The sequence below is a fragment of the Mus musculus genome, chromosome 9, assembly GCF_000001635.26.
Source record: "Mus musculus strain C57BL/6J chromosome 9, GRCm38.p6 C57BL/6J".
NCBI classification, from domain to species: domain Eukaryota; kingdom Metazoa; phylum Chordata; class Mammalia; order Rodentia; family Muridae; genus Mus; species Mus musculus.
Window position 1 is genome coordinate 26,478,456 of NC_000075.6, and position 144,179 is coordinate 26,622,634.

General features: G+C 41.8%; 1 long non-coding RNA gene across 2 annotated transcripts; it reads right to left on the reverse strand.

Moving 5' to 3' along the window:
- Positions 1-25,311: 25,311 nt before the first annotated feature.
- Gm30313 lies at positions 25,312-71,223 on the reverse strand. 2 transcript variants are annotated; one of them, XR_379203.1, is made up of 3 exons: positions 71,049-71,223; positions 69,679-69,807; positions 25,312-25,761 (listed from the first exon to the last, which is right to left on the reverse strand). It is a non-coding gene; the product is annotated as a predicted gene, 30313 (long non-coding RNA). The 2 variants fall into 2 exon arrangements; XR_379202.3 differs by lacking the exon at positions 25,312-25,761 and adding an exon at positions 41,030-41,271.
- Positions 71,224-144,179: the final 72,956 nt, after the last annotated feature.

Sequence of the window (144,179 nt, forward strand, 5' to 3'; positions counted from 1 at the left end):
TAATCCCCAAGCCATCAGAGAATTATCTAGGAGCTTGTGGTTTCCATAAAATGTCTTTTAGAGAAGTTGACCCTGAGAGCTAACTACGCTCCCTACAGCTTAGCTGCCAAGAAGCATTGAGTTAGCAGTAGAGAGCAGAATGGCCCCAGTCAGAGCCCCTGCCTCTGCAGGAATGACCAAGCCTGTTAAAACAAGGTTCCCGACCCCAGCCCCACATCTCCACCTCATGAAGAACCACAGGTCAAAGATCTATTTTTAAGACATACAGTTTCAACCCGCATATTTTTTGCTGCAAGTTGAACCTCAAGTTCTCTTTCGAGAAAACTGACTTTTGAATAGTCTCATTGTCTATACTTTAAGTGGTTTATCAAGTGGGCATGGTGGTGTTTCCCTGTAATTCCAATGCTTAGAGATGGAAAGAGGAGGATGGAAGATGAAAAGTTAAAGACCAGTTTGGGCTACATAATGAGCCCCTGTCTCAACCCTGTTCTAAATCTTTCTGCATGTCTGTTTGCCTGCTTGGATTGTTTGTGGGGTCTAATGCCCAGATACTCTCTAGGGAGTTGGTTGCCCTGTATCCTGTCTCTAGGGACATTATGCTTTGCCTCATGCAGATGTTCTTCAAGGGAAGCTTTACCAGCAGCTTCCAATCACTCATCTTCCAAAGGTTCTTGACTGTTCTTATAAAAGATGTATATTTTACTACCCAACCTAAACAAATAAAAATGTCCTTCTCTTAAGTTTCATCTCTACTGATACCAGAAAACAAGGGAGGAATATTTGCTTCTACGTTGATTCCTTGTGATTATCTTCAACATGTCTACCCTCAGTCCTTGGCTAAGAGTATTGACTCCTCACTTGGTCACTAAAGGCAGGATGAAAGTCTGGCACCTCTGCCTTCATTCTACATTCTGAGAATATCTGCCTGCTTACCTCTGCATAGAGGCACATTAACTATTTCAGGAATGTCTGTCTAGAAATGGTAGATACCTAGCTTATCACATTCTCCTCTCTGGCTAAGCAGAGAGATAACTATAACTGAAGCATCTGCCAACTCTTTACACTGTCCTGTCCTGGCCCCTAAAAGATGCCTGAAGTTTTCTTGCTACTGTTGTAAACCTAGAGTCACCTTGGACAGCAGGAACAACAGCCTCTCAAGTGCAGGCTGATTCTGCAGATGAGTAGAGTTATGCACAATGTCTATGCTGCACCCCAGAGAAAACATAACTGTCTCCTGAGAATGAGTTTGTCCTTCAAGCATGGAGAATGTCTTGAGACCACCAAACTGAATCAGAACTGAGACAGTGGTCATCCTAACCACACCTTGGGTCACTGCTTTGTTATGCAGACCCTGCATCCTTTGCTGCCTGTACATAATCTCAAAGCTTGTGGCAGTGCTCCAAAGATGAACTTAATGTGACTGGGACCCTTATCTGCTCCAATGCATTGATCCAGTCTACTCTCTTGATTGTTTTTTTTTTTTAATTGTTTCTCATTGTTTTTCTTGGCATGCTGGGACAGGAGACTAAGCTTAGCCTATGGGCTTTAGCAAGGTTTTTGCCCTTATATTTCAATTCATTCTAAATACTTGTATGACCCTGGTTTAGTCCCTTAAATTCAAAAGCAGTAAGTACATGAAAACTGATAAAATTTATAGTCTAGGACATAGTTCCTTGTAATACAGTATAGTTACTGTTGGCTTTGACAAACGTAGTGCACTGGAAGATCTGAACCAGACACAATACTTTCTGAAACATACTGTTACAGAAGAGTAACATGAAAGGAAGTCAGGAAAATATATTTAAGATGCTTCATACTTTCATAGTAATTTCTCATATTCCTCCAAATCTTTACTTGATGTAAAGTCACATTAAGTAGGGGAACACATTTCTTTCTTACTGGAATAGCTAAGAAGAAATTTCTAGTCTTATCCAATCTGGAAATTCAAAAGAGCTAAAGTAAGGAGAATTTAGATTAATATTAGCAGTTAACCCCTCCCCACTTCTCTCAGAATGTCAGCGGCTATTTTCTAATTCCCAATTTGATCACTAAGAAATATTTTTAAAACAATTTATTTCTCTATTATATCTTTTAATATTTGTAAGTATATGTGTATGCTTATGTGTATATGTATGTGTAAGTATGCGTATGAACATTTGCACATATTTATGCCCGTGTCCACAGAGGCCAGAAGATGGCATCAGATGATCTGGGGCTGGAGGAGTTACAGGCAGCTGCAAGTGGCCAGATATGGGTGCCAGGAACCAAATTTTTTTTCCTCCATAAAAGCAGCAAGAGCTTTTAACTTTGAAGTCATCTCTCCAGCCCATGAGCACCAGACAATCTTTATAAGAAGTCAGGGAGGAGGGTCTTATAATCTAATTTTTTTATGCCAGTATGTCACTGCAGCCTAGACTGCACTCAAATTCACCTTTTAGTCCATCCCAGGATGCGATCAAAATCAGAGCAATTCTCCTGCCTCAGCTTCCCACATCAGGACTTACAAACGTAAGCTGGCACACCTCGGCAGGATTCACGTTTTATCTTGGAGGGATCTGGTGCTTAGAGAGGCTAAGCCACTTGATCAGGATTGTATGGCTGGTGAGTAATGAAGCAGAGGCACCAGGCCAAGCTCTAGCTCTGAGCTGGCTGCCTCCCTGCTGCCATCCCCATCCATTCAGTCAAATCCCTGAGTCTGAGTCTGTCATTGTGTAAAAGAGATTACCTTTGTCCCTGGTGTTCTTAAATCTTTTTAAAAATATTTATTAGGTGTGTGTGTGTGCGTGCACGCGCTACAATCCACATGGCTCAGAAAACATCTACGAGGAGTCAGTTCTCTCCTTCTATATTCACACAGGTCCCAGGGATCAACCTCAAGTTAGCTGGCTTGTATACCAAGCATCTTTGCCCCCTGATCCATCTTGTCAGTACACCTTCCAAAATCATTAAGATCACCTTTCTTTCAGATGATGCCATGCCTTTTAAAGACAGTCTCAGAAATCCTGCACCTGGGTCTGTCATCTGACATGACTTGTGGGAAATAAAAGTATTGTGTCTGGTTCAGATCTTCCAGAAAAACAAAAAAAAAAAAAAAAAAAAAAAAAAAAAAAAAGGATGCACAGGGCTCTGGAGAGAAAAGTCTGACCCTCAAGTCTGACCAGTGTCTGACCAGGAAATATTTGAGACTCATGAGAGGTTCAAAATTCTGTATATCACCAAGAAGAGTCTCATGTCTCTCTGGTCCTGAACAAGTCTATTTTCTTCTACTAATTTCTGTCTTGTTTTTTAATAGCTTGGCCAACTATACAGCTTTCAAATCTGGAACAAATTACAAACCTGTCCCATATGCCACCATTGTCAAATTCCTGTGACCCCACAGCTCTGGTATGCCTATGGAGCATGAAGATGGGATTCAATCCTCCTATCTTAACCTATAGTTATAACTGGTGACTCTGAGAGGAAAAAGGAAATGTGTCCTCTGTGTCCTTACTCTCACAAACCCAGGCAGCCTCTCTGGATCTCAGACTGGGGTCAGCAGGGGGGATTCCCCTATAACAATGATTCTCAACCTGTGGGTTGTGTATTTTTAGGAGGCTAAATGACCCTTCCACAAGGGTTGCCTAAGACCATCCAAAACCACAGATATTTACATTATGATTCATAACAGTAGCAAAATTACAGTTATGAGGTGGCAAAGAAAATAACTTTATGGTTTAGGCCACCACAATATGAGGAACTGAATGAAAGTGTCACAGCAGTAAGAAGGTTGAGAACTACAAGCTTATAGCATAATGCTGGGTATTTAGGCTTGAGCTCAATCCATCCCAATATACAAATTAAGCATAAATGTAGTAGGATGGAACAGAGAATGAAAATGGAAATTAAAGCAATGTTGCTGTATATTGAGTTATCCCATGTAGATTGTCAGAATACCAACATAATGTTAAAGTAAGCAAAGAATTATACCAGGGGCCAAGAGGTATAGCTAGCTAAGCAATTATCTCAATTCTGGCTCTATAAGGTGGCCTGAAGAAGTCCTGACTACTTAAAGAGACAATTTGATTTCCATGAGACAATTGCTCCTGCTGGGGTGAAAGCATTATGAGGTGACCACCCCATCAATCTGATGGTCTTAAAATACAAGGTGTTATGGGTAGCTAGTCCCTGAGCCAAGTATCACCATCTTACAAAAGTCAGCTGTGACTTCATGGCAAAAGGTCATCCAAGCAAGATTCTCCCCTGAGTATCTAATTGTTCTCTATCACTAGGAAACTTTGTGTGTGGCCTAGGGAAAGGGCTAGAGTATGTAGAGCCCTGAGGAAGCTAGTACAAGGACTCCCTGTATGTGCCAGCCCTCACCCCTGGATGAGGCTTTCAGGTGCAGTTGGTCAGAGGGTTGAAGGAGGAGTGCACAGCCCCTGTAGGTAACCCCTCATCTATGCTCTGGGAGGCTTCTGATTTTCATTGGGACCTTTAGACAATGGGTAGATCCCCCCAGGAAGGAATGTTAGCAGCATAAAATGACTACAGGTTTAGGCAAGGAGCAGAGAGCTTCAGGAACCTTTGTGGTAGAGAGATAGTATGTTCAAAGAGTAAACAAATGCCTCAGTTTCTCTTTATGCCTTCAGCCTTGGTGAGAGATGAGATGTTATACATTTTGTTCAGGATTACTGCTTTTCATACAGACTCACCGGGTGAATAGCATGCTTAGTTGCAGAGCGAACAGTAGTCTAACCTAGTGTACAGGAGACCAACACAAAATGGAAGCAGAGATGCCAGGCTCCTTTCTGCTTTCATTACCCAGAAAGCACAAATAAGCATGCTGTGCTTCTCAGCAAAGCATCTTCTAAATATTTCCTCTCTTCCCACACACCACAGGCCTCTAGGAACCTGGAGACAGTTGGACATGTTCTATGCGGAGCCTTTGCATTTTCCAGTAGCCCATTGCCATCATGATATCCAAGATCTTATCCAGGATTGACTCCTTTGGCTCTTTCCTGACAGTTCCCTGTGTGACCCTTGGTGACTTTGCAGCTCAGGCCTGCTCCACTTCCTCTAGAATACCATCCCTGTTGACATCTACCTACACCTATCTGTGTAGTGCCCCAATATTATCCATGCTCACAGAAATGTACACTATACCAAAACTTCAGACCATTTAGCTTTGTTTGTTATTTGGACCCCAAGCTGTAAATGTTCTGCAATGTTTACTTAATAAGGGCAGCAGGAGTGATCAAAATTCACCATCAAAAAGCACATTTTTCCAGCACTCCATGGCAATCCGATTAGTTTCCCTTCAAGATAGGTGCCACCATTTTCAATCATGTTTGCTCTCATGTTGCCCTTCATGTGGGTAAGCAATACCACACATTGCCCTGAAGACCAAGCAGAATGTTGGGCAAATTAGGAGTGTCACTAATAATAGTATGGCACCTTTGACAGGTTAATTCATGGTAGACAATGACAAAATGGATGTATTTACAAGTTGAGTATTGCTCCTTTTTTATTTTAGGGAAATAGAGGAGGAGTGGGTGGATCTGGGTTAAAAGGGAGGCAGGAGGAGGAACTGGAAGAAGTGAAGGGAGGAGAAACTACAGTCAGGATATAATGCATAAGAAAGAAGGACAAAGTGCCAAATTCAAAAGAAAACAAAATTAATATGAAAAGCCTTCAGTTAAAAAATATACTTTTCTGGGAAGTTAGCCTTGGCTGTGATAAGAGCATAGGTATGGGCTCACGTGTGTTTATACTCACACATCTCAGCTTTGATTGTCCAGAGTCTGAGGGCCATAAATTGTCAGATTTCAATTTATGGTGTGAGCTAGCACAGGAGAGGAGCAGGTGGGCTAACCTATTCTTGCCTTAGTGGAGCGTTAGTTGAGGCTATGCAACCAAGGCCATCAATGCTGGTCCAGACTCACAGACTGATCCAGAGATGCTCTGTATCTGTTCTGTAGCCTCACATGACTCTTTTAAGATTTCCAAATGCAGCTGTTTCCAGAAATGGATTCTCAACTGACACATATAGCAAGAACTTGCCTAATCCCTCTCTGATTCTGACTTCCCTGGCATCAGAGAGTCAGGGTCAATTCCAGAATGCTCTTAAATTAGAAGAGTGATTGGGAGTCTCACTGAGGACCATGCACTGGTCTCCTCCCTGTGCTGTGGGTACTTCCTTGATACACAGTCTGGGAATGGTGGGGAGTTATGAATGAATACATAAAGACTGGGTTCATACACACAGACACAAGTATGAGCATGCATATGGTCACCATGCTTTGCCCTGGGACGTCTTGCAGGTCCTGAGGTGAATAAGCCTCTAGGCTATAATACTACACAGTTGAGAGTTCTTACTGTCAGGGCTTTCTGCCCTAGCCTTAGAGTGCTTCTCTCCACAATTTGAAATACTGGCTGCATTTGTGTCAACTTGACACAAGCTAGAGTCATCAGAAAGGAAGGAGCCTCAGTTAAGGAAATACTTTAGTGAGATCCAACTTTAAGGCGTTTTCTCAATTACTGATCAATGGGGAGGACCCAGCACATTGTGGGTGGTGCCAACCCTGAGATGGTGATCGTGAGTTCTATAAGAAAGCAGACTGAGCAAACCAGGAAGCAGCACCCTTCCATGGCTTTTACATCAATGCCTATTTCTAGAATCCTACCCTGCTTGAGTTCCTGTTCTGTATTCCTTTGATGATAAATAGTGTTCGGGAAGTGTAAGCTGAATAAATCCTTTCCTTTTCCAACTTGCTTTTGGTCATTGTGTTGCAGCAATAGAGACCCCGACTAAGATGTTTCGGTCGGCCTCTTTTTACTGACTAAGAAGATTCAAGCTTCCCTAAGCCCTGGTTTATGCAATCATGTAAAAGAACACAAGGAAAATTCAATGAACTAAACCCAGGTGTGTCTTTGAAGGAAAAGGTTCCTAAACTCTGTTGCCCCATTTCTCTCAGCTGCCATTGGTTCACACTGGCACTTACAGTATAGCTGCGACACTTAAACAAGTCCTTTCAACAGGAACAGGACCCTCCTATGACCTAGGCTATTTCATCAGTGTGGACAGAATACTGTCCCTTGAGTGAGCCTAGGCCTTTGTTTCTGTTTCAGTGTTCAGTCTCACTCCTTCTGGTCTCCACCCCAACCTTCTTCATTGTTTTCAGTGCTACTTTGCTGGAAGACCCAGCATAAAGCTCACCTCTTCCCAAAGGGGTCCTGTGTCCCTCCACATCCAGAGCTGTGTCCACCTTCTGTGACAATCCACAGCTTACCCTGGGTCCTACACTATGAAGAACATCAAGACTGTGGGTGGGCCCTACATAGAAATTTCTACATGGTGAAAATCAGTGAACATGCATACTCTGTCAGACTGACATTTCTGCAAGGATTCAAGGCAGAAATGGAGAGGCAACTGAATTATCCTGAATGATCTCTGTTCTATTCAGCCAACGCTAGTGGGAAATTATAGAATGAAGAGATATTGCAGACCCAGGATTCTCTAACAGTACGGAGACTTCATGGTAAACATAGACTCCTGTTCAGCTGGCTAGGGCACTAAGTCACACATGCCTCTCTCTTCTCTTTTCTTGCATGAAAATCTAACCACCTCAGAGCAAAGCCCAGAGAAGCTTTACAAACCACTATGATGAGGTATGAAGAGAAACCAGAGACAACAAGCCCACTATCTCTTTTCTTTCTCTTCCTTCTTCCACTCTGACTCCCTCCTTCCTGTCTTGGTCTGCATTCCCTCCTCTGTATTGTTATCTGCTTTTCTCTCTTCCCCAAGTTTTCCCAATCTTCTTCCCATATCTACTTCTGCAGAGAAGCAGAAAATTCTTCATCCACAACTGGGGAACTACACAGTTTGTACTGCCTTTCTGGCTCTTGCAAAAAGCAAAAGCTGGTGGCTGCTTTCTTAGACTAGGAAACACCTTGGTTTGGCAGATGCCCATGAAGAAGGGCTCAACTCCTTGGTTGAAAAAGGAGACCTCCATACTAACAGCTATGTTAAGAGTCATGTGGGAGAGACCAAGAGGTAACCATTTCCTCTGACTTCCTATAGAGTAAGGGCTTCAGGGTGCTCTTAGAGCCTGAATTGAGAGATTTGTTTCAAAGTATCAATAGAACATACCCAACCCAGTGTAAGGTTGTACACTCAGCTTCTAAAGACCTAATTCTAGCACACTCTGTGGGAAGGTAGTGAGTGTGTAGAGAGTATGATACTAGTACATCTGTGAAATCATGTAAATCATACAAACCACACTATTCCTTTTTCATTTTCTGCATAAGCTCTGGATTATTCTGATATACTCAGGTCTCCTCAAATTTTTCAGAAGGTATTTGTGTTAGGGAAGTGAGATTTTACTCGTATCCAGAGACAGCATTCCAGCACTGAGCATGTATACCACTGTAGCACACAATCTGCACCCATCAAAGCATCCAGTTTTCAAGGACCTGACCATCCGCTGGAACACTATGAGTATTCACAACTTCTATTGCTGCACAGCAGCCAGATCCTACAACTCATTTGGCAAACTATGCTTCCCCACTTAGGAGATAAATATGGATAAGATATACTTGCATTTTGACAAGCACTTAGATTCTATGTGCCTATTTTTTTTATCAAGGCTTCCAGTATCATAATAAATGTCAGCCAATACCATATTTTTAAAAATGTATCATTGTAGCCTTATAAATCAAGCAGCTTGCTATTCTCATCTCAAAGCGTGCACTTCTAACTTTATTTCATCCCAGTACAAAAGTTGTATTGTTTTATGTCACTGTGTATCAGACTGGTTTTTTATGCCACTGTGAATTATCACCAACTCACTTCTATGCCAATATCTACCAGGGATTGTCACAACCCCATCACTAGCAGTGTGTGGTTTTAGTGTCTTTAGATCAATGACTACCAAACTAGAATATCTCATTCTGATAACTTGATTTTAGGGGCACTCTGGGAACCAGTCAAGTTGGAGCACTTTAGATGGATGACAGTAAATTATGTCCTACTTTGTAGGACATAAAAAGACTTTGACTTCTATGAAATTGAAGAACTACTTTCCCCCTTTATTGCTATTAAATGCAACTGAAACCTCTATATGTTATATTTTTAAATCATAAAAAAACCCAGAATGCAGAGGGAAGAGGGCAGACCAATTAGAGGGGCTGGAACCTGAGGAGCCATGCCTGTGCTCTGGGTTTATTTTTACCCCCAACTGTCCCAGATTTGGATACACCAAGGTGTGTGCAGGATTGTACAGAAGCCTCATGACTAGGACAAAAGCATCATAGGTAGATAGGAAAGATTTGATAGTAGTTAGTCTATTCTAGGCAAATCCATAGAGAAGACAGTACTCACATCTCACAAATACCACGAAAGATTGAGCAGAACATTCTGATTTCCACCATACACAACATAAAGAGCAGCACTAGCCACATCCACCAGAGTGTGTGCCAGTGGCCTCAAGGGGGAAGCTGAGACCTTTGTCCCTTTCGGGCCGCAGTGTTAACAGAGAACATTTGGAAGATCTGCCATTATACTTCTCAGCAGTGAATAAGCTGTTTCTCTGATGACTGGGAACACTGGAGGAAATTAGTGGACACCCAAGATTGTAACCACCATCCAGAGTGACAGGCTACCCCTTCAATACTAGTAGAGGGTATATGAGAAACCAACCCCTAAATAGATAGTCACCAGAAACAAGGGATTGTCACCATAAGATCTGGTGCAATCTTTTTCTTGCTCTATTTGATGACAATGGATAGGTGAATATAGAGCTTAAACGACATCCACAGGCTCATATCACCATACCCAGAATTCCAGATTACATTCAAACTGTTTTTTTTTTTCATGTAGCTTAAATGAAGAAAGACATCAATACAATGCCAACACCAAGATGCCAGAATTACTGCAATTATCCATAAAGGTTCTAAAGCTGCCATCATCAAAATTGATTCAATGATGAATGTACTTGAGCAAAGTGAAATATGGGAAGAATAAGCAAAAAAGAAAGAAAATCTCAAAAAGGAATTAGAAAAGAAGAATGAGAAGTAGAAAATACAAAACACAGTGAAGCAAGAGGTAAAACTCTACGTTTATGGCCCACCTGAAAATGGAGATTAAAAAGAAGAATCTCTCTTTAATACTTGCATAGAAATTATTTGATCTGAACATAAGAAAAATAATAAAAACATAAAAAAGATTTGTGAACTGTGAGCCTGCATAAAATATCTGTTTTTGTGTCATAGGAAGTCCAAGAAAAAATGGCTGGAGGCTGAAAAGGTATTCTGAGAAACAACAGATGAAATTTCCCCCAATCTGTCATTATGCATTAGACATGCAAATATAAGAAGACAAGGGAAGTCCAAACAGCTTGAACTCCAAATAGGTCTATACCAGTGTAGACCACTGTCAGGGATATGAAAGCTACACAGATCTTGATTATCATGGAAAAACTACCTTCTCTTTTTCTAGTTTAAGATTTAGATCTGATCTCTCTTTACATCTATTTTGTATCTGCATGGTAGAGAGTTGGGCATATGCCACAACATGTGAATGGTGGTCTGAGAACAATTCATTTAGTCAGTTCTCTTTCCACCATATTGGTCTGAGAGAGGGAACAGCAAGGGCTCAGCAAGATCCTTTCCTTAATGAACCATTCCATTGCCCCCCTCCTCCATTTTTGTTTGTGTTAGTTTTACTTTATAAAAACAGTTATTCCAGGTTGGCCTTGATTAAAAGATGAGTGCCATATTTTCTCATACCATACACCATACTCTCTCTCTCTGTGTCTCTCTCTGTCTTTCTGTCTCTTTCTGTCTCCATCTCTTACACACACACACACACACACACACACACACCAGAGAGAGAGAGAGAAAGAGAGAGAGAGTACAGATGATAAGCAAATGAAAACATCTTTCCCAATACTTGCCTATAGTAAAAACGAAAGCCCCAATTAGACATCAGAACACACCCATCCATATGTCTAAACTTGGAAACAGTGACAGCAGGAGATTGTATGAAATCTAGAAAAACAGAACCACTAAGATGCTGAAAAGTAAAGTGGTACAACCTGACTCCTCACAAAAGAGCTTGGCAGGAGCTCAGTAAACTGACTATACATCTTCCACATGACACAGAAATTACATGCCTGAATTTTTTTTTTATTTTAACAGAGTACTAAAAAGTGATGTTTACATAGAATGCACAAAATATTAACAAATAATAAATAAAATATTAATAATGAATATACATAAAATAATACATGTATAAAATAAACAAAAATGAAGCTTCCATCAGCCTAACATTTTTCAGTAAGTTAATGGTAGGCACATCTATACAATGAGAAAATGCCTAGAGATTTAAAAGAACAGGCTGGCCTGTGACATATTACATCATTTGCTTTGTATGCAAGAAGACCTGTATACCATCTCAAACATTGTGGGATGTGGAGGAGACCCAGCATATTGTTATATACTAGAAGCAGAGGACTAAGGGTTGAAAGTTAACCTGAGCCATAGGACACACCTCTAGGACAAGGGAAGGGTGAAAGCTACCAGTACAACTGTGTAGATGAATCTTTAGGAAATTGTGCCTAATTCCTTCTTTGGAGCTCTATTCCAGAAGGTTATTTGGATTCTGAGACTTAGGAAGAAAAAAACGCTGGCTTGTTGGCAAACAGTAGAATTCACTAAGGAAATGAGAGGCACCCAGACTCAAGCATCAAGATATGGCTGTGGGAAGAAAGGAGAAGACTGGTAGATCTGGCATAATGGAATAAGAGCAGAAGCCTCATAGAAGAGACTTAGTGTGGGGAAGAGGGGGGAGGTGAGGGGAAGGAAGTTGACTCTTCAGTTTAAAACAAACAAACAACCCTATTTCTGTGTTTATTTACCATCTTTTATGCTTGATAGATTTGATGTAGCCAGAGGGAAAACCATAAAATCTCTTGTCTCAGACAATTATCTTCACACTTTGTTGTTGCTTCTTTCCTCTCCATAAATACCACTAATCTCTTAATAATGTGCTCTCAATAAACCACACTCAGCACTGTCTCTCTCACTTTCCCCTGCCCCTAGCTCTCACCCCTCCCCCTTTCTGCCCACAGCTAACTGCAGCCTGAGAGCCAGCACTGCTTTCTGTCCTATACTCTCCAAAGTTGAGGCTCCTCAACCCAGGAGATAAGGAGTCTACACAAAGCCTTCAACTGAGCCCAAGGCTACTGAGCCTTGACAGCTAGCAGTGAGGGAGATGCCAGAGCCTTCTGTGCAGTCTCCCATGGAGGACCTAGAGCCACTGGACCAGGCAGAAGAGGGATTTGGGGGCTAGACTTAGGCATAGGATGTGTGACCTGGATTGTCTCAGCAAGGTGACACTAATCAAAGGGCCAAGTATCTCCATCCCTCACTTTCAGAAGTGGCTTAGAACACCTGGAAGAAATTGCTTGTCCAACACATTTAAAATCATGATATTGAAAAACGCTACAAGTCCCATTTCTACAGATAAGGCAAATTTGTTCAGACTTATGCATGGTCTTTAATTAGAACAAATAGTCTTAGCCACACAGCAAAATGAAATTGATGATTCGCTGACAGCTAATCACTTCCAAGAAACAACAGATGCCTTTAAATGATGCTATGCTTCATGGTGTTTTCTAAAGCACATTTAACTAACTGAATAAAGCATTGTAATAATTATACTGATGTTTCTAAATACGTTTTAAAGAACTTATAATAAAAAAAAACTTCCCTCTGAGGATGCCAATAAGATTTTCTTAATTGGTGATACAGTAAATGTGGGTTGGGACCCATGTTGGGCATTGTGAAAACACATTCTCTCCATTCTCTCTCCTCTCTCTCTCTCTCTCTCTCTCTCTCTCTCTCTCTCTCTCTCTCTCTCTCTCTCTCTCTCTCCCTCCCTCCTCTCTCCCCCTTCCCCTCCCCCTCCCTCTTCCTCCCTTTCTCATCTACACACAACCACTGGCTTCAGGGAGTTCAACTGAAGAAGGAGGTGCTTCTAAGACTTAGAGATGGTGATCAGGGCCTACTATAAAAGATATAGGCCAAGTATGAACCCTGAGTAGTGACTGAGTTCAGAGATCAATACCGGTGATTCGGCCTTGGGAGGGATAGTTATTCCCTAACGTCCTGAGAAGTTAGTCCAAGATAAAGCATTCCCACAGCTTGGAGATAAGGAGTAAGGTCCTGCTGGTCTTGTGTCTGTCTAATGAAGGACAAGAACAAAGAGATAGTTTCAGATGCTAGCAGGGTAATTATTAGGAAAAACTAGACAACTAGAGTAAATAAAGCAAAATTTCATAGACCCTGGGACAGAGAGAAGGAGAAAATTTTTAAGTGTGTGTGTGTGTGTGTGTGTGTGTGTGTGTGTGTGTGTTATGCACATGTACAAGTGTATATAGAGGCCCAAGGTCAATGTCAGGTGTCTTCCTCTCTTACGTTTTATGAAACAGGTTTGCACCACATCTGTTACTGAGAAATTAGGGGAGACAGCTGGCCATTTAACTCTGAGGATCCCTTTCTCCACCTTGCCAGGACTAGGATTATGGGTGCCTTCTATGTGCATTCTGCTTTGCCTGCCTTATATTTTTATGTCTGATAGAGGACCTGAAGTCACGATCTCGTGCTTGCAGAACACACTTTATTGACTGAGCTAACTGCTCAGCTCTGTGAAGTGAGATTCTGAGCAGTATCTAAACGCACTAAGCCATAACCTGCTGAGCAATTCAGGGAAGTCTGCATCTTCCAGTTGGGAGCTCTGAGTAGACTTGTCCCTCAACAGAGTGGCATGCTATGTAAATATGGCCAATATGCCTCCCTTCCCTGATGTCTTAACTTACGCAGCTAAGAGTGCAAATATTTTGCTACTTTCGTGATGGTCTAAATCACCTAAATCATAATGCTCATGACCCAATTGAGTGGAGGGACACAGACAGCAAAACTGCAAAGGATTTTACTCAAAAATAAAGTACAGAGGAGATTGCCCTTGGGGAGCAGAATGCTCCAACAAAATGCTCATGATCCAAGTTGTTTCTCAGTGCTTCCTTTGACCAGTGCAGGAGGAAGAGTTAGTTTCTAAGCACAAGATGAGACTTTGTGTTTTGATTGGTAGGGTTGGGTTGTGTAAACCTTTGTTCCCTTGCGTATGTCCTTTCCAAGGATGCATTTGATTTTAGTCACATACAAGATCAATCATGAGCAAGCATAAAATGATACTCCATATTTTTCAGTTGCTGAAAGAAAACACTCTGACCAAAAGCAATTTATGGGAGCTGGGGTGGGGGGACATGTATTTGGCTTACACCTTCAGGTCACAATCCTTTCCTGAGGGAAATCAGAACAAAAATCCAGCAGGAACTGAGGCAGAAACCACAGAGGAAGAATCCTTGCTGGCTGCCTCCCAAGTTCAACTTTATCTATTTTCCTTATTTATCCCAGGCTGTTTACCTAGAAATAGTATTGCCCACAGTGGGCTGGGCTCTCCTACATCACTTAGTAATAAAAAATTTTCCTCCACAGTACATGTCTGCATGCTAATTCAATGGAAGAAATTCATCAATTGAGGACCCTTCACCCAGGCATGTCAATGTGACAACCAAGATAAACATCACAGATGATACATGAAGAGGTTTTTCCCTAAAAGAGTTCATATAGATAACACAGGCATTATTTGTACATGTATTTAAAATCAGTACAGGCTGGACTGCTACTGCCTTTAACTCCACAATATAGTCAATGGAGTGTTTGGACACTCAGTGATTGTGAAAGTATTATTAAGAGCTATTAGGGCAGAGAGATAAGTCAGAATGTTTGTAGAGGGAAATATGTGTAGCCATGGTGCTGAGTTTTTAAAAGATATACCTGAAAACTACTTGCCTCGTTGTCATGGTTTAGATATGGTTTAGTATACCCGATAAGGGTGCACATATTGAAACTTAATTCCTGTGTGTGGTAGTAAGAGGGTATGAATTTCATATATTTTGCTTTGTGGTATTTAAGAGATGATTAGGATTCGACAAACTCATTAGGGTAGAGTGTGCAATCTGATCCGGTGTCTTCCATAAAAAGAAGAACACAGACAAGCACACCCTTATCTAGCCCTGCCAGATGATTCTCTGCACCATCAGTGGACTCTGCCAGCAAGAAGGCTATCAACAGAAGCAGTCCTCAATCTCACACTAAAATCATGAACCCAAATAAATATCTACTCACTATAGCTTACTCAATCTGAGGTAGCCTGTGATTGACATCAAACAACAGACTATCACACTAACCATTACAATGTCCAAGGTCACCTATCCCGAGCCTCTTTAGTTCTCTATCTTTCGCCTGCAACCAGTCTTCTACTGATAAATACCTACTCTCAAGCTTACTTCTTTGCTTCTGTGATTCTATTGCTGGTGAGATGTGAATCTGCTGTGTAACTGTCACTTCCCTGGGCTCCTTTGGTTGACTTCTCCCTGGAGCTTGAGACAGCTGGTGAAACAGTCTTGGCATCAGAATTAACAGATTCTTAAAGGAAGATATTAAGTTGGCTAAGACTTCCCATTTCTGGGCCAATACATCACATTTCTATAGCCAAGAACTCTTCTTGACAGTGAAGGTTGTACTTTGTGGTGGTATCTGGAAGCCTTGAATATCAAAAGTGCACAAGAGGGAGGAGACCTATTACCCTGACCTCCACATGACATAGCAGGCCTTGCTTCAGGTATAAAGTCAGCAAACCTGACAGCTCACATAGTGCTCTGGTTGCCAGGAAAGGGTAATTAAACCAGGAGAAACCCAAGACTGAGCGGCAAGGAAAAACAGCTGTTCTGAGTTCTTTGGTACACCAGGCTTAAACAAGACCTGACGGTTCTATTCTAAGATAAGGTTCTGGAGCATATAGAGGTCACATCACTGGCACATGTTTGGCTAGACCATGTCTGAGATTGTTAGAGACTGAGAGGGGAGAAAGGCTAAAGCCTACTGCTATGGTGCCAGACACTGCTGTGTGTTTAGAGGATTGGGGATAGAAGGTACCTAACTACCTGTAACCCCTGGCCTGGAAAAGGCTCCTCCAAGACTGTGAGCAGGTGAAGTACAGCTGGACAATACAGAGTAATCTGTCTGGATGGAAGCTTCTGTTTGCCTTTGTACTTATTTTATCTGGAAAAATACACACATACATGACAGTAGAGAAAATAGGAAAATTAAACTCTCATGTACTCATTTCCCAACTTTAAAATTGTCTACTCACATTTATCTTATTTCACCCACCTACCTTCTTTATCTTTCCACCCTATAGATTGTAAGGGAAGTCATGGGTGTTATGATTTTATAAGAAAGTAGTTCTTTACATAGTTTATGAGCTCTACAAAGGTGTAGGCTTTAACAATCCATACATGTGCATAATGCACTATAGCTACTGTCATGGATCACAGCAGGACATACATCGTTCTCATTTTTTTTTTTTTAGTAAACAAGTAATTCTAGCGAAAAACTTCAATCTTAAAATTATAGCTAGCAAAAAATCATAACAATCCAGCTAATATTTGATTTATATTTTAATGACTTGACTTTCTCAAGAAAAAGAAAACAAAAAGTCTGCCCCGGAACTTCTTAAGCTGCCATGTTTTAAATGGGGTCCATACAAGGCTTATACATTGTCATTATTGCTTTATTATGCCATCTGTTTTGTGTCTTTAGAGTTTCCCAGAGTCTAGATTTAGCTAGGTAGAATACCTAACTTCATGGTCACCAAGGTATTCGGGTAGAAGAGATGCTGGCTCACTGGTTAGCTATACTATTTCATAGAGAGCATCATGTCCCTTACATGTTGTATCTATTTTACCAAGAAGGAGGTCCAATGTGTTTTCTAAATGAATAAAATATAAAGTAATGGCAAATTCAGGACATAGATCCTAACAATGGCCATGATACCATATTGACTATTTATCAAATAATCAATCTGACATCAGCAGTTTGCTAAATGTTTACTATTAGGACCTAAAATTCCTTCAAAACACCACAGCTACAATGAAGACTGAAGGTTGATCAACTGATTTGAATTTTCTGATAATAGAGCCTTGGAAGGTCACATATTCAGAGCCCCAGTAATCTTGGGTGGTCTTTATAGTCTCAATACAGCTACTTATCACCTCCCTCTGTGTCTGACTTACTATAATTTCTGATATTTGGGATTCATTAACTTAGAAAACCATTAGCCTCACTAATCCAGAAGCTAGGAGTGGTGTCAGATAGCATCCGAAGCCTATGTCACAGTTTTATTCACTCTCCTGTAACCTAATGCCCCCACCAGTGTATTTGATGAATGAAATGATTTATGGTTTTCTTTTGTTCTGTAACTATACACAATTTGTGTAACCTCCCTACAGTGAAATATGGCAGGAAAGCTTGAATCTGTATTTCCAAGCCACCATCATTAATATTTGGCTCAGAATAAATGATCTTTTAATCATTTTGAAGAGAGAGTTATGCCTTATATGAACACCATAATGCCTTTGCTCAATTTTCATTTTAGGGAGGATGAAGATGATCAGTATAGACTAAATAAGTGAGCCCTTAAACTTCAAGGCACACAGCTAAGTAAAATGCTAGAATTTGAACTTCTAATGGTTTCATAGCAGTGGCTCTTTGTTTCTGTCTCCCTGTGTGGTATTTGACTGAGTTGTGAGAAGGTGATCCATACAGTCTGATGAACAGAGAGTAGATAAAAAGGAAGATTTTGCTAAAAAATCTAGAGAGAGAATCTCACAGCTGTGCTCTGATAGATACAACAGGAAATTTGATATGGTCTCTGTAGCAATGTTGTTCTGAAGACTGGAGCTGTTTTAAGAAATATCTGGTGCCTGCCTGCATGCATGCAGGCATGCATTTTTGTGTGTTTGCAGACATACTGAGTTGGTCTAGTATAGGGTCTAAAAGTGCCTATCCTATTTTATGCCATATATTCTCAGACTCTAGTGCTATTGCTTATTCACCAAGCCATGCTAGGATATATCAATATTCCTCCTACCTTGGTCATCATGGGGGTTCATGCTGGTCCCAAAGTCTCACTCTAGTCCCAAAGCCTTACTCCTTCAACATTGCATATCTGATTTTGACTTAGTGATTTGGCCCAGTATCCATAGCATTGTAGCTAGAATTGACAAACAGAACTCACAGTGGGAAAGATCATATTTTCTAACTACTAAAATAGATGGGAACGCTCATTATGCCCTCAAATAGTTATTGATCTTATGGCATGCTCTTCAAGAAAAATTATCAGAAGAGCAGGAAATGTGTCTAATTTTTATCATACCCTCATAATGGTCACTTAAAATCTTTGGATTTCTTGCTTCTATGTGGAGAGAACTGTAAGTCACACTTATAGGACATCTCAGATGTGCCACACCATGCTAAGAATGGGGCAGGGTAAAAGAGTATGATGTTCAGTCACATTTGGAGGTGCACATGGGGTATTTGGGGGAAATTTAAACAAGACACATAAAACTAGGATAAAGGTCAGTACCACACAGACAAGTCAATGCCCTTAGAGACCTGGAAATGCTGAGTCCTTCTTTCAATACAGTTCCTGGTAGAGACAGGAAGATGCAAAGGTGAAACACTCCCTATCCTTGCAAGGATCAGAATGATTTAAGAAAGAAACACACATATCGCTAAATCTTTGAATGTCAGGTTTTCTTCTTCACTGGACAAAAGAGACAGACAGACAGACAGACAGACAGACAGACAGACAGACAGAGAGACCAAAAATCAACAATGGAAACACTCTGAAGCCAGCAAGCATTCCAGGGAATGCAGTATTCAAAATGGAAGTGGCAGGAGACTCTGGAAGCTTCACCTTTGAATTAGCTGTGTGAGTGTGAGAACATAGCAGCAGAGAATAACTAGAAAATTAGATTCTTAGAGGAAAGAGCCTTCTGCCACTCTGTCATTCAAGGACCTGTAGGCGACAAGAACACTGGAGGAATTGTGTTAGGTGCCCAATAGTCTGCTGATCCACACTCAGCCCAAAGAGCTCCCTCTATTAAACTTTTCCCATTATCACCAGCCCTGTCCACTAGTCAACTGCAGAGAGGGGACCAGAAAACTCTAGGAACAGGTATTTGCAGGAGAAACCAGACTGTACAGCTTGTTACCTGCTGGTAGAACTAGAACCTCCCACACCCTGAGCCTACAATGGTTTTCTCCAATTGGTTGCTTGACATGTCAATGCAGGGGCCATCCTTTTAGGAAACATCTGAAGAGAACTTTCATTTTCCTAGACAGTCTGGAATATCTGTTCCAATGTCACAAATGAGCCTGGGCTTCCTTAGTTTGCAACCAAGGGGTGGTGTTGACCAAAGGTAACCACGGGATAAATGACAGACTTACACAGCTTTTACTAAAGGGACTCACACTAACATTATTTTGTCAATGACAGTGACAGTGATACTTATCTAGGCCTCTAGGTTTCAGCTCTCACTCCCATTCAGTGTGTGAGCTTCACAATTAACCTGTGAAATGTAGTTGGCATGGTATCTCCAGGTCCTAGCAAACGAGGGTGATTACACAGCCAGGTTCTCCCTCGGGATGTTCTGGGGGTAGTTCTGGAACACTCCACAGAAAAGGCTTTTGGGACAAAGTGAAAAATGTCCTAAGATCTAGGCTGCAGTGAAGTCATTCATAGTTCTGGAACATGGTATAGAGCAATAGAGAGTAATTAAATCAGATGTCAGGACTGGAGAGTTAGAAATAGCAACTTTCCCTAAGTATCTAGAAAACTCTTATGTAAGTCAAATGTCATCTAAGGTCGCCTGCACTAATCCCCTAGCTGGACTGGCCAGAGTCATGGTACATGGGAGTGCTATGTCCCAATGTCCTCTCTGAACTTAAAACTAATTGCCAGAGAAGGGTGCCCATGGGACAATTTCTACTCCCCCTTGGCCCTCAGCTCCATCTTCTCCTATATTGGTTACCATGTCACTAGCGGTATCAGTGAACGCAATGACTATTCAAGGTCATGTTCATTCAAAATCATGTGGCAATGACTCTGCTTCTCCATGAGCCACGAAGAAACAAGGGCTCCACATCTTCATCTAACCGTGATCATGAGCTCTCTACAATGTTATACTAGGTCACAAATACCAGGTAGAGATACCAGATAGGGTGCCAGGAGCTGGTGTGAAGTAAATGCAGTGATGTCATCCAGAGGGTTGTCTATTCAGAGTGGTATGGATGAGACCAAAGTGAGAAGCCACCTAGGCTCCATTCCCTGGGTCCCAGAAGTTCTGACAAACTTGTATCATCAGACAAGAAGCTTGAGTGTTAGTTAATAAGATCTATGCTTACCTTTCAAGTCTCATGGATTTATGCAAATATATTTCTTACACTCAGACTCTTATTCAAGAAAGGTTGAATCTGGAAACAATTTTGCATCTGAAGCCTCCTCTAAGTGTCAAGGTTTGGAGACTCCATTAAATAATCAGCACATTTGTGGAGAGGAGTCACAAGCTATCTATGAATGGAGCTGTGAATAGGAATCACACCCAATCAGACCATGCAATCAGCAGGTTCAGTTCCAACAGAAGCAGAGAAAGGAGAAACATGATTCCAGAAAGTGTCTAGGGGCAGGGACACTTGACTCAGACTGCTACTCCTTCAGAAGGAGGGCAATAGAACAATATGGGTGGGTGCCTGAGAGAAGCCAGAGAAGTTACTTATGGGATACTGAGTTTGTTCCAGCACCACACAGAAACCACCATAATCAGCATGTTGGAGAGCATTGTGCCAACCTCCAGAACATCACCGTCCTGACACCCCATGGAGAGTCATGCAATCACAATTGCCCCCTTGGTGAATGCATTGTTGATGAAACCAAAGTAAAGATGCTCAAATGTGAGCCATAATGTCCACATACCAATAGACACATGTATTTCAGGCATACTACAGGAATGCTCCCATTTTTATTCATTTTACCACTGTGTTTTAATAGTAATTAACACTTATTAATTCTATATGGAAAATGCCTCTTATCCTGTCAGTTTGTCTCCTGTTGTCATTCAGTTCTTTTTTAAGAACTCACTGATAGGCTCACGGATAGGTATTTATTGCATACATCTGTCTGTGCCTGGTTGTTGAGAAAGATGGAATAGAGAGACTGGAAGGAACATCGAGATAGAGTTGATTTTCAATTTGCCTCTGTCTTAAGCCCTTTCTTTTCTAAAGTAATGTCACCATGTAAAACTAATCTCCATGTTCTAAAAATACCTGTCTATACCTGTATGTTTCTTTGTGGGATTGGCCTTGTGCATCATTCTTCTGTTCTCTTGTCCGTGTTCTGGACTCATATGGAGATAAAGATGGCTGTGACTGCATATTCACTATCCCATGAGAAGCTTTGTAAATATCAGCTAATTAATGAACAAGTGGGTTTCTGAACCAATAACTCTGATCAAAAGCAGCAAAAGATAGTTATGAATTAGTAGGCCAATTGTTTTCCTAAATAAGTTTGAAAATCACCTTTGTTCTGTAATAAGAGAAAATCATGTCATCACTTCTTGATATTTACTCAAAGGAGCTGAATGCTTACAGATCCACTAGGAATATATGGATAGATACTCAACAGCTGCTTTATTTCTTCAGTCAGTGAGGAAAGGGGTAAAGAAACTGTGAAGTGTGAAGACAAAGGGGTGGCATTAAATGAGAAGAAGCAATTCCACAAGAAGCCAGGAAATGTTCTGAAAGAAGCCTAAACATACAAGGCTAACTGATAGAAGCCAGGATGAAAGGTTACATGAGGTCGGGCTCCAATTCTTTGACATTCTAGAAAAGGCAAAACTATGTGATAGCAATGTGCTCAGTTGTTGTCAGGTGTCTTAGAACAGTGAAACTACTTTGTATGGTCATATATTCAGACATATGTCCTCATTGATTTCCTTAAATGCATAAAATATACAAAAGAAGGAGCTAACCATAACACAGACTTGATGATAAAAGAAGCAGGTTATTAAAATAGTTTATTTTCAAACAATATTAACAGATTTTTGAGCAATTGCTGTATTCTATTACTAAGTTCTTGGCTATGTGGATAGCATGTGGCAGGGCTGTCTTTGTACAGCTTCTTAACTATGCTTCTATTGTTGTGATAAAACACCATTATCAAAAGCAACCGCTGAGTATTTCAGTTCACAATTGTAGTCCAGCATGAAGGTTACTCAAGGTAGGCACTGAAGCAGAGGGCATGAATGAGTGCTACTTATTGGCTTGCTCTCTGTAGTCTGCTGGTCAAGCTTTCTTATATCATCCAGGGCCCTCTCCCCAGGGGTGACATCACCCACAGTGATCTGGATCCTCCCACATCAATCATTAATCAAAGTAGTGCCCCCCAGAGACTTGGCCACAGGTCAATCACACAGAGGCACTCTCAATGAAGAGTCTCTCTTCCAAGATATGTCTAGATTTGAGTCAAATTGACAAAAAACAGCCAGCACATGGGGTGATTTAGTCATGAAGGACGGTCCTTAAAAAGGACCCAAAAAAACTCCTCACCCATACCATCAAATGAAGATACAGCAAGAAGATGGCACTAACAAAAAGACCCTCACTAGATACCGCATCCCCTGTAACACTTGACAGAGTAGCAGGAGAACCATGTTTTCTTGATATGGTGGTGGTGAGAAGAACATTTAACATAAAATCTCTGGGAAAAAAATTAAGGGCACCGAGTATTATTAATGGTAGACTATTATGCTGGATATGTACACACCCTTTTCATAACTGAGGCTTTACACATATTTAAAAAAAATTCTCAGGCTGGAGAGATGGCTCAATGGTTGGGAGCACTGACTGCTCTTCCAGAGGTCCTGAGTTCAATTCCCAGCAATCACGTGGTGGCTCACAACCATCTGTAATGGGATCCGATGCCCTCTTCTGGTGTGTCTGAAGACAGCTACAGTGTACTCATATACATGGACTAAATAAATAAATCTTTAAAAAAAAATCCCATGTTTCCCTCTTGCAACCCCTAAGCTGCCATCAGTCCTTCTTTCTGTGAATGTGACTGCTTTAGGTGCTCCTGAGTAAGCAATATCTGACCCTTTGTGTCTGGCTTACTGGTACCTCTGAAATTCTTCAAAATACAGGATTTTCTTCTAAGACTGAGGAGTATCCATTGTGTGTGTATGTGTGTATGTATGTGTGATTGTACATGTATAGTGTACATCTGTACACATACATCTCATTTCCTCACATGTTTGTTCACTACTAGGGATTTAAATTCCTTTTGGGAACATAGATATCACTTAGATCCTGATTCTAAATTTTTGGATAGACATCCAAAAGCAGATTACTGGATCATCTGATAGTTTTTTTTCCTTTTTTCAGAAATATCTACACTATTTTTCACAAAGTCTGAACCACTGTACATTTCTGCCAAGTCTGCAAAGGTTCATACTTCTCCTTGGTCTCCCTGACACTTGCCTTTTGTGGATTTGTTTGATTTGAGGTTTTGCAATGACTACTGTGATCCTCACAGGAATGACAAGAAATCTCTCTGTAGCTTTGCTTTGCCTTTTCCCAATGAACAGGACAGAGCATCTCTTCTCACAGCTGTTGGAGGAAGGTCTATTTAAATGCTTTGCTCATTTTTCAGTCAATTTATTGAGAGTGGGAGTAACAGGGCTATGGGATTTGAAAATGAGAGCTACAGAATGATGTGCTCATCTTTGTGGAGAAAGCTGGCAAAGCCTGGGCTGTTGCTGCACACACCATGCTGACTCTGCTCTGCCCATTTGCAAGGCCCAGACAGCCTGCAACCCTTTGTGATTGAAAAGAAAAAGGAAACTATTTCCAAAGACCTTCTTACACTCAGCAGCAGCGATACAGGAAAGCACTCCTGCACAATGAAACAGAATAGAATAAACATGTAGGAGGGCAGTGATGTTTCAATAAAAACATACTTATCTTCAAACAGAGCCTACAGTCAAATGTTGGAAATGGAGACACTTTGTGCATGAGCTCTGAGCCAGCAGCTTGTGAAATCAGTTCTAAGTCCTTTTCCAGGACATGAGCTTCTGGGGAGCTACAGTATTAAAGAAGGCAAGTCTCAGTGGAGCCCACCAAGGTGACTATCACTGTAGTAAGTGCCAGGCTATCCTGAATCTTCTGTGTCCTGAGTTCTCCTTGCTTGGGAGTAGTATATGGATATTAAAGGGTGTGTATAAAATCCATATAATACTTTTCACACAAAAAAATCAAAGTTGAATGGAAAATTGTATTAATATCAAACAGTAAAGATTTGCAGTCTTGCTTCAGTGTGTGTATTTGTGTGTATGTGTGTGTGTGTGTGTTCATATGTTTGACTGGATGTAACAAGGTCTCTTCTTTTTCAGTCCAACTTAGTGTCAAACACACTTTGTAACCCAGGCTGGCCTCCTGATCTTCCTGCCTCAATCTAAGTGCTAGAATATCAGGTATGGGCCCATGGTGGGCTTGAGTCACTGTCTCCCAAGTTACTATTACTGCTCCATAATTTGTAGGTCACTGTAAAGAGTCCCCATCATTCCACCATCTTTTGGAGGGAAATGTTTTAATGTGATGGTGATGTAGCTTCCAGTGGACAGTGTGCAGTTTGCACCTTGAAAGGACTAGGTTTTTTTGTTTGTTTGTTTGTTTCTGTTTTTTTTAATCACAGTGTAAACACCATGTCTTTCCAAGAGGACACAGAATGAAAATAATTACCAGCACCAGATGAAACATACTTAATGTTAAAATATTTTTGTTAATTTAATGACTAAGGAACAAGCATATAGAAGTGGACTAGAAGAAAAATAACCAAACAGAATCTATTGAGGAATATTGGGGAAATAACTGAGGGTTGGCATGGTCAATGAAGGGGTAGGATGTCTACGTAGAGGCTGGGTCTCAGGAGTCCTGGAAGAGACACATAAGTGTATCTAAACCAACACAAAGATGTTCGACTCCTGAATGACACCAAGCTCACTTGTCCAATCAGCTTACACCATATGGCGTGTACCAATTTGCATTATTATGTCATTCTCTTAATAGCTCTCTGAAGCTAAGTGAAGGTTTATTGTTCAGAAATTATGCTTAAATGCCCTCTGGACAAGGGAAAGGGAATTTCTGACAAGTGTGAGCCCTCTGCTGTCCAGGGCCTTTTTGGTCAGAGCTTTATTTTCTTCCATACTGAGTATTACAACAACCAACTGTTCTCCTTGCTCTAGACATTTTGACTTAAAAGAAAAATACTAATGATCTTCATCTCTATAAAGAATATTAATGAGGCAGACAGATAATAAAACATGTTTATTGCCATCTTATACAAAAACAATGTAAACTATGCTTATATATCTGTACATCTGTACATCTGACAATAGTACAAATTTGGGCAAATTCAATTTCATGTGTTAATGTCATATCACCAAAACCAGAAAGTGTCACCTGCCAAACATACCACATATTTCCTACACAGCTCCCATATGTATGAAGCATGGAGCTTTCTTACCTGTTACACTGAAGCCCTCACCAGTGAAAGGTGGTTTTTGTTTTTAAAAGGTTTTAGTTTCTCATTAACCTGCAGAATCACTTAATGAGACTCTTGACTTAGAATTGGAAGCTGACAGCGTCTTTTGACACAGGCTCACAAGCTGCCTGACATTGTTGTCTGTGTGTTTTCTGCTGGCAAGTCCTATTCACCATAAGTAGAACAAGGAGAATTTCCATTTCTTGTTTAGGAGTAGCCTGTGATGGATGAGAAGAGAAAGATTAGAGGAAGACAGCAAAAAGAAACGCAGGTTTCTTCCCTGAAACTACTTAGAGATGGCAGAAGAGACCCAAGCCCATGGACAGAACCTGCTGAAGCAGCTGATGTTACATTCAGAGTTAAGAAATGTTACTCAAAGTGACCAACATCATCATTGCACATAAGATTTTTTGGTTTAAAATAGTTTCACATAAAAACAGAAGCCTGGTTCATCACAATTTCTTCAATTATTGACTAAATTATTTATTTATGCTTTAGAAGGATTTTTTTCCCCAGAGAAAGACAGATTAACCTCCTGGTGATATCTGCTGCACTTTGGAGTGGGAGAAAAGGGCAGGTCCTATATGGAGCTCGAGGAACCAATTCAGAATGCAGAGGACCAGACAGGAGCAAATTCATGGGTACAAAGGGACTAACAGGGATCTAGAACAAAATCCCATCTCCACAAGTCTAGGGGCTGCCTGCGCTGGCCGCTGAGCCTGGTGGCAGCACATCCATCACAGCGCTCCACTTTACCACTTCATAAAGGAAGGACATTGTAAGACCTTTAGCTCAGAATGTGCTGGAAAAGCACAGAACACCTGAAAACATTATATTGTATCATGGGGTAAAGTCATTGTTTGAATATATCTTTTGAATATTATCCTGAGTGAGGTAACACAATCACAAAGGAACTCACACAATATGTACTCACTGATAAGTGGATACTAGCCCAAAACCTAGGATACCCACGATATAAGATACAATTTCCTAAACACATGAAACTCAAGAAAAATGAAGACTGAAGTGTGGACACTATGCCCCTCCTTAGAAGTGGGAACAAAACACCCATGGAAGGAGTTACAGAAACAAAGTATGGAGCTGAGATGAAAGGATGGACCATGTAGAGACTGCCATATCCAGGGATCCACCCCATAATCAGCTTCCAAATGCTGACACCATTGCATACACTAGCAAGATTTTACTGAAAGGACCCAGATGTAGCTGTCTCTTGTGAGACTATGCCGGGGCCTAGCAAACACAGAAGTGGATGCTCACAGTCAGCTAATGGATGGATCACAGGGCTCCCAATGGAGGAGCTAGAGAAAGTACCCAAGGAGCTAAAGGGATCTTCAACCCTATAGGTGGAACAACATTATGAACTAACCAGTACCCCTGAGCTCTTGACTCTAGCTGCATATGTATCAAAAGATGGCCTAGTCGGCCATCACTGGAAAGAGAGGCCCATTGGACACGCAGACTTTGTGTGCCCCGGTACAGGGGAACGCCAGGGCCAAAGGGGGGGAGTGGGTGGGTAGGGGAGTGGGGGTGGGTGGGTAAGGGGGACTTTTGGTATAGCATTGGAAATGTAAATGAGCTAAATACCTAATAAAAAATGGAAAAAAAAATATGAACTAGGTTTAATATCTCCTTAAATAGAACTATTATACTTATATTCTTTTTAAAGTTCTTACATTGGTTAGTGTAAGAATACACCATAACACAGCCTATGAGATGCAAACATGCCTGATATATTTTTAAACATTGTGCAAAAGAATAGAAAAAAATCATCTCTTCCTCACGAAGATTGCTTAATTAATTCTGATATTGACTTTTCCTTGTCAATATGGCTAGACTCATTGTAAATATGTGTTTGCTGGAACCCACATTTAAATCAGCTAGATTATATAAATTCAAATAAATATATACCTTCATGATTTTTATTTGCTCGGTTTCATTACCTGTGCGTGGCATCTGCTATTATAGACTGCATTATTGTAGGTCATTCATATCTGGAATGAATATGCCTCAGGCTGGTCTCTTTACATGCCCCAGCTATAGCATCCATGGTCCTGTTTGACTGGAGGCCAGAGGGGCCAATCATCATAGGAACTGGCAGCTTTCTGCTCTGCTGGCCTTGTACATCCTGGCCACAACTTGGCAATATGCCTATAGCCACATCTCTGGGACCAGGCAGAACCTAACATGCACAACAAAGCTTCATTTTCCAAGCAGTCAGACATGATCCTGGCTTAAATAACATGCAGAATAATTCAGTAGCTCTTAGTAATTTTTTTTTTTTTTTAGGAAACCTCACTGATTTCTTTCCACATTGCTTCTGAAGTGAATCCACTGGAATAAACATTATCCTTTTTGTAAATTACCTATGATCTGGAGTTCAGGGACTACTGAATCTTTCATGGGAAAGTGAAGAACTTGGAAAGCCAGAAACAGAAGACCTGCTATGTGAACATTTGAGGGGCTGGGGATGAAATGTGAGTCCTTAAACCTGAAACCATCTGAATCAAAGACACTTCTGTGGCATTGCCATGATTGTGCTGTTGTAACTGCACTTCAAATATGTGCTCCAGACTGCTGTTGAAGGTAGTCTTTAGGAACAGTGTCTTGGAACAAAAACTGCCTACATTCTTTTTTTTTTTAATATAGACATTTTTTAAAACGTATTTTCCTTAATTACATTTCCAATGCTATCCCAAAAGTCCTCCACAACCCCCCCCCACTCCCCTACCCACCCACTCCCATTTTTTGGCCCTGGCGTTCCCCTGTACTGGGGCATATAAAGTTTGCCTGTCCAATGGGCCTCTCTGTTCAGTGATGGCCGACTAGGCCATCTTTTGATACATATGCAGCTAGAGTCAAGAGCTCCAGGGTACTGGTTAGTTCATAATGTTGTTGCACCTACAGGGTTGCAGATCTCTTTAGCTCCTCAGATACTTTCTCTAGCTCCTCCATTGGGGGCACTGTGATCCATCCAATAGTTGATTGTAAGCATCCACTTCTGTGTTTGCTAGGCCCTGGCCTAGTCTCACAAGAGACATCTATATCACGGTCTTTGCAACAAATGCTTGCTAGTGTATACAATGGTGTCATCGTTTGGAGGCTAATTATGGGATGAATCCCTGGATATGGCAGTCTCTAGATAGTCCATCCTTTTGTCTCAGCTCCAAACTTTGTCTCTGTAACTCCTTCCATGGGTGATTGTTTCCAATTCTAAGAAGGGGCAAAGTGTCCACACTTTGGTCTTCTTCTTCTTCAGTTTCATGTGTTTTGCAAATTGTACCTTATATCTCAGGTATACTTAGTTTCTGGGCTAATATTCACTTATCAGTGAGTACATACCATTTGAGTTCTTTTGTGATTGTGTTACCTCCCTCAGGATGATGCCCTCCAGGTCCAACCATTTGCCTAGGAATTTCATAAATTCATTCTTTTTAATAGCAGAGTAGTACTCCATTGTGTAAATGTACCACATTTTTTGTATCCATTCCTCTGTTGAGGGGCATCTGGGTTCTTTCCAGCTTCTGGCTATTATAAATAAGGCTGCTATGAACATAGTGGAGCATGTGTCCTTCTTACCGGTTGGGACATTTTCTGGATATATGCCCAGGAGAGGTATTGCGGGATCCTCCAGTAGTACTATGTTCAATTTTCTGAGGAACCGCCAGACTGATTTCCAGAGTGGTTGTACAAGCTTACAATCCCACCAACAATGGAGGAGTGTTCCTCTTTCTCCACATCCTCACCAGCATCTGCTGTCACCTGAATTTTTGATCTTAGCCATTCTGACTGGTGTGAGATGGAATCTCAGGGTTGTTTTGATTTGCATTTCTCTGATGATTAAGGATGTTGAACATTTTTTTTCAGGTGCTTCTTAGCCATTCGCTATTCCTCTGGTGAGAATTCTTTGTTTAGCTCTGAGCCCCATCTTTTAATGAGGTTATTTGATTTTCTGGAGTCCACCCTCTTGAGTTCTTTATATATATTGGATATTAGTCCCCTATCTGATTTAGGATAGGTAAAGATCCTTTCCCAATCTGTTGGTGGCCTTTTTGTCTTATTGACGGTGTCTTTTGCCTTGCAGAAGCTTTGCAGTTTCATGAGGTCCCATTTGTCAATTCTCGATCTTATAGCACAAGACATTGCTGTTCTATTCAGGAATTTGTCCCCTGTGCCCATATCTTCAAGGCTATTCCCCATTTTCTCCTTTATAAGTTTCAGTGTCTCTGGTTTTATGTGAAGTTCCTTGATCCACTTAGATTTGACCTTAGTACAAGGAGATAGGAATAGAACGATTCGCATTCTTCTACATGATAACAACCAGTTGTGCCAGCACCATTTGTTGAAAATGCTGTCTTTTTTCCACTAGATCGTTTTTAGCTCCCTTGTCGAAGATCAAGTGACCATAGGTGTGTGTGGGTTCATTTCTGGGTCTTCAATTCTATTTTGGTCTATTTGTCTGTCACTATACCAGTACCATGCAGTTTTTATCAAAATTGCTCTGTAGTAAAGCTTTAGGTCAGGCATGGTGATTCCACCAGAAGTTCTTTTATCCTTGAGAAGAGTTTGTGCTATCCTAGGTTTTTTGTTATTCCAGATGAATTTACAGATTGCTCTTTCTAATTCGTTGAAGAATTGAGTTGGAATTTTGATGGGGACTGCATTGAATCAGTAGATTGCTTTTGGCAAGATAGCCATTTTTACAATGTTGATCCTGCTAATCCATGAGCATGGGAGATCTTTCCATCTTCTGAGATCTTCTTTAATTTCTTTCTTCAGAGACTTGAAGTTCTTATCATACAGATCTTAACTTCCTTGGTTAGAGTCAGGCCAAGATATTTTATATTATTTGTGACTATTGAGAAGGGTGGTATTTCCCTAATTTCTTTCTCAGCCTGTTTATTCTTTGTGTACAGAAAGGCCATTGACTTGTCTGAGTTAATTTTATATCCATCTACTTCAGTGAAGCTGTTTATCAAGTTTAGGAGTTCTCTGGTGGAATTTTCAGGGTCACTTATGTATACTATCATATCATCTGCAAAAAGTGATATTTTGACTTCCTCTTTTCCAATTTGTATCCCCTTGATCTCCTTTTGTTGTCAAATTGCTCTGGCTAGGACTTCAAGTACTATGTAGAATAGGTAGGGAGAAAGTGGGCAGCCTTGTCTAGTCCCTGATTTTAGTGGGATTGCTTCCAGCTTCTCACCATTTACTTTGATGTTGGCTACTGGTTTGCTGTAGATTGCTTTTATCATGTTTAGGCATGGGCCTTGAATTCCTGATCTTTCCAAGACTTTTATCATGAATGGGTGTTGGATCTTGTCGAATGCTTTTTCCCCATCTAACGAGATGATCGTGTGGTTTTTGTCTTCGAGTTTGATTATATAATGGATTACATTGATGGATTTTTGTATAGTAAACCAACCCTGTATCCCTGGAATAAAACCTACTTGGTCAGGATGAATGATTACTTTAATGTGTTTTTGGATTCGGTTAGCGAGAATTTTATTGAGTATTTTTGCATCGATATTCATAAGGGAAATTGGTCTGAAGTTCTCTATCTTTGTTGGATATTTCTGTGCTTTAGGTATCAGAGTAATTGTGGCTTTATAGAATGAGTTGGGTAGAGTGCCCTCTACTTCTATTTTGTGGAATAGTTTGTGCAGAACTGGATTTAGATCTTCTTTGAACGTCTGGTAGAACTCTGCACTAAACCCATGGTCCTGGGCTTTTTTTGGCTGGGAGACTATTAATGACTGCTTCTATTTCTTTGGGGGATATTGGACTGTTTAGATCGTTAACTTGATCCTGATTTAACTTTGGTACCTGGTATCTGTCTACAAATTTGTCCATTTCATCAAGGTTTTCCAGTTTTGTTGAGTATAGCCTTTTGTAGAAGGATCTGATGGTGTTTTGGATTTCTTCAGGATCTGTTGTTATGTCTCCCTTTTCATTTCTGATTTTGTTAATTAGGATGCTGTCCCTGTGCCCTCTAGTGAGTCTGGCGAAGGGTTTATCTATCTTGTTGATTTTCTCAAAGACCCAACTCCTCGTTTGGTTAATTCTTTGAATAGTTCTTCTTGTTTCCACTTGGTTGATTTCACCCCTGAGTTTGATTATTTCCTGCCATCTACCCCTCTTGGGTGAATTTTCTTCCTTTTGTTCTAGAGCTTTTAGATGTGTTGTCAAGCTGCTAGTGTGTGCTCTCTCCAGTTTCTTCTTGGAGGCACTCAGAGCTATGAGTTTCCCTCTTAGAAATGCTTTCATTGTGTCCCAAAGGTTTGGGTACGTTGTGGCTTCATTTTCATTAAACTCTAAAAAGTCTTTACTTTCTTTCTTTATTCCTTCCTTGACCAAGGTATCATTGAGAAGAGTGCTGCTCAGTTTCCATGTGAATGTTGGCTTTCCATTATTTATGTTGTTATTGAAGATCAGCCTTAGGCCGTGGTGGTCTGATAGGATGCATGGGACAATTTCAAAATTTTTGTATCTGTTGAGGCCTGTTTTGTGACCAATTATATGGTCAATTTTGGAGAAGATCCCGTGAGGTGCTGAGAAGGTATATCCTTTTGTTTTAGGATAAAAAGTTCTGTAGATATCTGTCAGATCCATTTGTTTCATAACTTCTGTTAGCTTCACTGTGTCCCTGTTTAGTTTCTGTTTCCACGATCTGTCCATTGATGAAAGTGGTGTGGTGAAGTCTCCCACTATTATTGTGTGAGGTGAAATGTGTGCTTTGAGCTTTACTAAAGTGTCTTTAATGAATGTGGCTGCCCTTGAATTTGGAGCATAGATATTCAGAATTGAGAGTTCCTCTTGGAAGATTTTAACTTTGATGGGTATGAAGTGCCCCTCCTTGTCTTTTTTGGTAACTTTGGTTTGGAAGTTGATTTTATTAGATATTAGAATGGCTACTCCAGCTTGTTTCTTCAGACCATTTGCTTGGGAAATTGTTTTCCAGCCTTTCACTCTGAGGTAGTGTCCGTCTTTTTCCCTGAGATGGGTTTCCTGTAAGCAGCAAAATGTTGGGTCCTGTTTGTGTAGCCAGTCTGTTAGTCTATGTCTTTTTATTGGGGAATTGAGTCCATTGATATTAAGAGATATTAAGGAAAAGTAATTGTTGCTTCCTTTTATTTTTGTTGTTAGAGTTGGCATTCTGTTCTTGTGGCTGTCTTCTTTTTGGTTTGTTGAGGGATTACTTTCTTGCTTTTTCTAGGGCATGATTTCCATCCTTGTGTTGTTGTTGTTGTTGTTGTTGTTGTTGTTGTTGTTGTTGTTTTTCTGTTATTAACCTTTGAAGGGCTGGATTTGTGGAAAGATAATGTGTCAATTTGGTTTTGTCGTGGAATACTTTGGTTTCTCCATCTATGGTGATTGAGAGTTTGGCCGGGTATAGTAGCCTGGGCTGGCATTTTTGTTCTCTTAGTGTCTGTATAACATCTGTCCAGGCTTTTCTGGCTTTCATAGTCTCTGGTGAAAAGTCTGGTGTAATTCTGATAGGCCTGCCTTTATATGTTACTTGACCTTTCTCCCTTACTGCTTTTAATATTCTCTCTTTATTTAGTGCATTTGTTGTTCTGATTATTATATGTCGGGAGGAATTTCTTTTCTGGTCCAGTCTATTTGGAGTTCTGTAGGCTTCTTGTATGTTCATGGGCATGTCATTCTTTAGGTTTGGGAAGTTTTCTTCTATAATTTTGTTGAAGATATTTGCTGGCCCTGTAAGTTGAAAATCTTCCTTCTCATCAACTCCTATTATCCGTAGGTTTGGTCTTCTCATTGTGTCCTGGATTTCCTGGATGTTTTGAGTTAGGATCTTTTTGTGTTTTGTATTATCTTTGATTGTTGTGCTGATGTTCTCTATGGAATCTTCTGCACCTGAGATTCTCTCTTCCATCTCTTGTATTCTGTTGCTGATGCTCACTTCTATGGTTCCAGATTTCTTTCCTAGGGTTTCTATCTCCAGCGTTGCCTCACTTTGGGTTTTCTTTATTGTGTCTACTTCCCTTTTTAGGTCTAGTATGGTTTTGTTCATTTCCATCACCTGTTTGGATGTGTTTTCCTGTTTTTCTATAAGGACTTCTACCTGTTTGGTTGTGTTTTCCTGTTTTTCTTTAAGGACTTGTAACTCTTTAGCAGCGTTCTCCTGTATTTCTTTAAGTGAGTTATTAAAGTCCTTCTTGATGTCCTCTACCATCATCATGAGATATGCTTATAAATCCGGGTCTAGCTTTTCGGTTGTGTTGGGGTGCCCAGGACTAGGTGGGGTGGGAGTGCTGTGTTCTGATGATGGTGAGTGGTCTTGATTTCTGTTAGTAGGATTCTTACGTTTGCCTTTCACCATCTGGTATTCTCTGGAGCTGGTTGATATAGGTGTCTCTGGTTAGAGCTTGTTCCTCAGGTGATTATGTTAGCCTCTATCAGCAGACCTGGAAGACTAGCTCAATCCTTAGTTTCAGTGCTCAGAGTACTCTCTGCTGACAAGCTCTCCTCTTGCAGGGAAGGTGCCCATATATCTGGTGTTTAAACCTGCCTCCTGGCAGAAGTTGTGTTCCACTCACCATAGGTTTTAAGATCCCGTGTCATATCCTGTGTGGGTCCTTGCGGGTGTCCGGAGACTCTCCGGGCCAGTACCCTGGTGCTGCAGTGGGCCGGAAGGGACTTGTGCCCCAGATCAGGCCAGGTTATCTACTTCCTTAATTAATTCAGTCTCAGGTCCCTCGAGATTGGATTGGAGCAGGCGCTGTGTTCCACTCACCAGAGGTCTTAGGATCCCGTGGCGGATCCTGTGTGGGTCCTTGCGGGTGCCCAGAGACTCCCCGGGCCAGAGACCCTGGTGCTGCAGTGGACCGGAAGGGACCTGTGCAACTTCCTACATTCTTACCATCTGTGTTTCTGAAAACCCTCAAAGCACATCACTTTGGAGGGAACTTCCAGAATCACCGATTCTCAAGAAACCTCTAGATTTTGGTTAAGGACCAATGAGATCATGAACGATATCAGATGGAGAAGATGTCTCTGTTCTGTGTCTTCATCACCAAGTGCTCTGGGGAAGAAATATACAGGAGGCCACTGAGTTCTTATGGTTCAACTTTCTCTCTCGTTCCCATTGAGTGTTTCCACCAAGACTTTAGAAAACCTCAGCTATGGCATCTGTCTCCAAGCTAAGAGCTGGTGAGAAATCAAAGAACCTAGAAACACAGCCATGGTTTTATGGTATTTTATACATTCAAGAGTCCTGATAGAGACCCCTCTCATACATAGCATGTCAGTGCGTTCCTGGATAGGTGTATACATTCCATGCACAAGAACTTCTATTTATCAGTTGGCTGTAGAGATTCAGAGACACTTTTTCATGGCTCAGCCTCTACTGTTTAAGAAATGACTCATCCTCCTTCTGCAACCACATCAGAAAATGCATTCTCTTCCTGACCCATTTCAGGTGCTTTGAGACATGGGGACAAAAAAGAGATATTCTACTAGGCTCTACATACTTAGTGGGTTTCTCTAGAGAATGGTCCAAGAGAATACACAGAACATGTTCTTGTTGGAGAACACAATGTAAAGATGTGGATGCCAACCTGTAAAAAGCCTACTTTCAGGAGAAGACAGGGTGCTTTATATCTAAGTATAAGAAGAGATACGTCAACAACAATGTCTAAAGATGAGCTCTCTGGACCAGCATCAATTTGACAGTGATCATACTTGGAACATTTGAGTAAGAACAGCATTGGCTGGAGGAGAAAGTGCTGTGGTGAAAGTAAAAGGCAATTGAGGTGTTAGCATCTGTCAGGGTTGATTTGGGGGAGTTCTGATAGCCTGTGTGTATTGTGCCTGCTGAGGCCACTATCTCCTTGCTTCTATGCTGATGCTGAAAGGCAGTAAAGAATGAGAGGTTGAGACCCAGTTGTCTCCCTGCTTTTCTGGGCACGCTGTAGAAATTCATTATTCATGATTACTATACCAAAGTGCAAAGCAAACTTTGAAAGCATGGAGCTCTCTGCCCTTTCCTCATTATTCATTTTTTTAATTGACGAATTATACTTCTATTTTCGTCTTTGGAAAATAAAATAGTTTTCCTATAAAATCCTTAGGTGCTCTCTGCCTAAGGTGGAGGCAAAAATCTCAGACTCTGGGGAGGAGGTTCTATTCCCAAAAGCCAGCATTGTTCTACAAATAAAATCAACCAGAGGAAACTAGAGATAGGAAGGCTAAGTTGCTGAAGAAAAGTGGAAGCACTCTCTCCTATAGTCATACTATTAAATATTAAAACTTGACAATAGCTCTGCCACATTCCCTCAACCTTTGCTTCGTAGCTCATAACCTTAACTTGACATATTCTTCCTTGTCCTGAACAAAACAAATTGTTAGATTTGGACTTTGAAGGTCCTTTGGCCTCCTTGATTCTAGATCCAGCATATCAGCTTAAAGGTCAGCCAGAACTGCTCTGTCTAGATAGCCTATATGTTGCCAACACTGTAAATGTTACAAATGCATCTGATCATTGTTTTCCCCATATCAAAACTGGTTCTGAGGACTGTTTGATGTCGCAGTTTTGGCTCTGGATTCCTGGCTGTGTCCCTAATCAATCAGTCTTAGAGTGTGAGTTCAATATACCATTGGTAGGTGACTGACATTGATGTCTGAGAGATTGTGTGCCTATTCCTGGACCATAACAATATACGACTCTTTAATCATCCCTTGTAGATGACTGGACCACAGGGCTCTGGATTTTTCTCACAAGAATCTGTGAATTTCAGATAGAATTCCTGTCCACATTGCAAATCATGGCCCATCCAACATGCTTCCTAAATATGTGTTGACTAACCATCCCAGCTGCAAATTGTTTTAGGCCACAGAGACTTTCCAGTATGGGGTTGATATCTTTATAAACATCAGAGCTTTAATCTTCACTGTAAGTTTATACCATAGGAGACTCCATGTGGAAAAATAGTAAGTCAGTATAAACTAAAATACAGGGAAACATAATAACACACTGGAGACCAAAGATATCTCTGTATTCAGATATGTGGGTTTCTCTGGAGAGAGTAAAGAAACCAACAGAGGCCCACACCTCACAGAGCAAATACAAAATAGATAAATCTTAAATGCAGTCGAGCTGCAGGTTGGTTTGGGGTCTGGTTGGCTCACAAACAGATGTTTCTTCTTCTTCTGAGGACTACTGCTGCTCCCAACATCTGGGTACTGGGAAGGAACACTCTAGGCTGCAGCTCCAGTCCTGTGTCACAGTGAGCAGTCACAAGAGTTTCTCATTGGGCATTAAGAGGAAGGTGCACCCACAGCGAGGTGCCCTCCTTGGCTTGGGTAGTCATGGTTTCCGATCCACCTGGTTTCAATGCCCCAGAGTTTGCTCTTACTCTGCCCAGTTCAGCCTTCCAGCATATCACATCTGTTCTATGCAACTTTCCACACAATACCAGCGACTACTAGGGTTGGCCCTTGGAGACCTTGACTTTGACCAGAATCAACTTTATGATACTGAAAACCTAGAAATCTCCTGGATTTTGCTAATTCCTGCTGCTCTCAGAGCTTCCTGTTTCTTTCTCACTCAGCCTCCATATTCTGTATGGTTAACTTGCAGCCACTCAAACAATTGAGTCAACAATGTTGCAGATCCCCTCACAGCTCACCCACTTCCACAGAAAGCAGCATGTCCTTTACAACGGAGCCATAAAGGAGGCAGGAAGGAGATGTCTACCCACTGAGGACAACAGTTAAAGCAGTAACCGCAGCCCCTTGCAGGTGTTTTCTCCCCAGTTGAAAAGTGACCTAGCACCTCAAGGCTCCACAAATCTCCTCCAGGCAAGCAGTGCCATTATGAGGGTTTCATTCCTCTTGCTCTGATTCTTAGCCAGACCAAACTTAAAATCCTTCCGTATTGAGAGCAAAATAGTTGTGTCATGGTTGACTCCCAGCTCCACCTCTAAAAAGGCAGGCATTAGGGAAAAATCTCTTCAACAGTCTTCTGTCCTAAGACAACAGTTGGATTATGACATCTTCCTTTTCTTTTAGTTTCCCCTGTGATGAAGGGCTTCATAGTCACTGACTTTCCACTACAGTCTCTACTGAACCCTCAGGATTTTTAAAGATTATTAATGTTAATGTGAATGAAGTGTGTGTGTGTGTGTGTGTGTGTGTGTGTGTGTGTGTGTGTGTATGCATGTGAGCACACACATGAGTGCAGAGAGAGAGAGGAGAGAGAGAGAGAGAGAGAGAGAGAGAGAGAGAGAGAGAGAGAGAGAGAGAAAGAGAGAGAGAGAGAGAGAGAGAGAGAAGCTTATATAGAAATAAATATTTACTTTTTACTCCCTGGATTTTCATCACAGTCATTATTGCTTTCTCAATTATTTCTGAAACTAATTACATTTCTTACTCATTGACTATTTCTGGAATGCACTTACTCCAAAAGGTTCCATGAGTTCCCAAAATAGTCCAACCAGTTAGGACTAAGCATTTGAAACTTGAACCTGTGAGGACATAGCAGATTCAAATAATAATTCTAATTGCTATTAGTGAGGTTTGATAAATAGATAGGACAGCAGTGGAGGTATATATTCATCCTTCCTGTTAGCTGGACACAACGTATAGTGGAAGTACCTATGGGAGCTGACTGCTCTTCTCAGAAGCTCCATTCACAGCTGTAGCTGCTCACTCTCCTGCTACAAGCTCTCCTTCAATCTCCCATTCTCCTTTCACCACAGGGCCTTATGCTCATAGAAAGACCCTCTCTACCTGCTTCTGTTCTTTACATTGACATCCTGGCTTGGTCCTGGCCCAGGAGTGTCCTGGCTATAGCAGACACAACCCCAGAGAAGACAAAGGCCATCCTATAAATGATCCTCCAAAGGGATGAACTCTTTCTAATTCCCTGCAAACCAGCATGATGACCAGTGAAGCTCCAAGGCTGAGAATATAATAATGGAGTTTGCTGTGCATGAGGATGGGCTGAACACCCCTTTCCAGACCCCTGGAGGTAGCAGGAACCCTGAATGTTTGCTATCTTTATTGTCTTCTATCTTTTCTCCTTGGGAAATCTCTGACATCATATAAATAAACGTCATTTCAGGCCATTACACAGTTCATCCCCACACATGGGAAAGTGAACGGGGGGGGGGGGGGGGGGAAGAAGAGGGAGAGAGAATACATGGCAATGAGAGCACAATTTGATGCTGGAGGAAAGGAATACAACCCATTTAGGTTCTAAAACAAATCATTCAAATGTGTCAGGTACCAATCCTTGCAAGGCTGTTCATTGCTCCCTGAACAGGGATGTTTTACAGGGGTCTCACTGGCCCAGAGCCTACCTGAGGAGGTGAGATTGCTTGGATTAATAACAGAGTTATCTGTTCTGGGAGAAAGATTTTAAAATGAGGTTCCCTTATTTAAGAGGTATCTTGGGAACAATGTCTTCAAGGAGAAGCAGGATTGAGCAGCCGAAAAAGCTAATCTCAGCTGTTCCAACCAGGCCCAGTGGACTTCCCAGGGAATGTTAAACCTAGTAGAAGGACCTACTCTTTCAGCTCAACAGTGCTAGCCCCCAAAGCCTCAGGTACCCTTCCCTAGTAGCCACTTTTGGCTAGTCCTAAAGTCATATGTTGTGAACAACACAGATACATTCCGGAAGGTTCCAATCTGTTGGTCACCATTCTCATCCTTGGCTGCCTTTACCTCACTACCATTGACACTGGCAGGGGTGACCTTAAGACATGTCCTAACTAGCCACATGGAGTCCAGTGTGTTCCTTGCTGTCTCTACTGTATAGCAACCCACTGGTTGTTATCTCAGTCAGTATGGTGTCTTTTTTTCATTTCTTGATACACAGGGACCAAATGGGGCTCATATGACATGATGTAGTATTCAATGTAGGCAGACTGAAGACTGTTCAGTGGAGCTGGCTCTTACTAGCAAGCCACATATGCTAGTCTCTTTGGATTGCTACAACACAGTACCAACTATGGAATGGTTTACAAACATTTCTTGAACTGGAAGTCTAGCATCAAAGGCATCAGCAGATTCAGTATTTGATGGGCATCTACTCTCTAGTTTATGGGTGGTAACTTCAGGCTGTGTCCTCTAGTAGTGGAAAGAATGAGGGAGCTCTTTGGGGTTTTTCTATAAAGTCAACAATCCTGTTTACAAAGGCTCAATGTTCATGTTGTATTTATCTCCTATAACCTCTACCTCCTAAAAGTACTATATCTGGCTTCAATATGTGAATAGTGAATGTGTAAATAATTGAAAGGGAACACAACTACTTAAACTGTAACACTTGCTCAGAACATTTAACTTCATTCAAGAGGAATTTCTGTCTTCAATGAGATAAAGGAGGTGTGATGTCAAGTCACAATTGGGGTGTGAAGCCCTCTTAAGTATTTGCAGTGTATCAGGACCATTGGACCCTGTTCTTTTCTTTGCTACCCAGTGGGAAGTGTTCCTGATGTTGTAGCTGCATTACTTTGGAGGTAGAGCCTATGCTGACATATCTGGCATAGCCCCCATCCCTCTCAACCCAGTATGCTACTCAGGCATCCACACTGCAACCCAAGGGTGGCCTTGAAGCTGACTGTGATCAACTAGAGGCCATTTTATCTCCTTGATCATTTGTGCATCTTCTGTGCCGACTGTTCCTTGACAAAGGATGGCAGGAACATAATTACTTTCATAAGTCTGCATAAGGCTTCCTTGGGTTTCCTGTTCTAATCTCACAATAGTTTCTCTTAATGGCTCCTAAGCAATCTGCCAAGTTACTCAGCATGAGCTCACTTAGGTTCTTGGCCTCACACCATTCCACACACAGTGAGATCAGGGAAGTCATACACCAAGTGCCCTGGTGAGTCACTGCTCCTTTGTGTTTGCCACTCACAAAGGCTTCTTGAGCCAACCCCACCTTCTTTCAAACCCTATTGGGTGACTGCACTGAACCGTTCACTAAACAATGAATATAAAGAGGTATTGATGACAGAAAATGTGGGCATGCTCCTGCTCACTGAGATGTTTGCTTCTCTCAGGCACCATTCCTGCCTAATCATAGACAAACAGTACTTGTACCTTTGTAAGACATCTCACAGTGGATTGTGACCAGACCTGCCTGTCACCAAGACTTAGTATCTCTGAAAAAAACAAACAAATAAAAAACAAAATACCTGCCCCTGGCAGGTGTTCACACCCTCATTTGTCACTCCATGGGTGGGTGCATCATTTTAACCAGATTTCAGAGCCAATCTGAGAACCCTTTCTAAAATGTGTGCATAATGCTTTGTTCTCAAGCTCCAGGTGTCTCCATTATGATTCTTCATTGGGGCATTGAGACTTATATGAACCACATAATACTGCCTTTCCTATGAGCACACGGGGAAGTAGAGAGAGACAAGATAAATCTTTTGAAAGCAAGAAGACACAGAAAGCAAAGTGAGAAGAGAGGGGTAAAGTAATAATCACATCTAGGAGTAGCTTCCATAAAGATTTATTATGCACAAAGGTTTATTGGTAATCTCTTCCAACATAGGAATGAGCAAGTTCTTACTCTCATGAAGCCATCAGAACAGTGATAAGACAGCAGAGGAGGACAGACAACTCGCCAAGACCATGACACAGAAAACACAGTGAGTTTCCGAGAATAGGGCATGGATCCAGACTCAAGGGCTTCTGGAACTTTCCCAAGAAAGGCCAAGAAAATGCCTGCAAAAGAGCTGAAAAGCATTAGATTCTCAACAAATGAAAACCACAGATCACATGATCCTAACCCAAAGCCTGCTGCGGATTTTCCAGTACCTTTGCCTACCCCCTCAGGATGTTAATCGTGGCCTTGTGTGCTGCAGCCTCTAGGCATAAACTCCAGAGTGGCAGCCTTGCCTTCTATAATACCACATCTTCTAGGATGTTGTGACAGCTGGCCCTAGAGGCTGCTCAGACAGCACACAAATGCATATTTGTAGAAAACAGGTTTCTGCTACTGGCTGGCTGGCTGGTCTCCAGGAACTCACAGCCACCCAACCTGGCCTCCCTCTTCTGCAACAACTGCCAGAAATGGAAGGGCAGAGTGTGGCAGTGAAGAGCAGTCACAGCAGCCCTGTGGGAGCACCATCCCTTTCAGGTATAGATAGGCAGAGTGTGATTGCTCTGAGACAGCAAAGTGTTAAGGAAGGAGCCTGGGGCTGATTTCAGTCCCTGGAGAGCTCAGAGAAGCACAAGCCCTTGTCAAGGAGCTCCCAGCTGGAGCTCTCTGTACTAATGGCACTCTAAGGAATTTAGGAAGGTTGAAGGGGGTAACAGGGCAGAGAGCAGTTCTGGGAAGCAGTGGGGTTTCCAGGGGATGCAGCTGTGTAGCTTCACGGGCTCTCCCAGCCTGGAATTCATCCCCAGACAATCTGCAGGCAGTGCCAAGGCTGCTGTTCCTGACATTCTGCTCCTTAGGGCATGAAAATTCCTCTGTCAGCTGCAGAACTTGGAGAGGGTCCCAAAAGCACAAAGCTACAGAAAGGGGTGAGAAGATCCAAGGAAGACTGTTCCCAACTACTCCCAGGTGTGTGTGCGTGTGTGCCTGCAAACAGGCACTCACATACACACACTCACTCACATATGTAATACCACATACTCTCACACACGTATACACACATGTTTACACATGCACACCACACACACACATGATCACTCACACACACACACATACTCACATACCCATACACATACAAACACACTCACACACACACACACTCACACACACATGTTCTCTCTCACACACATATCCGCATGAACATACCACACACACACACACACACACACACACACACACTCACACACACATGTTCTCTCTCACACACATATCCGCATGAACATACCACACACTCACACACACACACACACACACACATATATATATATACATGCTCACACATACACACTCACACACACATGATCATTCACACACACACACACACACACACACACATACATACACACATACATGCTCACATACCCAAACACATACGCACACATATATGCACACATCCACACCACACACACATACAGAGAGAGAGAGAGAGGAAGAGAGAGAGACAGAGAGAGAGAGAGAAAGTAAGCGCTCTGGGCAGCCTGGAAACATGGGGACAAGTATTTGTGTCTCTGTATTTGTCCTGCACCTTCCCTTTCCTCCTCTTCTCACCTAGCCCAGCATGTGCCCCACTACTCCCAAATATGCAGGATCAGATTAGGAGATTGATCCTGTAGACACTATCAGTGCAGATGTGGCCCAGCCTGACACCACCAACTTTTACACAAGACCCCCATTTCTGCCAAGTCTTCTTCCCACAGCCCTCACTCTTGCTCTTTATTCTCCAGCATACCATAGTGAGAGCAAGTGACAGATTGAAATCACTTATATCATGAGCCAAAGAATACAGAAAATAAGAAGAGGCTAGAGTTCCAGAAGGGCACATTCTGATAAGCCCCCCCCCCACACACACACACACATTTTTCTTAAAGGTCCCACCATCTTCTAATGACATAATCTTGGAACACATGTCTTTAATTCGTGGACTACAAGGGACATTCAAGATTCAAGGTGCTTGACGGACTAGTTTTATTTAAAAACAAAACCAAGCAATCAAAAAATGTATTTAGCTCACGGTTCTTGAAATTTAAGGTTCCAACCTCAGCTCAGGTCTTATTGAATCTTCTTCTCTACACCCTACTCCCATGGCTAGCCAGCTGCTGGCTGCCCAGATCTTCCCAGGCCAACCGCCCCTGTGGCTAACTGTCACAAATCCCCATAACCCAGTAAATGAAAACTCCGGGAGCTTGTAATTTATCAGCCAGATTTATAACAGTAAACCTTCAACCCCCAAAATGCCCACACAAAGAACTGGAAACTCAATTGATATTGATATTGATACAAGCTGCACACCTAGATTGGACAGATGTGCCCTGCATTATTTAATTGTCCATCTAAGAAATCCCCAGTTACTTATGACTCCTAGGACCATGTGGTTGTGCCTCATCATTCTCTTCTATAGGTCCCATCTTGTCTCCTCATCTCCATCTCTGTCTCTCTCCCTCTGTCTCCCTCTGTCACCTCTGTAAATCTTTCAGCTCTGCATTCCCTCCTACTTCCCAATCACAGGATCTAGTCTTATCTGACTAATTAAGATTTCAACAGCATGGATCCTTCCATAAAGATGAGTTCTATTGACTTAGAAACCGTACTCAAGGTAAAGGTCTAGAGAGAATGACTGATGTAAATATAATGTCGATGGGTGTCAGAATTGTCCTGGCCCTATGATAACACAGAAGTTACTTAGGCTGTTGTAAACTGCAAGTGATATCTCTCATAAGGATGGGTTTATGTACTAAGAAGCTCTGCTTAAGATTTGGGTTGGGCAGAGGGAAGTCTGGGATAAACAAACATAATAGTCTGGGGGATAGAGGTGAAGTCTGGTCCTATAGGTAACACAAGATCAGGAGGTCAGAATACATCTTAGCCACCTGGAGGAAGATAGGAAAACATCTTCCTTTTTTATTGGTTATTTTATTTATTTATATTTCAAATGTTGTCCCCCTTCCCCTCCCTTTTGTCTATAAACGGGTGCTCCTCCACCCACCATCACACTCGCACCTCACCGATCTCGCATCCCCCTACACTGGGACATCAAGCTTTCACAGGACCAAGGGCCTCCCTTCCCATTGATGCTTGATAAGGGAATCTTCTGCTACATATGTAGCTGGAGCCATGGACCCATCCTTTAAAGAGTCAAGCCTGCATGTTTAACATTCCTGGCTTTTATTCTTCCTGGCTTCTCCAGTGCTTACTTGTGTAGTCAAGGACCTCTTGCCCATGTCTTATGACCTCAAATCTCAATAAGCCTGCCTCTTAAAGGTCCCATCATCCCCATCCTTGGTACCTGTCCTAGCAGTTTGCTTTCCATTGTTTTGATAAACACTATGACTAAAAGCAACTTGGGGATAAAAGGATTTATTTGGCCTACACATTAACATCAAATTCCATCACTAAAGGAAGTTGGGACAAAGACTCAAGCAGGAACCTGGAGTCAGGCACTAAAGCAAAGATTATGAAAGAGCACTGCTTACTACATTGCTCTCCAAGACACATTCAGCTTGTTTTTAAATATAACCCAGGACCACCTGCCCAGAGGTGGCACTATGCACATTAGTCTAATCTCTCCCACACCAATAATTCATCAAGAAATTGTCCCATGGGCTTGCCTACAGACCAATCTCTTGAAGTAATTTTCTCAGTTTAGGTTCCCTATTCCCAGATGGTTCTAGCTTGTGTCTAGTTGACAAAAACAAAAAACAAAACAACAACAACAACAAAAATCCTAACTACACAATACTTTAGGGTTTCAAACACTTGAGCCTTTCAAGGAGTGCACTCAGACTATATCTAAGCCATACAAAAGCCATATCCTAAAAGAAAAACCAGAAAGTTGGCCACAGGAGAAATGATAGTGGTGCTGACATCCTGGGTGTGTGGTGCTATGCTTCATTTAAGGCTTTGCTAACAGTAACTGGGAGCTCCTAATTGCTTTTCAAGCAAGACTTTGCAAGTTCATTTAAAACAGGACCCTGAAAATTATGTAGACTGCCTGGACAGAAAGCTACAGTATGAGAGAGTTGGTCAGTGTTACTCTAAACTAGGAAAGAACTGGTGATTACATGTATTTGTTTTTTACATCACCAAAGGTATATCTAGACCCTCTATACTGAGTGTAATCATAGGATTATTAGAATGGCTACCTAAGCATCAATAGCCTAGAGACACAAAGTCTCCAAACTTGTAGACATCACTTTCTGTTGCATAAAAAACATAGTAAATAAGTAGGCACTGGAGAGATGGCTCAGTGCATAACAACACTGGCCAGGAAGGCATAAAACTGAATTTATTTATCAGGGCCTGTCCTGAAACAACAGGCTGAAGGATCCCAAACAAAGAAATGTTGAGTGGAAACACCAGGGATAAGAAATAAAGCAGACAAATACAATAGCTGGGATCAGGAAGTCTTGCATAAGCTGATGACTTATGCCAAGCAAGTTTATTAAGAAGTATAGCATCATATATACTATTTTTGTTGGGGGTAGTAGGGAGAAACAGTCAAGGTCAGCAGAGACCTAATCAGACAATTTTGGCAAGGAAAACATAGGATACCACAGAGACAGCTGCCTAAGAACTAATAACAATAGCCCAAGGCTCAGAACTGAATCTCCAGAAACCACAAACTTGACTCCTGTGAGACATTGGCTCCAGTCCTATACTGGTCTTGCCAAGTCTACTCCTGGAAAAGAAAACAGAACTAAAGTTCCCCTTGTCCTTTCATCAGGCCTCTGAGAAAGCCCTAGGTCGATCTGGCTCCAACAAGAATTCATGTAAAAAGAAAAAGACCAGGTGGCCACACATGTACCAGTAAGTAATTCCAGTACTGTGTGGGACAGAGCCAGGAGGGTTCCATGGCTTGCCAGTCATCATCCTAGCTCTAGGTTCAGTGAAAGAATCTGTTTCAAAGGAATAAGGTGGAAAGTCATAAAGCAAACACCCAGCATCCTACTCTGGTCTCCACACATGTACACTCACCCACATAGATGTATGCATATACTACCATGATGCACATACAACACACTCACCCCTATGTACATACATACACAAGAAAGCAAGTAATGAATAAGTAAACAAGAACATGGAAGCCTGCTATTGTAGTGCCTTTAATCCCAGCATTCAGAGTCTAAGACAACAGGAACCAGCATGGGTTATGTGGGTAATTGAAATTAGTGACATTGGATATAAAGGGGAAAATAATAAGAAAAATCACATACCTGGGCTAAGGGAGCTGAAGAAAAGACAAAAGAAGGATAAGCCATACCTTAGGAGAGGAAGCTGTGGCCTACTTAAGAAGTCAGAATGCTGAACATAGGGTACAGTTGCAGTTTTGCATAATTACAACACTGAGACCAACATGGCTAAGGAAGGGGTGGGAGCAGCCACAGGTAGATGTGATGGAGACATGGCAGGAAATGAACCACAACAGAGATTCTAAAGTCCCTCTGCCCTGTCATTCCTTCACAGATTTACTGCTCTTTGTCTAGAAAATATGGCCAGACTTCATTTTGGTGTGAAGATGACCATGTGCAAGCTAAAGTAATTAAAGCTGTATACCTTTGTCTTATAATTGAACATTGCATGAATTTGGCCTCTCCATGAAGTTAGAGAACCCAGAAATGAAGACAAGTTGTGCATAGGAATTGTTTCTCACCACACACCAGCTGAACAAACTTGGGTAAGGTATTTAGCCACTCTCAGCTCCAATTGTAATTGTTTAAACATGTAAGTCATGGCTGGCTGTTCCTGTGACCCAAAGGTATAGAGAACATGTGGCCAGACAAGGTGTATGCATTGTGCAGAACAGTTTCTGACACTTAGCAAGGGTCAGGAATTGCATCTCAGTTCCATCAGTGTCACATGAAAATAGAATATACAGTACAATGTATGCTTTAGCACCTCCCCTGTAAGCAATGCCTGCTGTGCCTACACACGACATAAGTCCACTTTCACACCTAACAGATGGGATCAAGCCAGCACCTTAGTAGGTTGATTTTAATTGTCAACTTGACAGAATCTAAAATCACCCAGGGAATGGGCCTCTGGCACGCCTGTGGAGGATTGCCTTAATTTAATTAATCAAGGCAGGAAGACATACCTACTGTAGGTGGTGCCATCTTCCTGGGTGAGCATGTTGGATTATATAAATGAGAAAGAGAACTGAACAGCATGTATGCATTCCTGTCATCTGGTTCTTGACTACAGATACATCTGTCATTGTTACTTCCCCACCTGATATGTGGTGAGTTGAATGAAAATGGCTCCCATATATTTGGATACTTTGTCCCCAGGTGGTGAAACTGTTTGGGAAGGATGATGAGGTGTGGCTTTGTTGGGGAGCCACCATTGAGAGTGGGCCTTGAGGTTTCAAGAGCCCAGGGCATTCCCAGTTAGCAGTTAATGTTCTCTCTCTCTCTCTCTCTCTCTCTCTCTCTCTCTCTCTCTCTCTCTCTCTCTCTCTCTCTCTCTCCCTCTCTCTCTCTCTCTCTCTTTCTCTTTCTGCCTCTTGCTTTTGGGAAAGGTATAAGCCCTCAGCTACTACTCCCATGGCATGCCTAGCTGCCTCTTCCATGTTTTCCCTTATCATGATAGTCTTAGACTCTAACCCTTTGAAACTATAAACAAGCCCTCCAATAAATACTTCCATATGTCACTTTGGTCATGGTGTCTCTTTGTAGCCATTGAAAAGTAACTAAGACTATAACCTGGAACTGTGAGAAATGAATCCCTTTATCCTATAAGTTGTTTTTGCTAAACTATTTTATCAAAGCACCAAGAAAATAACTAAGATATTGGGCTACCAGCAGGACAGCTGGTCTGTCAGATGCCCATTGACCTTGGGAAAGTATCAGAACACTGTAATCCCCACAACCCAAAACAGGGCAAAGACTGAGTCGAGGGAGGCAACACTAGGTCCCAGGACCTTGGGACAAAACCTCAACAAGATTATACCAGCGCATACATACATTACTCTTTGATCCTCCATCTTAAAGAGCTGCTCTTGGGTAGTAGCCAAGGCCCATAGAGGTTTTGCTCGAGAAGCCAAATCTTTTAAGTTCAGACTCCATTTAGAGAACCTGACCTAAGTTTAAACTCCTGCAAACTAACAGGCAATAGTTTCCAAGTTAATCCATAATAAAGCCCAAGCCTAGCTGAAGTCCCAACAAGACCTACATCTCCAGGTTTTCCCCCCAACAAACCTGCATCCCCAGGTTACAAGCCAGCCCCTTGCCTGAGGACCACCAATGCAGAAGGAAGCAGAAATTAAGTTTATGATATGACTCCCAGCACCAGCTAATTATTTTAAAGGCCATAGTAACTTCCCAATTAGATGATTACACACTTACCCCCCACTTGTTGCTTACTATAAAGCCTTGCCCCCAATAGATATTTAGGGCTCCTCATCACCAAAACCATTCTGTGTGATGACAGTGCACTGAGGGTCCAGAGCTAGCTCCAATAAAAAGGTCCTACTGTGACTGCATCAGATAGGCTTCTGTCTGTATTTGGGCATCACTACACTCCTGGCACTATATGTTCAACTGTATATTTTTGAATTTCATAATACTCTTATCATCAGGACCCAAATCCCCATGCAAGTAATCTATGGGCTTCCAGTATATCCCCAAATGTAAGGCCCAGCTGTATATTTGGATAAATCTTGAGTACTGTTACATATTGTTATATAGAGAATAGGCATTTTCATTTATTTTTCTCATCACTGTGACAACAACCTTGACAGAGCCAACTTAAGAGAATGGACGTGTATTTTGACTAATGATTTCAGAGAAGTTGCAGTCTGTCATGCCATGGTGAAGTGAACTTGAAGCAGCAACCTGGTTACGGGGTGGAAACCAAGGAAACAAACTGGAACACAAAGTGAGTATAACTATTAAAGGTCCACCCACAGTTTGCTACTTCTGCCAGCCTGACCCTACCTTCCAAATGCAGCTCCTAAGAGAGCCACATGTTGAAAAATGAGTTCAAACCATAAGCCTGTGGGGGTCATTTCAATTCAAATTGTAACAGCAGGTTTGCTGGTGAATTAATCAAAATCTACACAAACACAAGGCAGTCCCAGATGAGAAGAGCTGAGATGGCTGGCAGCCTCTACATGTCCCTTAACTACAAGTGTCCCACACAGTGGGGTAAGGAGAACCACTGCCAAACATGGAGAGACAGGAGCAAACATGATGATACCTATGACAGGTTCTTTCTTCTCTCACTGAAAAAAATAATAAACTATTAGTTTCTCCAGGCTGTGGGAAATTTGGAGCATGGTATGTACTTTAAAACTTAGAAATGTAGATTCAAAATTCCTCTGCCTGTTCAGTATAACAATAGCTATGGAGTCAGGATGTTCTGCTCAAAAGAAAAGAGTGGCATCCAAGGTCAACTTCTGCTCAGACTTTTCAGAGAACCCTGAAGAATCTCCTTAGAAGAACCTGGGCATGTGAAGAAAAAGGTGGACACACAAGGAGGTCTCAGCTTCCTGAAGTCCACTGGTGAGTTCTAATAGGACCCCGCAAGCTACACAACTAGCTCAGACTTCTGGACTAGCCTGAGAGCTGAACAAGAATCTACTTAGTAACAAAGAATGAAGGGTCTCAAAGGAAAAGGATAGCTTTTTATTTAGACAGATGGTACTGAAACATGGGGAAACCATATACCAAGAAGAAAAGGGGTGTGGAAGGCTTAAACTATCTCTCATGAGAGGGAGAGACTAAGACAGAAAAAAGAGATCTCACAAATGGATTATAATTCAAAATGTGAAATACAATATCCTGAAACTTCTAGAAGACATCATAGAAAAAAATCTAGGTGACTATATCCTCAAAGCATAATCCAGGAAAGAATAATTCAAATTCAACATCATTAAAATTAACGCCTTTTCTTTATTAAAGACACAGTAGTACACATTTAAAATTCCATTACTACAGAGTTCTTGTAATAGTGAGACAATCTGCCCCCGTAAAAATCAGAAGGAAAATAATGTCATTAACCGGAATAAAATATTTTCAAAACATCTGCTTCATAGGGTACTTATACATTAAAGGAATGTTTTTAACTGAGCAACTTAACCGCAGATAGTCCAATTTTCAAAATGAGCAAAGAAATCTAAACAGCCCATCAGGAAAGAAGATGCACATGGGTAAAGTAAGCAAATGAAAAAATTGATCAGCCACACTTAGTGGTATAGAGTTACAAACTAGAGCAACAGCCAGACAGATACCATTACATGCCTATCAGAGCACTAAAACCTAAAAGGCGGACCCCTGCTGCTGGTGAGGAAGAGAAGCCAGGAGAACTCTCACTTCTCCCCTGCGGGGAATGCAAAGTGGTGCAGGCACTTTGGAAGACAGCTTGGCAGTCTTTAAAAAGCTAATCACATTCTTACTGTGTCACCCGGTAATCACACTCCTTTACACTTACCCAAATGATTTCAAAAATCATGTGCACACCAAATCATGGGCATAGATGTGTGTGGCACTTTTAGTTTTTAATTGATTACATTGAGGGAGAGAGAGAGAGAGAGAGAGCGAGAGAGAGAGAGAGAGAGAGAGAGAGAGAATATGTGCTTCACTCTCACCCATGTTGAAGTAATAAGACAGCTTGCAGAAATCAGTTCTCTCCTTTTATCCTGTTGGTTCCTGAGATCACACTCAGGTCCTCTATCCTGTTGGCAAGCACCCTTATCATCTCACATGGCACAGTTCTATTTCCAATGAGAAACACTTGGAAGCAACCAAGATGCCCTTCAGTAAATAACTAGATTTAAAAATCTACATAATGGCATATTGTTTAGTACTAAAGATAGCTCTCAAGCCACAACCAAACAGACAAAACTTAAGTATACAGTGAGTGTGCAATAGAGGTTGCCAATCTGAAAAAGGCTGTAGATCATATAATTCCATCTATGTGCTCTTCTGGGGAAAGAAACTTCACCACAAAAGCAAAAGTCAACTTGTTTGTGGTTTCTTGAATTTAGTGGGAGAGAGGGGCTGGCCATTATATTAAGCATAAAGAGTTTGTAGGCTCATAGGACAGTCTGTACAACAGAGGGAGAGGGGGAGGGGGAGGGGGGAGAGAGGGAGGAGGGGGAGGGAGAGGGAGGGGGAGGGAGAGGGAGGGGGAGGGAGAGAGCATGCACACTTTATTTGCATGTGAACTTCAGTCTTAGGCAGCAACAGACATCAGTTGCAACAGATTCATAACCCTAATCCAAGATGTGAGCAGTGAAGGAGCAAGTTACTTTAGAAGGAGAGATAAGTAATGTCATGAATTACATCTTTTATGTTGAATGATGTCAAATTTCTATTCTTATGTTACATTCTGTGAAAACTCCAGAAAACTATATAATTCAATGATTTATGAGTGGGGGTTGGGGAGGCAAGAAAAAATGTCTTCTCTAATTTCTTCTATTTAATGTTGTATATGCTGTATTTCTAGCTGTAGTAAGACTAGACAAACATAATACAGTGAGTATGACCAGGAACAAAGGCAAAAGTCCCTGTAAACACACTGAGAGCAGACACAGAAGAAGAAGATGTGTGTAAGCATTTCCAAGCTGGAAGCAGCTCTGGTTGCCTCCATCCTGAGCCAATCCAGCTGAAAAGCTCACTGGCCACTCTTCCTCCACACTATGATGAGACCATTTTGTGAAGGAAGAGCATTTGCGCAGTCCTAACATCAAATGACGGCTTATAAAGAGGCAAGGCAGGCATTTGTGATAATTGACTTGTACAATCTATAACTTTCCCCCTGAACTAAAAATACTGAAGTCACTATAGAAACACTAAAAGGAAAATATCCCTTCAGCATCCCAACAGTTCACTGGGATGAACAGAGTATTGATGGATTAATACGTATATCTTTATTAATGTGCCCAGGAAAAAAATATTGCAGTGATAAACAAAGCAAGAGACTCAAAGGAAAGTGACTGCCGCTTATGTCTGCATTAGCTTCCTGTTACTACATCAAAATACCTAAAGCAATTAACTTATAGAGAAAAAGAATGTTTTATTGAGCTCTTAAATGTGGATGTTTCAGTTCAAATGTGAAGTTCAACTTCTGTGAGTCGTGACTGGGGACACTAGTCAGTCATGGCAGAGAGCATGAGGTAGAGCCACTCACATATGAGTCAGGCATCAAAGAGAAAAAATTACACAGAGCAAGGTTCCATAATCCTTTTTGATGATATAACCCCAATGCCTAAAGACTTCCCACAGCCTCGTCTCACAGAGGTCCATGGCACTCAGGATGGCATCCTCAGGACCAAGCCTTTAATACATGGGGCTGTGGGACCACAGGACCCTTCTTCACAGGTGAAGGGAGATGGAGGTTCTAGTGATTATTAGGGGGAATCATGAACCTGGAAATTGAATAAGTTGTAAAGATATTCTATTTTGAATTTAGACTATGTCCAGCAACAGCCATCAAGACTCTCTCTCTCTCTCTCTCTCTCTCTCTCTCTCTCTCTCTCTCTCTCCTAAATAATCTTTCTACCCTTGTCTCCCAAAAGCTGTGCCATCATTTCCTGGCTTCATTCTTTTGTTATATTACATTGAGGTTTCAGGGTGGATCTGAAAGGTAGCTGGGCACGTTTTCGTGGGTCTGATGCATATGAAGGAACAGAAGAGAACCCCTCCCCAACTCAGCAGCAAGGGAAGCCTAGATTCAATCCTGATCCCCAGGGCAGTCCCTCTGGGGCCTCTCTGATTGCCAAGTCTCCAGGCGTTAAGGTATCAGTTTCTGATCTCCACACTGCCTCACATGTTTACAGGCCCTCAAGACCTCAGTAACACCAGTCCAGCTCTGTTCTCACCTCACCTGCTCACATCCAAATGCATTAACACCTGGGACCACTCTACTACCAAACAGGAGCTTAGCAAACTGCTTTGGTTAAAAAGCAGCGGGATAACTAAACGCAGGCTGAAAGGAAGCCTCCTGGGAACTGATGAGCAGAGTGAAGAAAGCACACCTGCTTTAAGATGCTCTGAGACTGATTGGCTGATTGTGGAGAGATAGGTTGTTCCGGCTTGAGAGCCAAATCATCTTCGGCTATCTTTATCCTCTTCATAGCCATTTAATGTACACCTCTGTACTTACTTGACTTAATATCCTTGTAATACCCTTTTACCAACTGTGTAAGCAGAGCCCCCTTAACTTCCAAAAGGCTAAGAATGTCACAGGCTATCATCTAAGGCTTATTTCTAGTGGAGGTTTCTCCACTTTTAAGTAGATTTCCCTATTGATATTGTACCAGTATACTTTAAAAATAGCTTGATTTATGGATTTCTTTGTTCTTTTACTATAAAAAAAATCATGAAATGTTCGGATTTGGTTTTCAGAGTGACCTGAATGTGTGTTTCTAGGTCGTGATCACTGATATTTGGCTCCATAATAAACTGTCTTTTCTTCCCTTGAAGATGAGAGCTGGCTTCATTATTTCAATTTTTGTGCTTACATACCTTAGTTTTCATTTCACATCTGTCTCCTTTTAGATCACCTACTTACCACTGATGTGGGCAGTGAAACCTAGCCTGTCTCACAAGAAATAAGGAATCTGACTGTCAGCCTCTTACAGTATCTTGTTCCAGACCCTAAACCTCTAGCCCCTCTCTTAACCTGGAGACACTTTGGATTATGGAAACAATAAGCCTAGGCAGAAGAGATCACCTCTAGATGTAGATAAATATCCCTGTGGCTAGGATGCACCCATGAGTATGAGTGATCATCAAAAAATGAGCCTGTCTCACCAAGGAGTGATGACTGTTTAATTATGCAAGTCTCTTTCTCCTATTCAAACCTAAAGTTTGTTTCCACCTCGGAGACAAATTTGGGGTCACTGAGGTCATTTATTCTTCTTCTTGATACACACAGCATGAATATGAGGTAAGTGACAGCTTTTCAGTTCTCTTAAAACTTTGTCTACTATATAATCCAGATCTAAGAAGAAACTTCAGAACATTAAAAAAAAATAACAGAAAGAATAAAACTAAGAACTAATGAAAATATCATTTTGGGTATATTTTCTGACATCATTTATGCAGTCAATCAATCATATCAGAGACACATCTTACATAACCAGTTGTCACTTTGTTGAAGTCAATCACAGCTCCAAAGGAACTACAAACGGAAAGTAAATTTTCAAATGCTCCTGAGGGATCAATTAACACCTTAAAATTTTCATCTCAAAGCTCTCTTAATGGGTACCTGACTAATGCATGCTTAAATGCTAATGAGGCTGATAACAGAAATCCTAATAAAGCTGTTTGGGTTTGGTCTTTGAAAAGGGAAGTATCATCTACTTGACTGCATGGAGCAGTCGACAGAATATGAAAAAAGTCTAATTTTAACAGAAAAATGCGATTGCAGATGCAGGGGAAGTGTTACAGACATGCTTAAGGCTGAAAAGTCTTAACTGTGCTCTTCACCCTCTCAAAGTTCAGTGATTTTAGTCTATAGCTCAAGCTCTTACACATACATACATTACACACACACACACATACACACACACACACACACACAATGACACAGAAACTTTAGTGGACATTTGAGGCATGGGTGTGTTGGACTCAAAAGAGGTCAAGATGACTAACTTTTACATTGGGCTTAGACAGGTACTTGGGTTTCCAGGACTAGGAGTGACCCAGTGGGTGGACTTCGGAAGGAAGATGTGCACAGCAAGCCAGCTTGCCCTCTGTGGTAAATTCACTGAGGTGAGGTGAAGTGTAATTACCACTACCTGTAGTCACCTCTTTCAGAACCAAGTGTCAAACTCTCAATTTCTTCTTTCCTATGAAGTTATGCCTACTAGGTAAAAAGGGGAGCACATGAGAGAAGGGGGCTTCTTTCTACACTGAATTTACTTTACTAGCATAGATAGATAGGTAGATAGATAGATAGATAGATAGATAGATAGATAGATAGATAGACAGACAGACAGACAGATACATAGATTGCAGGTGTCTACAGAATTCTGTACTTTCTCTGGTTAACCAGCTTGAAAAATGTGACAAAATATTTTGGGGATGGGAAATCATTCTCTACAGTGTACGAATGAATACAGAGCACGTGTGTGTGTGTGTGTGTGTGTGTGTGTGTGTGTGTGTGTGTGTGTGTGTGTGTGTGTTTTAAAACAGGGTCTTTGTCACTATGTAGCCCTAGTTGGCCTCAAATGCAAGACTCTCTTGGCTCAACCTCCCAAGTGTTTGGATTGCAGAGATATGCCACCAAGCCTGGTCTTGAGTAAATTTTAAATTGACTAATAACATAATGAAGCAGTATAGTTAAATGTTCCTCAGAGACCTGACCCCTAAACTAGCATTGCTGAGAGCTGCTAAATCCTGTAAGAGGCAAGGTTTAATAGGATAATTTTAGGGCACTGGAGACATGCCTCCAGGGAGATTATAAAATTCTGACCTCTTCCCTGAGTTATCCTGTTTTTGCTTCCCAACCACGAGACCTGTTTTTCTATTGCTTGGCTCAGCCACATGCACACACTACAGAGTCCAAACACAATAGAAGCCACTGGCGGAAACCTATGAAAAGAGAATCCAAAGTAAACCTTTTATCTCTATGACTTGATTTTGTCAAGTCTTCTATAGCAGTAGAGAACTAACAAATATGCATACCTACACAAAAGTTCTTCCATACGCGTGGGTATCATAAAGGAAACATATCCGTGTGACCATGTCTTCAACAATGAACAGCCCTGCCCCAACCCTGCTCCTGCAATTCTTTCCAGTCTCTCCAGAGAAAACAATACTCTAATATTACAAGTGAGTTCCTAATACTCTTGACTGTGTGCCATTGCATGTTGCAGCATGTTGTTGTCTCTACTGTATGGGACTCTACAATATGAACAAATGTTCCACCATGTATTTGATCTCTAATGGATGCTTGGATTGTTCCTTGTTGGAGGAAATATGATCACGCTCTATCCAGTCTTGTGATGATTGGTTGTGTTTGGGGCACCTAGGCTATTTTTATGTCATGTAGTTAATATGGGAGCCCATTGCTAAAGGAGCAAAAGTCAATACACAGAACAGGTCCTAGAACATTGAGGGTAGAGAAAGGAGGAAGTGAGTCATAGTGTACAAATTCACACTTAAGATAAAAAAAAAACTACAGGTGTAAGTACAGTATGAGCACCATAGAATTATTTTAAAATGCACAGGGACTAAATTTTATTGACTTTATCATAGAAAGTAATTACGAAAGGCAATCAATTTGTTAATTTGCCTCACTGTATGCATGTGTAACAAACATCCTATACAACTAAAATATATTCTGACCCAGGGAGATACTGACCCAAAGCCCACTTCATGTGGATTCTACAGTGCTCCTTTGCACCAGCTTGTTTTTACATGACAGTATTTTTCTTGTGTTAGAAGGAAAAGAAATCAGAAGAACAAGCTTTATCAGATGCTTTCAACAAACGCTGTCTGCTTGGTTGCCTCAGTGATGCTAGAAAATGATGGCTTAGCCTTTTCTGGAACACATCTTCTCTAGCACCACCACCATCATTACCACCATTATCTGGCACTTCTCTTATTTGCTTCTCTGTTAACCCGGTCTTACTCCACATACTCTGGCCTCTTCTCTCATCTCTCTGTATCCTCCATCTCACAGAACACCTTAGCTTGTTAATTCGCAGTTTCGGTGTCTCAAACTGTTCAAGCCTGAAGACATTATAGACGCCTATAAATTGGAACAGAGTAAAGCCAGACCATCTCAGCTGCTCAAAGTGGCCATTATTTGCCTTTGGCCACTTGTGGGAAGGACAAATATTTTCAGCTCCCTAAGCATCCACACGAGAACATCTGTGTTGGAGGCTTTGAGTGTCAGACAATGAGAATAAGAAAAATGTATGAGTGGCTGCTGAGGCATGAAAAGAGAGTGATTGGTTCCCTTGATTTTTAAGTGGGGGTATTTGGGATCAAACCAAAGGCCATCTCCATGCTAGGCCAGTATTCTGTCCTAAGCTCTGTAGATCTTTTTAAAACAAGCCTAATTTGTGAGTGCATTTTCCATCCCAACTTATTAGAAATACAAGCAGCATAATTGCTTAAAAACCACTTGTACTAAATTCTGAGAGACTTTGGGGACTTGTTTCCTGTCAGTGTGTTTAAGGACACCGATCTTTCTGTATTTAAGAAAGCTTCCTTTGGCATTTAGTGCTTCTGGTACTAGAAGGCACTCTGAATGCTAACAAAGGAAAAAAGTAAAGACCAACCCAACTGCACACCCTGTGACCAGAGTACAAGATATGCTCGTGGTACAAAGGCTGTGGGAGAAACCAACCACTATGTGAATTAAGGTCCATTCATGAAATGGAACCCACATCCAACATTGTCCAGATTGGTCAAGTATCCAAGACTAGATAGGCCAGGAAGTTAGGGGAAAATGAAGTACTACTGTTTTTCTAAAAGAACACAACAATAAGATGACTCCTAATGACATTCTGCTATCCTCACAGATCTTGCCCAGCCATCATCAAAGAATCTCCCTCCTGAAGAAGATGGGAATGAATTTAGAGACAGACAACTGGGCACTGTGCAGAGAGTAAGATGCTTTGGTATACTCAGTCCTAAATGGGATGTCTCCATCAAATACTTTGAGTTCAGAGGACTTTGCAGGAAGATTTTAAGAGCCAATAAGGATAGAGGATACTAAGGAAACAAGACCTTTTAGACACAATAGGATCTCCACACACTTGAAGTCACAGAGACTGTGGCAGCATTCACAGGGTCTGCACAGTACTGAGAGGGGAAGAAGACACAAGTCCCATCCTTAACTCAGAAGATAGCTCCAATTGATAACTGCTCTTAGAGGAAAAAATTAGTGTTCTGCATAGAATCTCACCTGGTATACAAGCCACCCCCACTTGAGGTCAGGCCCCATGCAGAGATAGCCAATACAAAACAAACACAATGGTGTTTTGGAGATTGTCTTTTTTTTTTAATGGCTCATAATGCTTCACAGGGCTTTTTTTTAATTTTACAGATGTTTTGCTTATATATAATGGTCTTCAGTTTTGTTTTTATGGCTTTTCTGTGTGTGTGAGTGTGTGTTTCAGCATTTGTATTCCATCTTGTATTTTTTCTTTGTTTCTTGTTGAGTTCTGCTTGTTTGTTTGTTTTTATTTTGTATTATTATTAATAATAGTATTATAAATGTTTGTTTATTATTTTCTAATGAGAAAGAGAGAAGGGGGTTATTTGAGTGGGTAGGGAAGTGCAGATCATCTGGGAGGAGTTGGGGAAAGGAAAAACCATAATCAGAATATATCATATGAAAGAAAAAATATTTTTAATAAAGAGGGAAGAGATCAAATCAGATTTTAACCCTGGTACACTGACCATCCACCCATGGTTGGGTTGGATAAAGAAGAGGCTACACAATTCCCATTTCTAGTTAGAATGGACATTTCTAGTTAAAATAAGCATTAGCCTGTTTATCATTTGTATACAGGAAGGCTACTGATTTGTTTGAGTTCACTTTATATCCTGCCACTTTGCTGAAGTTGTTCATCAGCAGTAGTAGTTCTCTGTTAGAATTTTGGGGGTCACTTATGTATACTATCATGGCATCTGCAAATAGTAAAACTTTGACTTCTTCCTTTCCAAGTTGTATCCCCTTGATCTTCTTTTGTTGTCTAATTGCTCTGGTTATAACTTTGAGTACTGTATTGAATAGATAGGGAGAGAGTAGGCAACCTTGTCTTGTCCCAGATTTTAGTGGGATTGCTTCTAGTTTCTCTCTATTTAATTTGATGTTGGCTGTTAGTTTGCTATATATATTGCTTTTCTTATGTTTAGGCATGTGCCATGAATTTCTGACCTCTCTGAGGCTTTTAGCCTGAAGGGATGCTGTATTTTGTCAAAGACTTTTTCAACATCTAATGAGATGATCATCTGTTTTTTTTCCCTTGAGTTCATTATATAGTATATTACATAGATGGATTTCTGTATATTAAACCATCCCTGCATTCCTGTGATGAAGCCTATTTGATCATGGTCAATGATGGTTTTGATGTGTTCTTAGATTTGGTTTGAGAGAATTTTATTGAGTATTTTTGCACTGATATTCATAAGCAAAATTGGTCTGAAGTTCGCTTTCTTTGTTGGGTCTTTCTGTAAATTAGGTGTCAGAGTAATTGTGGCTTTGTAGAATGAATTAGGTAGGGTTCCTTCTGTTTCTATTTGGTGGAATGATTTGAGAAATATTGGTATTAACTCTTCTTTTGAAAGTCTGGTATAATTCTGCACTAAAACTGTCTGGCCCTGAAAATCTTTTTTAGTTGAGAGACTTTTAATATATACTTCTATTTGCCTAGGGGTTGTGGGACAATTTAGATAGTTTATCTGATCTTGATTTAACTTTGGTATATGGTATCTGTCTAAGAAAGTCATCCATTTCATCTAGATTTTCCAGTTTTGTTGAGTATAGGCTTTTGTACTAGGTTCTGATGATGTTTTGAATTTCCTGTTTCTGTTGTTATGGCTCCCTTTTTATTTCTGATTTTGTTGATTTGGATATTGTCTCTGTGTCCTTTAGTTAGTTTGCCTAAGGGTTTGTCTATCTTGTTGATTTTTCTCAAAGAACCAGCTCTTCCTTTTGTTGATTATTTTTATAGTTCTCTTTGTTTCAAACTGGTTGATTTCCACCCTGAGTTTGACTATTTCCTGTAGTCTACTCCTCTTAGATATGTTTGCTTCTTTCTGTTCTAGAGCTTTCAGGTGTGCTGTTCAGTTGAGATCTCTCAAATTCTTTATGAAGGCACTTAGAGCTATGAATTTTCCTCTTAACACTGGTTAACCAGTTAAGGTTGAATTAGGGGAAGGATTGAAGAATCTGAAATGGAGACTGACCCCATAAGAAGATCAGCAGACTCAATAACCCAGACCCCAGGGAGCTCCCAGAGACTGAGAGTCTCAAGCAGTTTATCTTCATCCTTTCCTGCTTCCTTCCTGATTCATCTATGCTAACATACTAGTGACATCAGAGTAATAACTAAGGTGTCAGATGAAAATAAAGAATAATCTCAGGGGATTCATATCTCAGCTACTTCGCCCTTTGAAAGCCCCCTCCTTAGTGGGCAATGTGATATTACCTGAATGATCTCTTTGCCCTAAACATAAGTCAAACTGTAAAAAGATAAACACCAGCTCATCACTTTCCAAAAGTTGTTCAGATTGGTAATAGCCATTCTAGATAAGACAAACCCCAAGGGTGGAATGGTTAATCTTCACTATTTACTTGACTGGATTGAGACTCACCTACCAAATCATTGGGCACACATCAGGAGGTGTATTTGTGGAGGTGTTTCCAGAAAAAATTATCTTGATGGAAGCACCATTTTGTGGGCTAGGGGCCTGAATGGAAAAAGGGAACTGGAAAGGATTATTGGAGCATCAGTACCCCATTCCCTGTTTCCTGACCACTGGGAAGTAAGCTGCTGTGCTCTACAAAATTCTTCTTGGAAAGATGAAATGACACCTCTGAAATTATGAGCCCTATGAGCCCACGGAGCCCAAGGAATCTATAAGCTTAAGGTTCCTCCTTTAATTTGCTTAGTCAGCTATTTTATCACATTCTGAAGAAAAATTAGTGAACTCTAACAAAACTCATCCCATCCCAGGTCCATAGGAAACCTGAGATTCAAATATTACCTGTATTTTTTTTTATTTTAATTTTGGGCTTAACTTCCTACTCATATTGCTTTTGTTAGAGATTGCGAGTGAAAACTGGGGTGGAAATACCTCCAAGAGACAGCCAGTAGCTCAGATAGTAGCATATGTCTCACATGCTTATGGGTCCCATTCTCACAGAATAATAAAAGTATCAAGAAGGTGAGCAAATGAGGGTTGGCAAATGTTGTCTAGCTTCTTGATTATGACACACCCCACCCCAATACAGACCCATATAGTGTACAGTCTGTCCCAGAGAACTTCACTGTCTTACAAATCAGAGGGTTCCTAACCTTGAACATAGGGATCAAGGAACAAGGAGGACGCTTTGCAGCAGTAACCACACACTCTCACACACACACACACACACACACACACACACACACACACACACATCCCACTTTTCTTCTTTCAACAGCTATAGAAAGCCATAACTACTTATTACAAAGAAAATAAAGGGAAAGAACAGATATGAAAAACAGGAAAGATGTTGTCAAGGAGCTCTCACTACAGTGATGATTTGGTTTTGTCACTGGAGGAGGTAGGATAAGGGGAGAACTACTCTCCATGGAACAGAGGCAGTACTATGACCAAGAGAAATCATACCATGGTTGGTGTCATGCTGGTCTCTAGACTGTGTTCTTCCCAGTGAGTCTCAGTGTAGGCTTCAATGCTGGAGAAACTTTAAGAATTAGTGCAGTGTTGGGAACATTCAGGGACCATCAGGACACCTGGTTTGTACTGAGTCTTCAAGGTATCAATATAACTTTGGACAAATCCCTCAACCTCCCTATTTATAAAATGGTGTAAGTAGACTAAATAAACTAGTGTGGAAATCACTAATAGTCAATTTCTTACCTTAAACTACCTGTCACTGTATATTCTGTAACTTTCTGGAGTATGAAAATTTCAAGGACTCAAACTCATAACACTTCTGACCATTTACTTGTTTAATGACCATGAATGAAGAATACCAGCAGTAAAGAAATGAAGACTCCTTCTGGATATGCTTGGAGATTGTGCACACCTCTGCCTCTCCTGCTGTATTCAGTATCCAAGACAAGTAGTATTTTTCCAATGAGAAACCAGAAAGAAATCCTCTATCTGAATTAATCATTTGTCTATCATCTATCCCTGTTTTGAGCAACATCAGTGCCAGAACAGACCTGAAGTATCAAGGCTTCCTCTCCCCAGGCTCCCAGAAATATTGCTTGGCCTCCCAAGGATGTTACTTAGTTATTTCTGACAAGGACAGCAGTTAAGAAAATTTTATCAATTCTGGGTTTGAGCAAGGATGACGGAGGACAAATAGATTTAATTGTCTCCTGTGAACAGCTGGACAAACAGTCAAACAATTGCTTTGAAATGTTGGGTAGCAGCACTTGCAGAGCTTGAGTCCTGAGAGGATGCACAAGAACCTTGAGACTGCCCCTCTGTCTGAAGGGAACTAGTGTCTGATTAGACAAGGGAGCAGAAACACAAGCAGAACATGAGGTGTGGGATGAGAAAGCACAAAGGAACACTAAAACAATCGATTCATCCAGAACCAGAAAAAAAAGAGCAAAGCTGCATGGAGTGTCTGTATGTGTAGATTTAGAACAAATCACCACATAGCTAGCAGAAAATGGCCATAGGAGGAGAAGAAATGAAGGACTGAGGTGTGCAACTTGGATGAACCCAAAAGCAAAATACAAAATTAGAGAGTATACAAGGACTGGCATAGCATGATTCCATTTGCAGGAATTTTAGAAAAGAAAGGAATCCTAGGGACAGAAACCGGTTCCTATGGACAACACCCCAGCATGGGGCAGAGGGTGCCTCATGTGGGACACCCAATCTTGATACATGTATTGTCACACACATGTGCCCAAATTCCCCTAATTCCACAATTGGCAACTCATTGAATACAAGTTTTCTTTTCTGCTGTTGCCAATAGCAACATCAGAACTGTGGGAGTCATGGACAAAGGAGCTGTTTGACCACATACTGTATAAAACTAATAATGTGTTGATTCAATCAGAGAATATCCAGGAAGCGGATATAAATGGTTACAGAGAGAACCCAACAAAGCTGTGCATGGAGGTATATCCCAGTGAATGAAGGAATTAGGCAAGAGGCTTCTCCCCATGATGACAGCCTGGGTTCCATGGCAAGACCTTACCTAAGAATCTAACAAAATAATTGGTTTTAGTAAACTCACAACCACCCTTTCTTTGATATTGATTACAAGCTTTCTGGGTCTTGCAGGCTGGGAAAAGTGAGGCAGAATTTGCCTTCTTAATTTAGCACACCAAACCAAATGGGCAATGCCTACTTTTTGTCCCAAAGGCAGCAGCCTGTTTCCTTCAACAAACTGTGACCACCTCCCATGGCTCCTACCCCAGCCCATGATAAATGCAGGGTTGTAGAGCTCTCTGACCTGGAGACCTGACTATTCAAGTCCCAGGTTCTGAGTCATGAGTTGGCCTTGACACAAGACTCAGACATTAGATTCTTCTTTATTCTAAACCTCAGCCCAAAGTAAGTCAAGATAGAAAGGACATGCATTCTGAAGAGGTTGGAGTGCTGTTTTTCTCTTTCCTTTTTTCTCCTCATTATTTTGAGCCATTTTTGAGAAAGCATATGCACAAAACCACATTCCTAAGCTACTTCATGGTCAGACTTCCTCCCTCCCTTCTCCCCCCACCCCATCTTCCTGAAATCACAGGACCAAGTTCTTATTGTCTGAACCCTGGAGGCAGACTAAAGAACTCATGTACACACTGGGGTGAGGTTAGCTTCTTCCATTATATTTCCTGGGGAAAACCCATTTTCACTTCTTTTGTGTAATGCCTTTTACCTTTTGAGTAAATATCACTTTCCAGCACACTCCAGCTGGCTAAGGCTTCCTCTAATTCTCAGATCATGTGAGAGACCCCTGCTGCTCCTTGCAGTGGCTGGATGGCAGGCAATCTCCGACCAGAATGGAACATGACTAGACAATAGAGACAGAAGAGTTTCCCCAGTTCAGGGACACACTTTAAAGTCTCATGATTCCAGAGCTCATTGTTCAGTTCCCAAGACAGGCTATTGGTTAGGTCAATCCAAACTAGTACAAGTATTAGAAAAGGTTGTTTACTGAGTGCCAAGACAAGGGAATAATCCCTAATAAAGCAACCAGTGGGGCTCATGTTTGGGCTCAAGCTCTCTGTGTCTCCCCACAAGGTCTATGGAAGGGACTAGCCATAGTCTGAGTTAATGAATTTACTTCATGTTCATTCTCTCTAGATGAAATGAGACAGCCATCAAAGTCAGATGTGATTTCGATGCAAACTCTGTCAAGGCTGCTGTAGACCCAGGATGAAAAAGGCCATTTGAATAGAACATTAGAAATTAAATATACAGGGGCTGGGAGAATGGCTCAGTTGGTAAGAGTACTTTTTCTGCAGATATACAAACATAAGTTCTAATCCCTGGCACCTGCATAAAAACTTTCATGTGACTATAGTCCTAGAATAAGAGGGTAGAGACAGGCAGATCCCAAGATCTTTCAGGTCTGCCCAGCCATGTGGCAATCTAAGCAAGCCTGTGGCAGGATGGTAAGGCAAAGAGCAATGTCAAAAACATGAGAAGATACCTGACATCCTACTCTGGTCTCTCTGTTTGTGTACCCTAGCACACTAAGTAGTACACTCATGGATGTGACATGTGCATGAGCACACACACACACACACACACACACACACACACACACACACACACCATTAAACAGTTTTTATTTTCTCTCCTGATTGAAACACAGATGTGATTGAGTCCAGGTAGAAATGCAGCAGGATGTCTAGGTGGGGTGGCTGGTTTGCAGTACCCCAGTAGGCCAGGTGGGGGTTCAAGCTGATGGGAGACATGGAACCAAAACAGTCCCAAGAACGGTGGCCCATTGCTGGGGAGAGTACAAAGCACTCTCAGAGCATCCAGTCTTCACTTTGGACAGCATTAGTTCCACCTAAATTTCCTTTCATCTGCTGAGCTGGGGTTCCCAGAGCCAGCCCACAATGACAGGCACAAACTCTTAAATAGGGATCTGTACCTTCTGTTTAAGCCAAGACTCTCCAGAGAAACAAGCAACACGTGCATATTGAGAGAGAGAGAGACGTTGTGAAGACTAGGGAACCGATTTGTGAGTTTGTGAGTATGGAAAAGTCCAAACTCTGTAGCAGCTGTAGCCAGAAGTTGCAGCTTATCTGCTGACAGCACATCTTCCTTCTTGGGAAGATCCATCTATATTTGGTTCTAGTATAGCCTTTAACTGGTTTCAGGAGACCTACCTTCCATGGAAGGGCAAACTGGTTTTCATAATCTTTAGACTCAGAGACACCCCAAAGATACACCCAGAGCAATGCTTGACTACTTGCCTGGACACTATAGCCACAGTCCAAGTCAGTACATATTAGACACTGCATTTACCCAAATCCTCAATTCAACACAAGAGATCTCTCACCAATAGAGTACAATAGGCTGAGCCACAATTTGGACAAAGCCAAGCTAAAGACAGAATTTTTATTTCCTGGAATAGCACCCCCATGTTGTGCCAGGACTACAGCTCAGAGAGGACAGGAAGCAAGCCCAGAGCACATAACTATTATGACCCTAGATCCTATAAGCCTTCAAAACCTGTCAGTCTGAGCTCTGGAGTAGAGATTTAGGAGCACCATTTTCAGACCAAGTGTATCTTCAGTCTTTACTTTTTGTCATTGGGACAGCTTCTTCCTTGCCTAAAACTCTTCATTGGAAGAAAGTGATCAGTTAAAGGTACCAGTGGATCATCGAGGGTTAACTTCCCAGTGGGACTGCAACCAGGACCCAGAACTAAGGAGATCCCACAGCTGTCCCTGCAGTGGGGCAGCATCATGTATGCTTCAAGGGTCTCTCTGGAGTCAGATCTTGCCATTTTCTAGGTCTCTAGCTCTATACCTGGAGTGGGATATGTGTCTCCCCGGCCCCAGATTTGGCACCATGGTAGTGATGAAGATGCTCTGCTGGTGCTGCTAGCAGGATCAACTTCACCCATACCAGCATGGCAGAGCATGGCATGAGCATTCCCTATTGCTCTTTCTTCTACTCGTACTTCTCAGGCCCCTCCTGTTTGGGATTCAGTGGCACACTGTCTATGTACCATGTCGGAACAGAAGAATTCTGCTCACTGAAACAATCTCTGGTGCAGGAAGACTCCAATTGTCTTCCAAGCACAACAGTTAAAGGGCCTCTGCTCTCCTTTCTGCTTATGCTTCCTATTTTACTATGGAAAATAACAGCAAGCAATGACACTGAGCTCTGCAGTCCCCTCCCTCACCCCACCCAGAAACCCTTGCAAGTGGGATTTTCCCTGAGAGCACAAAGGTGAAAAATTAAAATGAGGTCTAAGAACCTTGAACTTAGCTTTATCAAGGTGGTAGAGTCAAGGAATAGTAAGGATTCTAGGGAGGTAGAGAAACAGTTCCGAGGTCCCTCTTCCTGACCACCAGGGCTATGGTCAGGTGATTCTGTAGGAATTATGGCTGCTGATGGAGAGTCACCACCACTGGGACAAAAATAGCAGGACCCTGTTTGGCTTTTTGTTGGGCTGTTTAACGTGGGTTTGAGATTGCCCTACATGCCAGCATCAGAATTCCCCCAAACTGTCCTTAGCCCTCATCAAGACTTAATTTCTAGTCATTTGCTTCTCTGACTCTTATTTATTTCAGGGTCCAAGGAAAAACTATAAAAGGAATGAAGGGAGAGGAGGAGGGAGACAGAAACAGTGAGACTGTTTCCTAGCTGAACTAGATAACTCGCCATTTCTTGCTCACATTATAGGCATGAACTCACATCTCCTGAGACTTGGGAAGACTGGTTCTGCTGGAGGCCACTCTTGCTGCTGGCTTTTCCTCATGGGGTGAGGAAGTAGCAGCAAGGAAGCTGAGGCAGGGGTGGTTCTTATACAGTCTCACCAACCAGACACAGGGGCTGCCCGTGGAACAGGGCCTTGGTAAGAGCATTTGGAGGGGACTGCAGTTCTACCCTTCCTTTAGCCATGTAGCACCACCATGAGTTAAGTGCTGACACATAAATCCAATGTGTGGCATGGAGTCAACAAGTCTGCCTTTCATCGTCTCACCTTCCCACCTCACACACTGAAAGTGACAAACTACATGTACAGTCATTGCCTCTGAGTCATCAGGTGCAGGATGCAGGCCCGAGGCCAGGTAGATGGAAAAGTCAGGCAGAAGCATAGGCTCCTGTACCATGCTCTACGCCACAGCCCTAGGAGATGGAAGCCATCTTTCCTGGTGTTTGCCTAAAGTCTTCTGGAGAGATGGCTCTGTGGTTAAGAGCACTGACTGTTCCTCCAGAGATCCTAAATTCAATTCCCAGCAATATATATATATATATATATATATATATATATATATATATATATATATATATATATATCAGAATTCAAGAAAGACAATGCCTTCCCCACAACAGGCTTATCAAAAAGCAATGCCTTCCACCAAACTCTCCATATGTTTCCCTGCCAATCCTGTTGATGGGGTTGAGTCATGAACCCATGATGCCCTAGTCCAAAGAGAAGTTAGACAAGTGAAAATCTCATTTCATCCTGGGAGGTTGATGGATGACTTTGAGAAAGTATTTAGACAATTAGGTTACAGGCTCGTCACCGGCATTAGTCTCTGGCAGGTGTCTAGGCTGAAGGAGCTCACTAGTCTCAGGAGGGTATCTGAGTGGCAGGATGCTCACCAGCACCCGTCTCAATTTGCCTCCCTACATTTCTTTACTTGCAAACTCCCACTTGATCTAGAAGCTCCATTCACCCCTCTTTGAACTTCCTCAACTCCCCCACAGAGATATTTGCTTAATTAGATCCAAATTGGTGCAACACATTGTGCTAGCTTCCCTGTCTGTTACTGGAATCTGAACTTAATTTCAGGGACAATGTCTCTGCCTTTGTGTGTTCACACCTTCGCCCACACTAAGCCCGGCCATTCAAGTAGCCAGCTGCAATGAATTAATCCTGATGAATAGATGCAGAAGCATATGATTGAATGCATTATAATACAGCTTGTGCCATGTTTATACCACGTAAGACCATTTGGGCACTTGAGGACAGAAACAGATGCTCTGGAGCGCTCTTGGTCAGCAAGACAATGAGTGTCTATGACTTTGAAAGCTTTTCCTATTCATAGAATAAACAGGTGAACGCCACCATTCCTCAGTGGCCCGAAGCTGTTCTCAGAGTGTCTAACCTAGCCATTATGCTAGCACATGGAGAAACCACGGCTATCAAAATTGAATATGAGAGTACTCTATGAGTCTTTAAGCATTTTCCAGCCCCATGAAATGCACATCCCTAAGGTGAGCCCTAAAGTGAACTTCCAGTTCTGGGTGAAAATGAGAACTCAAAACAGATTCTTCAGCTGAAAGAACTGAGCCACTCTGATGGATGTGGAAGGTGGAGGAGCGCTACAAGTGGGGACGGGTACACGTGGGAAATCTTGTATCGTCTACTCAATTGTTTTGGGAACCTAAAGCAACACTAGGAAATAAAGGCTCCTGAAACAAATAAGCTTATAAACAAAATATTCTGGGTCACATATTTTAGGTCTGTCTTCTCCTATCCCTATTATAAAAAACGTCCACATACGTGGCAGCTGGAATCTGCAGATTTGTTGTCTAGCAGTACAGAAGGCCAGGAGTCAAAACAGGTTTTGGGGTTCACTGTGTCCTATACCATTTCCAAAGGCACTAGGGTCAAACCTACCACTTGCCATTGAAGTTTCTAAAGACCACTCACATTCTTCATTCTTCCATCTTCACACCAGCCCATCCACAGGTCAGGCCCTTCTTGTGTCATAGCTGGGACCCTTCTACTGTCCTATGGCACCCTCTAACCAGAGCTTGGATCACTTCTCTCAGTTTAAAGGCTTAACATGACTAGATGAGGTCATTTAAATAGTCTGTGGTCATCATCCAAACATTAACCTTCATCAGAGCCTCTATTTTTTTCTTAATCTACATAAGCACAGGTTCCAGGGCTTGTATTTAAGACACTGAATGTCGGTCATTGCTGAAGGACACTGCTTTCCCACCATGAATGCAGATGACTCGCCTGAAGAGCTCTGTGTGTGAGGTGTCAGGTAATACCTGCAGAAATGGAGTGGTGGGGGGGGGGGGTGGAAGGTGAGGGAGAAGGTCTTGGGAGGCCCTAGGCTCTGCATATATCACAAATACTCAGGTGGTTTCTCAGAAAATGAGAAACATAGTACATTTGAGGAGTTCTACTGTTTTTCCTGGTGCTCATGAACTTTCTGGACAGGAGAGGGTAAGCTGTGCCCATTCCAAGATGGATCTCTGGGCTTAGACTACACAGAAAAGAGCAAGGATAGGACTCAAACCTTCAGGAATCAAGAGTATGCTCCTGATGACTGCTCTGCATCAGTGCCACCAACAACAAAAATCTATGACAGCATCTGTACCATTCGTCGGGCACCAGGGAACAAGCAACATTACAAGGAAGGACAGAGGTGGCTCTGCAGTTGTGGGGAAGGCACACTGATCTGTATCCGTCATCCCTGGAAGTACAAAGATGCTTCTCCATGTTTCCCAACCCACTGAGCCACAGCCTCAGTCTAGTGCTTCAGAGATTCATCTATGAATGGGGCTTGGCTGGCCGGTCCAAAGCTATTCCAGCAGGTGACTAGGTGCATGATGTTTTTCTAGCTAATTTTTTATAGTTATAAATAGAATGAAAAGCACTAATGAAAAGGGGGTACCTTCTTAGCTGGTGGGATGTGAGGCACACAGCCTCTTTATGTCTAGAATGTTGTCTGACCTTCCCCAGTGTGCAACATCACTGGAAACAAGATTTTCAGATTCCTCCATCTGGGCTGATGTTTCCAATTCTGTAAAGTGAAAACAAGCTTCTATTCCACCAAGTTCTTCCCCTCCCCCATCAAGGCTTGTTTATCTCTCTTACTTCAGAATGGGCGTCTTGAGCAAGAGTCACAGTTAACTCTACATAGCAGTCTGTATAAAGAAAAAAGCCCTGGGCAGAGGAGGTAGGATTACTCTGTGCTGTGAGGCTCAAGGGCTGGGGTAGAAATGTCCTTATCCCTCTTCAGCGCTAAGATCTAACCAGCTTGCTGCTATTAATATCTGCATCCCTGTTGTGAAGGGAATTTCTCAGGACAAGGGTGGAGCTGGCATAAAGCCCTTGTGCTGGCATGGACTTCAGTTGTGGTTACTGGAGATGAGATTGCTAAAAACAAATGCTACCAGGCTCAGCAGAAATCGACAATTTGACTGAAGTACTTTCACTTCCTCGTGTCCCTCTCAGGCCTTGCAGAATGACTCTTGAATCACTGGAAGCCAGTAGCATCCTAAGGGACACCACACTGATACTCACAGAAACACTCTGTGAATGCACAGCCTACACTCACAGCAAAAAACCATTCCAGGTCCTCCTAGCTATCTTCAGCTATCTGGTTAAAGAGACCAGTTTGGGAATTTGGAGATGAAATTTTTATAACACCATGTCAATGAGATTGGGGGTTGGTATCCTCTGTTCCATATCTGAACAGCACACTTCTTCAACATAAAAGCAGCTTTGCCAGAAAAAGAAAAGTAGCCAGTTTTATCTTAGCATCACCTCCCTGTAACCAGCCCTATACACAGTATATCTTGGTCAGCAGTTTCTGTATGAGTGAGTGAGTGAGTGAGTGAGTGAGTGAGTGGCTGTGCCTGAGACTGGTACATAACGGGCTTTTCCCTACGTTTTTTCCTCTTCATCAACAGCACCATGCATCCCCAATTTGGGCGGGGTTAGGTGACCTCCTTAGGTGTAGAGGAAGGCTGAGCTGCTGCTTTCAGCTCCATCCTTGCTCCATCTGTCTCCTGTGAGTATCATGAAAAAGGACTGAGAGGGCTTCCTTCCAGCCATGCTGGGCTTCAGCTCCATTCTGGCCAGCAGCCCTGTTTGAGCACGTCCCATATGAAAGGGATATGAAGGGCTGCTTAGACTGGGCCCATGAGGCTGCTCTGCTCCTCAGCTCCCTGAATCCCTGACTTCAGTGAAAGAAAGAATATCTCAGAGGGTGCATACTGAAAGTGCAGATGTTTTTAATAGATGAAATCAAAGAATTACCTTTTCAGTTGAGCCTTTGAAAAATTCAGTTCAGATATTAAGGTTAGCTCCCAGCTGGCTTCATTAGCTCTCAGCACCTGAGTCCATTTGATCTTCACAGTCATCTGAAACATCAAGATCTCTGTGATAAATAATAATGCAGGTTCCGAGAGGTGGAGAGCTTTGGAGAATGTCACACAGCCTATGCATGACAAATGATGCCAGAAACTCAGCTGTATCCATAGAATCCCCTCCCACTCTGCAGAAACCCAAGAGACAGTCTAAAAATAGCATCAGCCTGGCCTGATTTTCTGAGAATCCCTGGTTTAAAATAGGTCTTCCAATTTACCTATAGGTACACTAGAACACATACTGTTCTAACTGAGGAAGGTGGCCTTCCTTGTCCAAGTCACAGACCAGCCTGACACGATTGCTGTATGTCTGGTCACTCAGACCCTCCCACTATGCATGCTGCCTCTGAAACTGCTGTGCCAAGTTCTCCATCACCAGCATGATCAGCTGTGGCTGCCTACCTCATTGATTCAACTTTCATTCCCTCCACAGACTGCCATTCCCAACATAGACCTCCATCCCTATCACAGACCTCCATCCTCACCACAGACCTCCATCCCCACCACAGACCTCCATCTCACCACAGACCCCCATCCTCACCACAGACCCCCATCCCCACCACAGACCCCCATCCCACCACAGACCTTCATCCTCACCACAGACCTCCATCCCCACCACAGAACCCCATCCCCACCACAGACCCCCATCCCACCACAGACCTCCATCCCCACCACAGACCCCCATCCCCACCACAGACCCCCATCCCCACCACAGACCCCCATCCCACCACAGACCTCCATCCCCACCACAGACCTCCATCCCCACCACAGACCCCCATCCCACCACAGACCTCCATCCCCACCACAGACCTCGATCCTCACCACAGACCTCCATCCCCACCACAGACCTCCATCCCCACCACAGACCTCCATCCCCACCACAGACCTCCATCCTCACCACAGACCTCCATCCCCACCACAGACCTCCATCCTCACCACAGACCTCCATCCCCACCACAGACCTCCATTCTCTTCAAAGACCTCCATCTTCACCACAGACCTCCATCTCCCCAACAGACCTCCATCTCTCTCACAGACCTTCATCCTCACCACAGACCTCCTTCTTCATCACAGACCTCTCCCTCACAGACCCCCATCAATACCACAGACCTTCATCCTCACCACGGACCTCCATCTCCCTCACAAATCTCCATCCTTACCATAGATCTTCATCCTCACCACAGAGCTCCACCCTTACCACAGACCTCCTTTTCTACTGCAAAATCCTCTAGGACACAAGAGGCCTCTTGGCATGGCTCATTCTCTTTCCCCAGCATCTCTTTCTTTCTGGGATTCTACAAACAAGATGGCCATAGAACTCTCATCTGGAAGAGCCAATAGACACGAGGAACCAGGACACCCATACAATGGCTTCAAGTCATCTCATTTAAACACGTAAATAATTAGCTTCTGTGAAAATGTAGCCTACTGCTACCATGAAATGGGAACACAGCCTGATTACCTGAGTGGGAGACAGTAAGGAAGTAATAACAAAAAGTAGAGTGAATGATCAGATGACAAACCAACCAATAACCATCAGTCATGGAGATGTAGAACAGATACCAAATCAGTGGACAGAAACAGGTTCCCAGCTGGACAGGAGCCCTCCCTCTCTTCCCTTCTCTGACTAACTTAGCTCAACTTTATTTCTGGGAGAGCAGCTTTTTTTTTTTTTTCATGGTTTAGACTTGGAGCTAGACTTCTCCCAGGGTTTTTGAGGTTAATAAGTGTTTTGTGCATTGAACTTGACCTTGGAGAGCACTACACAGGAAACCCTCTAACGGCTCCAGGTCTGCTGCTTTAGTGGAACTGTTCTAATAATTTCATGGTTCACTCCTTTCAGTGATAAGACATCTCATGCTGGGATTAAGGAGGGGTTTTGAAGCACAGGGCATCACTTGACCAGGTGTTGAGACACCTTGCTATAGACTTGGTTCTGCATTAACCTGCTCTGTGACTCTGTCAAAGTTAACAAACCTCTCTGATCCTCAAATTTGTTTTAAATTAGTAAATAAAGGGTTTCTCTAGATGATCTGTGAGGGTAGTCCTCAGGGCCAGGTGTCCCAGGCAGGTGCCCCACCTGCTCAGCTGAACAGAACAACCTGACAAAATATTACAGAAGAAACAAGCCAGCTCAGACCATCCTTTAAAAAACCCATAACCTGAACTTTCTCAAAGTGGGTCCTCCTACTTCCCTTCCTCCATGCTGTCCCACCCCTTATAACAGCTGTCAACCTGGGGGCCCTGTCTCAGCTTTCTATGGAAAAGAAGAGGACGGGATCTATAAGAGCCTGAGAACCTTTCCCAGGATGCCCAGCACCGGCCACTGTGTACAGATGAGGAACCAGCCCAGAAAATAACATCTTTTCTGACTTGGAGCTGCTCACAGCCCCTCCCAGGCAGAAGCCAGGGTTTCTGATCTATATCTCAGACTTCAAGCAATGGCCTACAGAGTTTGATAAGGAGGTATTATAAAATATGTATAATACTTGATACCTTACTTGTTTGCTTATGTGCTGTTGTTTGTGTGTTTCTTTGTTTGTGTATTTGTTTGTTTTAAGAAGGGATTTCATGTGCCCCTAGCTGGTTTTGAACTCACTATATTGCTCAAGATGACCTGGGATTCCTTCTTCTCCTGCCTCTGCCTCCTAAGTGACAGAATCCTATGTATGAGCTTCCATGCCTGGTTTATGCAATGCTTAAAGATATAGCCCACAGCTTTATGTGTACTAGGAAGATACCCTTTATTTTTGAGACAAGGACGTGTAATGTAGCCCAGGCTAGTCTGGAACTTATGGCATCCCCATGCCTCAGTCTTCCACAGACCATATGAAGCTCAAAAAGAAGGAAGACCAGAGTGTGGATGCTTCAGTGCTTCTTAGAAAGAGGAAAAAAATACTCACAGGAAAGAAATATGGAGACAAAATGTGGAACAAAGACTGAAGGAAAGGCTATCCAGAGACTGCCCCACCTGGGAATCCATCCCATATACAGTCGCCAAATCTGGATGCTATTCAGATGCTGGGAAGTGCTTGCTGACAGGAGCCTGATACAGCTGTCTCCTGAGAGGCTCTGCCAGAGCCTGACAAATACAGAGGAAGAAGCTGGCAGCCAACCATTGGACTGAACTCTGGTGTCCCCACCAGAGGAGTTGGAGAAGGGACTGAAGGAACTGAGAGGGTTTGCAGCCCCATGGAAAGAGCAACAGTGTCAACAGGCCAGACCCCTGGAGCACCAACCAAAGAATACACATGGAGTGGCCCATGGTGCTGGCCACATATGTGGCAGAGGATGGCCTTGTTGAATATCAGTGGAAGGAGAGGCCCTTAGGCCTGAAGGTGTTCAATGCCCCAGTGTAGGGGATTGCAAGGGCAGGAAGGAGGGAGTGGGTAGGTGGGTGGAAGAGTACCCTCATAGAGGTAGAGGACAGGGGGGATGGGACAGGGGGGTTCCAGAGAGAAGACCTGGAAAGAGAATAACACTTGAAATGTAAATAAAGAAGATATCCAACAAAGGTAGTGGGGGAGAATGCAGACATGCATCACCATTCCCGGCTTGTGAAGGATATTTGAAATACCTTGGGTCTCATAATGAGTCAGTGGCAGGCTCTAAGTTTCCTGCTTCTGAGACCTGCCTTCTTCTGACTCTAACCTGTTGTTTCCAGAAAGAGGTGCTCCTCACTTAATGCTACATAAGTGATGAAACCAGAGACTCTCAGGAGTCCCGGTGCTGAAGGGTAGTGACATAGAACGGAACAGAGAGGTGCACTGCATCAGAGATGAACAGCTGGGTTCAAGTACCAGCTCCACCTCTGGCTGACTTAGGCAGGACACTGTGTCTTCTGTTTTCATCTGTCAAGAAGCAGAACTGGTGCTGGCACTACCTTCTAACTTCTAAGGCATGCTATGAGGATCCTTCAGGAGTAGTGACATGAAAAGCCTTCAAAACCACAAACACAAGCCTAGTGGGAAGATGAGTTCGCACTCAGAATTGCTCAAATCTTGTGTTCTGAGAGCCATAGAAGAAGATCTGGGATGTGAAATTTGTGTGTGTTAGAATTCCGGGTTAAGAGGAATGATCATTCTTATTAGGGGAGCTGGATGGGCTGACCCAGAGATGGGGAAGGAGCCTCTGTATTCTGACTTCCAGGGTAGCACTGTCCCTGTGAGTAGGCTCCCTGCTGGGTTTGTTTGCCTATTGAAAGACCTTCTGTTACCATCCGCCTTATCCAAGCGACTTCCATTTGTTGGAAAGGGCAACTTTGCATAATAAATTGCATTTGGTGTAATCAAATATTTCCATAGATTGAATTAGGTTTAATTTGTTGTCCTCAACACTGGTTCCCCTTTTTCCCAGCAGAGCTGGCCACCCCTCCTTTCTTCTGAGCCAAGAAATATCCCTTGAAACAGTTCCCCCACCTGGGTCCTGAGGAGGCCTAGCGAAAGCCCCCACAGCTGCCAGGCACACTCAGTGTTGTGGAAAGCGCATGCTCAATGGAAGCCATAGCATCCTCGCACATGGGCCTCATCCCACTCAGCACACTGTCAGGATTGGTCACCTTCTTGCATACTAGTGCAAGGAATGCTATTTATTCTATGGGCATGACACAATTGATTTATCTCTGTTAATGGGAGAGCTTCAGGCCCTCTATTAATTTTGACAAGTCACTTTATTCCCGAGTCTCAATTAGCTCTTCTGTGACAGAGAGATGACACCTGTTTTGCCCACCTCAGAGGACACTTGTCAGGCACTGCCATGGGTCATCTGGACTACAATGAAAAACTGAACTGGAGACCGAGTGGCAGGTAAACAACCAGAATTTATTTCTCATGGTTCTGGAGGTGGAGAAGTCCAAATTCATGATGTCTGATGATCTGAGGACTGGTGAGGGTCCACCCTCTGCTTCACAGATGGATGTATTTCTGTATCCTCCCTCAATGCAAGGGGCTTGGGATTTATCTGGGACCATCTTTCAAAAGGGTGCCAACTCTATTAACGATAGCTTTGTGCTCATGACCTAATACCTCCTCAAGGCCCCAGCTTGTCATCCCACTGAATTTAAATGTAAGAAGCTTGGAAGACAGGAACTCTCCTCTCATAGATGACTGACACAATAACAACAGCCATATTCTACAGAGAAGGTTGAGAAATGTGTGCCTGGGACACACTGTGCCAGGGAAGACCTCCACAGGCACCATGTTATTTCATGACCTGAACAGCCCGAGGCACTGTAGCCATAAGTAGATGAGGTAATGGGGGCACAGAGAGCTTTCAAACTTCACCGAGCTGGGAAGTGAAGTGCCTGGCAAGATAACTGGCCCAGGACAAATCAGGAGAGGTACAAAATCCCCATCAGACTTTGCTGGGTCAGAAGTATAAAATCCCCATCACTCAAGTGTACCAGAAGCACCAAACAGAGACAGGGCCATCCAGCAACCTGCCAGAGACTTACACTCTAACCCAGAGGGAGCAGAAACTCAGAGTGTGAGGCTCGCCAGTGCTGTGTGCCCGAGGGCAGCTCGACTCCCTTCAGCAGGGTTTCACTGTTGTCTTCTCTGCCACCACAGGTTTGGTTCCTCGTGTAGGATGCAAAATGTAGACTGACATTTATTAAGGCATGCTGCATAGAATTAAATGTTCTCTGGGCAATTAACAAGAAAGAAAATTTAGAGAAAACAATAGGCAGGTGTGTATAAAGAAAAGGTTTCACGGAAGAGAAACAGAATAAACTGTCTGGAGGTGGAAGGTCTCTTCCCAGGAAACCTCTCAAGTCTCTGTACTGTGCACCCTCAAGGAAGCTGCTTCGGAGAGGTTTCCAGTCTTTTGTTGCAGTCCCAAGCTCAGATGGGGAAAAGCAGGGCCTCACCCTCCCAAGAAACAGGATCAGCTTCCAGGACAGCCTCCCTTGTGCTGGGATTGTAGCACAGGATGGTCAGTTTGGGTTTTCCTACAGCATGAACTTTAATGGGCTGATGAAGGCAGGAGCCAATACACTGCAGACTTGGAACAAATCCAGTTAACACGGGACGGTAAATGAAATCAAACCCATGCTTCAGAGACTGTCTGTGGCTAACTCAACATAAAGGTTGTAAATCAGCCATTAGCTATTTATTGGCGCTGCCACCCTGTTTCCCTGGGTGCCATGGTCTCAGGGTCAACCCACCAGAGGTCAGAAAAGACTGTGTCTGTACTGAACATATGTAGACGTTCATTCCTTGCCTTTCTTTCCTGTATAAAACTGTATAGCCACTGTTTATGCATAAAAGTCACATACAGCAGGGCTGGCGAGAAGGCTCAGTGGTTAAGAGCTCTGGTTGCTCTTCCAAAGGTCCTGAGTTCAACTCCCAACTACATGGTGGCTCACAACCATCTATAATGAGATATAATGCCCTTTCCTGACTCCTGGCATGTAGGTGTACAATATATACACACACACACACACACATATGCACACACACACACACACACATATATTAAATGCTACATAGAGATGAATTAAAGTCGACAGAATGGTGTATTTAGGTAATGTTTTGGTTGCTCTCTGACCAAAACTGGCTCAAGGGAGAAAAGGGTTTATTTGGCTTGCTGATTACAGCCCATCATCAAGGCAGGAAGCTGGAAGCAGGACCTAAAGCAGAAACCATGGGGATGACTTACTTTGTTTGCTTCCCATGACTTTCTTATTCAATCCAGGACCATGTGTCCAAGAATGGCACTGCCCAAAGCACTGCATCAATCATTAATCTGGAAAAGAGCCCCATGGATACGCCCGCAGGCCAATATGATGGAGGCATTTTCTCAATTGAGATTCCCTCTTCTTGAGTGACTCTAGCATATTTCAAGTTGACAAAAAAAAAAAAAAATCAAAAAAACAAACAACAAACCCAAACCACCACCATTACCACTACCACCACCACCAACAACAACAAAAACCCTCACAATTAGTAAGCATAGTTAGATGTAAATTTCACAACATTTGAACATTTACAGATATTGATATTCTTGAAGCTTTGGGTCCCAGAACTAATCTCCCTCTGATAACAGATGGTAGGATATGCTCATTCATTCATAGCTGAGGCTCTATCTGTGTGTGATATCCAAGGCAGTCATGGATAAGAGCATCAAATTCCAGGCCTCAGTCTTGCTTGGGGTTCAAAGGGTGGTTAGCAGGATCTTCAGTGGAGAGGAACAGAGACAACACAGGTATCAGCTGGAATTATTACCATCAAGAAAACCCACAGTCATGTTCCCCACTATATAACCCTAAAAGCTTCAATGAGGAATGTGGCCAGAGCAGGTCAGACAAGCACTTGGCAGGTGCAGCTGCCTAGCCTCTGTTCTGCCTTGAGTTCAGAGACTGAAGAAAAGGTTGATTCCTTGTCCACAGCCCCATCTTATTCAGGATCAGACCTCTGGCTGAGCCAGGCAGGGCAGGAAGACATCTGGCAAAGCCTGCTGTCTGGCAGAGCCAACTAAGCCTCCCATCCAACTGCCCCAAATTGCTTCTCCCAGCCCTGTAGGAAGGATGGCTAAGCATGAAGGGTGACAGAACTACATGGGATGTCATTTAGGATGCCCCAGCCATGATCTGCAAAGCAATCCTTGAGAAAAGTAAGTCCAGCTACTGACTGGGCTAAGAACAGCTTCCTAAAATTTGTCTTAAGAGAAATTAAATGATACCTCATCTGCAAAACCCATAGACTACCACATCCCTGGAGAAAGGGCTTTTGATTTCAGCACTTTTGATTCAGGCTTCAGGCCAACACCCTCCAAATATTCCTCCTCTCAGGAGAACAAGAAAATGCTCTGGAACAATGGGCATCCCTGATAGATGTCCAAGTCAGATCAGTGCTAAAGAGAGCTGACTTCACAGAGTTCCCAGTGACTCTTTTTCCCCAAAGCACTTCATCAAACCTCAGGGACCTTTAGTGTTTTCTTGAAGATTCTTACAATTCAAAGTATTGGCTTTGGAATTCTGTTCCATTGTTTGTTTGTTTGTTTGTTCTTTTGACATCTTCTATTTGTAGTCTTCAATATTCTTGACTGTGTGGGTCCACACTGTTAAAGAAAACTGATTCTCTCTTATCAGTTGCCAATTGTCAAGGGGACCTCAGAGTGCAGTGGGGTTTCATGCCCACTTTCACTCTCCATGTGTGATTGATGGAAGCCAATGGAAGTTTCTCCAAAATTGACCTCATATTAAGACATAAAGTAAATCTTAACAATTATAAGAAAATTGAAAAGCACAGCCTACATTCTATCTGAATACAATGGGTTAAAGCTAGAGCTCAGCAACAATACAACTCCAGAAAGCACACAGATGCATAGAAACTAAACAATTCACTGTTGGATGATAGATAATTGGGGCAAGAAAGAAATCAAGAGGGAAATTAGAAACTGTAGAATTGAATGAAAATGAAAACATAATACACCAAAATCTAATGGACACAATGAAGGCTGCCATACTGGGAACATTTCCAAATGTTCTAATATGAGGTATTAGATAACAAAATGGTCTGTCCCAAACACAATAGGACATATTCACCTAAGAACTCACAGCATGCATAAGACCTACATAAGCTCCTGCCAGCCAAAATCCTAGCATAAAAAGCAGAATGTGGACACAAATACCTGTGTCTAGCTGAGCACCTATTGGCATTTGATGGCTATTGGGAAAGGGAGAAACAGTTTTCTTCAATGATGCCTCTGGTAGGCTGACTATATACCAGGATAGACCCTACTCCCAAAAGTAGATGGAGCATGAATTAGACTCCATTGGAGAAGTGAAGGGAGGCATGTGAAGATAGCACAAAATTGAGTAGAAAGGGAGTGTCGTAATGGGAGGAGGAGAGGAGTGAATACATTCAAAGTACATTGTAAGAAGTTCTCAAAGACTTCATTAAAACATTGCTTTTAAAAGCCATGGAGAAATAAGAAAAGCCCCCCACCCCCCAAAAAAAAGAAAGTAGGTGGGAGAGGTCATCAAAATCAAGAATGAAATTAATGAGATAGAACTGAAACAACAATACAAAGAATCAAGGAAATAGAATTTGTTCTTTGAAAAAAATAATCAACCTTTAGTCAAATCAACCAAAAGAAAGACAGAGAACCAATATTAACAAAGTAGAGATGGAAAGGGAGACTGTCTTAGTCAGGGTCTCTATTCCTGCACAAACATCATGACCAAGAAGCAAGTTGGGGAGGAAAGGGTTTATTCGGCTTACACTTCCATGCTGCTGTTCATCACCAAAGGAAGTCAGGACTGGAACTTAGGCAGGTCAGGAAGCAGGAGCTGATGCAGAGGCCATGGAGGGATGTTCCTTACTAGCTTGCCTCTCCTGGCTTGCTCAGCCTGCTTTCTTATAGAACCAAGACTACCAGCCCTGAGATGGTCCCACCCACAAGGGGCCTTTCCCCCTTGATCACTAATTGAGAAAATGCCTTACAGTTGGATCTCATGGAGGCATTTCCTCAACTGAAGCTCCTTTCTCTGTGATAACCCCAGCTGTGTCAAGTTGACACAAAACTAGCCAGTACAATTGACCCCTTGTCAACTTGACACACAAACACATCACTAGTAAGCCTCAACCCTTACATTCTTATTCATCCCCAAGATCTAAATAACTTTAAAAGTCCCACAGTCTTTACATATTCTTAAAATTTCAATCTCTTTAAAATATCCATCTCTTTTAAAATCCAAAGTCTTTTTACAATTAAAAGTCTCTTAACTGTGGGCTACACTAAAAAAAGTTTCTTCCTTCAAGAGGGAAAATATCAGGGCACAGTCACAATCAAAAGCAAAAGTCAATCTCCAACCGTCCAATGTCTGGGATCCAACTCATGATCTTCTGGGCTCCTCCAAGGGCTTGGGTCACTTCTCCAGCCAGACCCTTTGTAGCACACGCGTCATCCTCTAGGCTCCAGATGCCTGTACTCCACTGCTGCTGCTGCTCTTGGTGGTCATCTCATGGTACTGGCATCTCGAAAACACTGCATGACCCCTGCAGTCCTGGGCCTTCAATTGCAACTGAGGCTGCACCTTCACCAATGGCCTTCCATGGCCTCTCACAGTGCCGAGCCTCAGCTGCTTTGAGTGACCCCTTCATGCCTTCAAAACCAGTACCACCTGGGTGACCCTTACATATTACCAAGTCCTGCTGCAGCAGGAGTACAACCTTGGCCATCTCTGGAACACAGCCTCTTTGTACTTTCAGAAAACACTTCCCAGAAGATGTCACCTCAATGATTCTGGTCTCTTCTTAATCACCACTAATTTCTTAGCTCCAGCTAACCAGCATCAATAGTCCCAGTAATACAAAGTTTTTGCTTTGGTAGTTCTGGTATCTTGTTAATCACAGCTGATTCTTCAGCCCCAGCTAACCAGAACTACAGAATCTTCACATTCAAAACAGCAATGGCCCTGAAAAGAGTTTTTAATTTTCCTTCTGAAATTTCACAAACCAGACCTCCATCTTCTGCAGTGTTCTCAACATTATCTTCCAAGCTCCTACACAACATCCGACAGAGCTCTTAACAACGGATGGATCTTTAAGCCCAAAGTTCCAAAGTCCTTCCACAGTCTTCCCCAAAACATGGTCAGGTTGTCACAGGAATACGCCACTCTGCTGGTACCAATTTGTCTTAGTCAGGGTTTCTATTCCTGCACAAACATCATGACCAAGAAACAAGTTGGGGAGGAAAGGGTTTATTCGCCTTACACTTCCATACTGCTGTTCATCACCAAGGAAGTCAGGACTGGAACTCAAGCAGGTCAGGAAGCAGGAGCTGATGCAGAGGCCATGGAGGGATGTTCTTTACTAGCTTGCCTCTCCTGGCTTGCTCAGCCTGCTTTCTTATAGAACCAAGACTACCAGCCCTGAGATGGTCCCACCCACAAGGGGCCTTTCCCCCTTGATCACTAATTGAGAAAATGCCTTACAGTTGGATCTCATGGAGGCATTTCCTCAACTGAAGCTCCTTTCTCTGTGATAACCCCAGCTGTGTCAAGTTGACACAAAACTAGCCAGTACAGAGACACTGCAACGGAATTCTGTTTTGATTCTTGAGTTTATTCATTCGGAGAAGTGAATACTGTTACTGAGTAGTCATTCAGAATAAAAGAGGTGATCATTAGACCAAGTAACAGAAGCATCTATGCTTTAACTGTCCCTTACAGACTTCACAAAGAAGCTTGAAATCTCTGCTTTGTTGAAAGCACTCAGTCCCAAGATGCATAATTTTCTCACTTTAATAACTAGTTTTACATTCTTTCCCCCAAACCACCTTTTCTTTTTTTTATTTTGATTCTTTATTTAATTTTTTTATTGGGTATTTATTTCATTTACATTTCCAATGCTATCCCAAAAGTCCCCCACACGCTCCCCTACCCACTCCCCCACCCACCCACTCCCACTTCTTGGCCCTGTCGTTCCCCTGCACTGAGGCATATAAAGTTTGCACAACTAATGGGCCTCTCTTTCCACTGATGGCTGACTAGGCCATTTTCTGATTCATATGTAGCTAGAGACACGAGCTCTAGGGGGGTACTGGTTAGTTCATTTTGTTGTTCCACCTATAGGATTGCAGATCCCGTTAGCTCCTTGGGTACTTTTTCTAGCTCCTCCATTGGGGGCCCTGTGATCCATCCAATAGCTGACTGTGAGCATCCACTTCTGTGCCAAACCACCTTTTCATAGCAAATAAATGCCAGAGTCGCACATAGGACCGACTTTCCTACCTGTACATTTTCCTCTCTAGCAGTGTGAATCACCGCTGGCATGTAGTGTATGGAAGCTGGCATGTAGGTGGCCTGGCTCTGTGGATAGCTCATGAACTGTAGCAACTGGAATCTGTGCTGGGGATTTAGGAAAGGGTCTTGTGGACCCATTTTCACAGATTCACTTCACCTTGTACTCATAAGGTGAAAACATCTAGCCCTCATCCTTACCCCTCCCCATCCATTACTTAGTACCCCATGGGACACATCATTTATCAAAAGAATCCCCACACAGTGGCCAGGCCAGCTGTCCTGTCCATCATCCTCACAAAGAAGCAAAGGGAAGACTCTTCACCAGGAAGATGCACAGCAACCCCATGCCACAAACATCCACTTTTATATAGGAGGCCATAACAGCTGGGCAAATGACCAAAAATCAGGTTTTTAACGTCTAAAATTCCAGAGTGAAAATAGCCTACACAGGTGAGTTGAGGCTACAGAATATTTATTTCTGGTCTTAGAAGTATACCACAATCCAGCTGAGGGAAAAGGTCTCTAGAAACCACCCTCCACTAACCAGGACAAGACAAACATTGCATGTTTGAAGAACTTCAGCCGAATGTCTGGCTTCTGTCAGTGGCCACAGGCTGGGCTCAGAGATATGAATACAGCCCAGAGCATGGCCTAAAGCTTCTAAAAGGACAGACTCTTCTGTGTTCAACAGAAAACACACAGAGGTGAAAGGAGCCTGCCTTAGAAGCACTGCCAGCAGTCTCCCCAGGTGGATACCCATTGGCTGTTGAGCCTCAGCATCCCTAGCTCTGCATGTCAAGATTGTAAAAGACATCCTGAGCACCCTAGCCTTGTAGGACAGAGCAGGTGAGCACAGGAAACAAAAATGCTGACGTCATGACTTTCCTTCTATTGGTTCTATTCTTCCATAAATTTAAAATTCATGTTCCCTGGGTAGTTTTGAGAGATAGTTGTGTTATATTTAATCTGATCCCTGTTCTGACTACAATAGTCCATTCACATTGACTGTCAGCTCGGAGTTAGGTCTAAACCCTGAGTTTTGCCTTTGTTTCTATTTGTCCCCTGATGTTAGCTCTTCCTAGCCTCCTTTACTGCATTATTTTGAGTCAACTGAATTTTCTTAGCATTCTATTCTATTTCTCCTAAGTCAGTGGTTCTCAACCTTCCTAATGCTACAACCCATTAAATACAGTTCCTCATGTTGTGACAACCACTACCACAAAATTATTTTGTTACTTCTTGATAACTGTAATTCTGCTATAGTTATTAATCATAATCTAAATATCTGACCTGCAGGATATCTGATATGCCACCTCTATGTGGTCAAAACACACAGGTTAAGAACAGCTGTCCTAGGGGTTTTAAAGCTAGGCATTGTTGTTGTTGTTGTTGTTGCCATTATCACTATGGCTTTTGTCATTGTAGTTGTTGAAAATCTAACTCCAAAATGGTACAAAATCCAACATATTTGGTAGCACCATCATATACTAAGTAGAAAATCCCACACTTGATTTCATATGTTGAGCTGCAGTCAAAACATAGGCAAACTAAAATAGCATATAAACTTATCTCCAGGCTCCATTTATAAGGCACATGTGAAATATAATCCATTTCATATTTGTACTTGGGTCTTATCCTCAAGTCATCTCATATGTATGCAAATGTTCCAAACTAAAAACTTTGAAATCCAAAGTATTTCTGATCTCAAGAACTCCAGATAAAGATTATCAATATAGTGAAAGTATACTGGTAGTTACTCCAGAGACTGATTTAGGAAACACTGAAATAATATTACATCACTCACACTGGGCACTTCACCCTTAATACTTTATGTTTTCAAAGGGTGGCACTTTGCTTGTGAGGTTCCATGTATTGTATTCCTGATTTATACCTTTTACTTCAATGCATTAAATTCTCTATCTTACAATACTATTTGTGCTTTGAAAAAGTCATCTGTCTACAAAAAAGTTACTAATGCAGTTTTTCTATTGACCTTCATATTGTGGAGAGCCGTGCCGCGAGCAATCGCGTGTGTGCCGTGAGCAATCGCCATTATAAGATGGCGCTGGCTTCCACTGCGCCTAACTAGTAAATAAGCCTTATGCGCAAGTGCAAGAGTGAACTCACGCCTAGTCACTGCCCATCTCTCGATGTAGTAATGGGGTGATGGGCGAGCGACGAATCAGGAGCTGTCACACCACATCAGGTGCTGAAACGTCACGCTGCGGGCTATATAAGCAGCGCCATTTTCCCGGTTCGGGGTCTTCCCTCCTGATAAGTAAGCAATAAAAGCTTTGCCGCAGAAGATTCCGGTTGTCCTGAGTGTGTTCTTGCCGGCAGGGACAAAAGCTCGGGATATCATATTTAACATGTTTCTTAATACTAAGGCAGTTTTTATATTGACCTTCATATTTAACATGTTTCTTATTCATTGCTTAATCCCCTGTGGGTCTCCATTTTTATATGGTCTGGAATTCTCCAGTCTGAAGCCAATTCTCAAGCATTTCTTTTGATATAGGTGTTTTATTTTTGTAGTGCTTTCTGGTGAATATCTCTGTTGAATGTTAAGATCTGGGCTGCTTTCATTTGCCCTTTGCCTTTCAGTTCTCTCAATGTTGCTGAAACTGTATTGTCTTATGGCCTCCACTGTCCCTGATGAGAAGCCACCATCAGGAAGATTCTCAGACCTCCCTCCAGTTGCAGGCCTGGGGCAGGGGGGTGGGGGTGGGGGACAAGGGGGAGCACTATTTCTGAGACTTCACATGTGGCTTCTGTTTGTAGGCATTCAGCAGTGACTTCCTTGGGATGTGTTATGATTTCTTCTGGGACTCACATATCAGTCTCTTTTTTCTCTTTTTATATTTCCTTTTGTTTTTCCTCTGTGCTCTTTTAATAGTATCTTTTTTAAAAAATCATTTTTATTGACCTATTTTCTAAATGTATTCTTTGTTCTATTTTTACTCTGTAGTTTAGCTCATTAAACACGTCTTAATTTGAATTATCAAGCATGTAGTCCTGAATTTCTTTTTGGCCCTTGTTTATGGGTTCCAGTTGTTTTGATGAAAGTTCCTATATGCTTTCTCTTTTGAATTATTAAAAGTCCTTTCACTGAGCTAGAGAGAAGGCTCAGTGGTTACGGATGTGGACTCTTCTTCCAAAGGACCCAAGTTTGATTCCTGAACCCACATTTAACAACTTCCAACTGCCTGTTAATGCAACTTCAGGGTATCTAATACCCTCCTCTGGCCTCTGTGATCACCTGCACCTACACAAATACACATAATTAAAATTGAAATTAAACGGTTATTAAAGTCCTTTAAGATATTTGCAATAATCATTTTAAGATTATCTTTTACCAAACCCAGTATCTGGACCATCTTAAAGTAGGTTTTTTTTTTTGTTAGACCACTGAAAAAGGATAACTAATTATGAATAACAAAAAAAGACCAGCCAGGCGTGGTGGCACACGCCTTTAATCCCAGCACTCGGGAGGCAGAGGCAGGCAGGTTTCTGAGTTCGAGGCCAGCCTGGTCTATAGAGTGAGCTCCAGAACAACCAGGACTATACAGAGAAACCCTGTCCCCAAACAAACAAACAAAAGACCAAATATTTGTAATGTAAAGTTAACAGAAAAAGCTTTTACAATACAGATCAATAATCATTTGAAAGATTACCAAACAAATGAAAACATGGAAAATTTGACATATATAGCTAATTTGATCAATAAAGGAGTGAAAAATCTCAATTATTATGGTAATTTTATGTTGGACCATGAAAGGCAGTCTGTGTTCTGGTTGAGAAAGGCTTACTCCAGAGACCTAGTAGAAAATTCTACAAGGGACAGAACATCAGCTATGCCCCCAGAGACAGGTGCCTGACACCATGAAGCCCCAGCTCCAAAATTCTGTGGCAAACAGTCATGTAGGCTGTTGGGACTCTACCCCAACAGTTACCTGGCAATAGCCATGAATGCCCCACCCCACGGTTACATGGCAACAGCAAGGTAGCCCAGGCCACTTTAAAAGGAGCTATTTGGCCCTTCCTCTCTCTTGCCTCTCTTAAGCTCTTGTTCTCTTACTCTCAACTCTCACTCTCCTTCTCCCCCCTCCATTCTCCTCTTTCTCCACATGGCCTTGGTTGGCTTCTACTTCTTTACCTTCTCTCTCTCTCTCTCTCTCTCTCTCTCTCTCTCTCTCTCTGTGTGTGTGTGTGTGTGTGTGTGTGTGTGTGTCTCTTCTACAATAAAGCTCTAAAATCATGGACTGCCTCTTTTCATCTAGACTAGCCATGCTGGAGCGATAAAATAGGCCTTCCCCTAAAGAACCATGTCTAATCTCCTTCAGAAAGGCCTCCCAGCATTTCCAGCTGCCAGACTGGACCAAGGACTCTTGCCCTGCAGGAACTACCCAACACCTTCCCCACCCCCTTTTTTCCTTTAACCTCAGGGGCCACTGACTCTATGAGGCCCAGGGACACAGGACTGCTAACACTCTACCCCCTTCGGACTGGGGTTCTGTGGCTTCCCACAGCCAGATGCCCACCTGGCACAGCAGTACCCCATATTTGCCTGCTCAGTCTTTCCGAGCTCTGGTGGGATGAGGGTCATCTCTCCTACCCACTTTATTTCCCCACACCTGGAACCCAATAATTTTAATTGTAAATAAACAGAAATTAGTGTCTGATTGAATTAAGATCCCACTTCACAAGGGAAATCCATAAATCAACTGAGAAGAACATAGAACACTTGCCAGAATCTGAACTATGTAGATCATATTCTCTGGATCCAAAATGATTTTAATTAGATCCACAGGACAACAAGAGAGAGAGACAAAACGTGGTAGAGACAGCAGTCAAAGAGTGGGAGTTCATCAAAAGAAGAGCACAAACTTAAGAATCTCAGTGAACCAAAAATAGGATAAGTAGGCCACAGCCTCCTGGCAAACATACTTTGGCAAATTATTTTGAAAAAGGTTTTTTGTGTGTCATTTTTTAATAATTCCTTGAGAAAGCTGTACTCCAGAGCAATTGTGATAAAAACTGCATGGTACTGGTATAGCGACAGACAAGTAGACCAATGGAACAGAATTGAAGACCCAGAAATGAACCCACACACCTATGGTCACAAGAGAGCTAAAACCATCCAGTGGAAAATAAGACAGCATTTTCAACAAATGGAGCTGACACAACTGGCAGTTATCATGTAGAAGAATGCAAATTGATCCATTCCTATCTCCTTGTACAAAGCTCAAGTCTAAGTGGATCAAGGAACTCCACATAAAACCAGAGACACTAAAACTTATAGAGGAGAAAGTGGGGAAAGCCTCGAAGATATGGCACGGGGAGAAAATTCCTAAACAAAACAGTAATAGTTTCTGCTGTAAGATCAAGAATTGACAAATGGGACCTCATAAAATTGCAAAGCTTCTGTAAGGCAAAAGACTCTCAATAAGAAAAAAAGGACACCAACAGATTGGGAAAGAATTTTTACTAATCCTAAATCTGATAGGGGACTAATATCCAATATATACAAAGAGCTCAAAAATCTGGACTCCAGAAATTCAAATAACCCCATTAAAAATGGGGTACAGAGCTAAACAAAGAATTCTCAACTGAGGAATACTGCAGGGCTGAGAAGCACCTGAAAAAAATGTTCAACATCCTTAATCATCAGGGAAATGCAAATCAATACAACCCTGAGATTCCACCTCACACCAGTCAGAATAGCTAAGATCAAAAATTCAGGTGACAGCAGATGCTTCGAGGATGTGGAGAAAGAGGAACACTCCTCCATTGTTGGTAGGATTGCAAGCTTGTACAACTTCTCTGGAAGTCAGTCTGGTGGTTCCTCAGATAATTGGACATAGTACTACCTGAAGATCCAGCAATACCTCTCTTGGGCATATTCCCAGAAGATGTTCAAACTGGTAATAATTACACAAACTCCAGTATTTTCATAGCAGCCTTATTTATAATAGCCAGAAGCTGGAAAGAACCCAGATGTCCCTCAATAGAGGAATGGATACAGAAAATGTGGTACATTTACACAATGGAGTACTACTCAGCTATTAAAAAGAATGAATTTATGAAATTCTTAGGCAAATAGATGGATCTGGAGGATATCATCCTGAGTGAGGTAACCCAATCACAAAAGAAGTCACTTGATATGCACTCCCTGATAAGTGAATATTAGCCCAGAAACATAAAATACCCAAGATACAATTTGCAAAACACCAGAAAATCAAGAAGAGGGAAGACAGTGTTTGAATACTTCATTCATCCTTAGAATAGCGAACAAAATACCCATGAAAGGAGTTACAGAGACAAAGTTTGGAGCTAAGACGAAGGATGGACCATCCAGAGACTACCCCACCCGGGGATCCAACCCATAATCAACCACCAAACCCAGACACTATTGCATATGCCAGCAAGATTTCACTGAAAAGACCCTGATATAGCTGTCTCATGTGAGGCTATGCCAGTGCCTGGCAAATACAGAAGTGGATGCTCATAGTTAGCTATTGGATGGAACACATGGCCCCCAATGGAGAAGCTAGAGAAAGCACCCAAGGAGCTGAAGGGATCTGCAACCCTATAGGTGGAACAACAATATGAACTAACCAATACCCCCAGAGCTTGTGTCTCTAGCTGCATATTTAGCAGAAGATGGCCTAGTTGGCCATCATTGGGAAGAGAGGCCCCTTGGTTTTGCAAACTTTATATGCCCCAGTACAGGGGAACGCCAGGGCCAAGAAGTGGGAGTGGGTGGGTAGCGGAGCAGGGTGGGGGGAGGGTACAGAGTACTTTTGGGATAGCATTCAAAATGTAAATAAAGAAAATATCTAATAAAAATGAAAAAAATAATTCCTTGAGAAGGCTGTAGAACACATTTTTAGCATATTCAACACCCACTCCTCCCAGATCCATCCCTTCTTCCCTACCCACCCAATGTTGTGCCTTGCTGCTTTACAATTTGTGCTGCCTATAAACTCTTGGATTTATGGTCTTCCCCTGGAGTACAATTGCCCTACCAGTTGTCACACACCCCTGACTCCACCTCTATCTGCACCTTAAAACTATCAATAGCTCCTTAGGGAGGTATGAGACCACAAGTCTACATCCACTCTCCATGACAGATTTTATATGCCTTGAGTTTTCACAGATCTTGTTTATGCTACTACAACTGTTGGGATTTTAAAGTTGCAATTGCCCTTTTGTGTCAAAATACCCACTTTTTTGTAGTTATCCACTGCTTTGGGGTCTTACATTTTTATGTCTTTTCTTGCACTGTGACCCCCATGAGTTGGAAAGAGAATATGTGATACAGATGTCTCATTTAGGGCTAAATAGTCCCTTATTCTCTATACTTTGACCAGTTGTGTTAATAGTTACTGTACAAAGAAGTTTCTGTGATGAGGGTTGAGAGAAGCTTTAATCGGTGAATATAATAAGCACATTACAAGCTGATTTACTATGCCCATTTAGCAGGGGAATCGTAGTCAGTTCCACCTACGGTCTATGACCTATCTAATCGCATGTTCTTAGCCCCAGTAACAGTGCTAAATATGGGTTTAAAATGGGTCTTAAATCCAATCAGAAAGTGGTTGGTTTCTTCCTTGATATGTGTATCAATACTGCACCAGAGATCACATATTGTCAAGCCAGTTGTTACTGTAGCCCACAGAGTTCACACTAGATAAGATTACTTTTCTCCTCCAGTGAAATGCATAGCAGCTTCTAGCCTTAGGAGCATATGGTTGACGCTTAAAGATGCAGAGTAACTTGATTTGATTGATTTCTCTATGCTCTATGACTCAAGTAAGTGGTGTCTTCAGCAACAGGGTCTTCCCATGAGGGTAAACAAGAACATGGACAATAGCTGCAATGTGGGAGGTGACCCATTCCTAGTAGTAGACTTCGTATTTGTTAGCCTATATAATCTGACAGGGACATCATTGGCCTGTTATAGAATAACTCCATCTAGACTCTTTTTATGTGTTTATGTGTGTATTTGAGAGTGTTTCTACAGCAGTAAATTTCCATTTGACTTTTTCAAAAGGTCTATTATGTTAATTGTCCCTCTCCTATTCCCTCTTCTACCCTGCTCATCTGTCTCTGGCCCCATTTAACCACTAGTCTTCTATTATTCCTCTGCCAAACAATCAGTGGTTTAAGAAAAGGAAGTTCACTGATTATGTTTGTCCAGTAGGAGGCCAGTGTAGGATGAAAGAGGATCATGAGTTCAAAACCAACATGTACTCCATAAAGAAACGCTGTCTTAAATCCACACACATCTGTGTGTATGTGTGTCTGTCTGCCTGTGTGTGTAAGAGAGAAAGAGATAGATAGATAGATAGATAGATAGATAGATAGATAGATAGATAGATAGATAGATGATAGATAGAAGATATATATATATATATATATATATATATATATATATATAGAGAGAGAGAGAGAGAGAGAGAGAGAGAGAGAGAGAGAGAGGAGGGGAGAGAGAATAAAACAAGGAAATTGTCTTAAAAGAACAGTAAGAAGAGTAGCCTTCTCAAGAAAGGATAAAATCCAAAGAGAGTCTATTTTTGAAGTGCTAAGAGATTTTAATGTGAGTCTTATATGAATAAAGACTTTTAAAAGCATTTCAAGATTTTTAAAATAAGGTTTTTTTGAGTAACAAAATATAAGCAAATTCCAATGCAGAAACAAACAAACAAAACCTAAACTATAATATATAACCACAATAGATACTAAAGAGAATTACTTTATCAGGAAAAAATATTCTAGACAGAAATGTCAAATTACAGGAATATATGATAATTACAAAAAGGGAGCCCATTTCAACAAGTAATAAGAAGCATCAGCTGTAGTTTTAAACAGCAGCAATGGCTTGTAGCCTTTCTGCACATGTAGTATTTGAATAGATAATAATAACAAAATAAAACCAAAGCCTGGAATAATCCATAAAACTAACAGGCAGCATTACAAAAATTCTAAAATCAATGGCATGACACAAATCTTAATGATAAATGATAGGTGATCTATAGCAATTGCAAAAAATCAAATAAAGATACTATATACACAAAGGGAAATATATAAAAAACAAGGCAATCTGACCAATCCAGGTGAATTCAAGTGGCAGTAGGAGATGGGTGAACATGAAGATTTCTTCCAAGAGGAATTGAAGTAGCTACAAACTAAACAATTCAACAACACCACAAAATCAGAGTGCTTTGACGAAGCTCTGCTGTCAGGGGTCTTGTCATCCAATATGCTGAGGACAAAAAGATATGGACAAGACTTGATTATTGTTCTATTTAAATTTTCTAATGTATATATATATCCACAATAGACACTAAAGAGAATTACTAAATCCCTTTAAATGGTTTTAAAATACTTTGAGCTGTACTACAGAGTAATTGTGATAAAAACTGCATGGTACTGGTATAGCGACAGACAAGTAGACCAATGGAATAGAATTGAAGACCCAGAAATGAACCCAGACATCTATGGTCACTTGATCGTTGACAAGAGAGCAAAAACCATCCAGTGGAAAAAAAAGACAGCATTTTCAACAAATGGAACTGACACAACTGGGGGTTATCATGTAGAGGAATGTGAATTGATCCATTCCTATCTCCTTGTACTAAGGTCAAATCTAAGTGGATCAACGAACTCCACATAAAACCAGAGACACTGAAACTTATAGAGGAGAAAGTAGGGAAAAGCCTCGAAGATATGGGCACAAGGGAAAAATTCCTGAATAGAACATCAATGGCTTGTGCTGTAAGATCAAGGATTGACAAATGGAACCTCGTAAAATTGCAAAGCTTCTTTAAGGAAAAAGACACTCTCAATAAGACAAAAAGGCTACCAACAAATTGGGAAAGGATCTTTACCTATCCTAAATCAGATAGGGGACTAATATCCAATATATATATATATAAAGAACTCAAGAAGGTGGACTCTAGAAAATCAAATAACCCCATTAAAAAAATGGGGCTCAGAGCTAAAACAGAATTCTCATCTGAAGAATAGTGAATGGCTGAGAAGCACCTGAAAAAATGTTCAGCATCCTTAATCATCAGGGAAATGCAAATCAAAGCAACCCTGAGATTCCATCTCACACCAGTCAGAATGGCTAAGATCAAAAATTCAGGTGACAGCAGATGGTTCGAGGATGTGGAGAAAGAGGAACACTCCTCCATTGTTGGTGGGATTGCAAGCTTGTACAACCACTTTGGAAATCAGTCTGGTGGTTCCTCAGAAAATTGGACATAGTACTACTGAAGGATCCTGCAATACCTCTCCTGGGCATATATCCAGAAGATGTTCCAACTGGTAAGAAGGACACTATGTTTTAGCAGCCTTATTTATAATAGCCAGAAGCTGGAAAGAACCCAGATGTCCCTCAACAGAGGAATGGCTACAGAAAATGTGGTACATTTACACAATGGAATACTACTCAGCTATTAAAAAGAATGAATTTTTGAAATTCCTAGGCAAATGGATTCACCTGGAGGACATCATCCTGAGTGAGGTAACCCAATCAAAAAAGAACCCAATCACATGATATGTACTCACTGATAAGTAGATATTTGCCCAGAAACTTAGAATATCCAAGATACAATATACAATTTGCAAAACACATGAAACTCACGAAGAATGAAGACCAAAATGTGGACACTTTGCCCCTTCTTGCAATTGGGAACAAAACACCCATGGAAGGAGTTACAGAGACAAAGTTTGGAGCTGAGACTAAAAGATGGACCATCTAGAGACTGCCATACCCAGAGATCCATCCCATAATCAGCCTCCAAACGCTGACACCATTGCATACACTAGGAAGATTTTGCTGAAAGGACCCTTGTGAGGGTATGCCAGGGCCTAAAAAACACAGAAGTGGATGCTCGCAGTCAGCTCTTGGATGGAGCACAGGGCCCCCAGTGGAGGAGCTAGAGAAAGTACCCAAGGAGCTGAAGGGGTCTACAACCTTATAGGTGGAACAACAATATGAACTAACCAGTACCCCCTGGAGCTCGGGTCTCTAGCTGCATATGTATCAGAAGATGGCCTAGTTGGCCATCATTGGAAAGAGAGGACCATTGGTCCTGCAAACTTTATATGCCTCAGTACAGGGGAACGCCAGGGCCAAGAAGTGGGAGTGGGTAGGTAGGGGAGTTGGGGGGAAAAGTATGGGGGACTTTTGGGATAGCATTGGAAATGTAAATGAAGAAAATACCTAATTAAAAATTAATTAATTAATTAGTTGATTAATTTAACTAAAAAAGACATATCCATATCAATATAAAGAATGAGTTATGAAACATAAAAGCAGAGACAACTAGAGAATCAACACAGTACAGCCAATATTGTTGTGAAAAGTTTCCATTACAACATGTGTATAAAAAATACGTTCAGGAATTCTAGGCATTCATTTTACTGTTTTGTTTAATATTTCCACATGCATATTATGTGTTTTGATCAAATCTGCCTGCATTAACTCCCCTTTCCTGTTTCCCCACCACTTTTTCCTTCTAACATCATGTGCCTTTTTCCATATGTTCTCAAAAGCTATGCAGTTATCATCACTTAGTACTCACTGGTACCCAAATCCACAGATGCTCAGATGCTTTATCTAAAATAGCTAGGTTTTGCACATAGCCATTGCATGCTCTCCTGTGCACTTTAAATCATCTCTATGTTGCTTATAATATCTCATGCCCTGTAAATGCTCTGCCAACAGTTGTTACATTGTGTTCCTTAGGAGCAAATGACAGGAAGACATCTGTACATATTTGGTTCACTCACAACTGAAAAATATTTTAGAGCCAGCCTTTGTCAACTCTGTAGATGTAGAAACCACATACATGAAGGATCAGTTGATCCTAAAATGCAGGTTTAAGGAATGGAGCTTATCAAATATATTACCATTTTTTATTTATTTATATTTTTCTGGCATTCCAACAACATGCCTCTGCATCAGTTTTATCCTGTCTTCTCAAAGCTCTTATTAGTCAACTTAGGTCACTTTGAACACTTGGATGAAGGAAAAAGATGAGATAAACTTTGAATGTACAACTTAGGCATCTTATGTATGAACTGGACCTAATAAGACCAGAATTAGACTCAGCAACATGAAAAAAGTTCTCCTTTGCTGTCTTATCCACCATTTATCCAAACTAAGGACTTTAATATCAGCCTTTATACAAATGCACACACACACACACACACACACATGTCCTTCATGTAAGCTTTCAAACCAAGGCCATGGTTCTGCAGACATATTTTAAGTCACTTAGATCCTGTTTCTGCTTCCTCACAACTTCATTACGACGATCATCTTAGTCACATATTACACTGGCCTTTATCTGCCATTAGGTCCAGGAATCTCAATTCTCACCAAACCACCTCCAATTTTCCAATCCTGAATGTCTCACATAGCTGGCTAAGAAAAGATCTGTCATCTTGCATGTCAGGTAGACTTATTAGGTCTAGTTCTCTACTGGCATCACTGGCCTCTCTTCTTGCTTTCTCATGTGTATAGCCATGCAGTCTTTCCCCTCAACACAAAGAAGAAATACTGCAGCCTACTCTAAGCTTCAGTTTGCAAACTGTATTCATAGAATGCTGGCTTCTTCCTCTTCCTCCACGACCTGGTACAAGCTTGGCCTCTCCATACCCATCTTTTTCACCTTTGCACAAAATTCACTGAATTTTTTAAACACTGAAGTGTTTAATCATTTACTACATAAAAATCTTCACATTAAATGCCTTAAATTGTTAATCTCATTCAATGTGTACAATAACCCCACAAAGCAGGTGTCTTAATCAACCCAACTTTACTGAAGAAAATGAACTTTATATCAGAAAGTTTATACAAAATCTAGTTTCAAGTATCACTAAGATTTTGATTATACACCTGGCTCTGGCTTCTGGTTTTATCACAAACTGAATGAATATCTTGTATCAGACTGTCTCTGCCATTGGGTGGACAGTAGGTTTGCAGAGGAATGGAAGGACTGTGGACACTCCAGCTAAACAGTTGTGAAATTTTTGTGAGGATAATGCCATTTCAGTGTGCTCTTGACATAGACAAAGGTCTTTGTAGTGTGTTAGTAGTCTCCGTGTCCTTTGTAAAATGCCACGGACATCATTCATTACTATTATCAAAGGTTATTGAATAATTCCAGGATAAGATGAAAGGTGGGGTTACAACAGAAAATACGTGTGTGCTGCTTCAGTGGTGATTCAAGTTGCAGCATGCATCTATGAGGAACACTAGTAGTTATGGAAGAAAGGTCCACTTCCAACTTCTAAATGACCACTAAAACATGCTAAATTGCATGTTTTCTTGATGGGTACCTTATTTCACTTCTGTTTTGGTTTGAAATGTGTTTGTTAGTATTGATTTAACAGAAATTACTAAAGGAGGTAGGATGTTTACCAGATCCTTTATGACCCATTGAGCCAGAGGGTGAAGAAACTCTAAGGCAATTCACAGCTTAGTCAGTTTTGTGGAAAGTTAAGAAACTTCGAACAGCAACAAGGAAAGCACCCAAGGCCACCAGCTACAGTGACTCTAGTGCTGGGGACTAAGCTGAAAAGTCTTCCTTGGAGATGCATCACTTTTCAATGGGGAACCAGAGGATAGGCAGTAATCCCTTGATTCCCACATACCTGTGAAACACAGTCTCAATTCATTTCTGAGAAAGAGGGTACAAGAATCATTCTCTATTGCATAGTTACACCCCAAATCAACAATATTTATGGTTAAAGTGCCAGCCATTAATTAGACTGGCACCATCTTCTAATACTGATCTTAGGCTTCTTCCCAGCTAGAACACAGCTGGGGAGCCATCTACATGTAGAAGATTTCCTGAAAATGGTGTCAGGGTCCCATCAAGTAAGGGAAAGCCCAACAAAGCTTTCTTCCCTTTCTTTTTCTATCACCATCTAAGGACAGAACTCTACAGGCTAAAGTTGGCAAAATAGCTTCTAACATCTAGCAGAATGAAGAGTTGGGGACAGTACTATCACGTCATGTGGAAACCATGGGAACACACAGTTCTTGAGCCATTAACTCATTACTTAAGGATCCATGAGTCCAAGACTAGATAAAGTCCATATTGGATAATTCCAACACACAAGATCAAGAGGAAAACATAGAGGAAAGATGCCAATGAGGGATAGGGAGTCAGGGCAAGAGTACACAGACAGAATAATGCTCCAGAACAGCATGGTCTGAAGCTTCCCAGTGCCCTAACCACCCTCAGACTGCAAGTCACAACATGGGCACTATGAATCATTTCAACATCACAGCAAGGGGCTTTGACAAGAAGGTGTACAGTCATCCACTCAACAACCATGCCTGGAATACCCAGGTGCCATTTCCACAAACAGCCACCTACAGAAATGTTGGAAATTGTGTTCCCAAAATGAAGATGGCACCACATGGATTGGCCATGATGCTGATGAGTGGGCCAGTGTGCCGTAGGTGATAGACAGGCCCCGTGGGTATTCAGAGGGAGCCTGTGGACACATGACGATCCAACAGTCACTCAGACCTTCCTAGCTTCTGGTCAGCATGACTCTGTGAGCCTGGCTGGTATTTGGAGACATAGTACACAGAAGAGAAGAACCTTCCTGAGTTGCTTAGTCCAGCCTGACCACTTAAAGGCAACAGCAATGCAGAGAAGTGGAATTGCCAAGGACTTACTTTTTTTTTTTTTAGGCAAGAGAAGGAGGGGGTGAAAAATAGCAGCACACAATTAGGGTGCTGCGGAACCTCTGCACAAACTGATGAATAAACCAGCCCTTGACAGCTTCCCCCATTGCTGCCGACAGGATAATTGTGTCTAATTTCTTAATTTTAATGCCGTTGTTGCATTTGGCTTCTGCTAATGAGATGTAAATATGTGTTGCGGTTTGTGGATTTGTTTAATTGCAGGGTAGCTAAACTGCGATTGGCCGGAAGGTTAGTCTTTTATTTATATATTTTTATTGTTATATGCCCCTAAGTAGCAGAGGAAGTGTAGCTTGGAAGCTGTGGCTACAGTTCCCTTTTTTCTTCCCCTTGTTTTTTGGGAGAGAGGCAGAAAGGCAGAGTACTTGGGAGGGTGAGTCTGAAGGTGGGAAGGATAATGAAGAAGAAAACTCCTGATAGAGTCTGTCCTAGGTCAGCAACTTGCTATCACTTTTTTAACCAGACTGACTTAAATGAAGAAGGAAAATGTGGATTCCAAGCTGGACATCAGCCAGGTGTGGTGGCGCACGCCTTTAATCCCAGCACTTGGGAGGCAGAGGCAGGCAGATTTCTGAGTTCGAGGCCAGCCTGGTCTACAGAGTGAGTTCCAGGACAGACAGGGTTATACAGAGAAACCCTGTCTCAAAAACAAAAACAAAAATAAAAAACAAAAAAACAACAACAACAAAGACAAAGCTGGACCTCATACAGTGTGAACCATCAAGTGGGACCCAAGTCATTCATAAAATAGTAACATTGGCAATAAAGTACAAGACACCAGAGGGTAGGTGTACTGGCTAGTTTTGTGTCAACTTGACACAGCTGGAGTTATCACAGAGAAAGGAGCTTCAGTTGAGGAAATGCCTCCATGAGATCCAATTGTAAGGCATTTTCTCAATTAGTGATCAAGGGGGAAAGGCCCCTTGTGGGTGGGACCATCTCTGGGCTGGTAGTCTTCGTTTTTAAGAGAGCAGGCTGAGAAAGCCAGTAAAGAACATCCCTCCATGGCTTTTGCATCAGCCCCTGCTTTCTGACGTGCTTGAGTTCCAGTCCTGACTTCCTATGGTGATGAACAGCAACATGGAAGTGTAAGCCGAATAAACCTTTTCCTCCCCAACTTGCTTCTTGGTCATGATGTTTGTGCAGGAATAGAAACCCTGACTAACACAATAGAGATACAGTGAGAGAGGGAGAAGTTGGGCTGTTCTCTGTCTCTTTGAGGACCCAGAAAAGCACAACTTTAAAAAACAAATAATTAGCATACAGAGCAATAAATATCACTATAGCATTTTCAAACAAGTGTATTACAGCAAACTCTCCTTCACAATTATTCTCCATGGTGAAGTGTCTGAGCCAGCCCAGAAAGAAATGCATCATGGGTACTGAGACAATGTCAAACATCTGCAGACACATCTTACCAAAACTAAGCACTGGCACCTCTGTCTATGACATTGCCAGGACTGGGTTATCCTCAGGGAAGCTTCAGATAGATGGGCATCACTGCCAGAAACAGATGTACCCTCTTCCAGGGACAGCTGAGTGGCTTCATGAGAAGGTGTCTACCCTATGTGCTTGTGTGCTGGTTTCTTTGGTTCATTAATGTTTCTTTCCATTTTCCACAATGCTGGCACACAGACATGTGGCCCTTGCCAAGACAAAGACACCATGCTATTTAAACCTCCATGCACCCTGTGAGAGAAATAATCTTTGCTTTGTAAATTATCTGGCCTTATCCTGGCTTGCTGAAGCAGCACAGGTGAATACCCATCAACCCTTCAGTCTTTCCTTTCTTCTCTCTTCATTCCTGGGTCAGTCACCCACCTGCTAGCTGGGGTAAAGGACCAGAGAAGAAAATGTACATGGAGCTTGTTGACAAGCATTGGATAAAATCCCCAACACAAGTGGTGAAACATATAGCCTCAATGGCTTAGGAAAACTACATCAAGCTTGGCACACAGGGATTTGCAAGCAAGGCAGTCTCCTCAAGCCAGCCAGCCAAGGGTGTATTATTATAGCTCCAGTATGATTCATTTTGCCTACCACACCAAATGCTGATGCTCTCTAGGCTGGCTACCTGTACGCCCATCTCCATAAGCCTAGGGGTCATTAAGTGGACTTGGGTAGAAATTTACTCACACATAGGACCTCCTGACAGACACAGGAATAAATGTCCAATCAATTTAGCAGAAAGCCCCTTTTTTATTATCCTTTGAGTATGATGTCTTTACATCTTAAATACCCATTGGTATTACAAGAGAACCTTCCCATGCCAATACCTGAGATCTACTACAAATCCAACCTGTTTATCTCTAGGCTTCATGTCTTCAACTTATTATCATTCTTGGTTTTTAAAAGCTTAAAAGAATAGCTACCTGGCCTTAAAAGGATTACTCTCAAATCTGGCACTGTGAATCCACCAGGCAGCAAATGCTTGGCCTCTGAAGCTGGTGGGTAACTAAGATACCATGATGGTGTAAAGAGGAGGAGCACAGAGAATTCAGGGTGCCTCCAAGAGACTCAATAAAATTTTCATCACTTTCATGGTAGGTTTTATTGAGGGGAAGGAAAAGGGAATGGAGTGAGAAATGCTGAGTCAAAGTGTCCTTTGGGCAGGAGGTTTATTAACATCTTAATTCTGCATCACACAGGAGAGTTTCAGGCCCAAGAAACAAATAAGAGTATCTACGTTTAAAGGTCTCTGAAGAAATGGGAAGTCCTGCACAGTAAGGAAGCAGACTTAGCTAATATGTGACCTGTGCCATGGGAGCTAGGCGAGAAGCAGGGCATACACAACTTAAGGCAATAGGCACACTGGGAGTACAGGAACTGGTTAGTATGTGGTTTATGTGACATGAAGGTAGCTGGGATGCTTTCAATCCCTGGCTGGCAGGGGCACTAGGTTGTTCTCACCTCACTCTTAGCCCTCTCTGCTTAGGTCCTGGTGACATAGAAATCCTGGGTTCTCTAACAATTTGGAGCAAGGAAGACCCCTCCTAGTGGAGTTCAACAGAAGAATGAAACCTTTGGCTCTGGGAAGATCTCCTATCTGGTGTACGCATCAGGACCTCAGGCTGCTTGCTGTCAGGGCCACGCCTGCGGTAGGTCCTGTGTTAGTGAGACACAAATACATGAGAAGTGAACACCTTTGTGTGGAAGACAGTTGATGTTATGCCGACTTGAACAGAAAGACTATTTCCAGCATCAACATTTGTTGCTTTATTAAATGAGCAGGTTGGTGTGATGCATGCCTTTAGTCTTAGCAGTGGGGATGCAAAGACAGGAAGGTCTCTGATATTTGAGTCCAGCCTGGTCTACATAGTGAGTTCCAGGATAGCCAGGACTACACAGAGAAACCCCATCTCAATAAACCAACTGATCAACCAAAGAAAGGAAGGAAGGAAGAAAGCTGATGTTTGTGCCTCTAATTTATGTAGCATTGTCTATGAATTGTGCAGTCTGTGCAGTTGATGTTATCTGACTGCACCCATGACCTCATCAAGATTGACTATTTTTCAGGGAAGTAAATGCCAAAGTTCTTGGGCCATGGATTATGTCCCTAAGCCACAGTTTCTGTCCTCTTCCACAGCAACCCCCACCCTGTATTAGCTTACTATGGCAGCATAAGTTATAGTACATCTTTCTTATAGTCACTCATCCCTGGTCTGGAGACAGCTAACTACATCGAATGGTAACCTATACCTTGACTCATTAACTAAACTCTGGTCTTTCCTCCCCTCCTCCCAAGACACTGCAGTGCTCTGAGGGCCCTGGGGCATAGGAGAATGTAATTTAGAGGTCTAGGACCTAACTATGGTCTCTATTTATCCTGTGTGATATTGAGGACAACCACTCAAGGGCTTTGGGTTGTGGTTTCTTCATCTATAAGAGAAAGAAGTGGTATGAGATAGTCTCAGAGGCCTCATTTGTTTGGATTAAACATGGTCCACAGTGAACTAGTAACAAGACAGGAAATTATTGCTTTAGGGGTCAATATCACTTTTATATGCACCAAGCCATCACAAATGTCTGACAATTTCTATTGATCTCTAAAACTTTTAAGCTGCACAGTGGCCTGAAGGCTTGCTAAATCTGTCTTATCAACTTCACATGTTCAGCCTCTGTAGGCAGAATGATGCCAGGAACTGAGTTAGAGACCCTGGTTAATGCAGAACAGCTGGGAGCTAAAACAGGGATTAATAAGGTCTGTGGCTAGAAAGGCAGGGCATAGCATCTGTGATGGGTATTCTGGGGTTTCCCACTGGAAGCATTTCTGTGGATAAGAGTTGCAAGCCGAAGAAAGCACAGTAGATGGCTCCAGATCATGAACTACTGAACGCAAAATTAGGTGCACAGAATAGATCACAGGGTGCTTCATGTGGATGAGTAAGCTGAAAATCCACCTTGTAAAGAAAGAAAAAGCAGACTGAAATGGAAGAGGATGTAACGATGGATATTGGATCACAGTAAAAGTGACTGTGCAGACTCTAGTCTCTGAAGCATTTAAAGAAATGTCGAGTGTACTTGGATGCCTTAAAGGGGTGTTATGGTTGTTTTGTTTTGTTTTGTTTTCAAAGTGGAAACCTATGTTCTAGGACTCCTGCCCTTATTATGAGTACACATTATAAATGTCAATTCCAGATCAATAAAAACTCCCCTCCAATGTGAAACACAAGTCTACAATTTTCAATCCCCAGTCTTAGTGCCAGGAACATATTAGGGATGCTCACTTCTGACCATCCACCAGGGCAATCCAGGCATCCTCCCCCAACCCCAGGCTGGGGGATGAGAGGGTCACTCCAGCAGCTGTGGAGGGTCTGCTGCCAGGCAGTATGTAGAAGAGAAGAACACATAGAGGGGAGAGGGGCCATTCTTACCAGCCAGATGGGATGTAGAATCACTATGGAGATGTGCCACTAGTGCAAGATTGGCTTGAGGAGATAAGAAGAGTTGTAATTGTGGGAGGCACCATTGCATAGACTACAGTCCCTACATGGAAGAAGCAGATGAGTTAAAGCATCAATTGCTCTCTGGTGCGGGTGTCTGAACACAATGTGACTAGCTGAGCTGCCTTACCGTCTGCTGCCATTCACCATGTGAACAGCACACTTACACTGTGAACCCAAATAAGCCCTCCCATGGCCTGATTCTGTCTAGAGTTTGAGCAAAGCAACAAAGAAAAGAATACAAAGTATCTTACTGTTCTAGTTTCTTTCATTTAAAGATTTATTTATTTATTTATGTATTTATTTTTGAGACAGGGCTTCTCTGTATATCCCTGGCTGTCCCGGAACTCACTTTGTAGAGCAGGCTGGCCTCAAACTCAGAAATCCACCTGCCTCTGCCTCCCAAGTTCTGGGATTAAAGGCATGCGCCACCGCTTGCCAACTGATTTATTTTATTTTACTTATGTGTGTGTGTGTGTGTCCACCTGTACATGGGTCCATGGGTGTCCGTGGAGACCAGAAAAAGGTGTCAGATTCCCTGGAGCTGAAGTTGTAACCTTCTGTGAGCTACCGGATATGAGTGCTAAGAAGCAAACCCCAGTTCTCTGGAACAGCATCAATCAAGGAGTCTGTCCAGCCTGTTCTGGTTTTGTTGTTGTTGTTGTTGTTGTTGTTCATTTGTTTGTTTTCGTTGTTTTTTTTTTTAATGAATATTCTGTTTTACTCCCTTCTTAATTAATATGCCTTTGAGGGTGCCTAAAAACTGAGTTTTATGAAAATGTCTTATTTATGTCCTGTAAGTCTTCTTGATCAGGAATATTTTGTCTTCCTTTTATCATAACCATCAGGCCCATGCTGATATGTTATTATTTACCAAACTCTGTAGTTCAGAAAGGGGCTTACTGCTGGTGTAGTACATAATATGGGTTTAGATTCAGTGCTTCTCATTCTCCAATCATGATCTGTATAAGGTCACATATCAGATACCCTGCATCTCATATATTACATTACAACTCATAAGAGCAGCAAAATTGCAGTTATGTAATAGCAATGAAAATAATTGTATGGTTGGGGGTTACCACCACATAAGGAACTATGTTTAGGGGAAAGATATTAGGAAGGTTGAGAACCACTGGTTTAGACAAATGTAAAATGGCATGTGTCCTCCTTTACAGTAACAGTTGGAATGGCTTGCCTTTCCTTTATACATCTTTCTTGCCTCCGAAGTTCCTCGAGGCCAAGGAAATGTCTCTACTACTAATCTGTCTCTTCTGGAATGTTCTATAGGTAAAATTACATCTGCTATGGCATTTTCCCTTATTTGGCAAAATCCCTCCCTTATCTTTTTGTGACTTTATAGTTCTTTTTAAAATTAAATTACAGAATAACATTGAAGAACAAATCGGTTGTTTCCAACTTTACTTGATTCTGAATAAAGCTTCCACTGAAATCATGCACAGGACTTTTGCTGACAGAGTTCTCAACTCCTTTGGGTGGAATATTGAAGACATGTTTGCCAGTTTATAAATCTGTGTTTGGTTTGAACAAAACTATAAAACTATCTTCCAAAGGAGCTATACCAGTGACTCCAGCACCAGCAAAGGAGCATTCTGGTTGCTCCCCATCTTGTCAGCATTGGTCAGAATTGTGGATTTTACATTCTTAATAGTGAGTTATCCTGTTGATCTGCTCTGGTGGCAGTCCTGTGATGGCGTGTGATGCCTATGATCCATCTTAGCTCCATCTGTGCATCTGTAGTTTGTTGGTGAGTTGTCTCTTCTAGTTTCCTTTGCATGCTATGTTTAGGTGTTTGTTTCTTATCATTGAGAATAGTTTTCATACATTTTAGATGTGATCCCTGGGTCTAAGAGTTTTGCAAAGATTTTCTCTCAGCTATGACTCCTACATTCATTAGTCTAATGGTGTCTTTCATAGAGCAAAATTTTTTGAAGTGTATCATGATGTATTTGCTAGTATGTTCCTACATGTGTTTTGGGCATTGTGGGTAGCCATCACCAAATCATAGGTCACTTAGGTTGTCTCCTGTGCTTCACATTCTTTATATCCTTTCAGTGTGAATTCAAATTATTGATTTTTAGTTCATTTTTGTGAATAGTAGAAGATATTTTATGTTTGTTTGTGAATGTTCATGTGTTCTAGCACTGCTTGTTGAAAAAGGTATCATTCTGCACTCTATTGCCCTTGTTCTTAAGAAAGACTTACCTACTGTTTGTGTAGATCTATAGCCGGACTTTCCATCCTAATGTATTGATTCACTGGTCTATTCTTCTCGGCTTGACAGTGTGCATTTCAAAATCAGTTAGTGTTGCTAGGCTTGTTGCTACACACATTTAATCCTAGCACTCAGACATAGAGACAGGCAGATCTTTGTAAATTTAAAACCAGCCTCATCTGTGTAGTAAATTCCTGTAGGCTTAGATGTTTTGTATATGTATCAAAAGATGACCTAGTCGGCCATCACTGGAAAGAGAGGCCCATTGGTCAGGCAAACTTTATATGCCCCAGTACAGGGGAACGCCAGGGCCAAAAAATGGGAATGGGTGGGTAGGGGAGTGGGGGGGGGAGGGGGTGGGGGATTTTTGGGATAGCATTGGAAATGTAATTGAAGAAAATACGTAATAAAAAAAAACAAAAAAAAAAACAAATATATATGCTTTCTAAATGCTTTCCTGGGTTTATTGCATTGAGATTTCCAGTGCAGTTTATTGTTATTTTTGAGATTGAACTTTTAATTAATTTCTTCTTTCCCTTTCCTCCCTCCAAACCTTTCCATATTGTTATTGTATTCATATAAATATTTGGATTTACATATATAGCCCCAGATATAACATGTTGAGTTATATAATGTTGCTTGTATCTATGTTTTCAGAGCAAACTCTTTGGCACTAGAAAACCAACTGATATGATCTTCCCTAGGGAGGGCCATCTCTCCCATCTTAGCTTTACTCTATTGCCTGACATTCTTTGTGTAGGATTGAAGCCTTGTGGGCTTTTTCTCATGAACTTTGGCATAATTGTCTTCTCTTTATTCAGCTCACATTTAGTTAGCTATGTTTGTGGTTTTTACAGTTGCAGATTCTGATGCTACTAAGAGACACAATCTCATAGGAAAATCCCTAACCCTTTGGCTATTACAATTCCATCCCTCTTCTTTGATTTTCCCTGAGCCTTAGGTGGGGGAGTGCTCTGTAGCTGTATCTATTGGGACTGCACTCCATAACTGTGCATATTGGTTGGTTGTAGATTTTTTCAGTCTTCTCTGTTGCTAAGATTCCTTGATGAGAAACAAAAACTGCACTTATCTATATGTATAAGGACAAATCTTTATAAATTGTTTTTAAGGATTATACTGGTGTAGTAAATTAGTGGCTGTAAATTATCTTTCAATAATCATGATTTCATTAGCAGTGATTAGTTAGCTAAGTTTCCAGTATCAGACATGGTTTTCTGCTTGTTGAGCAGATCTTAAGTCCACTTAAAGATCTGTTGGTTCCAGTGCACTTTGAAAAGCAGCAGTGGGAGAAGCATTTTGCTCCTGCCCCTGGTATTAGTAGAAAAACTTCAAATTTCTCATCATTGCACATAATTTTGACTGTGGGTTTTGTGTAGTATTCTTGACCCTGTTTAGAAACTTCTTGCTATTCTTGCTGAAGATTTTTTATCATGATGAGATATTAGATTTTGTTAAGTTGTTTTGCTTGAATATTAGCATAATCACATGAATTTTCTTCTTTAGCACTGACATGATGAATTGCATCTATTACTGTCATATGTTGAACCAGTCTTGCATGTATGAAATATGTTCAAATTGGTCATGGTATATATTTTTCTTATATATTGCTGTATTAAATTCATTAATCTTTTTATTGAGATTTTTACATGTATACTTATGAGGTTACAGGCCTGTAGTAATTTCTTATAATATATTTATCTGCTTGAATATTGACATGATGCTCTCATTGTACAGTGAGTTTGAGGTACTCAGCCCTCATGTTTCTAGATTCCATTTGTATGCACTAAACTGACCTTTTATCAAAAATATATGAAACTGGCTGGAGAAATAGGTCCATGGTTTAGAATACTTGTTGCTCTTACAAAGGACTCAAGTTCCATACCTCATACCTACTACAGCTCAAGTTCTGAGGGATAGATGCCTTCCTCTGACTTCTGCAGTTACCAGGCATAGACATACATACATACATACATACATACATACATACACACATACATACATACAGGCAAACACTCATGCACAGACAATAAAATAAATAAGTCTTTAAAAACATGAAACAAATAGCATTCCTACAGAACATGTACAGGCATATTTCTTGTCGTATTCTTAAATATCACAGCACAACTGTTCACATGGCTTTCTGCTATGCTCTCCTTTGTTTTGGTTTGACCTCTTAGGCTCATGTGTTGGTATCATGGTCCTGAATATTGAAAGGATCCCTGTGGTCCTTGAGGAAGACACTGCCCTTGAAAGTTATCATAAGAGGAAGTGAGTTGTTATAAAGTAGCTAGCCTAACTAATCATACTCCCTGGCTCTCCTTGTCACCATGTGATCTTGTTTTCATATGAACAGTTACCGTGATATAACCTGACATAAAAAGCAAGCAAGGAACCGTCACCAAAAGTACTGCCAAGGCTTTTAAAACTATTTTAGTCACTAATACTTTGAGCTAGACAAAACTCTTTTCTCTGTGAGCCATCCAGCCATGGGTATTTTATTACACCAAAATAATATATGCTACATTAGTAAGAGTACTTTAAAGCAACACACACACAATCTTTATAGTAGAATGCAGTGAAATTTTTTACATGTATAGTACAGTGTGCTGGCTGTAAAGCCTAAGACTAAACAGTCCAAGGACTTAGAGGAAAATCAAATATATATTATAAAGGGGGATTTATTATACTGGCTTGTAGAGTATGGTACAGGTAGCCAAAAATGGTTGACTCATGACAGAAAAAAACAAGAATTCAATAGTTGTTCGGTTCACAAGGCTGACTGTCAGCATGAATATGCATAAGGGGAACACTCATCCATTGCTAGAAGGAGTGAAAATTTGTACAGCCACTATGAAAATCAGTATGGTGGTTCCTCATGAAGATGGAAATCAATCTACCTCAAGATCCAACTATACCTACCATTCCTGAGCATATACAAATGGATCCTTCATACTACTATAAAGACATTTGTGTAAGCATGTTCATTGCTGTTGTATTCATAATAGCCAGAAATTAGAAATTCCCTACATATTGGTCAATGGATGAATGAATAAGAAAAATGTGCTATATTTACATAATAATACTCAGCTATTAAAAATTAAATAATGAAATTCAGAGGTAAATGAATAGAACTAGAAAAAAAATCATCCTTAATGGGTTAACTCAGACCCAGAAAGAAATATGGTACATTCATTTATATGTGGGTCTTACCTGTTAAGTCATTGATAAGAAAGCTATAATCTGTATAACTACAGAGGTTAAGTAAAGAGTAAGAGACTATGCAGGAAGGAGGGAATCTCTCTAGGTAGGGGAAATAAAATAGATAGTTATGGATGGATTTGGGACAGGGTCCTGGAATCGGAGGATCAAATAAGAAAGGGGGAAAAGAGGAGAATGAAGGAGGGAATATATGGAGGGAGAGCTAAAAGTAAGGGGCATTTGAGGGGTCATATCAAAACCTAATAAAGTGGAAGCTATCTAAAATATATACATGTATGAAGACTATCTAAAAGAAATTTTCAAATAAGGTAAACATATCCCAAACTGGACATCTTTCAGCACAAAATGAAGCTTCCAGTACCAGGAATGGGTTACATCTAATCAAGTTTATAACCAAGGGGTATCATGGGAACCCCCAAATAACCCAAGCTATTGCCCAAGTTATTAAAAGCTTTCCCCAAACTGATGGTAAGGCCCTATTGCTGGAGACAACATCTACACAATTCACTGAACACAGAGAAGTCAAGCTGGTGCCATCCTTCACTCCTACTGAACAGTTCATGGAATAGGAAGGTACTCTGCATATTACCAAAAGAGAAAGGTAAACATCAACCCAGCTACACACCCTGTGATCTACAACAGTGACCTAACTGCAAGATATGCTAGTACAGTGGTGGCTAAAGCTTGTGGGAGTGGCCAATCAATATCTGATTTAAGTTAAGGCTAACTCTATGAGAAAGAAACCATAGCCAATGCTGCTTGAGTGTCTAAGAATCTAAGACAAGATAGGCCAGGGAGTTAGGAGAAAACCAAATATAACTGTTTTGCTAAAGGAACATAGCAATAAAGTTACTCCTGATGATACTCTGCCATATTCATATATCAGTTTCTTGCTCAGCCATCATCAGAGAAGCTTCCTCCTGCAAAAGATGGGAACAAATATAGAGACCCACAACCAGACAATATCAGTGAGAGACTTTAGGATACTCATTCCAACATGGGATAATGGCATTAAATCCCTCCCCTCGGGGCTCAGAGAAATTTGTGGAAGAGGAGATTCAGAGAGCATAAAAGCCAGAGGGAATAATGGACACCAGGGAAACAAGGCCTTCTAGACCCAGCAGGACTGATGAGCATATGACCTCATGACGACTTGGACAGCATGCACAGGCCCTGTACTGCTCTGCACCAGATGGGGTCCTAGAACTAAAAGGATATGTGGACACATGCCCAGAAGCTATCTCCAATTGATAGCCACTTGCAAATGAAAAAAACTTAGCCTTCTCCAAGGGAGTCTCAGTGGAGAAACAAACCACTCTTAAGGCTCAGCCCCATACCTAGCAGTAGATGACAATCAACATACCTAGCAGTAGATGACACTCAACAGCATCTTTAGAGGATCTTTGTCTCATAATATGAAGTCAGTGCATTGAGTACATATCATGGCTTTTTTTTTTAATTTAGACTTCTGTATGTGCAACTGTGTGTGCCTCTGCATCTATATGTGTTTCTTGTGTTTTTGCTGCTGTTTTGGCTCTGCTTGTTGTTTGGTTGCTTTGCCCTATTTCAATCTCTTTGAATTCATTTTATCTTATTTGATTATTATTCCTTGGATGCTTATTTGTTTTCTAATGAGAGACAGAATGGGTGCAGATACAGATGAGAGTAGAAGAAGGAGCAGGACCTCTATTTAGAATATACTGCCTGAAGAAAATATATTTTCAATAATAATAAAAAGTGCTGGATGTCTCAGTACTCCTAGACTGGCACTTGAGGAGACCTGGAGATTTTAAGTTTATGTTGAAATCCCTAAGGTGAAGACAAGTAGACAAAAACCAAAGATTCCTTCTTGTATGGCATTTTATCTGGGCTGCATTCACAAGGTGACATCCACACTTGGAATAGTCCTTCATGCTTCAAATAATCTGATTAAGAAAATATTTGGCCCCAGTACAGGGGAACGCCAGGGCCAAAAAGTGGGAGTGGGTGGGTAGGGGAGGGGGTGGGAGGGTATGGGGGACTTTTGGGATAGCATTGGAAATGTAAATGAGGAAAATACCTAATAAAAAGTATAAAAAAAAGAAAAGAAAAAGAAAATATTTGGGATCTTGGGAGTGCACTCAGTAGAGGGTCCCAAGGTCCCCAGAGGACTCTCCATGCTGCAGGCACCCTAGCACACCCAGTTTCTTGAGATCACTGGTGAGTGGAACACAACATCTGTTCAAAAAAATCCCAGAGGGTCTTGTGCCAGCAGGAACGGGAATAAAGAAAACCCACCCGACCAGTGGCTGAGGTTTGTTCAGGTCAGCACCAGCCCTGCACCATCTTGGGTGTGAATTCAGAGGGCCCTAGCAAACCCAGGTTCTTGAGATCACTGGAGAGTGGAACATAAATTCTGTTCCAAGAAATTCCAGAGGGTCTTGTGCCAGCAGGAACAGGAAACCCGCCCAACCAGCACCTGGGGTTCATTCCAGTCAGTGCCAACCCTGCACCATCTTGGGCCTGAACTCAGTGGGCCTAACACACCCAGGATCTTGGGATCACTGCAGGAACAGGGACAAAGGAAACCCACCCAACCAGAAGCTGGGATTTGTGCTGGTGTCTCCAGCCCCACACCATCTTGTGTGCGAACTCAGTGGGCCCTAGCACACCCAGGATCTTGGGGTCACTTAGACCAGTCTACACAGGAGAACACGTGGGCCACAAAAGCAACAGAGCTTCTTGAACAGTGTCCCTTCTGGCCTTCATCCTCAGCTAGGAGGCAGAGCTGAGACACCAGGAGGCACCTTCCCCACAAGAGCAGAGTTGGCTTCCGGGACTCATGAGGTAGATCTGAGTTCCAGAATTCTGTGCAGCTTCCCTGAAAGAGGATAGATTGCCTGCAGAGAGTGCTCTGACCACTGGGACTCAAGAGAGTGTTAGACTCTCAGGAGTGCTGACAGAGGCTAAAGAATCAAAGGAGGAACAAACTCCAGCCAGAGGCAGCTAGAACATCCAACACCAGAGATTACCAGATGGCAAAAGGCAAATGGAAGACTCTTACTAACAGAAACCAAGACCACTTGGCATCATCAGAACCCAGTACACCCACCACAGCAAGTTTTGGATACCCCAACACACAAGAAAAGCAAGAGTCGGATTTAAAATCATATCTTATGATGCTGTTAGAGGATTTTAAGAAGGTCATTAATAACTCACTTAAAGAAATACAGGAGAACACTGCTAAGTAGGTAGAAGTCCTTAAAGAAGAAGCACAAAAATCTCTCAAACAATTACAGGAAAACACTAATAAACAGGTAGAAGTCCTTAAAGAGGAAACAAAGAATCCCATAAAGAATTACAGGACAACACAACCAAACAGGTGACAGAAGTGAACAAAACCATCCAAGATCTAAAAATGGAGGTAGAAACAATGAAGAAAACCCAAAGGGAGACAAATCTGGAAATAGAAATCTTAGGAAAAAAAATCAGAAACCATAGATGTAAGCATCAGCAACAGAATACAAGAGATGGAAGAGAGAATCTCAGGTGCAAAAGATTCCATAGAGAACATGGACACAACAATCAAAGAAAATGTAAAATGCAAAAAGATCCTAACTCAAAACATCCAGGAAATACAGGACACAATGAGAAGACCAAACCTAAGGGTAATAGGTATAGGTGAAAATGAAGATTTGCAACTTAAAGGACCAGTAAATATCTTCAACAAAATTATAGAAGAAAACTTCCCAAACCTAAAGAAAGAGATGCCCATGAACAAACAAGAAGCCTACAGAACTCCAAATGGACTGTACCAGAAAAGAAATTCTTCCCAACACATAATAATCAGAATATCAAGTGCACTAAAGACAGAATATTAAAAGCAGTAAGGGGAAAAGGTCAAATAATATATAAAGGCAGACCTATTATAATTACACCACACTTCTCACCAAAGACTATAAAAGCCAGAAGATCCTGGACAGATGTTATGCAGACCCTAAGAAAACACAAATGCCTGCCTAGGCTACTATACCCAGCGAAAATCTCAATTACCATAGATGGAGAAAACAAAGTATTCCATGACAAAAAAAAATTTTACACATTATCTTTCCATGAATCCAGCCATTCAAAGGATAATAAAGGGAAAACTCCAACACAAAGGAGGGAAATTATGCCCTAGAAAAAGCAAGGGAGTAATCCTTCAACAAACCTAAAAGAAGATAGCTGCAAGAACAGAATCCCAACTCTAACAACAAAAATAACAGGAAGCAACAATTACTTTTCCTTAATATCTCTTAAAATCAATGGAATCAATTACCCAATAAAAAGACATAGACTAATAGACAGGCTACACAAACAGGACCTAACATTTTGTTGCTTACAGGAAACCCACTTCAAGGAAAAGGACAGACACTACCTAAGAGTAAAGGCCTGGAAAACAATTTTCCAAACAAATGGTCTGAAGAAACAAGCTGGAGTAGTCATTCTAATATCGAATAAAATTGGCTTCCAATGCAAAGTTATCAAAAAAGACAAGGAGGGGCACTTCATACTCATCAAAGGTAAAACCATGCAAGATGAACTCTGAATTCTGAACATCTATGCTCCAAATACAAGGGCAGCCGCATTCATTAGGGAAACTTTAGTAAAGTTCTAAGCACACATTGCACCTCACACAATTGTAGTGGGAGATTTCAACACCCCACTCTCTCCAATGGACAGATCCTGGAAACAGAAACAAAACAGAGACACATGGATACTAACAGAAGTTATGAAACAAATGGATTTAATTGACATCTACAGAAATTTTTATCCTAAAACAAAAAGATATACCTTCTTCTCAGCTCCACATGGTACTTCTTCCAAAACTGACCATATAATTGGTTACAAAACAGGCCTCAACAGATACAAAACTATTGAAATTATCCCAGGCATCTTATCTGATCACCAAGGACTAAGGCTGATCTTCAATAACAACATAAATAATAGAAAGCCAACATTCATGTGGAAACTGAACACTCTACTCAATGATTCCCTGGTCAAGGGTGAAATAAAGAAAGAAATTAAAGACTTTTTAGAGTTTAATTAAAATGAAGCCACAGCATACCCAAACTTATGGGACAAAATAAGAGCAGACCTAAGAGGAAAACTCATACCCTGAGTGCATCCAAAAAGAAACTAGAGAGAGCATAGACTTGCAGCCTGCCAGCACACCTAGAAGCACTAGAACTAAAGGAAGCAAATTCACCCAAGAGGAGTAGATGGCAGGAAATAATCAAACTCAGGGCTGAAATCAACCAAGTGGAAACTAAAATAACTATTCAAAGAATCAACCAAACCAAGAGCAGGTTCTTTGAGCATATCAACAATATAGATAAACCCTTAGCCAGACTAACTAGAGGGCACAGGGACAGCATCCAAATTAACAAAATCAGAAATGAAAAGGGAGAGAAAACAACAGATCCTGAGGAAATCCAAAACACCTTCAGATCCTACTACAAAAGGCTATACTCAACAAAACTGGAAAACCTGGATGAATTGGACAACTTCCTAGACAGATATCAGGTACCAAAGTTAAATCAGGATCAGATTAATGATCTAAACAGTCCCATCTCCCCTAAAAAAATAGAAGTAGTCATCAATAATATCCCAACCAAAAAATGCCCAGGACCAGATGGGTTTGGTGCAGAGTTCTATCAGACCTTCAAAGAAGATCTAATTCCAGTTCTTCACAAACTATTCCACAAAATAGAAACAGAAGGTACTCTACCCAATTCATTCTATGAAACCACAATTACTCTGATACCTAAGCTGCACAAAGATCCAAAAAAGAAAGAGAACTTCGGACCAGTTTCACTTATGAATATCGATGCAAAAATACTCAATAAAATCCTCACAAACTGAATCCAAGAACACATCAAAACGATCATCCATCCTGACCAAGTAGGTTTCATCCCAGGGATGCAGGGATGGTTTAACATACGTAAATCCATCAACGTAATCCACTATATAAACAAGCTCAAAGACAAAAACCACATGATCATCTCGTTAGATGCTGAGAAAGCATTTGACAAAATCCAACACCCCTTCATGATAACATTCTTGAAAAGATCAGGAATTCAAGGCCCATACCTAAATATGATAAAAGCAAACTACAGCAAACCAGTAGCCAACATCAAAGTAAATGGTGAGAAGCTGGAAGCAATCCCACTAAAATAAGGGACTAGACAAGAAGATCTCCCATGCTCATGGATTGGCAGGACCAACATTGTAAAAATGGCTATCTTGCCAAAAGCAATCTACAGATTCAATGCAATCCCCATTAAAATTCCAACTCAATTCTTCAACGAATTAGAAGGAGCAATTTGCAAATTCATCTGGAATAACAAAAAACCGAGGATAGCAAAAACTCTTCTCAAGGATAAAAGAACCTCTGGTGGAATCACCATGCCTGACCTAAAACTTTACTACAGAGCAATTGTGATAAAAACTGCATGGTACTGGTATAGAGACAGACAAGTGGACCAATGGAATAGAATTGAAGACCCAGAAATGAACCCACACACCTATGGTCACTTGATCTTCGACAAGGGAGCCAAAACCATCCAGTGGAAGAAAGACAGCATTTTCAACAATTGGTGCTGGCACAACTGGTTGTTATCATGTAGAAGAATGCGAATCGATCCATACTTATCTCCTTGTACTAAGGTCAAATCTAAGTGGATCAAGGAACTTCACATAAAACCAGAGACACTGAAACTTATAGAGGAGAAAGTGGGGAAAAGCCTTGAAGATATGGGCACAGGGGAAAAATTCCTGAACAGAACAGCAATGGCTTGTGCTGTAAGATCGAGAATTGACAAATGGGACCTAATGAAACTCCAAAGTTTCTGCAAGGCAAAAGACACTGTCTATAAGACAAAAAGACCACCAACAGACTGGGAAAGGATCTTTACCTATCCTAAATCAGATAGGGGACTAATATCCAACATATATAAAGAACTCAAGAAGGTGGACCTCAGAAAATCAAATAACCCCCTTAAAAAATGGGGCTCAGAACTGAACAAAGAATTCTCACCGGAGGAATACCGAATGGCAGAGAAGCACCTGAAAAAATGTTCAACATCCTTAATCATCAGGGAAATGCAAATCAAAACAACCCTGAGATTCCACCTCACACCAGTGAGAATGGCTAAGATCAAAAATTCAGGTGACAGCAGATGCTGGCGAGGATGTGGAGAAAGAGGAACACTCCTCCATTGTTGGTGGGATTGCAGGCTTGTACAACCACTCTGGAAATCAGTCTGGCGGTTCCTCAGAAAATTGGACATAGTACTACCGGAGGATCCAGCAATACCTCTCCTGGGCATATATCCAGAAGAAGCCCCAACTGGTAAGAAGGACACATGCTCCACTATGTTCATAGCAGCCTTATTTATAATAGCCAGAAACTGGAAAGAACCCAGATGCCCCTCAACAGAGGAATGGATACAGAAAATGTGGTACATCTACACAATGGAGTACTACTCAGCTATTAAAAAGAATGAATTTATGAAATTCCTAGCCAAATGGATGGACCTGGAGAGCATCATCCTGAGTGAGGTAACACAATCACAAAGGAACTCACACAATATGTACTCACTGATAAGTGGATACTAGCCCAAAACCTAGGATACCCACGATATAAGATACAATTTCCTAAACACATGAAACTCAAGAAAAATGAAGACTGAAGTGTGGACACTATGCCCCTCCTTAGAAGTGGGAACAAAACACCCATGGAAGGAGTTACAGAAACAAAGTTTGGAGCTGAGATGAAAGGATGGACCATGTAGAGACTGCCATATCCAGGGATCCACCCCATAATCAGCATCCAAACGTTGACACCATTGCATATACTAGCAAGATTTTATCGAAAGGACCCAGATGTAGCTGTCTCTTGTGAGACTATGCCGGGGCCTAGCAAACACAGAAGTGGATGCTCACAGTCAGCTAATGGATGGATCACAGGGCTCCCAATGGAGGAGCTAGAGAAAGTACCCAAGGAGCTAAAGGGATCTTCAACCCTATAGGTGGAACAACATTATGAACTAACCAGTACCCCTGAGCTCTTGACTCTAGCTGCATATGTATCAAAAGATGGCCTAGTCGGCCATCACTGGAAAGAGAGGCCCATTGGACACGCAGACTTTGTGTGCCCCGGTACAGGGGAACGCCAGGGCCAAAGGGGGGGAGTGGGTGGGTAGGGGAGTGGGGGTGGGTGGGTAAGGGGGACTTTTGGTATAGCATTGGAAATGTAAATGAGCTAAATACCTAATAAAAAATGGAAAAAAAAAAAAAAAAAAAAAAAGACTGTCAACTTTCTCCCTACCTATTCAATATAGTGCTTGAAGTTCTAGCCAGAGCAATTCGACAATAAAAGGAGATCAAGGGGATACAAATTGGAAAGGAAGAAGTCAAAATATCACTATTTGCAGATGATATGATAGTATATATAAGTAACCCAAAAATTCCACCAGAGAACTCCTAAACCTGATAAACAGTCTCAGTGCAGTAGCTGGATAGAAAATTAACTCAAATCAATGGCCTTTCTCTACACAAATGATAAACGGACTGAGAAAGAAATTAGGGAAACAACACCCTTCACAATAGTCACAAATAATATAAAATACTTTGGTGTGACTCTAACTAAGGAAGTGAAAGATCTGATGATAAGAACTTCAAGTCTCTGAAGAAAGAAATTGAAGTAGATCTCAGAAGATGGAAAGATCTTCCATGCTCATGGATTGGCAGGATTAATATAGTCAAAATGGCTATCCTGCTGAAAGCAATCTATAGATTCTTGCAATCCACATCAAAATACCAACTCAATTCTTCACTGAGATACAAAGGGCAATTTGCAAATTCATCTGGAAAAATAAAAACCCTAGGATGGCAAAAACTATTCTCAAAAATAAAAGAACTTCTGGTGGAATCACCATGTCTGACATTAAGCTGTACTACAGAGCAATTGTGATTAAAAACTGCATGGTCCTGGTACAGTGACAGACAGGTAGATCAGTGGAATAGAATTGAAGACCCAGAAATGAATCCACATACCTATGGTCACTTGATCTTTGAAAAGAGAGACAAAACCATCCAGTGGAAAAAAGACAGCATTTTCAACAAATGGTGCTGGCACAACTGGTTGTTATCATGTAGAAGAATGAGAATTGATCCATTCTTATCTACTTGTACAAAGGTCAAGTCTAAGTGAATCAAAGACTCCACATAAAACCAGAAACACTGAAATTAATAAAGGAGAAATTGGGGGAAAGCCCCGAAGATATGGGCACAGGGGAAAAATTCCTAAACAGAACAGCAATGGCTTGTGCTGTAAGATCAAGAATTGACAAATGGGACCTCATAAAATTGCAAAGCTTTTGTAAGGCAAAAGACACTGTCAATAAGACAAAAAGGCCACCAACAGATTGAAAAAGGATTTTTACCAATCCTAAATCTCATAGGAGACTAATATCCAATATATACAAAGAGCTCAAGAAGCTGGACTCCAGAAATTCAAAAAACCCCATTAAAAAATAGGCTATAGAGCTAAACAAAGAATTCTCAACTCAGGAATACCGCAGGGCTGAGAAGCACCTCAAAAAATGTTCAACATCCTTAATCATCAGGCAAATGCAAATCAAGACAACCCCGAGATTCCACCTCACACTAGTCAGAATGGCTAAGATCAAAAATTCAGGTGACAGGAGATGCTGGCGAGGATGTGGAGAAAGTGGAACACTCCTCCACTGTTGGTGGGATTGCAAGCTTGTACAACCATTCTGGAAGTCAGTCTGGAGGTTCCTCAGAAAATTAGACATAATACTACCAAAAGATCCAGCAATACTTCTGGGCATATACCTAGAAGAAGTTCCAACTGGTAATAAGAACACATGCTCCACTATGTTCATAGCAGCCTTATTTATAATATCCAGAAGCTGGAAAGAACCTAGATGTCCCTCAACAGAAGAATGGATTCAGAAAATGTGATACATTTACACAATGAAGTACTACTCAGCTATTAAAAACAATGGACTTATGAAATTCTTGGACAAATGCATGGATCTGGAGGATATCATCCTTAGTGAGGTAACCCAGTCACAAAAGAAGTCATTAGATATGCTCTCACTGATAAGTGAATATTAGCCCAGAAAATATATATTTTGTGGAGTGCCGCCATCTTGGGTTTTAGTTGATTCTAGACACAATCAAGTTGACAATCATCACATATATGGTAATGAGTATTATAAGTGATCTATAGATATCTGGATTGTATAGAGAGATGTCAGTTATATAAATTATTGCACTGTTCACTATAATGGGTATTAGCATCCACAAAGTCACTCCCACATAGCCTCACTTCATCTCCTGATATCTACTTTAGTCCCTTCTGAGAGAGTAGTATTCACAGTGACCACATGGCTCCTTCAATGACCAAGCTTCCAAAATTAATGTTAGAGGACAAATAACATCTCAACTATTTAAATAGTTGTAATACTTTACTATATAGCATGTGTGTTCAATATAAATACAGATTTGTCCCATGTTCAGCTGAATACACACACTCATACACACATAGGTTCGAGGGGAGGGCATCTGAGAACCACCACCAAGTCAATAGAATGGGCATCCAGACTTATTTCCTAGGAGAGATTGCAAAGACCTAGGATGATTTTTCTCTTAAACATTTTGTAAATTTTCCACCAAGCACACCAGGCTTTATTCTTTCGTTCTGGGGAAGAAGGTATAATTGTTCCATTCTAATAAACATGTACCTAGTTAAATCATCTATTTTTACATGAATTTGGATAAACTTTATATTTCAATGGCTTCCTCAGTCTTACGTGCCTTTTCAAACTTGATTATCTTTTAACCTTTAAATTTTCAGGAATCCATACAAATGTCTTCCTGCTCATATCTGATAGGAGGGATTTGTAACTCTTCTGTTTCTCTTAGTTAACCTAAGAGTGTATTTATCAATTTCATTGATGTTTTCAAAGAGCTGTCTTTGGTCCTGTTGGTTGTCTCTATTGATTTCCCACTTTAAAAATCACTGATTCTTGTTTTACTGTTTAGTCTTTGCTGTTAATTTACTTTGAATTTTTCTCTATTTATTGGAGCTTCCTAAGGTAGATGCTGAGCATATTAACCTTGAACTTTTCTTGTAAACTTATGTATTCTGTACTAAAAATAACTCTCTTGCCATTAATCCCACTGAATCCCACAGAGTTTGAGGAATGGTTTTAATTTTCATCACAATATTCCTTGGAGGCTTTCTCCTTGAATTCTGTATCACTTGGGTGCATGTTTCTTAATGTCCAAGTATTTATGAAGAGACCTGCTACCTTTTGTTGTTTATTATTGTTTATTTCTAGATCTTTTTTGATTGTCTGAGATCATGCTTTCCATGGTTTGGTATCTTTTAGATTTAGTGAGGTGTGTTTGAAAGCCCACGTTTTCTATCTGTGTACTCATTCCATGTGGTCTTGAGAGGAATGTGTGTGGCGATTGAAATCATCTCCTTATGTCAGCTCATCAGATCTACATGACCAGTGATGTTGTCTTCACATCCTCACTAGTCTCCTGCTATTAGATGTGTCCATTGATGATCCAGAAGTGTGGCCATACCGATGGATTCAACCATTTCCCCTTGCACGTCTATCAAGTTTTATTTCCTTTGCCACTGTGATTAGGCATGGTCATTAAGAAGTATTATGTCTCCTAAGAAAGCCAAACTTATCATTATTGATGAACTCTTTTATCCCCATCACTTTGCTTTCTCTGCAGTCTGCTTTTCTGTATATAACAGCATTAGATAGCCTTCCTTGGATTAATGCCAGAATATATCTCCATTCCTTTATTTTTAATTTCTCTGTGTCTTTATAGCTAAACCATATGTCATAGACAGTGTATCAACTTGGACCCTATAGTATTTTTATACAACCTGACAGTCTTTTTTTCTTTAATGGTACAGTTAGGAAATTAATGTTCAAAATGCTTCCTGACATTTTTATTAAGTCCTACCATATCTGCTCTAGGTGTGATCTTGCCTGCCTGTTATCTGAGCTTTAGGTAGAATATAGAAAAGTCAGAGCCAACATGAGCTAGTATTTATCTGTTCCCTTGCTTATTTTCATTAGTTTCAGGTGATTTCTTGCAGTTAATTCATTTATTCAACACATTTACCTGTTTCAGAACTTATATTCTTTTCTCTCTTAAAATATTTAGCCATGAAGTAGTAGCACATGCCTTTAAGCCCAGCACTAGGAAGTCAGAGGCAGGTGGATCTCTGTGAGTTTGAGACCAATATGGCCTATAGAGTAAATTCCAGGACAGCCAGGGCTACACAGAGAAACCATGTCTCAAAAAAAAAGAAAAATTACCGGATGGAGGGATGGATGGACGATGTATGGGTGGATGGATAGATAGATAGATAGATAGATAGATAGATAGATAGATAGATAGATAGATAGATAGATAGATAGATATAGATGATAGACAGATAGATTCTCTGAGTCTTAGATGCCAAAAGCAGGTTTTCTTGGAGCTAATGTTTTATGTATTAGTGGGGCGGCATGGAATTTTGCAGACATGAGAATGTACCAGAGTTTATAGAGGACACTTTCTACCATGTGCAGGCTGAATATCTCTTGTTTCTGTAACATGTGACACTCTGCTGCTGGCTGATGCTCTAGTCTCTACCTCCCTTCTCTTGTAAGGGCACACTGCTAGTTGCTTGAGATGCTTGTACTGACTTTCTACATGGCTTCTAGGACTTGAGCTCAGGCCATTGTCCTTTCCCCTCAAGCACTTGCCAGCCAAGACATCTCACAGGCCCAGGGGTTTTGTTTGTTTATCTTGGTTTATTTTATTTTTTTGATGGAAGGTCTACACTGTAGTACAGACTGTCCTTATATACCCAAAGCAGTCCTCTTGCTTCAACTTCCTGAGGCTGGGATTATAGGTATGAGTCATCAAATGCCTCTTTTTCTCTTTTTATACCCTTTCTAGTTTTGATAGTACATTCTGTGTGCTTACTTTTTTTTTCTCTTAAAACATTAATTATACTTTCAAACTTTTTATCATCTTATTTTAGACTTATGATTTTTTTGAGTCTCCATTATACATTTATAGCTAGTTCTACCCCTTTTCTCAACTTATGCCACTGCACAAGTTGTGCAAGAACATTATATAGTACATTCTCAATTCCCACTGGCACCATGTCCCTTATCTGATTGTGCATTGCTCACTTCTGCCATTTCTGTGACAAAGTACCTGACAGAAGCAACTTAAGGAACAAGGACTTGTTTTGCTTCATGTATAAAAGGAACTACCATCCATTACAATAAGGAGGGCCTGATGATCAGAGTCTGAGGTAGCTGGTCACATTGCAGCCATAGGGATAGTACCACAGGCATTCAGGTGGTTCATCTCCTCTCAGTTACTCATATCTAGAAAATCCACCATATATCTGTGTCTGGTACATCCTGGGTTTACGTCCAGCCAGTTTGACAATGAAGATTTAACTTCACACATTGATCTTATGCATTTCACTTATTCAGAGCTGTAATTATCAAATACATTTGTAGCTGTCATTAATTTGCTCAAAGTGCTATTTAGTTCATTAACTAAGTCTAAAAGAACAAAAGGATTCTATTACACATTCACTATTTATGTAGATCAAGCCCTCCAACATTATTTTCCCTCTTTCTGAAACTTCTCATTTAACATTCAGCACAAGACACTATAGTAATAAAAGCTTCCATCAAAGTTTTTCTTTGAAGATTTCTGTCCTTTCTCTTTTAAAGTAATTTTTGCTGGATCCAGGATTTTAGGTAGGTGCTTTTTGTTCAGTTCCTTAAACATATTGCCTCACCCTTGTCTTCCTATGATGGTTTCTGAAATTGTGATGGTTATTGCTGCCAACTTGATATATCTCTAATCAGCTGGCAAATGTGCAGCTGATTATATCTTGATTACCTTAACTGACCTGGGAAGACCCATCCATTGCAGTGAGTATCGTTCCCTGTCTGAGATCCTGGATTCCATGGAGAAAGAAAATGGAACAGCAGCATGCCTTTATCATTGCATCTCTTTCTGATTATAAACAGGATATAACTCTCCCCTCAAGCTCCTACCACTGTGACAGTCCCACCATGATGGACTGTAACCTGGAACCATCACCAAAATCAAACTCTTTCTCCCTTACATTGCTTATCAGAGCATTATCGCAATAGCCAGATGCTCTGGGAATAATTAAAACAGCTTTCTACCTCCTTCTTCTCGAAACATAAATCAACTTTTCTTCTATATTTACCCTAAAAATTTAATGGCCTTTTGAAGCAAAGGAAAGTAAGTCACCTCCTTACAATTATACCCTAGTGCTGGAGACTTCCCTCCTGAGAGTAACCACACTGAACACCAGCAATCTGTCAATGTAACTGAGTTTTCTGGTTTCCACAGAGACTTCTGCTCTGGAGTAGCCTATCTGGATAACCTGGGTATCCAAGTTTGCCTGTGTCCTCAATTCTTTGTTGGATCTAACAAGAGTTGTAGATTTGACGTTTGGTCAACTGTGTTCTTGTTAGGAGAGAGTGATGACTTCTAAGCTCCTTACATATGAGACCAAATCTGAAAACTGAAAACTGTTTAATACATTTTTTTTTCTTGTAGAAGAATTTTGGCCATCATACCTCACACCCCTGATGTCCTCCTTGATACCATCAGCCCTTACTATGGTTTGTGTGACATACAAATGACCCAATACCAATGCATTATTAATAACTAACGTCTGTAGTTCACTCATAATTCCTCAACTCTCTATAATATTCTTTTTCTGTCCAAAGATCCCTTTCAGCATAATATATTACCTTTTGTCTTCATATATCTTTAGAATGCTCTTGTCTATGGCAGTTTCCTAGATCTTCCTCGTTCTGATAGAAGCTTTTGAGGAATCAGACTCTGGCATTTTGTTGCATGGGGGTTTGTCCGCTATGGTTGTGCTGGTTTTTCCAGGTGATGAGCTTTGGTAGGAGGAGTGCCACAGTGGAGGGTACCATTCTCCTTCTATTCTATCTAGGGTGCAGCATCTCAATCACTCCCATCCATGTCTGTGCCAAGTTGATGGCCTTGTCAGCTGCAAAGCACACATCATCTCCTTTCCCCTGTCTACAACAAAGTGAGTACTTGTCAAGATGATTTTCAACTGAGATCTGGCCCATGTATAGCCCTCTGTCCAACTGAGATACAGAAAGATGTGCATGTGAAAAGCCAAAAGCTGGGCGGTGAAGAGCACCTAAGGTGCCCTCACTGTCAGCTCTCCCATCCACCTTCAGTGATTATGTTTCAATAAACTTTCCTCAGTGCAGGGTCAGATCCCACACTGTATCCTCTGTGTCTCCAAACAGCTGGCTGACAGAATCAGGGCAGCCTTGGAAATTTTTCATGATTTGTTTGGAGCCATCAAACAATCCCATAGGTCCAAGTTTCTCCATCTCAAAGAAGGTTGTATTTATACAGAGGGAGAGGGTAGTAGGACTAGCATCTAGAAAGGCAAGGCAACTTGGAATGAGCAATGACTCCTGTACTTCTCCAAGGACAGAGGAACAGCCTAGAAGCTGGGAGGACAGAAGCACAAGCATATGCTGTGAGAGAAGTAGGTCAGGTTTCAGTCTGTAGGCTCACCGTTTAGGCTCTGGAAAACTTGACAAAGCTGCAGCAGATATTATTCAGTTATACACAGCTTCAAGAAACAGAGTACTTGCATTTGGTCCACACAGATACCTGGCTGGCATTTCTGTGCTTGCATGTTTCACCATGGGTTGTATCTGGGACCCAGAGTAGTACTAGATAATAAGAAAGTGGTCGGAGAAAGAGGACAGTTTTCCAGAAGTTGAACTTCCTATATTGAAAGCAGTGTCCCTCCATCTGAGACCCAGAAAAAGGTGCAGACTGCTGACTTCAGTTCATGGAGCATCTAGTGTGCCTCTATAAGGAAGCAATGGGCTCCTTTCTAACATACTTCCTGGGAATCAAAATCTCTCCTGCCTCCTCTTCTTCCTCAGTTTCCTCATGAAAAGAACCTCCTCTCATCATTCAGTTCTAAGAATGTATACATGTATGTACATTATATAGCTCACAGACATATATACACATATGCGCTCATGACTACAGACAAGTACCAACATGTATGCTCACAGGCATGTGTTCACATATCTGTACTGGCTCCTCCTCATCACCCTGTATGTAGTGTTTACTCATTGACCCAAGTCACATTCCACCTCCTCTGCTACCATGTAATAATCAAAACAAACCCCTCACCAGCACCTGGAATTGGTAGCTTGACTTGCATGTGAAAGACCTATGGGTTCTTAGTTGTTGAAATTGTTTTCAGTCACAAATGAGGACAAGAGAATGGAAAGGTGTCTACAGCAGGCCTACTCAGGTCTACTCAGTTTCTGAATGAATGCCTTTACTCTATGTTCATGTGGTCCCTGGGTACAGTCAGAAGAAAACCATGTTTGTTTGGTTTTCTTTCTAGAAGAGACTGCATAGAGAGACTCCCTCTAAAAGAAAAGACCACCTCCCACTGTCTTGTTCACAATGTTACAATACCATGGTCTGATCAAGAGCCTAAGTGGGTACCCTTGAGGTTGTAAGGTTAGAATTTGATCAAAACTTAGAAAACCCTCAGGCTGGAGAAGCTTGAAGCCGGGTCCATACTACATTACGTATGTGTTGTGTGACTCAGGGTAGTTCGTTATATAAGTGTTTTGTGTTGCTCTACAAAAACCTTGAGGCTGGGTATGTTAGTCAATGTCGTATCTGTATGATAAAAATACAATATGATAAAAAAGAAAAAAACAGCTTAAAGGGGAAAAAAAGCATCTCAGCTAATAGTTTCAGAGGTTAAAGTTCACTTGGATGTGTTGTTCCATGGCTTTTGCTGAAGCAGAATGGCAGGGTGGAGGAAAGGTGATGTGGGGAAGACTGATAACCTCAGAATGGCCAGGAAACAGCACAAGGAATACAGTGAGATGGGAGTCAAAGTATAGCATTCAAAGACACGACCTCATTGGTCCATTTCATCCAACTGGGCCCCAGTCCTAATGTTTCTATCAGTTTCTGTCAGTGCCACCAGCAGACAATCGGCCTTTAATATATGAGTCTCTGGGGAGCATTCCAGATCCCAGCCACAACCCTAGAAAGAGGTTTATTTAATGCACATCTCTGAAGAGTTAAGAGCATAGCACCAGTATCTCCTTATTTCCAAGAGTGCCATGGCCAGCTGCACCTTAGTGCAGAGATCATAAAGAAGAGGGACTCAGAGAAGGTGCTTGGCTCCTTTACATCCACCTATTCTCAAAGACAAGTCCAAATGCCACAAAACCTGCATTAATCCCATCCAAGGAGCAGACCTCCCTCAACCAATTACCTTCTGCAAGGCCCCACCCTTTAAAGGTTCCACTGCCATATGAACAAAGTTCTTAGCATAGGAATCTTGGAGTGGCATGCACACTCAGAACATCCTGCTTATCATCTCTGTGTTTAAGTTCTTCATTTATAGTCAGGGTGCTCTTGTCATGACCAGACCCAAATGAGACTCAGAAAAAAAGTCACACTCAAAACATTTAGCACAACTCCTGACACAGGAAACGTGCTGGCTAAGAGTTAGCACCCATGGTTATTGCTACACATCCCAGTCACTAGACCCAGGAGTAGAATCCAAGTCTCTAGAGACAGATGATGCCAATAACCTGAAAATCCTGCCCAGCCAGTGTGGGCAGTCATTTCTGACTCACACATCCCTTAACTGTCTATACAAGTGGCAGGGGAACAAACACATTGGCCTTACTGTTTTACTTTAAGAAAGTACATTAACCTCAATTTCTTCATCTTTAAATTGGCCTTATGATAATACTTCAAGGGTGTTTTAAAGGGTAAATGATGTATAGTGTGCCCCAAATGGTACTTTACTAGATACCATTACTAGAGCTAACATGGAGGTTGACCATTGGGGTCTTTCTGAACGCCAACAGAAAATTCTCCCAGTCTCTCCCAAGCTTGCCCATCATATAATAAGGCAGCGATTCCGTTCCTCTTCCCTGTCCCATCCTCCTTCAGTAAATGTTAATTATGCATGAAGGTTCCCTGCAGCAGAAGAGCTATAATTAATTTATGTTGGGACCATAATAGATTCCAACACAAACTCCATTTCATTGCAACCAACTGTACTGAGTGTTGTTTGCTTCAAGGCATAATTCCATAATTCAGTGTGAAATGTTTCCCCTCCTGCAGCTTGCTCTTCCCAGAACCCAGGAAGAGGAACCAACAGAAATGAAGGAAAGCCTCCAGGCCTTCACTCTGTGGATATGAAGGTTCTCCACCCTTCACCCCTCCTGTTGGTCTCTGCAGCTACCAAAATGAGAGGTCACACTCCTGGTATGCATAGTTTCTAGTAATAACTATGTGACATATGGCATCCAACTATTCCTTGAACCACAGCTTTCCTGATGAATAATAGGAAATACAGTAATCTATATACTCCTTAAGGAATTTGTGAATATTTAAATGGGACAGGTTTTTTTTTCAAAACACTTACTACATTATAGGGCACACTCAGTGAGCATTCACTGTGTTCCCACCAGTGGGCAGGCCCTTTCCATCCTAGGACACCTGTTGGGGTGGGAGATGGAGTACCCTGATTAGGTGGTCCTCTTTCTGCAAAACCTCTATTGAAATGTCAACCCTTGAAGAGGCCAGAACCTGGGCTCACAGTCTAGAATTGCACCTAGATGTTCTACCCAAGATCTTTTCATGGAGCAAGGACAGAGGAGGAAAGGATGTCCCTTGTCCCTCACACTAGTCCCAAGTCACTCTTGTCCCTCACTGATAACTAAGAGGTGAAAAAACTAAGAACCAGTTTGTGCTACACAGAGTCAGAAAATTAGCACCCCTATATGTCTTTGTCCTTTCTTGTCACACTTAAAGGGTTTTTTTTTGAGAGGCAATGACATAGATACATGTAACTGTAAATATCTATACTAGCAAGATCTCTAGTAGTCTCCTTCTAAGTAGTCTAAGGCTGTTTTATGCTAATGGTTTTATACAAGTCTAAAAAGTATACTATAAAATGATAAAGGTATAGTCTAGTGAATATATCAACATGGTGGCTTATTACATAGTCTATATTATATGTAATTGTATGCACTGTGTTTTTATGCAACTGGCAGCACAGTTTGTTTACACCAGTAGTGTTTCAGACATGTAAGTAACTCAATGAACTGTGGCTTCACAAAGGTAAGGTGGCTGCAACATCACTAGGTGGTAGGAATTTCTCAGCTCCATTATACTCTTTATAAGGTCACCATTATACACGTCATCCACTATGGGCCACAATGCTACATGACAGCATGTGGCTGTACTTAAAGACTGCCTTTGCCAACCAGCAAATTATATGATCTGAATTAGTTCTGTCTAAAATCTCCCTTCAACTGTATCTCTAGAATGTCAACCCATGTTAGGAACATGACAGATTTTCAAGGTTAAGTGTAGAATAAAGGAATATGTAAAAGCAGAAATGTTACTGTCCATCTGTCTACAATGAAGCCAGTAAGAAACAATAGCACATGTGCACGTACACACAAAGCTGTATGCCCATATATGTGGGGCGGGGTGGGGAGTCGCAGAATGGAAAGCCTACACTTTTAGTCAGGGAAAATCATGAGAGGAAGAAAAAGGATGCCACAGTTTGGAAAAGACAGTCTATCCACAGATGGACCTTCAAAGACCAAGGCAGAGAATGCTGCCTGGCCTTTTAGTCTGAATGTGTGAAAGTAATTTAGGACTGTTTGAGAGGTTCCTAGAGAGACAGCAAGCCTGAAATCCATAGCAGGGGGATTGTAGTCTCCTTATGTTGATTAGCCTTGTCCCATGAGGTGTGTGGGGCTAGCCAGGGAGAATGGGGAATTAACACATAAGACCTAGACCAAGGTCCCTATGGCTGCTCAAGCCTTTCAAGCTTCTCTCCACAGGATGGGAGGGGGCTGAACTTCCCCAGGTGAGTTGAAGCTGATGCTTTTCTAGGCTCTTTGCTGGAGTTGTAGGTCCAGATTATGAGAAACCCGAGGACACCTAAAATCTTAATATTGCAAGGCCTAAATTTGCCGTTGAAATGAGCACTGACTTCAGACAAAATTAATCAATGCCTTTGAGCCCATTTTACCTGGATGAGGATGCTCAGCATCCCTGGATTGCTTCTGTGCCCCAATATAATTATCAGTCACACTAACTTCAAGTGGAATATTCTGTCTTTCTGGTAAGACTAGTTAACCCTTATAGAGCTGTTGTAAGGGTAAAATGGGTAGATATATATGGGGTAATGGCCAGGACAGCATGTGGCATGTGAATCTCAGTAAGTACTCACAGGAGTTACTTTTTAATTAATTAAGTAATTAATTTTTTTACACTCCATATTTTATCCCCCCCCCCATCCCGTCCACTCTCCAACTTTTCCACATCCCATATACTCCTCCCAACTCTCTGGCCTCCACGTGGATTCCCCCATTCCCTGCCCCACCTGACCTCTAAACTCCCTGGGGCCTTCAGTCTCTTGAGGGATAGGTACATCATCTCTGAATGAACAGAGAACTGACACTTCTCTACTGTATGTGTATTGGGGCCTCATATCAGCTGGTGTATGCTGCCTGGTTGGTGGTCCAGTATTTGAGAGATCTCTAGGGTCCAGCTTAATTGAGACTGCTGGTCTTCCTACAAGGTGGCCCTTCTCAGCTTCTTTCAGCTTTTCCCTAATTCAACAACAGGGGTCAGGTGCTTCTGTCCATTGGTTGAGTGCAAATATCTGCATCTGACTCTTTCAACTGCTTGTTGAATCTTCTGGAGTACAGTCATGATAGGTCTCTTTTTGTGAGCGCTCCATAGCCTCAGTAATAGTGTCAGGCCTTGGGACCTTCCCTTGAACTGGATCCCACTTTGGGCCTGTCGCCAGATCTTTTCCTCACACTCCCTGAAACTATGTTGGAACCCTGTCTTCTTGGCCAATGGTACCAAGCCCCTGTTGCCTCTGTCCAGAGTGCTAGGCCTATCTTGGGCCTTCTCTGATTCCATAGAGCTCTGGGATTTCTCCTCCTTCCCCTTTCTCAGGTACTTCTGGGCCTGGGCTCAAATCTACCTGAGCAATTGAGGTCAGTGCAAGGAAGGTGTCACCTGCCCAGAGTGCTGTGACTTCTGTGACAGACGTTATTCTGTCCTGGCCACACAGTGATACACGACTGAGACCATTTAGGAAAGTATTCTCTTATCTCACTCTAGTAACAGGTCCCTCTTCCATTCTTCAAATGGGCAACTTGCCCACCTGAGAGCCATGACCACATTACACAGAGCCACCACTGAGACTAATGGATGGAACTTCTTCCAAAAGGAAATTTTGCTACAGAATTTTGTTCCTTGATGCCTTCCTGCAAGGAAGCACAGATTGATGAGGTAAAACTAAAAGAAAGCTTTGGTATAAACACTTGATTTTTTTAGCCAAAGGAGGCTCCATTCAGGCAGTGAGGCCCTGGCAGGATGGCAAAGAACTTTTAACTCAAAACCCAATCCAGCAGCCTTTGCATGTCCCAGGCTTCCCTGTGAGAACATGAGTGTCTCTGAAGTCAGCTGGAAGAACACTGAGGCAAAAGCAGAAATAAGGGCAAGAGACACTTGAGAATGTTGTGACCATGTAGGGGCTCCTTGACAACCTACACCTCTCCGGCCTGTGCTAGCGGCCCCTCTGCCCACATATGCTGAGAGCTGAGCCAGAGCTAGCGATATTCCATCCTGTTTCAGACACATAGACAGGCATAGCAAGCCTGGCAAGGTTAAGAAGACTCTTATATTAGTTTTTAAAAAGGATATGTTGTTAAAAATGACCTATCTTTTACTAGGAAGCTTGAATTTCTCCAATAGCCTTCTCTATACAAATACTGTTGTGCCCAGCACTTGGACGTCAAAGTGATATTTCAAGGAATGCCTGTGTCACCAAGGTATTCCAAGCTTTTGAAAAAACCCAAAAGAAAATAGAAGGCATGATCTAATGAGCCTAGAGAAGGGAACACCAGAACTCTGGCCCTGGTAGAACATGGGCTACTCTCTAGCCCAATACCAGACCCTGGACTTCTTGTCAGAACCAGTAAGGTCTCAGAGAAGGAAGGGGCTGTGAGGAGGGGGCAGGTACAGTGAAGTAGAGAGAGCCCCCACCCCTTTTCAGGCAGAGTGTATCCTCTGGGGCTCTCAGTAAGCATATGTTCAGTAAGATCACAGAGAATGGCCTGAACTCAACCACGCACTCACCAACACAGGACCACAGAGAAGTCATTTGACCTTTTCCTCAGTGCTACACCTACTCCCAACATCTGTGCACTGACTAAGTGGAACCAGGATAGTGGACACCATCCCTCATGGTGACATCTCACCCCACAGCCAGTCTCTGGTCACCCAAAACCAAGGATAGCTCTGAACCTTTGTTTATAAATATTAAGCACAGAAAGAGATTCCTAGCAAACAAGCAATAATAAAAATGTAACAGTTAAATAACATTAATGAAAGTTGTTTTAAACTGTCCAATTGTTGGTCACTTTCTGGCCTTGGGTAACTACAGCAAGTGAACTTAGAGAAAGGAAAGCTGCTAAATACCCAAGAAGCCCAGGGCCTGAAAGTGTTTAAATGCACTGTCTCTACAGATCAATGGCCCCAGCTTGGAACGCATATTTCTTTGGTTATTGTACTTACTTAGCCTCCATGGAGTGACTGCATCCTCACTAATTTTAATTCTGAGGCAATTGCACCACTGGAAACCACCTCTTCCAACTCTCCTTCCAAGCTGAGAGACTATCTCATGCTTCCTGGGTGTCTTCTAACTCCTCTGGTGTATACTTTCTCTCACTCCCAGCGGAGTGAGAAAACCTTCTTCACTGCCTTAAGTCAGCAATTTAAGTTGCCCATTAATGTTCTAATAATAGCATTGTCCACATTCATTTTAGAAGTTCATCGTTTCAAGCTTCCCCTCCTTTTCTCTCTCCTCTTCCCTCTCTTCCCCTCCCTCTCCTCCTCCCTTCCTTCTCTCCTCCCCCTCCTCCTCTCTTCCCCCCTCATTGTGTCACACTTCCTTGTCTCTCTTTTGGCCTGTGTGCCTTTTTGTTCTTCAATAGTTGGCACTAATGTTCCAGCATTGAGATACTAACCTCAGAGGCCAAACCTCCAATACCATAGTGCCTTGTGCTAATACATGTAGTTGATAGAATGTGTTTGATGGTGTTTCTGTAGGGTGAAAACCATCAGGTCTTTTTCTTTGTATCTCACACATTTTGTCTGCTTCTTCCTGGCACACTGGAGCATCCCATTCATTGGATTGACTCAGCTTGGAACTCCCAGATCCATGGAGGTAGAATCAGTTCCCACTCCAAACATAGGCATGGCAGAGGTCCAGGACACCTATCATCATTGGAGAGGATTTTCACCCAGAATTACAGGCTGGGCTGCTTTCTTTCCTGCCCCTTAGTATTGGCAAGCCTTTTAACTTCATTCTTTGAGAGTCTTGTTTTATCCTAGTAGCTCATTTTCAAGTCTATACCTGCGCAAGCACACGTATCTTAATGCATACTCACACACATACATACATACAAGTACACATTCATCCATGTGCACATATGTATGTCATAGCTCTCTCATATTCCTATAGTGCTTGTTTCTAGTGCCTTCCTACCACCTACAACATGAGAGTTCAGTCTCTTATTGAGTGTATGTATCTGCAAATATGCTTTTGAAACATGTGTTACCCTACTTCTCATCAAACCTGACAGCTTATATGGGGGGTGGGATCCAGTTCTTATAATAACCTTCCATCATGCTATTATCTGAGGGAGACTGTGTCCTGTGGACACATATGACTTGTTCCTCCCTCAGAAGGTCACAAAGCAGGACAATGACTCCCTGGAGTCCCCACACCTCTTTCTTCATCTGATATTTACAGGAAGATTCATGTGCTTGCACAGGTATAGACTTGAAAATGAGCTACTAGGATAAAACAAGACTCTCAAAGAATGAAGTGCTTCTCCCATATTAAAAGAAGAGGAGGGCAGGATACATAAGGTGTAACTTCCATGTGGAGTATTGGCTCAAAGGCTTCCCATGACATTCCCTGAAGTCCCAGCCTAACATTCATGCATTGGGTCTGGTATCTTGGATTGATGATCAGCAGTTAGAATTTATTCTACAAGCCAAGGAGCAGGAACATGGTGTATTCCCCCTGCAATATCTGGGAAATTGAGAACACTAAAATCTGAGTTGACTATGAAGAAGGGCTCCCATCACCCCCTAGACTCTTCTCTGACCTGACCTCAGACTCAAGAGCCAGTCCAGAACCTACTTGCATTCCCGCTGCTGGGTCCTTGAGGCTGGGGATAGTGTAGCTGCGGTACTCTGGTGTTATCCAGCAGTCAGCTCAGCCTGGCCTTGGTCCTCTATTGCAGAACAGCAGAGTAAAGCCACTTTGCCACCAGAAGAAGCAGGGAATAGCCCCTAGGCAGCCAGGTGAGGCTGAATAGTCTGTGAAATAATAGAGTGTCCTCTGTCCTCATGACCCCAAACTCACCTGCTCCTGGAGACACAGAATCTGTTCCCAAGATTGGGCTACTTCCTAAAGTCACCATCTCACTTCCTACATGAAAGTTAACCCAAATGACCTGATGACAGCCCAGTCATACCAAGAGGATGGTCATCTCTTCCACCCTGACATGAAGGATTGAGCCCATAGTAAGGGTACCCTGAGAAAAGCATGGGCCTCTGCCATATCAGCTGCTTGAAACAACACAGGGAAGAGTCTCTGAACTTGCTCAGACCAGCCCTGGATCTGCCTAGGACTAAAATCCTGGATCCACTGAGCACCTCAGGGAAGCCCACCAATAGCCACTTGCCAGCTTGAAGTTCCACAAGATATGCACATCCCTATGCAGCAGAACCCATGTCCACCACTTGCTCTGAGAAGCAGGGGGAGGCACACTTGCCCTATTCTGCTGCCTTTCCCTTCGTCCTTCCTTGTCCCTTCCTCCACCTGTGTGCTCCTTCGCCAAAGGTGTGATATCAGCCCTGTGGTGGGAGGTGGGAGGGGTACAGTGAGGGGAAAAAGCCTGTCCGTTATTAATTCCCCCGAGGACTTCAGCGCCTCCAAAGCTGATTGAATTATTCATAACAGCCTTAAATTTGGCCCAAATTGAGAGCTACATGTCTTGGTGGTAGCTAACGCTGTTTTTTTTTTTCCCTCCCTGCAGCACTTCCTGTTTCCTTAGAAGAGACACAGGCAGCTAACAGAGGATTAGTCTGCACCTCTCTGTGTCACTAGCTACTGCACAGCCACCCACCAACGGTGTCACTTCACCTCCTCCCAGCAGCCAAAAGCAGCAGACATTCATTCACCCCTCTGGTAATGCCCCTAGTTGACAAAGAGCACAGCAAACTCATTTCTGGTAGCATGCTGGGGAGAAATTCAGGTTACCCCAGTTACTTTGATTGAACCACCTGAGTTACACAACCCTGAAGCTCTGATGGCTGCCATCGCCCAGGACTGGCCTGTACCCTGGAAACAGCAGAAAGCTAGGTATATGGGGGCCTGAGGCCCTAGCCTTGGGGAAAAGGGAAGGATAGAGCCAGGAATTGGTTGCTATGGAGATGTTCTTCCCCAACAAATGGAGTAGTTGGAGCTGTCAGCTGGAGGACTGCACCATGATCTAAAGAAAGGACAGACACAGACCTGTACAGCATAGAAGAAATCTCCCCTTCACCTTCAAGGCTGTGTCAGAGAGGTTGGAGGATGCAGGAGCTGGCAAGGGCAGTGAGGCTGTTTTGACAGAGCTGGCTTGTCTTGGGAAATACACTGCATGTTCAGATCAGTGTGTGTTTCCCCATCTATCCCTACCAAGCTTCTGTGAAGAAAGTTTCACTGCTTTCAAAATAGAGAAGGACACTCAGACCTTGAAAATCTTGTCCAAACCCACGGACCAGGAAATCCAGGACTGAGATTTGAATGCAGATTTTTCTAATTCTCAGGCCCATATCCATTCTTCTGTGACGTGATTGTGTGGTTGTGCCAATCAACCTGAGAATCGGCTCCCTGGAGCAGGCTTCGGAAGCTTGGGATTCCAAAGCAAGTCTGACAGAGGAAACCTTCTTTTCCAGACTGTGCTCACATCCCCATGACCTCTCCCACAAGTGCTCCAAGGCAGAGGTCCTGTGCTCCAAGGCACTCTCCACACATCCTCCCTTCCTTTCTTTTAGTTTTGGCCTTTCTATATCTCTGCAGACATGAATCTGTTCCGTCACTAAGGAGCCTTCGTAATCCATCTCCAGAGTGTGATAGTTTGCTATTCATTACCATGAAAAGAATCCTTGAGGAAACAAAGGAAGAAAGACAGTCAGGGTCAGGATTTTGAAGGACTCCATCCATGCTCAGCTAGCTTGATTGCTTCTGAGTCCAAGGTGAGGCTGAACATCATGGCCAACTACACAGAGCAGAGTAAAGCAGCTCACTTTATGACATACAGGGCACAAGATACAGAGAGAAAGGAAGACTCCTGAGATGAGACATAGGCCAAGTATATACCCCAAAGACTCTTCAACTAGATCTTATTCTCTTCAGTTTCTTATCCCCATCCCCAGTAGCCCAGCAACATATTAAACCATCACTGGATCTATCCATTGTTGAGGTGAGAGAACTCCTGATCCAATGTTGTCTCAAAGTCTTTAGCCTGTGGCCTTTGAGACACACACACACACACACACACACACACACACACACAGAGAGAGAGAGAGAGAGAGAGACACATAAACACACACACACACAAAGCCTTCTCTGAATACCACTACCCACAGTATTCAGACCCTCCACAGGAGCTCAGGTTGTTCAGCTCTTTCCTGAGGGTTCCCAATAAGGATGTTCATAATGTTCACAGCAGAGGACCCAAATGGACCAGCCAATGGGGGTTGGGTAGGTCCCTGACAAAATTGAGCATCCCCAGCCTGAAGACTGATGAGGGAGACTCCTCCTGCCATTTGTGTGCAGCTCTGTGGGAAAGGGCTCTGCCTTTCTCTGCTGTTCATCTATTGGCTCTAGGCAGTATGGTCTTGTCTGGCCTTGTGTCTACACCCTGCTTAAAGAATCTGATGTCCATTGAATATGGGGATAATGATAAATATGTGATTGGTGTTGTTTTTCTCGATAAAAGATAAGCTGCAATGGAATCTTTTAAGCTGGGGTCTTAGAAGAACTGAGCTGCCCCAGAGAGAGAGGGAGATAAGAATAAAACGTTTTTAGATGCACTGCTGATTCTAGCAAGGCATTTGTCTTATGATAGTCATGTTGGAACTGGACTCAGCTACAGGATTCCCACAGAAATGTGTCAATATGTATGATAGTGGGTAACAAGTCTTTTTTTTTTTTTTTTTTTGATACTACACTTAAGATGAAGCCCACAGCACTACATGGTATATTCTAAGTGCTAACTGACATTCACAATCTGCTGTGCCATGTTCATCTAGTACAGTGATATAAGGACATGGCCACAACAACCACAACCCTACAAGTCACTATCAGTATCAGGCCTCCTCCATCAGTCACTCTATTCAATTATGATCCTGGGGAGGTAAAGCAGACTTGGGAAGGCAAGGCAGAATGGAAGTTTTTGTTAGGAGCTCAGGAAGTTCTTCATCTTGGCTTTGGCAGAAGCTGTAAACTCAGGAGGAAGAAAATTTCTGAACCCATGTAAGGCCTTCTAGTATTTGGAGAGTTTCTCATCTTGTAGCAGATCCAGTGGAAGCTGAAACCCAGAGTTCAGACTAGATCTGACTTTGGTAAGGCCCACACACATGTGGCAAGTCCTACAACTCAGAGAGAACACAGTAGAAGAGTAGGAGTCAAGAGGTGACATGGGACCATGCCTACCCTCAAAGGAAGATCCAAAATAAAGCTGATGGCCCTACATACCAATAGACACCTCAACCCTACTGCAAGACAGTCCTTCACTGACCACGACAAATGCCACCACTGAAAGAAAAGGGAAGGACTTGAAATTCAAAAGGAAACTCAACCAACAATCTAACAGCATGTGTGCAAGTCCCGGCCCAGTCAGAAAGCACATGAAAAAATCAAAACTTGTCTGTTCCAGAAATCACTAAGCCCCACAATGATGGCCCCTAAGAAATAACCTGAAAGAACTTCCAGACAAACACTTCAAAAGTGTGATCATTAGATGTCTTTAAAAATAACAAAAAAAAAGTGGATAGAAATAAAATTAGATAAGCATAATAGCATGCAATATAAGCATGAAACAAGAACCTTTTGGTCACAACAGCAACATGTAGAAGCCTGAGAGGAGTATGCCACTTACTGAGAGGAGTGTGAAAGGCTGTAGGTGACACCTATGCACCGTGCAGCAGGGTGCTGTCCTGCACAGGCCTCTTGCCTCCACAGTATCATCACAATTCCAGGAAATGGGGAACAGATGGTGTTTCCACCTGAAGGAGGGATGGTCTGCCCTGCCTGAAGATTAAGGACTCTTCATCAGCCCCCACCCCTTATGAATATTAACCTCCAGTTTCCAGGAGGCCAGAAGCTTGCCTGTCTCAAGGACTATATTCTGCAGACTCGCTGTGTCACTTTGGCTCAAAAGCTTAGTGTATCCAAGCAGCTGTTTCTATTGGCCCTCACTGGGTAGTTATCCTGCCCATGGTATCCCCTGCTGGAATGCTCCTTTGAAATGACATTTCATCTGCACTCAGACAGAATTTACTTTAAATATATATGCTGTCTAGTAAATAAATTAATTGACAGGTATAGATTGGTAGATTATTGATGATGATAGATAGATAGATGATCAATAGAGAGATGACAGATAGATGATAAATAGATGATAGAAAGATAACAGATAATAGACAGATAATAGATTGATAGATAATAGACAAACAAGCAGATGATTGATAGAGATAGATGATTGATGATAGATAGATAGATAGATAGATAGATAGATAGATAGATAGATGATAAGTAGGTAGATGATAGATGATAGACAGACAGACAGACGTAAATAGATGACAGATAGGTGATAAAGAGATTAAGATAGAGGATAACTGGTAAGCACACATTCAGACATTTCCTTTTGGCTGACTCTGACTTGACCTTTCTACTTACATTGGAATGTTACGTAAAAATGCATCTTTTGATATTTAAAAAAAGAAATACACATGTAATAAATATATTTGTAGATAGATGGTTCAGGGATACATATTAATGAGAAATACATAATAAATGATAGATAATAAATGGATTTAGAGTTCATAAATAGGTAAGTGTGGGATTAAGAATTAATTTTAGAGAGTTAATCAAGAAAATAACTAGACTAAAAGTAATAAAATCAATGTAAATGTAAGAAATAAGTGAGAAAGTGAAACTAGGCAAGGATGTGAGTTTAAGAGAGATGCTTATTGAAATATCATGGAAATAAGCAAGGAACTGGAGGTGGTTGACTAGAGAAGCAGCAGGCCAAGGTGAGAAAGGGGCAGATGACACAGGCACACCCCTCCTCTCTTTCATCCTCACAAGCCTGTAAGAAGGTATGATGCTCAGCATCCTCTTTTCATGGGGTCTATGAGAAAAGATACAGTCAGAGGCTTCTCTGTTTTGCTGTCCCCCTCTCCCTGGGCACAGAGCTGGAGAGGGACAAGTGCTATCAAGCAATAGATGCAAAGAAGCAAGGCAGCCACAATAACCTGACTCCCAGTTAACCCTCAAAACTCCATAGAAGCCTTCCAGTCCTGGGCCTCCACACAGAAGGACTCTTGATCAACCTAAGTTCTGCAAGTCCAAAGAGTCCAGCAATTCCCAGAGGTGCATAACAGGATCTGATCAAAAGGATGCATTGCCAAACTCTCAGTTCTTCCAACTTCAAAGAGAATCCCCTCTAACTCTCAGTGGGGTTAGCTTTAGCTAGATAGATGCTGGTGCCAGGAACTGCCACAGAAGCAGCCAAGGAAACATGGCAAATTTTCCCTAGTTGGATTAATACCCCTGAAAGCAGTCAGAGGAACAGAGGACAACCTTAAAACAGCATACAAGGGCGCCAGCACCAGGTGACCTTGGGTGCGGAGTCGGGGGAACACCCCCAAGGTCCCTAGAGGACTCTCCATGCGATCTTAGGACATCTTGTGAGTGGAACACAACTTCTGTTCCAATCGAATCACATGGGACCAGAGACAGCATTAATTAGGGAAGTAGAAAACCCGGCCTGACCAGGGTCACAAGTCCCTTCCAGTCGATGCAAGAAACAGGTCACCTTGGGCACAGAGTCAGCTGACACCCCCAAGGTTCCCAGAGGACTCTCCATGCAACATTAGGAACTCTGGTGAGTGGAACACAACTTCTGTCAGAAAGCAGGTTCGAAAGGCAGGTATCTGGGCACCTTCCCTACAAGAGGAGAGCATGCCTGCAGAGAGTGCTTTGACCACTGAAACTCAGAAGAGAGCTAGTCTCACAGGTCTGCTGATAGAGGCTAACAGAATCATGGGAGAAACAAGCTCTAACCAGAGGCAACAATAACAACTAACTCCAGAGATTACCAGATGGCGAAAGGCAAAGTAAGAATCTTACTAACAGAAACCAAGACCACTCACCATCATCAGAACGCAGCACTCCCACCTCACCCAGTCCTGGGCACCCCAACACACCTGAAAAGCTAGACCCAGATTTAAAAGCATATCTCATGATGATGGTAGAGGACATCAAGAAGGACTTTAATTAAAGTCTTAAAGAAATACTTAAAGAAATACAGGAGAACCCAGCTAAACAGGTGGAAGACCTTAAAGAAGAAACACAAAAATCCCTTAAAGAATTGCAGGAAAACATGACCAAACAGGTGATGAAAATGAACAAAAACATCCTCGACCTAAAAAGGGAAGTAGACACAAAAAAGAAAACCCAAAGTGAGGCAACACTGGAGATAGAAACCCTAGGAAAGAAATCTGGAACCATAGATACAAGCATCAGCAACAGAATACAAGAGATGAAGGAGAGAATCTCAGGTGCAGAAGATTCCATAGAGAACATCAGCACAACAATCAAAGAAAATACAAAATGAAAAAAGATCCTAACTCAAAACATCCAGAAAATCCAGGACACAATGAGAAGACCAAACCTACAGATAATAGGAGTAGATGAGAATGAAAATTTTCAACTTAAAGGACAGCAAATATCTTCAACAAAATAATAGAAGAAAACTTCCCAAACCTAAAGAAAGACATGCCCATGAACATACAAGAAGCCTATAGAACTCCAAATAGACTGGACCAGAAAAGAAATTCCTCCCAACACATAATAATCAGGACAACAAATGCACTAAATAAAGAGAGAATATTAAAAGCAGTAAGGGGAAAAGGTCAAGTAACATATAAAGGCAGGCCTATCAGAATTACACCAGACTTTTCACCAGAGACTATGAAAGCCAGAGGATCCTGGACAGATGTTATACAGACACTAAGAGAACACAAATGCCAGGCCAGGCTACTATACCCAGCCAAACTATCAATTACCATAGATTGAGAACCAAAGTATTCCACAACAAAACCAAATTCACAAATTATCTTTCCATGAATCCAGCCCTTCAAAGGATAATAACAGAAAAAAAAACAATAAAAGGACGGAAACCACACCCTAGAAAAAGCAAGAAAGTAATCCTTCAACAAACCAAAAAGAAGACAGCCACAAGAACAGAATGCCAACTCTAACAACAAAAATAATGGGAAGCAACAATTACTTTTCCCTATTATCTCTGATTATCAATGGACTCAATTCCCCAATAAATAGACATAGACTAACAGACCGGCTACACAAACAGGACCCAACATTTTTCTGCTTACATGATATCCATCTCGGAGAAAAAGATAGACACTACCTCAGAATGAAAGACTGGAAAACAATTTTCCAAGTAAATGGTCTGAAGAAACAAGGCATTCTAATATCTAATAAAATCAAATTCCAACCCAAAGTTATCAAAAATGACAAGGAGGGACACTTCTTACTCATCAAAGGTAAAATCTTCCAAGAGGAACTCTCAATTCTGAATATCTATGCTCCAAATGCAAGGGCAGCCACATTCATTAAAGAAACTTTAGTAAAGCTCAAAGAACACATTGCACCTCACACAATAATAGTGGGAGATTTCAACACACCACTTTCATCAATGGACAGATCGTGGAAACAGAAATTAACAGGGACACAGTGAAATTAACAGAAGTTATGAAACAAATGGATTTAACAGATATCTACAGAGCATTTTATCCTAAAACAAAAGGATATACCTTCTTCTCAGTACCTCATGGACCTTCTCTAAAATTGACCATATAATTGGTCACAAAACAGGCCTCAACAGATACAAAAATATTGAAATTGCCCCATGCATCCTATTAGATCACCTTGGACTAAGGCTGATCTTCAATAACAACATAAATAATAGAAAGCCAACATTCATGTGGAAACTTAACAACACTCTTTTCAATGATACCTTGGTCAAGGAAGGAATAAAGAAAGAAATTAAAGACTTTTTAGGGTTTAATTAAAATGAAGCCACAACATACCCAAACTTATGGGACACAATGAAAGCATTTCTAAGAGGGAAACTCATAGCTCTGAGTGCCTCCAAACAAAACTAGAGAGAGCACACACTAGCAGCTTGACAACACATCTAAAAGCTCTAGAACAAAAGGAAGCAAATTCACCCAAGCAGAGTAGAAGTCAGGAAATAATCAAATCAGGGCTGAAATCAACCAAGTGGAAACAAGAAGAACTATTCAAAGAATCAACCAAACCAGGAGCTGGTTCTTTGAGAAAATCAACAAGGAACTTCACATAAAGCCAGAGACATTGAAACTTATAGAGGAGAAAGTGGGGAAAAGCCTCGAAGATATGGGCACAAGGGAAAAATTCCTCAATAGAACAGCAATGGCTTGTGCTGTAAGATTGAGAATTGACAAATGGGACCTCATGAAACTGCAAAGCTTCTATAAGGCAAAAGACACTGTCAATAAGACAAAAAGGCCACCAAAAGATTGGGAAAGGATCTTTTCCTATCCTAAATCAGATAGGGGACTAATATCCAATATATAGAAAGAACTCAAGAAGGTGGACTCCAGAAAATCAAATAACCCCATTAAAAATGGGGCTCAGAGCTAAACAAAGAATTCTCACCTGAGGAATACCGAATGGCTGAGAAGCACCTGAAAAAATGCTCAGCATCCTTAATTATCAGAGAAATGCAAATCAAAACAACCCTGAGATTCCATCTCACACCAGTCAGAATGGCTAAGATCAAAAATTCAGGTGACAGCAGGTGCTGGCTAGGATGTGGAGAAAGAGGAACACTCCTCCATTGTTGGTGGGATTGCAAGCTTATACAACCACTATGGAAATCAGTCTGGTGGTTCCTCAGAAAATTGGACATAGTACTACCGGAGGATCCCACAATACCTCTCCTGGGCATATATCCAGAAGATGTCCCAACCGGAAAGAAGGACACATGCTCCACTATGTTCATAGCAGCCTTATTTATAATAGCCAGAAGCTGGAAAGAACCTAGATGCCCCTCAACAGAGGAATGGATACAAAAAAATGTGGTACATTTACACAATGGAGTACTACTCAGCTATTAAAAAGAATGAATTTATGAAATTGCTATGCAAATGGATGGACCTGGAGGGCATCATCCTGAGTGAGGTAACACAATCACAAAAGAACTCAAACGATATGTACTCACTGATAAGTGGATATTAGCCCAGAAACTTAGAATACCCAAGATATAAGTTACAATTTGCAAAACACATGAAACTCAAGAAGAACAAAAACCAAAGTGTGGACACTTTGCCCCTTCTTAGAATTGGGAACAATCACCCATGGAAGGAGTTACAGAAACAAAGTTTGGAGCTGAGACAAAAGGATGGACCATCTAGAGACTGACATATCCGGGGATCCATCCCATAATCAGCTTCCAAACGCTGACACCATTGCATACACTAGCAAGATTTTACTGAAAGGACCCAGATATAGCTGTCTCTTGTGAGACTATGCCGGGGCCTAGCAAACACAGAAGTGGATGCTCACAGTTAGCTATTGGATGGATCACAGGGCCCCCAATGGAGGAGCTAGAGAAAGTACCCAAGGAGCTAAAGGGATCTGCAACCATTTAGGTGGAACAACAATATGAACTAACCAGTACCCCCTCGAGCTTCTGTCTCTAGCTGCATATGTATCAGAAGATGGCCTAGTCGGCCATCAGTAGAAAGAGAGGCCCATTCGTTGTGCAAACTTTATATGCCTCAGTACAGGGAATGCCAGGGCCAAGAAGTAGGAGTGGGTGGGTAGGGGGTTGGGGGGGGAGTGTATGGGGGACTTTTGCAATAGCACTGGAAATGTAAATGAGGAAAATACCTAATAAAAAATTAAAAATAAACCAGCATACCAATGCTCCATCCCGGCCAGCAGCTGTCAGAGACAGGCCTGGGAAGACTAGACCAGCTTACAGCCTCTCCACACAGCTGGATTCTTGTCTTATAAGATGCCCTACTCCAAGTGCAGCTGGCTTCCCACTTCTGCTGCCATTCGTGCTGACCAACTTACTGTTAAGCCTCTGGTAAGAGTGTAAAAGTCAGAGAAGGTAACATCAAGAAGCTAGCCAAAATCCTAGCGCTAGGGACTAATGCTCTGTGTGTGAAAGTTAAGAAACTGAGGCTCGGAGGGAATGCTATCAAACCATTCATCTAGGGTGAAACATGTAACCCTTGCTCTAGAGTCCCCAACAAGGACTGGGTTGTATTCTGCCAACTGCCTCTCTCCTGTCTCATGTCTTCATTATTCATTCAGCACTATTTGCACAAGGCCCCAGAACTTACTTTAATGTAAGCTTTAAAATATAATCAATAGAGAAGTAAATCCTCTTCCCACCCAATACAGAAAGCATTTCTCCAGCCTCTCCCTGGATTGCTGGTTCTAGTTGATCCCAGCTGTGGATGTATGGCCTCTCTCCTTCTTCCTTGAAAACCCTTTAGGGGTTATATGGTTTTGTGTGTCGACTTGACACAAGCTGGAGTTATCACAGAGAAGCGAGCTTCCCATGAGGAAATGCCTCCATGAGATCCAGCTTTAAGGCATTTTCTCAATTAGTGATCAAGGGGGGGGGGGGCAGGCCATTGTGGGTGGTGCCATCCCTGGGTGGTAGTCCTGGGTTCTATAAGAAAGCAAGCTGAGCAAGCCAGAGGAAGCAATCCAGTAAGCAGCAACCCTCCATAGCCTCTGCATAAGCTCCTGCCTCCAAGTTCCTGCCCTGTCTGAGTTCCAGTGCTGACTTCCTTTGGTGATGAACAGCAGTGTAGAACTGTAATCTGAATAAACCCTTTCCTCCCCAACTTGCTTCTTGGTCATGATGTTTTGTTCAGGAATACAAACCCTGACTAAGAGAATATGCTCATTTTTTGCCTATGGGCTTTGTTTTTTGTTTGTTTGGTTGGTTGGTTGGTTTTGTTTTGTTTTTTTCGAGACAGGGTTTCTCTGTTTAGCTCTGGATGTCCTGAAACTCACTCTGTAGACCAGGCTGGCCTCAAACTCAGAAATCCACCTGCCTCAGCCTCCCAAGTTCTGGGATTAAAGACGTGTGCCACCACCGCCCTGCATGCCTATGGGCTTTGAACGTCACTGTTTGCTCCACTTTTATATTGGAAATCACCATTGCTCTTAGCAATAACTTCAGTCTCAGCAATGACTGGATGGGGCTCTGGTGAAGCTTATCATGCTGTAAAGGGGAGAGAAGCAGGTAGGGATGCTGGACAGGATGAAGAATAGGGACATATCCCAAATCTCATCACTTTGTCTACATGCCCAGCACTAGGAGAAAATGAGGCTTAAGAAAAACAAGTAATCTGCCCAAGGGTGCTGACCCTAGGAGGGCAAAGATGGCTTTGTACCAGTTAACCCATTCAGTGTTTTAGGACCCCTAAAGGAAGGTTGCACA